This window comes from Lycium barbarum, chromosome 5 (assembly GCF_019175385.1).
Source record: "Lycium barbarum isolate Lr01 chromosome 5, ASM1917538v2, whole genome shotgun sequence".
NCBI classification, from domain to species: Eukaryota; Viridiplantae; Streptophyta; class Magnoliopsida; order Solanales; family Solanaceae; genus Lycium; species Lycium barbarum.
This window is the reverse complement of record NC_083341.1, coordinates 12543711-12664867: the sequence shown is the minus strand read 5'-3', so window position 1 is coordinate 12664867 and position 121157 is coordinate 12543711. Positions and strand designations below refer to the sequence as shown.

The 121157-nt window shown below is 35.2% G+C and overlaps 7 protein-coding genes and 2 non-coding genes across 11 annotated transcripts; 3 read left to right on the top strand and 6 right to left on the bottom strand.

Annotated features, from left to right (window-relative positions):
* Positions 1-21083: 21083 nt before the first annotated feature.
* On the bottom strand, positions 21084-23244 carry LOC132642296 (protein MIZU-KUSSEI 1-like). Its single transcript, XM_060359539.1, has 2 exons — positions 22725-23244; positions 21084-21826 (listed from the first exon to the last, which is right to left on the bottom strand). Exons 1-2 carry the CDS (start codon positions 23142-23144, stop codon positions 21482-21484), a joined length of 765 nt encoding a protein of 254 aa, XP_060215522.1. The 5' UTR covers positions 23145-23244; the 3' UTR covers positions 21084-21481.
* Positions 23245-24004: 760 nt separating this feature from the next.
* On the top strand, positions 24005-24076 carry TRNAW-CCA (transfer RNA tryptophan (anticodon CCA)). The gene has a single exon. It is a non-coding gene; the product is annotated as a tRNA-Trp (tRNA).
* A 1346-nt stretch (positions 24077-25422) lies between these two features.
* LOC132640490 (uncharacterized) lies at positions 25423-30938 on the bottom strand. Of its 3 annotated transcripts, none has more exons than XM_060357090.1 (5): positions 30558-30938; positions 26542-26592; positions 26152-26285; positions 25964-26055; positions 25423-25875 (listed from the first exon to the last, which is right to left on the bottom strand). In XM_060357090.1, exons 1-5 carry the CDS (start codon positions 30822-30824, stop codon positions 25694-25696), a joined length of 726 nt encoding a protein of 241 aa, XP_060213073.1. In that variant the 5' UTR covers positions 30825-30938; the 3' UTR covers positions 25423-25693. The 3 variants fall into 3 exon arrangements, with proteins under 3 accessions (XP_060213073.1, XP_060213074.1, XP_060213075.1); XM_060357091.1 differs by having other exon boundaries at positions 25423-25864; XM_060357092.1 differs by lacking the exon at positions 30558-30938 and adding an exon at positions 27621-29067.
* A 1879-nt stretch (positions 30939-32817) lies between these two features.
* TRNAI-UAU (transfer RNA isoleucine (anticodon UAU)) lies at positions 32818-32891 on the top strand. The gene has a single exon. It is a non-coding gene; the product is annotated as a tRNA-Ile (tRNA).
* Positions 32892-33217: 326 nt separating this feature from the next.
* Positions 33218-38991, bottom strand: LOC132640489 (glutathione hydrolase 1-like). Its single transcript, XM_060357089.1, has 7 exons — positions 38802-38991; positions 37339-37685; positions 35777-36295; positions 35366-35601; positions 34943-35207; positions 34416-34553; positions 33218-33808 (listed from the first exon to the last, which is right to left on the bottom strand). The coding sequence occupies exons 1-7, from the start codon at positions 38812-38814 to the stop codon at positions 33581-33583; spliced, it is 1746 nt and encodes a 581-aa protein (XP_060213072.1). The 5' UTR covers positions 38815-38991; the 3' UTR covers positions 33218-33580.
* Positions 38992-46830: 7839 nt separating this feature from the next.
* Positions 46831-47541, bottom strand: LOC132639207 (uncharacterized). Its single transcript, XM_060355676.1, has one exon. The coding sequence runs from the start codon at positions 47539-47541 to the stop codon at positions 46831-46833; it is 711 nt and encodes a 236-aa protein (XP_060211659.1).
* Positions 47542-74177: 26636 nt separating this feature from the next.
* On the top strand, positions 74178-79436 carry LOC132640487 (systemin-like). The gene is made up of 7 exons (XM_060357088.1): positions 74178-74284; positions 74430-74470; positions 77089-77152; positions 77287-77327; positions 77786-77831; positions 77985-78025; positions 78994-79436. Exons 1-7 carry the CDS (start codon positions 74251-74253, stop codon positions 79093-79095), a joined length of 369 nt encoding a protein of 122 aa, XP_060213071.1. The 5' UTR covers positions 74178-74250; the 3' UTR covers positions 79096-79436.
* A 25156-nt stretch (positions 79437-104592) lies between these two features.
* Positions 104593-105343, bottom strand: LOC132642295 (monothiol glutaredoxin-S6-like). Its single transcript, XM_060359538.1, has one exon. The coding sequence runs from the start codon at positions 105075-105077 to the stop codon at positions 104766-104768; it is 312 nt and encodes a 103-aa protein (XP_060215521.1). The 5' UTR covers positions 105078-105343; the 3' UTR covers positions 104593-104765.
* An 8586-nt stretch (positions 105344-113929) lies between these two features.
* LOC132642294 (monothiol glutaredoxin-S6-like) lies at positions 113930-114889 on the bottom strand. The gene has a single exon (XM_060359537.1). The coding sequence runs from the start codon at positions 114731-114733 to the stop codon at positions 114422-114424; it is 312 nt and encodes a 103-aa protein (XP_060215520.1). The 5' UTR covers positions 114734-114889; the 3' UTR covers positions 113930-114421.
* Positions 114890-121157: the final 6268 nt, after the last annotated feature.

The following is a 121157-nucleotide window of genomic DNA, read 5'->3' as shown; positions in this document are numbered from 1 at the left end:
TATTACACATATTCAGTGCATTTATTAGCATAAATACAGGGTTTGAGTCGAAGCTACTAAACTCTGCCGAACTTGTAATTAAGCACAACTATATATTTCTCCATCGTTCCGCCCCTAATGACCTCATTATATAAAAATATCTTCACACCAATAATGTATATAGCTTAACATCATAAACTCTACATTATCTTACCCACACTAATAATTGTTAGAGGGATCCAACTAATAACATAAAGACCCAAAGATCATTGTACTCATTATATCATTACAAAGACTCAATTTCAGGTCCATCTGTGTATAGGGTTTCGGCATCCTTTGATTTAACCACACGTTCAAAATGTGCCCTCATGTACGTCATCTCGCCGTTGATAAATAATTTATACGTATTAAATAATTTTTTTAACACAAATACAACATGCTAGGACAAAGGTAATGAATTCTGTTGAATCCATAATCAGAATTGTAGCTGCGTTCTTGACCCTGGTGACTTGATTGTGTAAACAAATTCTTACACTGACGATATATATAGCTTAAACTCTACCATAAATCCCTCACTAATCATTTTTAGAGGGGATCCAACTAATAATAAAATTAAAAGACCCAAAGATCATTGTATACACATTATATTCTTACAAAGAAAATACACAATTCAGGTCCATCATTTGCATCTGGGCTCAACATGTATAGGGTTTCAGCATCCTTTGATTTAACCACACGTTCCAAATGTGCCCTCATGTACGTCATCTCGCCATCCGGCCCTTCCGTGTCGGATTTTCCAGGAAAGACGCCGGCGCCCATCGACATCGGCTTGATAATCTCCATCAGATTGAGATCTTCTTCTGTAGCTTCTCTTTTCACACCATAGCCATTTTTTTTGCCATTACAATACATTGTCCATAATAGTTCTTCCAGAAAATTTATCTTCTCCTTTTTGTCCCTTTTCTCACATTCTAAAGCAATCCTCACCTAACCAATTAGGAAGCATATAAAAGGTATGAAAAATAGACATTGAAGACTCAATGGCAGAATCAGAATTTTGCTAGATTCAAAATATGATAAGTAAACAGACAGAAAGACTGAGGAGATTCAACATATGATACATACTAAAAAAAAAAAAAAAGAGATTTACATATCTATGCAATGTAATTTTCTAGATAAATTATGTCAATTGACACCCCTCAGACAAAGGCTGCTGCACCACAGAGCAGAGTTATATAATTAGCTCTATAAGGCCATCTGCAACCTTGCACCAGTTTTTACACCAATCCAATTTTGGTGTAAAAAATGGTGTTTTGGAGCTCCAACCTCGCACCATTTCTTACACCATTTTGGTGTGTGAAAAGTGTTACACCAAATTTGGTGCAACATTATTCATCAACACCATTACTATTCATCAATATTATATTATTATTTTTTATTCTATAACACTTTTAGTTAAACATATTATAAATTTTAATTTTTTCATTTAGGTCCTTAATATACCTAAATATTTTTTATGTAATATTTTTATAATATTAATTTTACATCTCAAAAGAAGAGGTTTCGGACGAACCCCCTTTGGCCCTTACTGGCTCCGCCTCTATTCACGAGCCACAATCTCAAAAGAAGAAATATTTCGTGACGAAACAAGAATCATGTCGAAAAGATGTTGAACTTGCATCCGGAGTTTTGCAATCTCATTTTGCAATTATTGCAGGGCCGCCACGTTTTTGGAGAAAAAAAGTGCTACATGATATATTAACTACATGTATTATATTGCACAACATGATAATCAAGGATGAGCGTGATCTTAGTGCACCAATTCAAGATGCTTGGGAAGGTCCAACTCCAACAGTAGAAATGGTAGTAGATGAAAATTACCGATTTGAACAATTTTTAGTTCGACACGAAAAAATTAAGAACAAAGATGCTCATTTTGCACTTTGTAATGCATTAATAGAGCATTTATGGGAGCAACATACAAATCATGGAAGTTGAATATTTATGTAGAAATTAAAATAAATTTTACCATAATGTAATATTTATTTAATTATATTTTATCAATGATTTCACTTTTATTTGAATTATCCATTAATATGTATAACGATAATATTTGCTTACAATTTATATTATTTAAAAATTTATGGTATAAAATAATTTTATATTAATGGTTATATAACAAAGGAATGTGAATTACATGGGATGAATATGTACAAAAGAAAAAAAAAGAAAAAAAAAGAAAGGATTTGTTTTATGAAATAAAAAAAGAAAATTTAAATAAAAAAAAATATAATATAAAAGAGAGAGAAGAATATAAAAGGAATATTCTTTTTTGGTGTAAAAAATAGTGTAATAGGTTGGAGTTAATTTCCACCATTTTAACTTGCATACATCACATGCTTTTACATTGAGGAAAATCAAGTCGTTGATAATTTAGCTAAAATACTTTTGAAGATGGTTTGTATTATGATTCCTCGTCCAATTTTATGCCAAATAATATATATATGGAAAAGACTTAAGATGGACAAAATCTACAAGAATAGTCCCTTCATGTAATATGATGCCAATATAAGTAGATATATATTACACCCCATTTATCCCAGTTTATACGACACTGTCACTATCTGAGAAGTCAAACAGTTCTTTTTTTTTTTTTTTTTTTTGCTATGATTTTCTAAAACTCCTATATTTGTTGATTTATAGTAGTGTTTTACACGTAATTTTCAAATGTGTAAATTTTACTCACAAAACTTTACGTATAATGTTAAGGAATTCAACAAATGTGTGATTTAGCCACGAAATTTTTAGCTACGGTTGAAAATTCGTCACTAATTATGCACTTTCCGTGACAAAAATTACATTTCGTTGTCAAATGCACAAGTCACATACTTTTGGTGACGAAGAAAAAATTTCATAGCTAATGTTTTGTCTACGAAGCTTTCCCGCCAAAAAAAATGAAATGGCGCCAATTATCGAGTAGTTTTAGCTACAAAATTGAGGACATTGGCGACGATTAGTTTTGTCGCGAAGCTTGTTGACAATTTGTGACAAATCATTATTTGTCTTTAAATTCGCTTAAGTTTGGATACGAAAAGGTTTCGTCACTAATAGTATGTAATCAAATTAGCGACATAATAATATTTGCAGTGAAATGGTGTAAACTTTGGCGCCAATTATCGGGTAGTTTTAGCTACAAAATTGAGGACATTGGCGACGATTAGTTTTGTCGCGAATCTTGTTGACAATTTGTGACAAATCATTATTTGTCTTTAAATCCGCTTAAGTTTGGATACGAAAAGGTTTCGTCACTAATAGTGTGTAATCAAATTAGCGACATAATAATATTTGCAGTGAAATGGTGTAAACTTTGGCGCCAATTATCGGGTAGTTTTAGCTACAAAATTGAGGACGTTGGCGACGATTAGTTTCGTCGTGAATCTTGTTGACAATTTGTGACAAATCATTATTTGTCTTTAAATTCGATTAAGTTTGGATACGAAAAGGTTTCGTCACTAATAGTATGTAATCAAATTAGCGAGATAATAATATTTGTAGTGAAATGGTGTAAACTTTGGCGCCAATTATCATATAATTTTAGCCACGAATTTGAGTATATTGGTTACGATCAACTTCATCGCTAATTTTGTTGGCAATTTGTGACAAATCATTATTTGTCTTTAAATTCTTTTAGGTTTGGATACAAAAAGGTTTTGTCACTAAAAGCATGTAATCAAATTAGTGACATAATAGTAATATATGTAGTGATATTGTGTAAACTTTAGCGTCAATTATCATGTAATTTTAGTCTCGAATTTTGAGGCTATTGGTGATGATAAGTTTCGTCGTTAATTTTGTTGACAATTCGTGACAAACTATTATTTGTCTTTAAATTCGTTTAAGTTTGGATACAAAAAGATTTCGTCACCAAAAAGCGTCATATAGGGTTTTTTTTTAGCCACAAATTTTGGGTTTTTTAAGCCACAAATTTTGAGATATGGTGACGATAAGCTTCATCGCTAATTTTATTGAGAATTCGTGACACACCATAATTCGTCTAAATTCATTCAAGTTTGGATATGGAAAGATTTCGTCACTAAAAAATATGTAATCAAATTAGAGACTTTATAAAATTTATAGTGAAATGGCGTAAACGTTAGCCTTTAACTATATATTATTTGTTACCTTAGCTTTTGCACTAATTTTACTAATGGTATAGACAATAGTAACAACATAGATGAGACCATTTATGGCTTTATCCTAAAGCATTAGATTATGTCAAACATTTACCGAATGATACCTCAGATTTCACATAAAAGATATAATGTAGAAGATTCGACAAATAACAAATCGGAGAAATAAAAAGTGCTTCATAAGACAGAACATCACAAATTCTCCAACCTCCTTCGCCTGACATGGCAGAGAGCTTTTCAAATCTTAAAACCTTGGTTAATAGAGGAAGCATTATACGATGAAACACACAATCCTAACTAAATTTGATGAAAAATCCAACATTTCTTTTCTTGGTCTACAACGAATGGAAAAGTCCCTAATTTCAACTCATGTTACCACTGAAGGAGGAATTTTTTAGGGTTAGGACAAAGAGATCAGTGAGAGGAAAAAGAAACATGCATATTTTAATCTAACCAAACAAAGGAAGAAAGAGGAGCAGCAGCAGAGCGAGTGCACACAAAGAATTTTCGAGAAACAACTCTGTTTCAGTCAACTGTGCTACTCCTAAGTCCTAACAAACAAAGCACACTATTGAGTATCACCAGCAAACATAAAAATCAAGGAACAACAAAACCAGAAAGTAGGAAAGGGAAAAATCAAAATACTGATTTTCGACAATAGAGAAAGAACGTGATGAACACAAACTTATAACGACAAGAATAGCCGTACTTTCAATTCGAAGCCCAGCAAACACACATGTGCAAAAGAGATCCTTTTTCATCCCAATTCCAAAATAGCCTTTTTCACATGAAACTATGAATAAAGGCGATCAATGTACCAAGTAATTCTCCTCACAATATCTAATAGGATTGGAATTACAAAACTTAATTACAAAACTGGTATATAAATGAACTAAAACCCACCAAGAAGCAAGAATATAACCATCAACTAATACTCTAAAGAAGGTCTTCACTGCTTTCGTTTACCTCTTGTTCTTTTGTTGCACCTACAAACCATAAAAAAAAATTGATCTATATCAAATTTTTTGGTAACATCCATCGAGTCAAGTAATTCGCTATCGAAAATTTCTCCGCCGCCTATCTCTAACAATTTCCATTAATCACCAGTAAAGCTTTACATTGCCATAGCATAGTCCATCCCTAACTAGCTATCTAAATCGACTAACTCATTTACAGACCCATCCTATACTTGTAATTACAGCTCAATAAGTCAATAAACGCATCCCTGAATTAGTGATTGAATTCCAGGTGTAGCTCTGACATTGCAAACGTAGGCAAGTTCTCGTGCAACTCTCTCCACCTCTTTGCTTCTTTTCTCAAACACCCTTTGGTTTCTCTCTATCCAAACAGTATGGATGACTTCGGCATAAACCATTCTGAACAGTCTAGCTCGTTGCGATCTCCCTTCTCCATTGGTGATTACCCATTGGATATATCTTTCCCACGTATCAGTGGATATATCTTTCTCACGTATCAGTATTGGGTACTGGTAGTTTAATCCAGTGAAGTATTTAAGCCCATAATCCAAGTGCGTACCTGTACGAAGCATAGAGATGGTCTCTGTTTTTAGCAGCAGCTTCACACAGAACGCATGTTGGTTCGACTTGCATCCCCCATTTTAATAATCTGTCGGCCGTAAGCATCCTCCCATGGAAGTGAATCCACATAGTAAATATTGCCTTTGGCCTTGCATCGTTTTAGAACATCATGCTTTTCCATATCACTGGTTCATGTCTCTCCAGGAGTTGAAAATAAATATTTCTGATCATACTCTTACCTGGTCTATTAGGATTGGAGACTTTCTCTAAGATTCCTCTCGTACCAATGATCTGTCTGACCATCCAGCTTGCCTGTTTAGGCACAGGGGCTGTTTGGATAGTTTGAGCCTTAATGTAGTAGGCGTGGATCCACCTCATCCATAATTTATCCTGTTTGTTAGCCAAATCCCAACACCTTTGTGCTATTGCAGCCTTGCTCCATAAGGTCAGATTCGTGAGGTTCCAGCCGCCACTTGCTTTAGGTGAGCAAACCCTATCCCAAGCCACTAGGGCCTTTTTTGTGATGGCATTAGTTCCCGACCACACATAGCTTTGACAATAATCCTCAATTACTATCGCAACATGAGCTGGTAGTATATATAACTGCGCCCAATATGCTCGAATACCAAATAAAATAGTTTGTACTAATTGCATTCTACCTGCATACGGAAGCTTTTTTGCAGTCCATGAGGATATCCTTTTGACAATCTTCTCAATTATCGGTTGCCATTGTACTAGAGTAATCTTCTTAGTAGCTAATGGAATTCCTAGATGTTTAAAAGGAAGTTCCCCATGTGAATATCCATGGAATTGTAGTATTTTGGTCCTCTCGGTCGTTGCCACTCCCCCAAAATATACTAAGCTTTTGCTCAGATTTGCTTATAGCCCAGATGCTAGGGAAAACTTAAGAAAGCAGTTATATAGTGCTGAAACTGAAGTTATGTCAACCCTTGAAAATAGAAGTAGGTCATCTGCAAAGCTAAGATGATTGATTCCCAATTTTGAGCATTTCGGGTGGAATTTAAAAGTCTTGTCTTCCTTCAAAGTGTTCAAGCTTCTACTTAGATACTCCATCACTATCGCAAAGAGGAAGGGTGAGAGGGGGTCTACTTGTCTTAGCCCCTTAGCTGCATGAAAAGGCTCTGTGGACTCCCCATTAACAAAAATAGTATAGTTAACTGTCGTTACACATTGCATCAACCAGCCACTGAATTTGTGAGGAAACCCAAGTCCTTCTAATATCTACTCTAAGTACACCCATTCAACCGAGTCATAAGCTTTCTGGAGATTAATCTTAATCATGTATCTATCAGATATATGCTTCCTATTGTATGCTTTCACCAATTCATGTGCAAGAATTATGTTATCCGATATTCTTCTCCCAGGGATAAATCCAGATTGTGCTTCACATATGATGGAGGCAATAATTTTCTGTAATCTAGCAGCCAGCACTTTGGATATCAATTTATATAGCATGGTGCAGTATGCAATGGGTCTATAGTATTTCACCGTCATCGGATTGGCCACCTTAGGTACCAATGTAAGGTGGTATAATTAATGGCCTTATACATCTTACCTGTATTGAAAAATTCTTTCACTGCTGCAATAACATCTGTGCGTATCACATGCCATGCCTTTTTGAAAAAACACGCATTGAACCCATCGATCCCCGGGGCCTTATCATCATCAATTGCTTGGAGGCCATCTATAATTTCCTGATCAGTTACACCTGCACATACTACCAGCTTCTGATATTGTGTAAGTCCCAGTCCTTGTTGCATAATTTTCCTGTCCACAGCGGGGAGATATGTTGCTGCACTTCCCATTAACCCTTTATAAAAATCAATGATTTCCTTTTGTATGTCATCTGGATTGGTAAGCTTGTGCTCATCAATTGACATAAGTTCACATACCTGCTTCATTTGTGTTCTTTCTTTCATAACTGCAGAGAAATATTTTGTATTAGCATCTCCAAGTTTGATCCATTTTGCTCTTGATTTTTGCTTCATTATACTCTCTTCCACCAGCAACCATTTTTCAAGTGTTTGGATTAGCTGTTTCTCTGTATCCAGCAACGCATCACTACATTGGTTATGTAGCTGCACTTAAGTCATCTGGCGTTCTGTCCTGGCCTGGTCTATCTTTTGTTTTACATTTTTAAACTCTTCCGTGTTGAGTGCCTTAAGCCGTGGCTTGAGTCCCTTCAATTTCAGCCAGACATTTTTCATACTCCATTGGGCCCTCTGTTGCTTCCAGGCTTCAGTGACAATTGGAATGAAATCAATATATTCAGCTAGTACGTTAAAAGACTTGAATGGGATTCTTCCCGGCTGAGGTGCTGCATATAATTGTAAGACCATAGGAGTGTGATTCGAGATCAAAGGCAAATCATACTCGATTTGCACATGACCCCAAGTCATCATCTAATCCCCATTGTCAAACGCTCTATCCAATCTGTTCCATATCCTATCTGCCCTCGACTGCTTATTAGTCCAACTATAGAATTCGCCTTTCCAGGCAAGTTCATTAAGCGCTAGGTTATGAATGCAATCAGAGAAGTCTTGTATTTCATTCTGTGTGACCAGATTACCCATTAACCTATCATTTGGAGACAGTACAGCATTAAAGTCACCCCATACTAACCAAGGCTTATTCACACTCAGGTCGATTCTTTGCAGTCCAAGCGAAAGTGCTTTCCTTTGTTCTAACCCATTAAATCCATAGACTACAGTAACTTCAGCTTTAAATCCATCAGTCTGCCCCTTCACCCTACAGTGCAGGAATTGGGCCTCCATTTCTGCCAATGTTACATCGTACCATTGGGGGTCCCATATGACCCGTGCCTTCCCATTTGCTGCATGCTGATAATTATTCAAGCACTGCCAACCAGGGACTATATTCTTCAACACTCCTTTATTTTTGTGAGCTTTCACTCTAGTTTCAAATAACCCTACTAATTTCATATGATTGCTACTGATGTACTGTCTCAATTCTTTCTGTTTATACCTTTCATTCACTCCCCTAATGTTCCAGCACAACCACTTCATATAGCTTCAATGGTGCCCCCTCCTCTATCAGAGGGAAGTATATGCGGATCAATCTTTCCACTTGATTGCTTCTTGGCTGCACTGTTTGTAGGAGCAGGAGTCTTACCCAACATAGGGAACTTAACCACGTCCAGTGAATGTGAGTCAGCTAGCAGTCCACCCCCTGTCACTTCACCATGTTTCTGAGCCTGCTGCTGCATTATCTGCGTAGTTCGCTGAGTAGCTACTGGGTCTTGCCGGCCATTTGATGAAGCTTGCCCCATTTCCCTCACTCGTACCACTACAGGTCCCTTGAATTGCCATTCCTGAGTTACCTTTCTTGGTCCCTGTTTCCTTCTCCCCTTTTGTACTTGTTGCTCTTCAGTTCTAAGAGGGTGAAGGGCTATTCGAGGAGGACATTTATGTCCAGCTAACAAGCATGTAGGGCAGAATTCCAGTTTCCAATCATATGCAACTTCTTGAACGAGCTTTGAACCATCAGGATCCAGAATATTGATCACCTCAGGCAATGGTTTGGTCACATTAACCTCAATAAGCATTCTCGCATATGAGATTCTAGTTTTCTTCGAAGTGCATTCATCCGCAAAGATTGGAGTCCTAATACGACTTGCAATTCTACTCAACAATTTTCCACGCCAATATTGCATAGGCAATTTTGGGAATGTTACCCACAGTGGTATCTCCAATGGAAACTCTGCACTAAAATTGAACTTTGGTGTCCAGCGCTTAAGAATAATTGGCCTGTTGTTAATCGAGTACGGCCCTGAGTAATATATCTCCTGCAAATCAGTAATACATTGGAATTTAACCACATAATAGCCTTCCTCATGGTAGAACAACTCTGGTTCAGCGACCTTATTTCAATTTGTTGCTACAAATCTGCTCATCGCCTTATACCCAAGTGTTTCCCCAAAAAAATACGCTATCAATGCACACTGCCATTTCTCAATTTCTGGCTCCACGTCTTCCTTCTGTAGCTGTACTACTGGCTCGCCATCAATGATTTGAGGAGGGATATAGTCTAGGCGTAGGCCATTAGCAGCAAATCGGATGTGTTTGAACAAATTAATCCATGGGGCATAAGGTTTCTCTGGTACCTCTCGTTGTTCCTCTATAAACTTCTGATTTCCCTTACCGTTTGTCATCAGATCTACTCCACCCGACATACTAGCCACCCCCACCCCACTTCCACTACTCATTGTTTTACGGGTTTCCACCGCCATGGTAGGTGGTTGTTGGGTTTGTTGTTTTGTCGTCCTAGAGCTCCTCTATATCAAATTTGGTTACATAGAAATTAAATAAAAAGGAACTCCCATGGAAAGGAAAGTAATATAAAGAATCTTAACTTAGTAATACCCAAATGTGTTTGTTTTAAGGAGTATAAGTTGCATGTGAATATATAACTATGGAGGAAAAGAAAAGGCCGTAACTTCATAATTTAGAGAACCAGCCCAGAAAATTAAAAAAAAAAAAAAAAAGGAAAGACAAAGAAATCAAACCAGCCAAAAAGAAAAGAAAAAAAGAACTATTACAGGGGTGTATAAAACTAAAAAAAGAACTATTACATACTTTTCAAATATTTTTCAAACATTTCAAATCCTGCAAATTGCCCCTCCAAAATTGATATAGGCCCTCCTAACAAATGTTAGGACTAGTTCTTCGCTAAGTCGCCCTCCTAACAAATGTTAGGACTAGTTCTTCGCTAGGTCGTACTAATAGATGAACAACAAATGTTAGAACTAGTTCCAAAATTGATATATAGGCCCTTTTAGAAGTTTTTTTTTGGGGGGTTTTTTAAAAGTTCTTGATCTTCGTAAATAAAAAATTTCCCCAAAATTGTGTTTTACATGTATTTATACCATGTAGAAACATCCGAAGACAGAAACTCCCTCAGGGTGTGTTCAGTATGGATGGAGGAGAATGTTTTCTTGGAAAATAAGTGATTTTATACTTATTTTCTTATGTTCGGTTGGTTAGTGGAAAATAAGTGATTTTCTTACTTATTTTCTCATGTCTGGTTGGTTAGTAGAAGACATTTTTGGTTGGGTGTTTGGGTCGGGGCGAAGGGGGTGTATAAAACTAAATAAAGAACTATTATGAGGGTGTATAAAACTTAAAAAATAACTATTACATACTTTTTTTGTTAGGTTGGTGGGGGTGAGGGTGGGGTGGGTTGAAAATCTTTTTCTAATTTTTTTACTAAACGAACATGAGAAAATTGGAACTAGTTAAAGACCACCAATTTAGAGGGCAAAAATTAAAGACCACCCCCAGCGAAGGGCAATCTTGCAAATTGGCCCTCCAAAATTGATATATAGGCCCTCCTGACAAAGGTATTTAGGACAAGTTCTTTGCTAAGTCGTACTAATAGATGAACAACAAATGTTAGAACTAGTTGGGTCGCATCAATAAATATGAGTTGAGTAATTTAATTCGCATTGAATTAATATCTGGACCAATCATACACTGCCACGTGGCTTTTTATAAAGCCCTATCTAATCAACTTTTAGTTTTAGGGGCATTTTAAGCCAAAAGATTACGATGAGAACATTTTTGGTCCAAATAGGTAGATGGAGGGGCATTTTTGGACCAATAAGTGGAAGAAAGGTATTTTTTTTAGCCGAATCCAATAGGTCAGGGGTATTTTTGAGGCTCCCCCCCCCCCCCCCCCCCCCCCAAAAAAAAGGTAATAACTTATGGGAATGAGCTCTCATGCCTCAATCGGTTTAACTTGCCTTCACCTCTTAAAACACTTCAAAGCAACTTATTTATTTATTTATTTATATTTAAATAAACTTTTTATATAAACATCTTAACTTGATCCAAGAGGAAAGTACGGTGATACAACTCCTACCACTTCTCTACAACTTCTCCACTTCCTAAATATTTGGGATAACCTGCACAACTCTTCAAATTGCTTTTTCTAATCCCCACCAAAAACAGAACCATCCGTAAAAATGCCAAAAAGAACCGTATTTTGGCGCTTACCCCTTGTTTGGATGGTGGTTTCCGTGGTTCATTAATGTATGATTTTTATGAAACCATATTTATTTTCATTGTTCTTAAAATTATGTGGTATGATGTTGTAATTTCATGGTTCATCCATGGTTATATAAGCATGAAAAGTCCCAATTTTTATAACCACGAATTTAATAGCTTTTCCGTGGTTACGTATTTTATTTATCCATTATACCCCACCCTCCACCATCCACCCCACCCCACCCTACCACTTACCCCCACCCTACCCCTCCCGACCCTCCACCATCCATCCCACCCCCACCCTACCCCTACCACTCACCCCCACCCCCACCCTACCACCCACCCCCACGCCCAACTACCCCACTCCTCTGCCACCCACCCCCACCACCCAACCCTATTCCCACAACCACTCACCTCCACCCTAGACCCACTACCTACTTATTTTTTAAATTTTCTATTTTATTCTTTACCATAGTTTTATTAATATATATAAACTAATTTCTAATTAAGAGTTAAGGATATTTTAGTAAACTTATAAGTTTTTATACAGTATCACACAGTCAAACCAAACAATACAAATGTTATTAAATCACAACAAACAATACAGTCTATCCAAACACTGAGTTCATTAATACAGTACAATACAATATAACATCGTACTGTACCATACATACTGTACATTAATAAACCACGGGAAACAACCATCCAAACAGAGGGTTAGTTTCTAGGTTTTTGGCTCCAAATTGGATTTTAGAAGAATATATGGGACAAATGAAAAGGCTAATTGTAGAGAAAAGAAGGATTCCTGAGCTTGAGAAAGACACTAGGTCACTAGGTATGAATGACTCCTCTTTCTTTTTATTTGAACAATGCTAAGCAGATTGTTTGTAATACTCATGTATTGAATAATTAATTCATGGATTTGATCTTGTTTTTCTCTTTTTTCTAGAATTATGTATCTACAAGAAATAAATCTATTGGAGGACTTGGAATAGAGTCTTGTGTATATTCAGTTTCAGTTGAAATTCTCATTAGGGCGACAGAGAAGATTGAGTTAATAGGAAAAGAATTTAAAGAATGAACTCAAAAAAGCCTTATGGCGCAAAGAGAACACTCCAACACTTAAAATTGTGTTGCTTAAGGGTTTGAAATATGATTTTATAGATTCCAACTGCAGCTATCCTTTTTATGCACATACTATGATATTTAACAGGGATAAAAGCAAAGTGCTCATGGCACCAGGAGGACGTGTCTTTAAGCAAAAAACACTTACTCGAGAAACTATTTCAGTTACTCAATCTGCCGATGAGTCAAATAAGCCTACGTACTCCTGCTACTACTACAGGTAATATTATTCCTTAGATTAATCGATACATATTTATTAGTTACTTTTCTGATTTGAAGTCAAAATTTAAACAATTAAGGCTTTCATTCATGTTAAACTTTAACCATAATGTTCTGAATTGTAATATAGAAAATATTATAATGTATACACCACTATTTTGCAATTTAGATATTGTTTTGAACTGAGCTTTTCTTAATCAGACGATACAACTAGAATTAAGAAAGGTCGAGGAAAAACTAGGGGTAAAGGTCTCGAGAAGTTGAAGTCGTCTTTGGGAAAAAAGATGGTGATTGAGATCCAAGTTGGGAAAGGGAGGCCAGTTGAGGCAGTTCAATCAACAAAACTCTCAAATGAGTCAGGCATCATTGCGCGGAATTTTCTTACGCTTCCGAACAAGTGGAAGGAACTCACAGTAGAGGAAAAAGATGCTGTGCTGATTAGATGCCACGTAAGATTTCTATATTTTTTTTTTATTTTGTTACGTTGTGTATGTTTGTGTCCAATATTTTAGTATATAATGGGATTTTGATTTTTATCTGTGTTCCTTTAAAACTTATTTTTAGGAGAAGTTTGAAATTAATTTGGACGAGCATTATGTCAAAGATTGTTGTGAGGATATCCTCAAAAATAGAAGTCGGCAGTGGCGCTATAAATTAAAAAGGAAGTTTGAAAGTGCAAACTCCGTGGAAGATGCTCGTAAAATTGAAGTTCCGGAATTGACCCCAGAAAACTGGAATACACTCTGTGACATGCGGTCAAGTCAAGATCATAAGGTGATCGATCCATGTTCAAATAAATATACACTTCATTTGTTTCATTGCTATTTAATTTACTTATATTTATATTGTCTTTGTAGAAACGATGTCAGGTAAACAAGGTCAATCGATCAAAACTTAAATATAATCATGTCATGGGGTCAAAAGCATTTGTAGCTGCTCGTGCTAAAATTGTAAGTTATACAATTTTTCATTTTTTTACTGATGGTATTTAACTGCTGAAATTATTGTTTGCGCCTTCCTTTTGTGAACAAGTACATGTATTTGTTGTGTTTGGATAGGCCTGATTTTGTTTCTCCAGCATTTTGTATGATTTTGCCCAATGTACAGAACACTATGCAGGCTCCTAGAAAATTGTTACAGTTTATCTACCAATCGCAACTACTCTGCATTGCTGCGTGCTTACTTAATTTCTGCCTATGCAACCAATATGAAGTATATGTCTGTTGACATAAGCTCAACAAATGAAAGCCATAACTTTCGATATCTACACATTAAGTAGGAAAAGCAAAAAAAAAAAAAAAACATGTACTTTTTCGGGACATCTGTTGTTATTCTTGGTAATATTTGGTGGATAGGCCTATCAGTTGTATCTTTCAGTTTTACCATCAACATGAGGTGATCTTCTTTAATTTGCTTATTCCAGTTAAAAATTTCTCCTTGTTTTCATCGACAAAGTACAACTTTTCACTGGAGCATATTAGACTGCATAATAACACAATTCTCTTTTCAACTTTGTTGTTTCTTCATTTGTCTGATCAAGCTTGTGAAATTTCTTGTTGCTCCATAAAAGAGTTGAAGAAGGTTCTTAGTATATATATATATATATATGTATGAAATAAAAAGTTGAAGAAAGCTCTCTTTGCCTCCCCTTCTATAGGGCAGAGTGCATGAAATGTGCTGTTACTTCTCGATTAAGTACACAATGATACGATAGTAGCTTTTTCTTTCTGCAACTTATTTGGTCAAGTTGGCTGGTATGAAGCACAGTGTCCAGAGAGTACCCATGAAGAGAACTAGAGAAAACCTTGCACACAACTGGTACTATTTTTTGTCAATACTAATATTCATATTTTTTATTATTCTGTAGGGTAAAACGAACGAAGGGGCAGAACCCGACAGAATTGAGTTCTACAAAGATACTCATTACTCAAGTGAAAAAGGCTGGTCATCTCAAGAAGCTAAAGATAACTGTGTGAGAAAGAAAATATTTTAGTCGCATATTCAATAGGATTTATTTGTTGTTATCATAACTTTTAAATAATACATTATTATTCTGCAGAATGACATGAATGATTTGAATGCTCTATATAGCGAGGGAGATTCTACTATGACTATTGATGAAATTGTGGATGTTGTACTTGGTAAAAAGTTGGGATATTTAAAAGGTCTCGGTTATGGTCCAAAACCTAATACTGCTCGAGCAACGCAAAGGAGAACGGCAGAGTTAGAGGACTCTCTTGGAAAGGCGAAAGAGGAAGTTGTTATTGCCCAAGATGATTTACAGAAACGATTAAATGCAGCTGAAGTTGTGGTAGAAAATCAGCAAACTCAGATACATGACCAGCAGTCGCAGATACAATCATTAAATTCACAACTGAATACTCTATTGGCACGCCAAGATGATATTTCAAAACAACTACAACGTTTTATGAGCTCATCCCGATCAAGGATAGAATTAGTATAACTTTAAATAATAAATCTCATTACAGTTTTTTTTTTTTTTTTTAAGAAATAGATCGTACAAATGACATTTAAAGAGAGAACAATGGGCAACAACAACAACAACAACAAGCCCAGTACAGTCCCACCATGTGGGGTCTAGGGAGAGTAGAATGTATGCAGACTTAACCCCCACCTTGAAAGGTAGGGCAGCTGTTTCTGAAAGACTCTCGGCTCAAGAGAGGAAAACAAGCCAAAAGGTCAGATAGGACCAAGCATATCGAAAACAATATGAAAACAAGGAATAACAAAAGCGAGAAAGTCATGGTAGAACAGTCCGGAAAGAAAGGAGCATTAACTATTATAGATAAATAAGATAACCAAAGTACAACGGCCCAACAAATATAAGCAGCAATCAAATGCAGAAATCAAATGGCAATAAACAAATGAGCAAAACTGCAACTACTATGGTGAAAGGATAAGCCACCTAGCCTTCTATCCTAATCTGAGTCCTCCACAACCTCCTATCTAAGGTCATGTCCTCGGTGAGCTGAAACTGTGCCATATCCTATCTAATCACCTCTCCCCAATACTTCTTCGACCTCCATTTGCCTCTCCTGAAACCGTCCATAGCCAACCTCTCACACCTCCGCACTGAAGCATCTGTGTCTCTCCTCTTCACATGCCCAAATCATCTCAGCCTCGCTTCCCGCATCTTGTCCTCCACCGATGCCACTCCCACCTTGTTTCGGATATCTTCATTCCTAATTATATCCCTCCTAGTGTGCCCACACATCCACCGCAGCATTCGCATTTCCGCGACTTTCATCTTCTGAACGTGAAATTTCTTGACTGGCCAACACTCCGCCCCGTACAATAAAATCGGTCTAACCACCACTTTGTAGAACTTGCCTTTAAGTTTTGGTGGCACTTTCTTATCACATAGCACTCCGGAGGCGAGCCTCCATTTCATCCACCCTACACCAATACGATGTCAAACATCGTTGTCGATATCCCCATCTCCTTGTATAATAGACCCAAGATACTTGACAGTTCCATCATACAGAAAAGAAGATTTTGACAGTTCGTAGCAAATTTACTTTAAGCAGACAATAGTACCCAGAACACGTGTAATGCAACGAAAAAAAAAACAACTATTGAGAGTTTGAGACCACATAACGCATAAAGTGTGATGTTTTTGGTTGTCTGGCATTGAATTTATTTTGAGTTATTCAAAATTTAATGAATTTTTCATAATAAGAAGTCATTTTTTTTTTTTTGAAAAGATGCATTCAAATTTTATAGGACATGAGTGCAGTTGAAAAGATGTATCCAATTCTTGTAAAAGAATGTACTTAACCCTTTACAAAAGAATCTAAACTTGAACTCTTTAAGCATCTTACATTATCTTTGATCTTCTATCTCCTCAAAAGTCTCTTTTCTTTTTATTCCGAATTTTCTATACAAATAGTTGAAAGATTTAACAATTTTTGAAAGTTTTATTTAAGTGCACATTAAGAAGTTCTTGAGTGGGTCGTTATATTTTGAGAGTAGAACATCGGTTGAGACAAAATTCTACTTTGAAGTAAGCACTTCTCATAATATGTCTATAAACAGTTTTTCATTTGCAAACTCTATCACTTCTTTTCTAGTTAACTATTGTGTCTTGCTTGTTGATCAAATGTATTCCATTTCTAATTTTTTTTCCAACAGGCAGATGCGTTTATTTACATATATAACTGGATCCTACTTAAAGTATAGGGAAAAGGGCCTGCTTTGCCCCTCTACTTTGAGAAATAGTTCGTATTTACCCTTCGTTATACTATCAGTCCACTTATACCCCTACCGTTAGAATAGTTGTAATATTTACCCTATATTTAACCCTTGCCCACTGTGGTCAATGTCGTGGGCCAGGCCTGTCCACCGTATTCCATTACATTGCCACGTAAGAGGTCATGTCAGCAATCCCAATTAAATGAGTCTTAAAATTAAAAGACCAAATAATGCCTTCTTCTTCACCATTAAAATGCCTGCTTGATTCCTGCAGAAACATATATGCGTTTCTTCAAAAAAATTAAAGACCAGTCATTTGAAGGACAATTCGTGCAATTTCTTCCAGCAGTGCAGCAGATTATAGCACCAGATAAAAGCAAATCATCATCACAGCCCATTTTTCAGATCAATCAAGATCAATAAAACACTTTTTCCTCATTTTTAAGCTAGAATTTGATAAAGAACTTCAACCAAAAACAAAAACCAAAAAAAATTGCTAATGAACTTCAACCAAAAACAAAAACCAAAAAAAAAAAAAAAACCTTTTTTCTCCGATTACCTCATTTTTAACCCGAAATTTGCTTCTATGTTTCTGCAGGAAACCATATATGCGTTTGGCCATAGATTGCAAGTATATTTCTGCTTCTGCTGCTACTACTAGAGCTGTTTTTCGCAAATACCCACTTTTTAAGGAAGTTTTTGTGAGAATTTGAGGGTCAAAAATTAAAGAGCAACCCTAAATAGGGACGTTTGTGCCAATGACCCATCTTTAAGAGTTGGGAACCTAAATGACGTGAATAAAAAAGGGCTATGATGATTATATTCTGGGCTAATAATCAATTCTTGAACATGTTGAAGACAACACTTTAATGGTGAAGAAGAAGGCATCATTTGGTCTTTTAATTTTAAGACTCATTTAATTGGGACTGCTGACATGGCCTCTTTCGTGGCAATGTAATGGGACACAGTGGACAGGCCTGGCCCACGACATTGGCCACAGTGGACAAGGGTTAAATATAGGGGTAAATATTACAACTATTCTAACGATAGGGGTATAAGTGGACTGATAGTATAATGTGGGGTAAATATGAACCATTTCCTAAAGTAGAGGGACAAATCAGGCCCTTTTCCCTAAAGTATATATAAAGGGGATCATTTGTTTGACGGATCCTCTATTAGTTCCTTCCGACTAAGAACTTCTTGCACTTACTACTAAATACAAATTCATTACTTAATTACATATAGTTTTATGCAAAACATATTACTCAAACATATGTATCATTGCCGACTGTTGGTGATAATATAATGAAATTACAATTACAATTGAAAAATAAAATGAAGAAATAAAAATATCTTCGGCTGAGGCGCGGATATTTCGCTCTCTTTAAGGAGATTCAAGCCCACTGCAGCAAATCTACCGGTCCAGCAGTAATCTTTCTGACTTGTCCCTCCCAGGATACAATAGCCCGATCACGTCGTATAACTCAACAAACTCTGGACAAGATGTTGACTCCAAAGCTCCACCAAAAAGAAGAACACCTTTCTTCAACTAATAAACTCTCTTTTATTTTCCTCACTTTTCGAGAATTCTCCAAAATATATATTTTTCTCTACACCCCACAAGTTAAGGATGACTAACTATTTATAGCTAGAAAAATCATCCTTGAATTAATTTGATATGAATAGGGTAGTAAAGTCGGTAGATAAATGGAAGAATTATTATTTAGAGGTTACATAAGTTACACACATAAAGAGGAAGAATGAGAGTGAGTAAAGGATTAGTGGTTACACAAATTTAACACAAAGTTTATGGCCTTACTGCCACCAACGTGAATGACATGGTCAAAGGAAGAAAATGAGACACTAACTGAAAGGAGTAAAAGTGATGAATGGATAAAGGAGTTTCAAAGGCATTAAACTCCACATTCTGCCATGAACTGAACGTGGTCATAACCATTTCAAGACATTTAAAAGCAACACTTTAATATAATAATTTGTAATATTAAAATGCTAAAAACACTTACACCAACCAACAACTAGACAATTTTCATTCGTTTCTTTTTTTTTCCTTTTTTTTTTTAATTTTTTTTCATTCAGTTCAAGCATGAAATAGCTCACACCATTGTCTAAGTCATACTTCTGCACTCTACGTAAGTCAAAATCGAACAAAATTTAATTACCGACTCACTGTATCGTACAAATCAAAACCAAACCTATAAGTATCTTATCATACCGAAATAATTCTCTATGGCCATGATAGGCTATTTTTAAAAATAAAAATTACCTTATCGATCGAAAATTTTAAAATCGTACTGTACCTGAACACGCCTCGACAAAGGTACGTTTATAGAGTTGTGACTTGTGAGCAGTAAACTGGAAAAGATTGCTTACAAGTAAATTGAAGAAACTTTAGAGGTTCAATGTGTGCTTATCTTGCTTATGAACAAGGTGAAAACCGATACTATTGTCTAGAAAAGCATTTCGTCCAAATATTATTTACTTATAAAATATAATTATTTTTTAAATATTTCTTAAAAAAAGAAGCTGAAATTTAAAGAGTGGGGTCAAATCCAATTCCTTCCACAACATTTCAAAAGTAATAGCACTTGGGCTGCGATTAAAGTTTTGGTCCCGTTTCAAAAAAGTTTAGCAAAAATAAGTCGCGTGCTAAGTATGAATAGATGGGCAAATACCTATCTTGCCACAATTTAGTATAACTTGTGTCGCAGTATTGGAACACATTGCTGACAATCCCTAGTGGATCACCATGACTTTCTGATATATGGGCAAGGAATTGTCTTGCCACATGTAAGTCCTGGCGATTAAAAAGACTTTAGTATAATTATCTGTTTAGTTTTGAAAGAATCAAATGAAAAAATACATTCAAATCCTATTTTTTATTTATAGTAAATGAGTGTTTGCACATACTATGTTTTAACTTATTTTCTGTATTAGGTATTTAGTGAAAGGGGTAATAATAATTTCAAAGGGTAAGTAATATGAAAAAAGAAGTTTATGGGTGTTCCTATGCCTTATCCCTTCAAAATTAGAATAATATACGTTGAACAATGCCGACTGTTGAGCATGATAATAAATCAAACTGTAATAAAGACCTACGATAATATGACTTATATCTACACATATAATAAAGAGTTTAAGTTATATACATCGTCAGTATAAAGAAAATTTATTCCATCAGATCCCTTTTACCTCCTATAGCAGGCAATTAACTTATTTTATTCTAGGATTACATATCTCACATTTTAAGGAGGCTTACCTGTAAATATTCTTTTAGCGACTTATAACGGTGGACAAAAACAAACATGATATATGTACGTTAAGTATTGTTAGGCCAATTATGAACGATCATTAAGGCTATTTTCCAATCTTGTTCAATATAACGGGATTGATCGATCTACATAAAAAAAAATTGACTTCCCTTCCTAGGATCGTATCTACAGAATAAAGAGAACACGCAACACACTAAGCTCCTTCAGAAAAGAAGAGATTAATTACTTCCAGATAGCCTTTTCCCTAAACCCTAACCAATGAATGATAGGTCGACGAGTTAGGATTTTGAGTTTCTAGATTAAATTTTTTAGAAAAAGACTACTTAATTATTAGTTTCTAGATAAATTATATGATACATATTCTGTGCATTTAACTCTGCCGAACTTGTAAGTAAGCACAAATTAAATATATATAACTCCGTCGGTCCGCCCCTAATGACCTGATTATATAAAAATATCTTCACATATATAACTTAAAATCATAAACTCTACATTATCTTACCCACACTAATAATTGTTAGAGGGATCCAACTAATAACATAAAGACCCAAAGATCATTGTACTCGATCATTATATCCTTACAAAGACTCAATTCAGGTCCATCTATGTATAGGGTTTCGGCATCCTTTGGTTTAACCACGCGCTCATAGATAGATAATTTATACATATTAAATAAATTTTTAACACAAATACAACGTGCTAGGACAAAGCTAATGAATTCTGTTGCATCCATAATCAGAATTGTAGCTTCGCTCCTGACCCTGATGACCTGATTGTGTAAAAAATTCTTACACTGACGATATATATAACACTTAAACTCTACCATATATCCCTCACTAATCATTTTTAGAGGGATCCAACTAATAATAAAATTAAAAGACCCAAAGATCATTGTATATTCATTATATTCTTACAAAGAAAATACTCAATTCAGGTCCATCATTTGCATCTGGGCTCAACATGTATAGGGTTTCAGCATCCTTTGATTTAACCACACGTTCAAAATGCGCCCTCATGTACGTCATCTCGCCGTCCGGCCCTTCCACATCGGATTTTCCGGGCAAGACGCCGGCGCCCATCGACACTGGCTTGATAATCTCCATCACATTGAGATCTTCTTCTGTAGCTTCTCTTTTCACACCATAGCCATTTTTTTTGCCATTACAATACATGGTCCATAATGGTTCTTCAAGAAGATTTATCTTCTCCTTTTTGTCCCTTTTCTCACATTCTAAAGCAATCCTCACCTAACCAATTAGGAAGCATATAAAAGGTATCAAAAATAGAAATTGAAGACTCAAAGTCGGAATCAGAATTTTGATAGATTCAAAATATGATAAGTAAACAGATAGAAAGACTGAGGAGATTTAGCATATGATATATACTAAAAAAAAGATTTACATATCTATGTAATGTAATTTTCTAGATAAATTATGCTGTGCCACAGAGCAGAGTTATATAATTAGCTCTATAACGATGACTAATTGACGACTCCACTAAATATATATTGGAATTAAATATTGACTCGACATAAGTATTAAATATGTTAAAGTTGGGAAACTAAAGATACTTTGACATCTTAACTTGCATACATCACATGCTTTTACATTGAGAAAAATCAAGTTGTTGATAGTTAGCTAAAATACTTTTGAAGATCGTTTGTATTATGATTCCTCGACTCCTCGTCCAATTTTGCCAAAGAATATATATATATATATGGAAAAGACTTAAGAGGGACAAAATCTACTAGAATAGTCCCTTCTTGTAATATGATGCCAATATAAGTTCATATAACACCCCATTTATCCCAATTTATACGATACTATTACTATCTGGGTAGTTATACAGTTCTTTCTTTTGCTATGATTTTCTAAAACTCCTATATTTGTTGACTTATAGTAGTGCTTTACACGTAATTTTCAAATGTTTAAATTTTACTCAGAAACTTTACGTATAATATTACGGAATTCAAAAATGTCTTCGAACAAGTGGCAAACCATGCCTCTTTTTAATTACTCAAAAACTTACCGATAAAGTGAAAAATTTATACCTGATTTCATACAGATAATTAGCTACTTTCATAACCTTCGTGCTTTGAATCTCTTCGCATAGAATAGAAAATTAAAATAAAAAGAGAAGCCTTACCATGCCAAGATTCATTTCCTTCTGCAAAACATTGGTTTGCAAAGCCAGTTCAAGAACTACCGTAGGAAAAGTCCTAGGGTTTTCTTGAATGGAAAGACTAACACGTCCTTTTCGATATCCAAACAACGTTCCGGTGATTCTTGAACCGGCGATTATACGGCTATTACTGTCCGGTAACCGACCACCGGGGAGAGAAGGGAGTCTGCATGCAGGTGTTATAATAGGGAATGATCGAAAAACGTTACGAAAAACTCGAAAAACCCTAGTCCGGCTTTTTTTCTTGGTAGAATTAGCCGGTTCAAGGAGGGATAATGGTGGAGTTGTTGGTGGTGGAGGTTTTTTCGACGTTATTGAAGAAGAAGATGACAATGATACGCTTGTTCTTGGTGTTGATGATGATTGTGGTGGTTCCTGATCCATTGCCGGTTTCCGTTTTTAGGGTAACCAGCAATGGAAGAGGGAAAATTACACACAGAGAGATGGAGAAAAGTGAAAAGAGAGATTAGTTAAGGATGTTGAATTTGCATGCATGCATGCAAATGGAGATGGGGATAGGGGTGGAAGGGGTAGGGCGTAGGGGTGGGGTGGGGTTTAGGTTTGAAGAATATATTCCTTTGATTTTCTTTGGCTTGAGTTTAGTTCCATAGTATTCGGAACCTGAAATTGTGGAACTAACGAAACTATAATTACCTATTATGTAATTTATATTAAAGAAAAATATAGACATTAAGTATGTGTTATTAACCAGTATTAGTTATGTTGGGAACTTGCCAAAAAGGTTGATGTTAGTATCATATATTATAGACGATTAGAAGATTACTTTGCACATTTTTTTAGATTACAGATCAACTGTATAGAGAAATATGTGCATGTAGTTGTCTTTTAAATATAGCTTGATGTGTATATCCTTTTACACCATTAGTGTATATAAATTATTAGTGTATATAAATTATGCCTTTCCAGTTATGTTGTTCGGACTCTCTAAAAATTTTGTCGCACCCGTGTTGGATACTCAAAAATACACCATTTTTGGAGAATTCTACCACACTCAACGAGATTATTAAAAAGTTTGAGTAACACATTTTTTTGAGTACTATAATACAAAAGACTCTGGAAAAATTAGAATTCTCACTCCTTGGATGTGACTAGAACGTTAAGATGTTATATCAGGGGACGTGAATTGTATAAAAAAATTCTTGATGAAAATTTGGTCAGAAGTTCAATAGAGTGGATTGCTTATAGTATTTAATAATATTGATTTCATAATCATCGACATCTTCGGATCCGTGGCGCAATGGTAGCGCGTCTGACTCCAGATCAGAAGGTTGCGTGTTCGATTCACGTCGGGTTCAATCTCCCGATCCAAATCGGATCCAGTCTTTTTTTCTTTTTTTCTTTTGTTTCTTTCATTTTTTTCAAATTCATTTTTATCCTTTTTCCCCCAAATTTTATCTGGATAAAATATGTAAATAAACAAAATCTGAGACATTATAATGGCAGCAACGTCACTGTCCAACATTAGACAGCTATAAAATTGCAATCATGGGATTTTTCTCTTGAAAACTAATTTCCACATTTATTTTAGCTTTACTTTCAATAAAATGCCTTCCATACCAACAAAACTCTCTCTCTCTCTCTCTCTCACACACACACACACACACACAAAACACACACACAAAGGGATTAACTGTTGAATAACTACAACTTGGCTTAAATATTTGGTGCGGGTAATTTTTACCGTTAATTATTAGTCATTAGGGTGCTGCATTTTCCAGTTGTATGGATTTATCCAAAACTGCTATTTTTAATCCACTTTGTATAGCTTGTATAACCCTTTTTTGCGTTGTCCATTCAGTATTCGGTATCTGCTCTAGGACTCGACTAATTCGATTTGCGATGAAAGATCTCACTTTGGGTATAAAACGCTCCCTACTAAAGATGATTTCGTTTCCAGAGCTCAAAACAGACCTCTAATTAAAGATTGAAGGCAGGTACATAAATGAAGTAGTATAGGAAAGATTGAAGGCAGGTACAAAAATGAAGTAGTATAGGCCAATCTATCACAACCTTTGGCAGTAGGCTGACAGCTCGTGCAACCCTGACGAGAAATTATCCAAACCAAATTTTTCTTTCATAAAGCTAATTTCACTAGCATATAGGGCAATAACCCAACTGTATATGCTGTGAATAGTCTTATCACATATGATTACGAGGGATCAGTCTACCAAAAACACGTCTAATAATGATGACTTATGGTCTACAATCTAGCAGCTATGCAAGAAGTTTTTTCACTAGAATGCAGTATGCGTGACCTGGAGAGGGGAAAAACTCACCCACGCCCGATGTTCTGCACCAAACTACATTAACTTATCATAGACATAATAAATTAAGATGAGAACTGATTAAACGAACAAAGGGTATGTAAGGAAACACATGTTATACATTTATTGGATCAAATATAAAACACCAAATACAGCTCTTTCGTCTATCGAGTGTTGAGATAGGATGGGAGTCATCAAGGTTATTCAAACAGCTTGAGAATTTTATTTTGTTGGTTTTTGATAAGGTAAGATTTTATCAGCTTTGAGAATTTCATGCACATTACACAATAATGTCAAGAAATATTCATTCTCCATATGACCTATTCACAGAAACACTTTCAAAGTTCTTTGACTATTCTGGAAAATAGGGGGCAAAAAGAAGGGGAAAAGGATACTCTTTGATAGACAAAAGAACGATCCAACTGAACTACATTGTGGATCAGCCCACCAAATCCATGAAATAAGGAAAGTTAACATAGATAAAAGTCTGATGTACATGAACATAGCAAGAAAGAAATATGTTAGTAACAGTCTAGTACTTGGTGAAAGTGAACATTCAACCACAGCCAATAGAAGGACCACAGACATTGGACAAGAGTTATGCTACTAAAGGCAGATTTGATTTCCTTGGATCTAATGCTACTGAATCTATGTCTTTGCCCTGGATTTCAAGAAATTGGAGACCGTTGTGGAATACCGGGTGAGGGCGAAAAGCATTTGCAAAACTTGACGACCTTTAACTATCCCTTCCCTTAGGTCCCTCGCCTTTTTGGCTAAAGCTGGTTCTGCTGTCCTGGTCGCCGTTGGGACTAGTAGACCCTGCATGGTTGCTAATGAAGTGAAAAATGAAGCGAAATTCATCACCTCAAACCATTTCAATGATCATAAAAGAGCAACAACAGTTAAATGTCTAATAACCTGATTGATTTGTGCTTGAAAATTGTCGCAATCTTTCCTCTGCTAAGCGGACAGCTCGAGTTGAGCTTCTAACGCCTTGTGTTAATCCTTGGCTGAAACGATCAAGACTAGAACATTAACATCATGTCCAAGAACAATTCCAGGAATTGATGACATATAATTGAATAAGCTTATATGTTTGTGCTAACCCAATGTCACTGAGCTCCATGGTTAGGTCACTGATCTCCATACCAGAGAGTCGAACTGCAGCCATAGTATCAGGAAGCTCCTCTCTAGTAACATCCATTAGCTTCGCTACTGAATCTGCAGCTCGCCTAAAAGCCTAGAGTCAAAATTGAACATTAAGTTATTGAGATAGAGAAAATGCACCACATCTGACTATAAGATTCTTCTTGCAAATAAATTGCATTTCTGTGCTTTCAGACTCGAGTAAACATTTTTTTGTTGTCCTAGAAAGGCACACACTTCGCAACAGCCTTAAAACTGTTCCAGAGTTCTTTGCATACATACTTTTATGCACGCTCAGAAATAAGTATTGGACAAACTAGGATGACTAGGAAGAATGCATTGACACATACCAGAAGAGTTGGAATTGCAGAGAAAAACAGCCAGGTTGCAGAAATTGCTGCCTGTCAAGGAATACAAAGCAGGCATATCAGAAACGCAATGGCAATGAACAATCTAAGCATAATTTTATTGTTCTTAAATCTTAGTCAAAGGTAGGGCCGGAGAAATCATTTCTTACTAGTTGCATTGAACATTAATAGACCAACTACCCGATTCAATCAGAAGTAGTTATTCTAAGTTAAATTCCTACAGAAAGAAAATTAAACTGAAGTATCGCTACCGCGAGTAAGCTTGAAAGGGAAACTCTCCGCAATTATGGCTTGATGAACACTAAGAACTCCATTTATGACAGTTGAAATAACAGATAAAGAAAGTGTTTAAATCAGCTGGGAAGCGAAAAAAAGGAAAAGAAAAGTAAAGCCAAATATCACTCTTTCTGCTGGGGAGGAAAAGAAAAGCCAAGCATTACTCTTTCTTGATCAAGAAGTGGGGCAACAGATGCAAACCAATATGGTCAACTATATTCCAAAAAGTTTAGCTTCCGGTTCAATTGTATCCCAATAAACCAACTCGTTTCAGTTGCACCCAGTGTTATCAAAAGCGAAAAGCGCAAAAAAGCTCTAAGGTCAACTGGGGCTTTAAGCGCAAAAATGCTCTAAGGTCAGCTGGAGCTTTAAGCGCAAAGCGCAAATAAAGCGTGGGCTTTAATGGAAAAAGGCGTAATGGTGCAAAAATACAAATATATATATATATGTTTAGTCCAAGATTAATAATAATAAGCATGAATAACAAATATATGGACAAAGAAATTGTAAAAATATTACGATAAAGTGAAATATTAATCATCTAGTGTCACCTCTCCAAGAGAGGCTCATTGGCAAGGAAAAGTATGTCTTAGAGCCTTGAGGATGACACTGAAGTGCACATAAAGCGAGGCGAAGCGCTCAACATGTTTTGAGCTTCGCTTCAGGGCTTCAACGCACTTAAAGCGCGCCTTTGATAACACTGGTTGCACCCTCACCAATGGTTCAACTTCCTCTCATCCATCCTATCCAATATTTCCAAGAAGCATGAAAAGGCAGAGACGTACCTCCATGAGATTGTCCCAATTGGCTGAGGAGTCGGCCATATGATTGCATTCACAGTAACAGTAACTTGGTCATTAGACTCATCCCTTATATGTTTCATCTCATCAACAATAGAACCAAATGCTTTTACAAAGACACTTGAGCACATTCTGTCTCAGATTGTACTCATATACTTATTCAAATCATTTGTTTTTATTGTTTTTATTTACATTATCCTTTTTCATAACAAATAAAAATAATAATACTTCATTTGTTTTCATTTACATTACTCTATTTTGATACAATGCTTTTGATGAAGTTAGCTCTACAACCCCCTAACCCTTGCATGCCCTCACTGAGCCTGGATATCTCCCGCACATACCCACAATCTCTACCCCAACCTAGCAACTGCCTACTTAACCCATCCTGTCACAAACACCGGCAAGCCTCCCCATCCCGAGCATTTTAGAAAAACTTAAAATCAACATATTGGGCAAATTTCACTATTTCATATAAGGTACAATGAAATAAAGGTATAAAACTACACTATCTTTCTCGGCTCAAATCATTAATCTACGTTCACAGTAAAGCCATTATCGGCGGCATCACTAGCAACTTTGGAACCAAATCTGCAATTTACAGGTTTACACGAGACCCAACTCATGTACCATCACTACTTATATAAAACCAGGTAAATTGTAGACCAATTAATCAGACACACACAAAAAAAACATTGCTTGAATCTTCCTGAGTATGTCACTCATTTATAGTAAGTTAAAATTGTGATGGGAATCAGATTCATTCTCTCTTGTTTTAGTCTTTTAGAACACAACCTTTGGTCTCATTAGGCTTCCATGGAACGATGAAAAACTAAAAAAGTTTGCACTTATGAAGAGCTATCATTATGCAGATTACGTGTAGGTAATAAATTTAAGATCATATGACGTATTTCAAACACTGTAAAAATGCTAATTTAACACCACACAGATGTTGCATAACATATTCATTATAACACAAAAGATTAGGAACTAACTTCCCAAGTTAGTCATTCATAATTAAGCCACCTACTAGCTGCTCAGCTAGTAGCTTTAAAAACCCAAATTTCAATCTATGTGGTCACACCATCATAGACAAGCTAGTCACACTTTCATCGCTACTGCAAGAACTATATAAATTAAATTTCTGAAAACTCGAGTAAGGGCATTTGCTTAATAGTACTAGAATTGCAACATAAAAATTAGTTTAAGAATTCATACTCCTTTCCTTATTGCCTTAGTACTCCATACAACAACAACAACAACAACAGCCCAGTGAAATCCCACATCTTGGGGTCTGGGGAGGGTATAATGTACGCAGACCTTACTCCTACCAAGGTAGGATGGCTGTTTCCGAGAGACCCTCGGCTCAATAGAAGCATAAAAAGGGGGTCAGATAAGGTTAAAAGATTTAAAACGATATTGCAATGAAATAATGCAAGCGACACAGTAAAACAGGATAATCAAGGAATTCAAAGCGATATGGAAATGCAAATCACGAAAGCGGCACAGATAAAATAGAGTAATCAAAGTACAGAAAGTAGCAAATAATAACATAAATCAAAGCACAAGAAATTATAATGCGCTAATGCGCCTACTAATAAGGAAAGATAACGAGACTTATATACTAGCCTTCTACCCTAATGTGGGTCCTCCACACCTTCCTATCTAAGGTCATGTCCTCGGTAAGCTGTAACTGCGTCATGTCCTGTCTAATCACCTCTCCCCAATATTTCTTTGGCCTACCCCTACCTCTTCTGAAACCATCCATGGCTAACCTCTCACACCTCCGCACTGGGGCATCTATGTCTCTCCTCTTCACATGCCCAAACCATCTCAGTCGCATTTCCCGCATCTTGTCTTCCACCGAGGCCACTCCCACCTTATCCCGAATAGCCTCATTTCTAATCCTGTCGCTCCTAGTGTGCCCACACATCCATCTCAATATTCTCATCTCGGCAACTGCCTTAGTACTCCATGAATGGAAGAAAGATGGAAAGGTGATAAAGCAATAGAACTTCTGAGCGAGCTAACCAAAAACACAAAAAACAACAACAACGCTTCAATCCCAAAATAGTTGGGATTGCCTGTATACAACAACAACAACAACAACAACATACCCAGTGGAATCCCACAATGTGGGGTATAGGGAGGGTAAAGTGTACGCAGACCTTACCCCCACCTTGGAAGGTAAGAAAGCTGTTTCCGAAAGACTCTCGGCTCAAGAGAAAACAAGACAAAAGAGTCATATAAGGACAAGCATATCAAAGCAATGCGGAAATGAGAAATAACAAGAGCGAAGGAGTCATGATAAAACAGCTTGGAAAGACAAGATCCAACAAATATAAGGGATTGCCTGTATGAACCTTCTATATCCATTCTACACTATTTTGACCTATTTACCTCCCAAAAATTGTGGCAACTTAGGAATTCTCTATGACTAAATGTCGACATAATTGGCTAGTTTAAACCGGCCATATATGAATCTTACATCTGATTCAAAACTCACATAGGCACGATTTATTATAAACACAAAAAGGAAAACAAAAGCCAAGTACAAAACCTATGAAATATACTGAATGCTTGGCCAATGATGAAATATTAACTCTCATAATCGTGCCATAGATTTTAAAATTATGAGTATTACGTTTTACTAACTTGCAGTCAATGTTCAGCTTATTTACATCATCATATCCCAAAAATCACAATTTCCACGAGTTGGGGGTATATTTCAAATCAAACACTGCTTTTATAAGATTATCACACCCTTTTTTTTTTTTTTTTTTTGAAGTTTGACTTCTCGAAATCCGAACTGTATCACAAAAATTGGGACGGAGCGAGTATTAAAATGATAGGTAAGCAAAATAATGCAAAATTCAAAATGCGCTTGTATGTAAGAGAGTAAAAGAATAAAAGAGTATTTACAGCACACGCAATGAAATTGAGGATATTTATATGGCGATGAGTAAGTGTCCACTGTTGAGGCGCAGAGGAAGATCCAACGGTGGAATTCAATTGAGAGGCAATCAACGGCTCAGATGATGACAAATCATTTTCGGATTGGATTGAAATAGACGCCAATTGGCGTTGCGGCAATCGAATACTAAACTTCCGTTTGTTTTCGGTGGTTAATTGGTCGGAATTTTTGTCGAGTAACGGTGAGGATAGCTGTAATTTGAGTGTACTCAACATTTGTGTATTTATACGAATATGTGTGTGAGTATACACGTTCAGTGTGTGTATTTCTGTGTGAAATGGCTTGTAGCCATTTTCGAAGTTTGAGGTAAGGGCTATTTTGGAGTGTACTAGAGAAGGGTATTTGTGGCATTTTTGTATGATTGTAGCGGATAAACACGTGGCGCACTTCTAGACTTCATCATTTGGTGAAATTTTGGCGGATTGCTAAAGTTGTTTAGTGAATAGCCGTTCATTTTATTTCTCTTTCCAAACCTTTTAGATCACGGTTTAAAAATTAGTATATTTGAGTAAACAAAAAAAATTATGAGAGAATATTATTTTCTCCGTCTCAAAAAGATTGTCTTATTTTGATTTGACATAAAGTTTAAAAAATAAAGGAAAACTTTTGAAATATATGGTTCAAAACAAGCTTTAGATATTGTGTGGTTGTAAATCATCTCATAAAGTTAAATTGTTTCTAAATATAGAAAAGAAATAATTTTTTTGAGACAGAATAAAAAAGAAAGGATGACCATCTTTTTAAGACGGAGGGAGGATAAAAGTTTTATGAGGTGTAGCAAATATTAGACGACAGTCTAATTATTTATTTATAAGATTGAGTAACTTGAACAAATATTAGACTGAATCCAACGTTATTTGAATGGGTGATTTTTTAAAGGCTATTTAAAAATAGAGGTAATAGCTAAGTGATGACTTAAAAAAGAGACGCGTGCATAAATCAACCGATCATTTATAAGAGTGGCAAAATTAACTTATACTCCCTCCAGATCAAAAACATTGTCCACTTAACATTTTTTTTTTTGTCAAAAAAAGTGTTCACTTACCAAATCAAGAAAGAATTAATCTTATTTTTCAAATTTACCCCTATTAAGTGTTATATGATCAAATCTCAATGCCAATTTAATTAAGGACAGTCTAATTAAATTACCTATTTTTGTCTAGAAGTTAGTATTTTCTTAAGGGGTGTGCAAACGGCTAAGTGAACTCTTTTTTTGATCCGGAGGGAGTAAAACATATGACCACCCAACTTAATGTTTGATCCACCCATTTATTACAAGAATTTTACACCATGATAATGTAGCAGCACTTATTACATTTTCCATAGACAATTTCAATCATAGTATTTTCTTAAGGGGTGTGCAAATGGTTAAGTGAACTCTTTTTTTGATCCGGAGGGAGTAAAGCATATGACCACCCAACTTAATGTTTGATCCGCCCATTTATTACAAGAATTTTACACCATGACAATGTAACAGCACTTATTACATTTTTCATAGACAATTTCAATCATAGTATTTTCTCAAGGAGTGTGCAAACGGCTAAGTGAACTCTTTTTTTTATCCGAATGGAGTAAAACATATGACCACCCAACTTAATGTTTGATCCGCCCATTTATTACAAGAATTTTACACCATGACAATGTAGCAGTACTTATTACATTTTCCATAGACAATTTCAATCATAGTATTTTCTTAAGGAGTGTACAAATGACTAAGTGAACTCTTTTTTTGATCCGGAGGGAGTAAAACATATGACCACCCAACTTAATGTTTGATCCGCCCATTTATTACAAGAATTTTACACCATGACAATGTAGCAGCACTTATTACATTTTCCATAGACAATTTCAATCATTTACTAAACTTAATAAAACTTTTTCATTTTGTAGCAATATAAGCCAGCCACTATGCTATTTAATTTTAAGCTCCCATTTTTGTAAAATTTATACCACCCACTCTTCTCCATTTTCCTTTTTATGTCATACTACAATGAAACTAGTGGTTATATTACTAACATTTGTAATTTTCATGCTCAAGATAATACAATCATACAAAGAACCTTTTTTTTTCCTTTTCAACATTGAATTGTGAGATTTTATTCATAATACTTATAATGAGTCAGAAGTCAATAGGTAGACTTTGAATTAAAATGGAATTAGGGACTTAATAACAATTTGTAAGCTAATCATACAGCTTTGGAATGTAATGGTCCCGTAGCTCAGTTGGTTAGAGCGTTGGTCTTATGAGCCGAAGGTCGCGGGTTCGAGCCCCGCCGGGACCATGACAAATTTGAGTTTAATAATTATAATAATAATGGTTTTGTTTTTTCTTTATATTTTTGTGTAGAAGGCCTCCTTTGGCAAATCAATCAGTGATTGGAATTGACTGCTCACTTGCAAGTTCGAGCCCCGCCAGGACCATGACAAATTTGAGATTAATAATTATAATAATGGTTTTGTTTTTTCTTTATATTTTTGTGTAGAAGGCCTCCTTTGGCAAATCAATCAGTGATTGGAATTGACTGCTCACTTGCAATTTTGGGACTTGTAATCTTGTTTTAGTGTTGGCTGTATTTTCAAATTTACATCTAACTAGTGACTCTCGAAATTAGTCCTTATTAGGCAATTTCAAATAAGTGGCGAAGCCAGGAAAATTTGGCTCCAGAGTTTTCAACGGTGTCCAACATTTAAAATGTGAATAAAAAGCAATATTTGGCCGATATACACAGTATACTGTTCTGGCGAATGAGTGTTTAACTAACCGCTATACGCGGTTGTAGCTCCGGCCCTGCTTCTAGCTATGATTTGATCTTTGGTTACCCAAATGGTAGTTGTAGTTGTATATGTCTCAATGAGCTCTCCAAAACATCAAGAAAAGAAAAATCACACATGATCAGATGTAGTTGATCATATATGGCTTTCCTATATAGGGGCCTTGTGCGTCGACGACTCCTTGTTAGACGTTGCACGTCTAAAAGCCAGCAGGAAATCCGCCCTTCCTCGGATCACTTACAGCTACAAGCTCCCCCAACTTTAATGACTTGAATTCTTGAACAACAAATTGGCAAATTGTCCCTCCAGCAATACTCTGCAGGACATGTCCCTTCTTTTGCAAGGCAGCCCTTGTTTTTGCTGGAAGTTCTATGTGATCACCTGTCACGACTGTCCAGTTCTCGTATTGTAGAACATTTGGAATCAGCTGCAAAGAACAATATCATGAAGGTTGAGTAAGCTTGAAAATCAGAAAATTGGAAGAAAAAGAAGAGTAATGATCCTGTAATCACGAGAAGTACGCGTCTACAGCTTTTTCGATTCACACTGCATTAATATGCATAAGATTCACCTCTAGGAAGTAAATCCATTTTATGGATGGTTATACCTATTGTATTGTATTGTATTGTTACCTTAAGTACAACGTTGTTTTGATTGTTACTTAAATTTTATTGTATAGTATAGTCAAATCCATAGTTGCTTAACGACGAAAAGAGCCATTTTATGCAACAAACGATTTGGTAGGATCGTGTCCTTACCTTCTTTTTTTCATCTTACCTTATTATTTAATAATAATCCTATTTTATCCTTTATCCTACCTATTTTATAATAACTCTACCCCGCACCATACTTTTTCTTTGTAATATTGTAAGCTTATTCTTCAGATTTCTACTCTGCGGCATTAAGAATGACGAAAAACATACAATCCATCAAATGTTGTATTCATCAAAACTAACAGTACAACACAGAATGATATGATACATTATGAAACGATACGTAACGAAATAATTCAGAAAAACTTCAGTTGTAAGTACCTGATGGTAATATCTTGGAGCCATTACAGAAGAAAATGGATCCATTCCCCTTGCAAAATGATTCAGAAAAATCTCAGTTGTACCAGCAATTATCATTGCTCCTCCACTTGCACCAACAACAGCTCTCAGTTGTCCACCCTATTATATTACAAATAAGGTTCAAGTGAATAGCCTCTGTAAGACGTCGAATATGTTACCTCGGTTCCGGAATATTTGTCGCTTTGGAAAACTAAATTTGTTTTGTAATATTTGACGTTTTAGAAAAACAAGATGTCATTTATTACTTTTTTTGCTCAAATCTACCCTCAGTGGTCCAAATTGGTAGTTTAGGCGAATACTCGTATGATTAAGGCTATCAAATGTGTTTTTTAAGGCGTGTGCCAAAACTTTAAAAGACAGATAATATGGACCGAAAGTGCTATCATTTTGTAAAGTCCGCTCTTCCATTTGGTCATGCTCATTACAATTAACTTTGTCAGTGAAGTGAACTCTAAGCAGATAAAACTTGGACAAATTGGAAATCCTACCTTGAGAATAATAGAAGGTGTCATTGATGACAATGGCCTTTTGCCTGGATGGATAAAATTAGCAGGTGCTGGTGGTGGAACATTTTCGGAACGTTTTGCAGGAACCGAGAAGTCATCCATTTCATTGTTAAGAACTATCCCTGTACTTGGTGAAAGATACTTAGCACCAAAGTAAGCATTCACGGTGCTTGTCATTGAAACAGCATTTCGTTCACTGTCCACAATGGACATGTGGCTGGTACCATGATCATTGATCTGATTCCACCTATTTGAGATCAAATCAAAAAAATTGGCAAAATTGTTTATATTTTATCAATGATCAAGTGACATACAAATTCTGATGTGTACTTTGAGTGCTAGAAATAGGTTAAACGGAAGAAACTATAATCATGATTACTTGAGGAACTAGTCTAAGTTGCTTACTTTCCACCATAGTGATTGGAATTGAAAGTCATGTTGTCATATATGGTCTTCTTCAACTGTTTTGCAAATTTAGTTGACAGCATATCATTTATGACTTTTTTAACGTCGACGAAATCTGGATCACCAAGGTTCATCTTCAATGCAAATGCATGTTTCAGGGCTTCAATTTGTCGATGAATAAGAAGGGAGCTCGGACCTTCCATTGGAACTCCATATTGTGCAAGAATATTCAGTATCTGAGGACGACAAATATAAGAGATTTCACCAATCGTGGTAGTCCTAGTATAATGACTAAAGGAAAAAAATCAAATAGATATACTGTTTTATTGTGTGACCATCTCATCTAAAAGCTTAATTTGTTTCAAAGAGCACATTTTTATTTATTTAATTATATTAAGAACGTAAACTTACTAGCACCATTGCAGCGCCTCCTGCTGAAGGAGGTGGCATACCAAGTATTTTAAATCCCATTACATCTGCAGCGATAGGTTCTCTTATTCTAACTTGATATTGCTGCAAATCTTCCATTGTCAATATGCCTCCGGATTTTCTTATATCTTTGATCAATTTGACACCAATCGATCCATTGTAAAATGGTTTAGTTCCATATGCAGAAATTGCTCTAAGTGTTTTTGCTAACTGTTTGTTATAACAGGCTTCTCCTATCTGCAAAAGGCTACCATTTGATGTGAACAAGTTGCGAAGTCCCTTATCGGCCATTATATCTGATTCACTTCTGAGCATTTGCATGTGAAGATACGGTGAAATCTTGAATCCGTAACGAGCTAGATGTGCAGCTGGCCTCACAAGCCTTCTCCATGGAAGCTTTCCGTATTGTTTCCATGCTTTGTAAAGGCCAGCAATTTCTCCTGGAACTGCTATTGAAAGAACTCCGCTAGATTTTAGAGCCGCATTTTGCGCGTACATATTCTGGACAAGAAAGGTATCACATGACTTGCTCTACTAGGTCGTTAAGTGCTTATATTTATTCGAAAATGTAAGAATTTGAAGCAATATCGATAACTAGTACTACAATATACATGACTAATTAGAAATGTGCAAAAAAAAAAAAAAACACTTGGTAATTAAGAAAGAAAACTTCCACGCTTATATTACGTGCAATCCTTATTGCACTCTTATTCTAGTCAAGGACATTTCAATATAAAAAAATCTACAAATTTTCCCACATAAGATAAGAAATTGTCACTTTATTAACTCGTTATCTAAGCTCTCTAACTTCCTTTGCAATTTCAACACTGGTGCACTCCCATTTGCTCTCCTAGCTTCATCTATGGAAGATCACAAATGCTATTTTCCACCAAATCTTCTTTAAAAATACATATCATGTGTGAATGTCTATGTGTCTATTCGAGTTTGTGTTGGCATGACACAGAGGGGGATCTAGGATTTATTGGTTACGGGTGCCACACTGTTTCTGCCTATAGACATTACCGGTTGCACCTCGTTAATGTTTACTAATCTGGGTGATATGGTATACTAGTATATATGCAATTTCTTCAATATACATAGAATATATGAGTTTCGACCAAGGTTTGCTGGTGGTGTGGCACCCCCTCCTCCCATAGTAGATCAACCGAGGCAGGTTATATGCATGCATTCTGTTTATGTGAGCAAGTTATATGGGACTAAAACATGTCTTTTCATAGTCCTATAGATATGCTTGAAGTCCTTTGTTGCTTAGACTCTCCAAAAATGCCGCCGCACCCGTGTTGGATCCTCCAAATATACACTACTTTGGGAGAATCCGACATGCATCTGTCAACATTATCGAACAGTCCAAGCAACATATTTGAAGTCTGAGACTTAAACAATTGGTTCGTTCCTATTCGATGTTGTCCAAAGGTTTAAAAGCTAAAAGAGAAACCAGTAACTTTTCATTAAAAAATCTCGAATGTCATGAATCATAGGCTTGCTTAATTGAACAATCAAAAGACTGCAAAGAGTTCAAATACCTTAGAGGCTTTCTTGGGAGCAGTTTCCCTCATATCAAAGGCTTGTGCAGTCCCATTTTCTGAGCTTATTAGCATGAATGCACCTCCGCCGGTGCCACTAGACGCTGGACTGACAACTCCCAAGCAAAATGCAGCAGCCACTGCTGCATCCACAGCATGGCCGCCTTCTCGCAGAACATCTCTTCCAATCCTGGAGCATCGGCCATCGTCTGTGGCAACAGCACCGTGATTTGCCTTTATTACCTCACGTCTATCATAGGCTAAACTCGTACTAGCTCTTGTGTTCAACAACAGAAATGCCAGCAGAACCAGAAATTTAGAGTAATGCCACTTTGACATTAACAGAGCTGTAAAAGTAATAAAGTCCTCAGCTTTCATAACCAACAATCAGAGGCGGGTACAAAACTTTGAGCTTATGGATCTGGATTCTAGAAAAGGTAGCTTACTATGTTCTGGATAAATTATTTATACATATTAATTATATTTCTTAACACAAATACAGAATTTTAACCAAAGCTACGAGTTATGCAAACCCGTAACCAGAACTGTAGCTCCGCTCCTGCCAACAATCTAGAAAGAGGAACATTCAACAAATTGAGTTCATTCTTTATCTGATTTCTACTCAAATATTGCTTTATTTTCTTGTTTCTCTTCAATACAGAAACCTCATTTCAAGAAAAAAACTATTAACAAACCTTTATGTTTATTTGATAAAGTAGGCTACCTACATTACATCTCCTGGGATGCGGCCCTTCCCTGGATCCTGCGTGAATGCAGTATGTTTCGTGCACTGGGCTGCCCTTTTATACAGTAATGATATATTGATATTGAACTACACATAGGCTAATCTAGTACTCAGGCTTGATATCACCAAATTGACAATATTGCAAAAAGAAACAGAAATATAGGCCACTTTGACATCAACAAAGCTCAAAAAGAATAAATAAAGTCCTCTTATTGTATAACCATCTCAAAAGAGGAAAATTCTAACAAATTGAGTTCATTCTTTGTGATTTCTACACAAATATTGCTTTATTTTCCTGTTTCTTTTTTCAGATACCTGCATTTCAAGCAAAAGCAAATCATAGGACTTGAATAACACACATAGTTATAGTACTCTATTGCAAGGCCTACATTTGCAATCAATTTACCAGAAGAAAGACAAAACCATCACTAAGGACAATTAAAAGAAAAAGGTTAATTGTGAAAGCCATAACAATGAAAAATATCAAATCTTTTTTTTATTTTCATTTCTTGGTAATTCTTTGATCAAAAGAAAAATGAGGAAAAAGATGAAGGTTTTAATCCCCAAGAGCAAATTCCTCAATGTTGAAGCTTTATTCTTGAACATGATATGGATAAGAAAAATAGAATTGAAACAAATAATTCTATACTATCATGCATTATCAAAGTGGAAAATTTATCTACATAAAATCTTGTCAAGCTGTAGTAGTATCACTTACAAGTTATGCTCATCCTTTAGAGCTGGAGAAATTCTTGCAGGCTTAGAAGGAATGCTGCTCTACTGGGAGAGGTTGAATTTAAACCAGTACAGTGTTAAGAAAAATTAGTAAATTATAAAGTCATAAAAATAGGCTGAATAGCTGAAAAGACACATTTACTTGTCCTGTTTTAATATGTCAACCCAATCCCCTATCTCACTAAACACTTCAACTAGTAAAAACAAGCGTTTTATATCTATTTGGGAAAACTTTCAAAATATGCTTATTTGAAGGTTCCAAAAATACGTATGGAAAGAATTATTCATTACTAAAAAGTCTTTATTTTCCTAGTGATTTTCTATTGAAAAATGTTCAGTGGTTATTTCTCACTAAATGTCGGTGGGAAAAACTTACAAAAAATTAAGAAATTTTCCAACGTTTCAATGAGAATCTGTTTCCCTTTATGCATTTTTCTAGTGAGCTTATTCGGTGGGAATGAGATGAGAAAATATGTTTTATAGCATAAATTTTTCACCAAATGTTAGTGGAAAAAAATTCTTTTCTAGCCGTGACTTTTTCAGCTTATGAAAAACAATTTTTACTACTACTAAAAAAAACTTATTTATTTCGTAAAAACTTGGTTAAACACTTCAACTCTCTAAATTACACTTTTGAAAAAATTACTCCCTCCGTTTCAAAAAAAAAAAATCTTATTTTTCTTATTAGTTTGTTCCAAAAAGATTAACACATTTCTATATTTAGAAACAATTTAACTTTATGATATAATTTATAGCCACACAAATATCTAAGATTTGTTTTGGACCACACATTTCAAAAGTCTTCATTTATTTCTTAAATTTCATATCAAGTCAAATTAAGATAATTTTTTTGAGACTAAGAGAGTAATTTGGACTTTTGCAGAAGCTTTACCCGGATAACAATATATAAATGGAACTAACTGCCTACACAAATAACTTGCTAAAATAAATTAAATTGTAGTGATATGATTAAAAAAATCTTTACACTCAATATATGTATATAATAAGTTGATTGAATTTTAAATTCAAATAGAGCAGCCAAAAGAGTGAGGAATAATGGTCCAATGGCAGAGAGAAGCAATCAATGAGCCGTACATTTGTGGCCTTTATAGTAATAGACTTTTTGTGACTCTTTCACGCGTGGGTTTTAAAATTTCCAATGTCATATAAAGTTATTACATTTAGGTGTGTTTTCATTTTATCTAAAAATAAACTGGACCACTCACTATCGTTCATCATAACTTGCACGAAATCCCGCTGTGGAAGACAACTTAAAATATCATCTTTGCATTAATTGAAGGAGAAAATACATAAATACCCTTTTGGAGATGACATTTTTTTTTAATAAGACATCTAAACTCTGCGGGTGTCCTATGACCTCTTTGAATAAGTTCAAACTTTAACAAATTTTGACCCATTTTCAAAAAAGGCGTGGAAGCACGCAAGAAGAACGCGTGAAGGCTCAATAAAACTTCCACAGACCAATCAAAAAATGCCACGTGGTTTCCCAATTAAAATCCCCGAATCAATTTATATAACCAACCCTTCTTCCACATTAAAACCCAATGGTAAAATCACCATTGAAGCCCCACCTTCTTCTCAATTTCTGTCCATCTCAGCAAAAATTAAATTCAAAAGGTATGAAATTTCCTTGTTTGATTAGCTTTACTAACTTGTAATCTTTGTTATTTTGCTCAAATTTACTTCTCTAAATTGGTTCGGGTTTGAGCAAAATCATGTCAAGGGCAAGCTTGAATCGCATTTGTAAAGATGAGAATGACCCAATGTTGTGTGAGACAGTGCGATGCAAATATGTAGACTTGCTAACAATGCAGACTTCGTGGTCGAATGATAATTCAGGAAGAAGATTTTTGTCTTGCCCACGCTATTGTTATGTTTGATACTTAGTCATTTAATTATTATTTTTCTATTTTTTTAGTTAAATTGACTCGTTTGAGACCCATTTTAGGAAAAGTCATGCAAGTTCTTCAGGTGGAGGGATCGTGATGAGATTGATGTGCGATCCAAGTTTGTTATTTCAAGATTGGCGAATAGAGTTAAGGATTTGGAAAAATCATTAGCATATTTCCAAAGTATGGAGAAAGAGATGAAATGGGTGGAGAATGAATGTCATGATGAGGTGATGACGGAGGGGAGTTCTTGTCAAGATCAAGTGATCTCGGAGGAGAAAGATAACCATGATCTGCTGATCAAAGAGGAGATAAATGATGTGGTGATCAAAGAGGAGAAAGATGAGGTGATCAACAAGCAGAAATTTGTTAATACTAAGGTGATCAAAGAGGACAAAGACAAGGTGATCATTGAGAAAAAGAAGAAGAAAAAGAAGGAGGAGGCCAATTGGTATAGTTTCAGTTGGAAGCTTATCATTGTATTTGTTGTTATGGTTTTTCTTTTATTAGGTTTTATCATTTAGTTGAAATTGGCATAGTTGTATCAAAGTTCAATCTGTAATTGGTTTTGTGTTTTTGTTGTTGTTTTCATAATAGATTTAGGTGGAACTTTGTTTGTTTTGTGTAAGGGGTTGAATTATGTGTATGGAAACTGCTTTGTTTTGTATAAGGGATTGAATTTTCTTTGAATCTTGTCCAGTGAATTTTGTTCTTGTTTGTGTTATATTGCTGACCATTTGCAGCCAAAACTATTCCATTCATGCAACATATCAAGTAAAAGGAACTGACCATTTCATTCAATAAACCGCTGCATAAACAACTTTAGAGTTTGATACTTAATATATGAACCTAATAGTACCAACAAAATGACAGTAGCAAATTTACATCAGCAACACCAAAATATCAGTAGCAACACCAAAAAATCAACTGAAGCAACACCAAACTAAGAGTAGCAAATTTACATCAACAGCACACAAAAAAACCGGTAGCAAAATGACATCTCCAAGTCAAAATAATAGAAGCAACAACAACACCAAAAATCCAACTGCAGACCAACTATTTCCATGGCACAGGGGGCTTTCTAGAGGTACTGCATTGACTCTGATTGTTAGCAGCAACTTTGGACTTCTGATTGTTAGCAGCAACTTTGGACTTATGATTGTTAGCAGCAACTTTAGACCTTGTTTGGATTATTTTCTCACCCCTTATTTGGTCAAATCGATTATTGGTAATGGTTTGTTTGCCCCTCCATCTGAATCCTTTGCGTGGTGTGTAACCAATATCTCCAGTAACCACATCAGATCTTATAGGAGCTCTTCTACCAGTGTCAATGGCCCTTCTATTCGGCATCCCAAGCTGTATAAATAAAGCACAAAGGTCAGCAAATAATTTGGCCAATTAACCAGGTGATCAAACATACAACAACAACAACAACCCAGTGAAATCCCACAACGTGGGGTCTGGGGAGGGTAGAGTGTACGCAGACCTTACTCCTACCAAGGTAGGATGGCTGTTTCCGAGAGACCCTCGACTCAATAAAAACATAAAAAGAGGTCAGATACGGCTAAGAGATTCAAAGCGATATGGAAATGAAGTAACGCAAGCGACACAGATAACATAGAATAATCAAAGCACAGGAAATAACAGATAATAGCATAATAGCATAAATTAGAGCACAAGAAATTATACTACGATAATGCGACTATTAATAAGGCAGGGTAATGAGACTATCTACTAGCCTTCTACCCTAATATGGGTCCTCCAAACCCTCCTATCTAAGGTCATGTCCTCGGTAAGCTGTAACTGCGCCATGTCGTGTCTAATTACCTCTCCCCAATACTTCTTTGGCCTACCCCTACCTCGTCTGAAACCATCCATGGCCAACCTCTCACACCTCCGCACTGGGGCATCCGTGTCTCTCCTCTTCACATGCCCAAACCATCTCAATCTCGCTTCTCGCATCTTGTCTTCCACCGAGGCCACTCCCACCTTGTCCCGAATATCCTCATTCCTAATCCTGTCACTCCTGGTGTGGCCACACATCCATCTCAACATTCTCATCTCAGCAACTTTCATCTTTTGAACGTGAGAAACCTTAACTGGCCAACACTCCGCCCCATACAACATAGTCGGTCTAACCACCGCTTTGTAGAACTTTCCCTTAAGTTGTGGTGGCACCTTCTTGTCACATAGCACTCCGGAAGCAAGCCTCCATTTCATCCACCCTGCCCCAATACGATGTGTGACATCATCGTCAATCTCCCCGCTGCCTTGCATAATAGACCCAAGATACTTGAAACTACTTTTCTTCTGGATGACTTGGGTACCAAGCCTCACTTCCAAGCCGGCCTCCTGAGGTGCTTCACTAAACTTACACTCTAAGTACTCTGTCTTGGTCCTACTCAGCTTAAACCCTTTAGACTCCAGAGTTTGTCTCCAATCCTCCAGCTTAGCGTTAACTCCGCTACGAGTCTCATCGATCAGGACTATGTCATCCGCGAAAAGCATACACCATGGCACCTCACCTTGAATTTGCCGCGTCAATCCATCCATCACCAAGGCAAATAAGAACGGACTAAGAGCTGATCCTTGATGCAACCCCATCACAACTGGAAAGTGCTCTGAGTCTCCTCCTACTGTCCTTACCCTGGTTTTGGCTCCCTCATACATGTCCTTGATCACCCTAATGTACGCCACAGGTACACCTTTAGCCTCCAAGCATCTCCATAGGATTTCTCTTGGGACTTTGTCGTAAGCCTTTTCTAGGTCAATGAATACCATGTGTAAGTCCCTTTTCCTCTCCCTATACTGCTCCACCAGTCTCCTCACAAGATGGATGGCTTCTGTAGTTGAGCGTCCCGGCATGAATCCGAACTGATTCTCTGAAATAGACACGCCTTTCCTCACCCTCATCTCCACCACCCTTTCCCACACTTTCATAGTATGGCTTAGTAGCTTGATACCTCTATAGTTGTTGCAACTCTGGATATCTCCCTTGTTCTTGTATAGAGGGACCATTACACTCGACCTCCATTCTTCAGGCATCATTGCCGTCTTAAAGATGACATTAAACAACCTAGTCAGCCACTCCAAACCTGTCGGGCCCGCACTCTTCCAAAATTCCCCAGGAATCTCGTCAGGTCCGGTCGCTCTTCCCCTGCGCATCCTACGAACAGCACCCTTAACCTCCTCAACCTTAATACTCCTGCAATACCCAAAATCTTGACGCCTTCCAGTATGTTCTAGATCTCCCAACACAATGTCTCTGTCCCCTTCTTCATTTAAGAGTTTGGAGAAGTATGACTGCCATCTCCGTCTAATGAGAGTCTCCTCTACCAATACTTTGCCATGCTCGTCCTTGATGCACTTCACTTGAACCACATCACGTGCCTTTCTCTCCCTCGCCTTGGCTAGCTTGAACAATTTTTGATCCCCTCCTTTCTCTTCTAGTTCAGCATAAAGGCGTTCAAAAGCTGCCGTTTTTGCCGTCGAAACCGCCAACTTCGCCTCCTTCCTCGCCATCTTATAAAGTTCCCTATTCGTCCACTGCTCCACCTCATCCTTGCTTTCTATCAACTTCGCATACGCCACCTTCTTTGCTTCCACCTTCCCTTGAACTTCTCCATTCCACCACCAGTCCCCTCGATGCTGGCCACGACTACCTGTCGAGACCCCCAACACTTCCCTTGCTACCGCCCTAATGCAACTAGCCGTCCTATCCCACATACTTGTCGCATCCCCACTGCTATCCCAGGCGCCCATAACCTTCAATTTCTCTCCCATCTCCACGGCACTAGTCGTGGTCAAACTTCCCCATCTGATCCTAGGTCGGTCATCCACGACCCTCTTCTTCCTCGGCATCTTGATCCCTAGATCCATCACCAAGAGCTTATGTCGGGTTGTAAGATAGTCGCTCGGAATGACCTTACAGTCTTTGCACAGACCTTTATCGTCCTTCCTAAGGAGTAAAAAGTCAATTTGGGTCTTAGCCACTGAACTACGGAAGGTTACCAAGTGCTCCTCCTTCTTTGGGAAACTCGAATTGGCTATCACCAACCCGAAAGCTCTTGCAAAATCCAAAAGTGAGACTCCTCCTCCATTCCTGTCCCCGAAGCCAAAGCCTCCATGCACATCATCATAACCTCCCGAAATAGGCCCGATGTGCCCATTGAAATCACCTCCCACGAATAACTTCTCAGTAGGCGGTATGCCTCCCACTAATTCGTCCAAATCCTCCCAAAAACGCCTCTTCTCCTCCTCGCCTAAGCCCGCTTGCGGCGCATAAGCACTAATAATGTTCAAAGTGAGTCCTTCAACGACCACTTTAATCGACATCATCCTATCAGTGGCTCTCCTAACCTCTACCACCTGGTCTCTTAAATCACTATCTACTAAAATGCCCACCCCATTTCTATACTTCGACCTACCAGAGAACCACAACTTATACCCGTCTACCTCTTTAGCTTTAGGACCTACCCATTTAGTCTCTTGGACACAAGCTATATTAATCTTCCTCTTCTTAAGAATCTTAACTAGCTCTATGGACTTTCCCGTTAACGTCCCAATGTTCCAAGACCCTACTCTCAACCTAGAGGCTCCTTTAACCCACTTACCCCTCCTAACCCTCGCCCCCGTCCCCGAACGAGAACATGACCCTAGTCTACCATCACTAACCAAAGCCACGAAAATAAGTATGAACTAATAAATTATTCAAAGGTCTAAAGTCAGCAAAATATAACTACAAGTGTATAGACAAATAGTGAATATGGCAACCGGAGGTACCAACTCCAGTTGAACTAAACCTGGTTGTCGCCGGAAAACACTGTTCACGGTCGAGTACTGTTCACTGCCGGAAAAATGTTCACAAATACCTGAAAGGGAGAAGAGAATAGGAGGGAAAAAGAAGAAAAGAAAAATAAAAGAAAAAGGGAAAAGGAGAGAGAAAGAGGGGGCTGGCCGGAAAAAGTCGCCGGAAAAACTCGCCGGCGATGGCGCAGCGGCGTACTGGCAGCGCCAGGAGCAGATTAAAAAAGGAAAAAAAAAAAAAAAAAAGGAGGAGGAGGAGAAGAGAAGAAGAAGAAAAGGAAAGAGAGAAGAAAAGTAAATCTAGCCGGAAAAGTGGCCGGCGTTACCTGGTCGCCGGCGTCACCTGAACAGTGGTGACGTATGGTCGCCGGACGGAGTGGTGGGTGGGCAGATCTGGGAGAGAGCAGAGGAGAGAGAAAGTGCAGAGGAGAGAGAAAGAGCTGTTGGGAGAGAAAGTGCAGAGGAGAGAGAAAGAGCTGTGATCAAACATACAATAAGAGTTTAATGCACTTACATTAAGAGTAATAAAACCATCATCAGTAACCAATACCCCAACCCCACCATCCTTGGCCTTTTATAAGGTCTTTTTGCATGTCCACTACTTGTGCCTTCAGTCTCTTGATTTTGCTGTTGCATCCCTCTTCTAATGCCTCTTCCACCACCCCTTTCACTACTTTTAGTTTCATTTTCCATCCTTTCCTTGTTTGTCCTCCCCCTATTTGATCTAGCCTGGTTATTGTAATACAAAATGTTAGATTATATTCAAACAAATGTAAGAACAATTTGATGCACTTACCTGTGATTGACTAGCTGTTTGTGCAGTTTGACTAGCTGTCTCAGTTTCATTTTCCATCCTTCTCATATTTTCTCTTCCACAACTTTCAGCTTCTTGTTCCATTCTTCTCTTGTTTGCCTTCCCCCTATTTGTTCTAGCTTGTTTATTGAAATACAGAATGTTAGATTATATTAAATATAGAGTGTTAGATTATATTCGAACTTATGTGAAAACAATTTGAGACACTTACCTTTGATTGACTAGCTGTTTGTTGGACATCCTCTTTTGTTGTGGCCTTTGTTATGACAAAGGCTACAAGTCATAACAACACCACTTCTACTAAGCTTTCCAGTTTTTTTTTTGCTTTCATGAGCCTCCTTACTTCTAGCTTTGCTTGGTCTTCTAGGCATCTGTCTAATTACTGGTGGTTCTACTCTTGGATTATTTGATATTGGCCACATATTCATGTTGTTCATTGGTTGAATAAAATGAGCATATATGCTCAGATTCTACTAAGCTTTCTATTTATTTTTTCTTTCATGAGCCTCCTTTCTTCTAGCTTTGCTTGGTCTTCCAGGCATCTGTCTGATTACTGGTGATTTTACTCTTGGATTATTTGATATTGGCCACATATTCATGTTGTTCATTGACTGAATAAAATGAGCATATGTGCTCAGATAGGTATACTTGTTATAACAGCTAGCTACATAATGGATTGGCTCTAATCTCTTGTAGTGTAGCGCAGCAACTGCATTGGGACAAGGTATACTCTTCAGTTTCCAAGATCTGCAACTACAGGTCTGCCTAACAATGTCAACACAATGTGTACAACCCCAAAGATCTCTAATTTCAAAACCCCTTTCACCATTCCGAGATAAACTGCACTTCATTGACTTGTTAATGTTTTCTTGTAGAGTCTTGAGAGACATGGGAGATATATCAGTGATCCATGTATTTGAAAACTCTCTCAACTGACCAATAATTTTCATCATCTTCACCCTAATCTTTTCTAGCATTGTGATAATTGTTTTGTATCTTGCAGCCAATATCCAGTTGTTAAAACTCTCAGCCATGTTGTTGTCCACTGAATCACACTTGTTGTGATTTTTGAAGTACCCTTTGCACCATTTATGTAAGTTGTAATACATGAGATCATCCAAACAGTCTCTGCCCATTTTCTTCATTTCATCAATATGACCCCTCAGTTCAACTTCAAAAGTGGACTTTGCCATCATCCAAAATGATTTTCTTCTTTTTATCCCTTATGTGCTTTGGACCAGTTAGCAAGAATATGTCTTGCACACCACATGTGTTCTGCATCTGGGAGTAAATCATCTACTACATTTTGCAGTCCCTAGCAAAAGCAAAAAGACATAATAATCAGCAGTCAAAAAATAAGAGAAAAATATTAATAACAATGTTCTTTATGTACCTCTTTTTTTTTGTGTACCTTTTGCATGTCACTAATCAGTGTTAATTCATGTCCATCTCCAAGTTCAAGGTCATTCTTCAATAGAGACACAAACCATCTCCAAGTAAATTGATTCTCATATTCAACAACTGCCTAAGCAATAGGCAGCATTTGGTTGTTTCCATCTTTGCAAACTGCAACCAATAGCTGACCTTTACACACACCTTTGAGAAAACATCCATCCAGACCAATGCACCTCCTTGTACCTCCAAAGAATGCTTTCTTTAAAGCATCAAAACACACATAAAACCCCTCAAAGATCTTATTTCCAGTTTCAAGATCATCTCCAACTTTAACAACACAAGTGCTGCCTGGATTAGATCTTAATATCTCATCTCTATAATCAAATATTGTACCATACTCAGCAACATGATCACCCCTAATCTCTTGTAATATTCTATCCCTAGCTCTTCTCACTGTTGTCTTTCCAACATAGATACTATCCTAATATTTGGCTGCTCAGTCACTCTGTTTTTGTATCTATCAACAAGATATCTAGAATTCACAAATGGTTATTGGTTGAAATCATGCATTTGTGGATAGAGATGTATGTTCTAACAAAAACTCTGTACTAGAACTGTCCAAACTTGCAAACAATAACCATGGACAACCTTCTTTGCAGCATTTGGCCCTAACTTTGTTGGGCTCATTCACATATTTTTCAATTTGGATTTTTTCTTGAACTGCATATTTAGTAACTGCCTTCCTAAATTCTTTTACATCTGTAAACACCAACCCTATTTCCCAAACAATCTTCACAGAAGTAGGATCAAATACAACTCTGTTTTTGGTCTTTTTTCTTCTAAGAGGTTTATGCACTACTTGTTCAACCTCTTCCTCATCTTCCCAGCCTGTTTCATCATCTAATTCAAAGCTAGGGGCCTCATCACTCACTTGTATAGTAAGGTTCATCACCCCCTAGCTTACCATCTAATTTATCCTTTTCAACAACAGTCTCATCATACCCTATATCTGGTATTTTTTTATTGACATGAACCTATCCAGCAGTAGTACCTCTAGCTCTCATATTTTCCCTGTTGAAATGTCTTCTATTTGCCCTAAAATCTCTACACTTTTCATGAACATCACTATCTTCTAAAACCTCTTCAACACCTATGCTATTTATGCTATCTTCACTATCTCTTTCACATCCATCCTCTACATCCTCTCCACCTATATCTTCATCTACTTCAGACTCACAAGTAGGCTCTCAGTGGGATTATGAGGTTCAGGATTAGTTGATGGTTCAACAAGTTCAGCAGTAAGGTTAGAAGTTTCAGCAGTAGGGTTAGAAGGTTCAGCAGTAGGGTTCGAAGGTTCAGCAAAAGGGTTTGAAGGCTCAACAGTTGGGTTTGGAGACTCACATGTAGTGTTTGGAGGCTCAACATTAGGGTTTAGGGGGTTTGGATACTCAGCAGCATCATTTAAGGGTGTTGAAGATTCCTCACCTACCCCACCAACACCGTTTTGGGGGACATATTCTAAAGCCAATGCAACACATGGTTCATTCACCTCGTTGCGCACAAAAATATCTAATGTATCACCATTACTTAACAAAGATGAAATGTCACAAATAACCTTATCATTCACAACTTCAACCAAATAAACATTGAAAGGACACTTAACAAAAAAAGAACAGTCAGTTGTATATCCGAAATGCTTTATGTAGTCTCTCAATTCAAAGTAGGACCTTCTATCAATGTCACAGTCCAGAAATTCAGTAACAGACCTACCAATATATTTTGGTCGGGCACTAAACACAATACGACCCCCATGGTGCCATCTCAATGTGATTAGAACAAAAGACATGATATCACACACCTTGAAATATAGCAGGTTCAAAAATATTTAAAACACAATAAATCGATCAACAAAAACACTAACTAAAATCAGTGAATATGGATGCAATCAAGCACATTAAGGGTAGAAGTGAGTGTAAAACAATATATTTTGCAGCAAATAACACAAAAACACTAAGTATCTAACAAAAATTCAGTGCATGCAACACCAAAAATCGAATTTTTAAACAACAATAACAAACCCTAACCTGTGACCCTGCACTTCTTCGATTATATGCTTATTTTGTATGCACAAACTCAGATTTCCCTTCAATTTTTCAATAGAAGTAGCTAGAACACTTTTATGGTTAAGATTGAGAGATGAAAAGGGAATGAAAAGTCGTCAGGTTTTTTTTTTTTTTTTTTGGAAGAGAAATAAGAAAAAGAAAGGGGGGGGGGGGGGGGGGGGGGATATTAGGGTAAAACGGGTCAAACCCGATGGGTCATTGATAATTTTGTTTATAATTATTTTAATCGGAGGTGTATTACACGCGCAAAATTTTATTCCACGCCTGGTTCGACAATGGGTCAAAAGATGGTATTTATTAAAGTTTGAACATGTCCAGGGGGGTCATAGGACACCTGCAAAGTTTAGGTGTCTTAATGAAAAAAGGTGTCATCTCCAAGGGGGTGTTTATGTATTTTCTCTTAATTGAAGAGTTCAACTTATACACTCCCTCAAAAGAGTGTCCCCTTACCTTCATTTTTTTTTTTGGAAAAAGAGTATTTACTTACCAAATCAAGAAAGAATTAATCTTATTTTGTTAGTTTTGTCCTTTTTAAGTGCTAAGTGACCAAATTTCAATATTTATTTAATTAGGGATAATTTAGTCAAGTTCCCTATTTTTGTCTAAAAATTAATATTTTTTTAAGGGGCGAGCAAATGACGGACACTCTTTTTTTAACCGGAGGGAGTATTTAGCAAAAAATGTTTATTGTCAGGTGATACAAGAAATATTTATGTGTAAACCCTTCATAAAAAAAAATCTATAATCTTGAAAATGAAGAAAGTTAGATATCAATAACTAAAAAAGGAACATAATAGTGTAAAAATTATATACACCAAAACAACAATATACCCAGTGTAATCTCACAAGTAGGGTCTGGAGAGAGGATATGATGTATGCAGACTTTACCTCTACCTTGATATCAAGAGAGACTGTTTTGATAAGCAAAATATTAATTAAGCTAGCTCGAAATTGAAGATGCTCTATCAGTATCCAAGGCACGAACAAACTTAAAAATGAAGTAATATGAGAAAAAAATTCACGTGGATTTTTATCTCTTGGCTATCATTAATTAATCATGAGTTTTACACGTGCATTCCTATTCTTCTTATAAAGAATCAAAATAGAGATCTGTCCAGTTTAGCTACTAACAAGTGGAACTGAGTGCTGGTTATGATGAATGATAGATTGTAAACGAAATGACTATTTTTACCCACGGGAGAAGTGAATTAAGTGTTTGTTCATCTTTTTAGAACTTTTCAAAATTTAAGTCGACTGTTGAAATAGTAAGTTAATAATTCAATTTTTGTAAAGAGGGATTCTTTCCTGAAAAACTGAAATTTTTGAATTTTAAATGTAGGTTAAGTTACTAGCAGAAAAATAAATGTATACTTTCGTAGCGATCAGGCTGCACTCTCCTTCTCAGGAAATGGTAAGTAGTGATTTTATAAAAGACAACAATCAAGCACCGACAGTATAGACGGATTCAAAATTTAAACTTTATGGATCGAATTTAATATTTGATATTTATACATATTTAGTAGACTTCTTAACATTACATATACAACACCTTAGGGTGTGTTAGGGAAATGTTTTTCGTGAAAAATGTTTTCCAGGAAAAAAAGTGGGATTTTTTACTTATTTTCTTGTATTTTAGTATATAAGCAAAAAATATTATCCTAAAAATAGTCGTGCATAATCTAGATGAATACTATGGAAAAGATGGGGGTGGAGATGTGGTTTTAAACTTGTTTACCGCGAACAATAATTGCCTAACGAATTAGCTACGAAACCCGTCACTATTCTATCGCTTAATAACTCGTAGCTAACATATTTTATTAAAAAAATAATGTGTGACTGGTCCATCATTAAATAAGATTAATTAACGATGAATTTTTTATGTCTAGCTATAAGTTGTCTATTGCTATATATATATATATATATATATATATATATATATATATATATATATATATATATATATATATATATATGTATATTTTTTTTGTGACATTTCACACTAGAAAGTTAGCTAAAGTTTAAATAAGGGGAGTCCGGCCTGTCATAAAGCATAGAACCTCTGCAAACCAAAATAAAAAAGAAAGAGAGACTTTGATATTAAAGATTAGGGGTGGGCATACCTGGTAGACATCTATTACCGTGTATCAAAATCGAAACTTTTTATACCATGATTTTGGTATTATGATATTTGGTACGACATTTGGTATATATTTTTAAAAAGTTAAGTATTTAGTATTTATAAAAAAAAATACCTAATATCATACCGAAGTATATTGTTATATTTACAATTCGTATATATTAGTATTACTAGTCTTCAGGAACATGCGTTGCACATATTTCCCCATCATTATTATATATTTTTTACATATTTAAAAAGTCAAAATATCGATTTTACCATTTAAATTTTATTCGTTAACAAAATTTATAATAGCGGGATGATGTAGTTTCCATCTAGCAAGAAATACCTGATGCTAATTAAGATATATAATATAGCCTCTATGGTATGAATATGTTAATGAATTCTTGCTCTAAATTTAATAGATGCATGTAAGTATCTTTCACAAAATTAGCCAAAAACGCAAAGAAATATAGATTTTCACAAAACGTGCAAACAGAGCACAATATATATTATCTTCGCCCATAAAATTATAGAAACTAAATAATAGGAAACTAAGATGCAACACAGAAGAGAAACGAAGCTAGCTACTTCTATCAACAAATAAACCTGAAAACAGTAGATGTGTTCTCATGTTACCGGTGACTGATATAGTAAGAGTCCTCCAGGGACTGATACGGTCAGGGAAAATTTTAGTGAAATATTGGTCCCCAATATTTTCTAAACCTGTAGATCAGTCATAGAATCTTTGAAAAACTGATAAGAGGTAACGGTCACTGAAAGCAGCTTAAAAAATGGAGGAAAGAAACTTTGCTTCTACAACTTTTGTTTCTTCAATATATAGAGGTTAAAATGACTCTCTATATGGATTACCATCAATAACACAATGAATAAACAGTTATACGTCTTTCAAGATTTCAAGAATTAATGTTTATCCACGTACTCTATAATTATTTGTGGCTTCCATGTCCATTTACATTGTATATGAAAAGATGTTCAGTACTGAAAAGATAAAAATAAAAACTGATGGAAGCTAAAGAAGCAGATTTTAAAAAAAAAAAAAAAAAAAAAAAACGGACAACGTATCTATTGTAGATTTAACACTTGCTGATGTGGTATCCTTGATGCAAGATGCCGAGTGTTAAATGTCCCATGAAGTTAATTAGAAATAAAATGAACTCAGCTCCTAAAGAATACTACTATAAATGCATTAAACGGTATACTATTTGTAATGTGTAAGAGTCATTATTGTGGCTGATTAAAGGTTAGACAGATGAAAAGGCAGACGTTGAACTTTGATTTATTATTTGGAATTAACTACATTCATGGGAGCTATTATTTTACATTTAATAGGATACTAGTTTTGCTTAATTAGATATTTAATTAGATTTTGATTTAGTGTAGGGGTAAAATGGTAAACTAACTTTGAAGATTGGAGCTTCCCACTTTTAGTATAATATGATGATAATACTAACAAATATATAAACTAGTATTAGCACAAAACTAATTGTTTAGACGTTGAAATATTGACTACTCTTTCTTGATTGAAATGTAATTGATTTACGAGAAGATTACTTGTACCTTTTTTTGTTTTTGAATATTTTTACAAGTGTGAAGTGTTAGCACGATATAATTGAGACGTTTCGTGAATCATGAATAGGCGAAGTCATAATTCTCTACGATATTAGTATATGTAAGTCAACTATGGTAACATAATTACTGTACCGCAAAATACCAAAATCGGACTTAAAAATACTGGACCATACCGAATTAATTTGGTATGGTAATGATATAGTATTTTTAGAAATCGAAAACCGAAATTACCGTACCGAAGTTTCAAATACCATACCGTATTGTACCATGTCCACCCCTATTAAAGATAATGTTCGCTCACTCTACACATTTTCCCGGTTAAGTTATGTTACTTTGGTAACCACATGTGCAAGTCGAGCAGTTCACAATGGTGTCGTTGTACAAAGAGGATAGTGAGACACAACAAGTGAGCGTCTTCTGAGCTAGGAACTGTCAATAGGGTGCAAGTAACATTTCATGTCAATGCAAGGAAAAAGATACAATTAACATGAATATACCTTTTACTAGTACAGACTTGGCAAATTTCATACTCAAAAGAGGTATGCATCATTTATGGATGTGTCATGTCACTAATGTCTTGAGAAAGTAAAGGAACAGAGTAGAAATAACAATATACTTAATTGAAAAAGAAAAAAACATGCAACCACCGGAATGAACTATTAGTGCATACTCATTAGCTTTATAACCCAATGTAACTTACTCAAAGTTTGAGTGAACCTCTTTCCATAGTGTTGGGAACTTGCTTGGTTTTCCCTTTGTTGCAGACCCACAGGTATATCCAGGTCCCGGTGCCTTGAGGGTGAAGTTTTTTTGGAAACCTCACTGTCTTCTTACTTGGTCCTGCTTGACCGACAGTGAGCTCGAACACGCTAACAGCTTTCTCCGTGTCTTGAACCCACGAGCTAATTACTCCACCTTTGGAGCAATATAGACTTTGATGGTTATGGGTCGGGGCAGGTCAACCAGTAAGGTATGAGTATTTTTTATTAAATGATTAATTTTGGCTGAATTGGGGATTTCCATCCACTTATGTACATTTTGGCTAACGGAGGGCAAAGTTGACTAATAAACTAAAGTAGAGGGGTATATTTGACTCTTTTCCCTTTATTAAATTATGTGTCTAGTCAAACTAAAACACTTAAGTTAGGACGGACGGAGCAGTTCATAGTAGTAGTCTCATATGCTCAGCAAACAATTCCGAGAAACAACCGCTCAAGTTTAAACAGTGTCCATTAATTCTGAGTTTAACTATCAAGTGCTGAAATAGAATCATCATTCATCATTTTGAGTTTGCACTAATTTCCTATTACTTTAGATGTATATTTGACACAGGTTTAAAAACAGTATATATATGTTATTTTAAAATATTTTTACTAATTTGGGATGCACATGGGGCGAACGGGATGCGCATGGGGAGCACGGGATACACGTGCGCCGCACGAGATGCACGGGCGCCGCACGTAGAAGCTAGTTTTCTTGATATACTTGAGTCCTCGTATTGAGATTTGGCTTTAGGCCATCAATTTCATTGAGCCACACCCCTGTATATCACCTCTTCAGATCCTTGCTAGGATTCCAGTTGTCCTTCAAATCCTAACAATTGAATATATAAAACCAGAAAACAAAAGATAATCAGCATCCATAGAATATAGAGAAGATTACATCACTTGTCAAGATTTTAAATTTAACCACATAATTAGCATATCTTGAGAAAGAACAGGCTTTATTACATTTATGACATACCCAAAAAAGGAAAATTACTATACAAAAAAAAAAAAAAAAAAGACATCCCATTTTTCCTAATTTCTCTCTCTTCTTTAACTAACACACCCCTAGTTTTCTCACTTCTCTCTCTTCTTCAACCAATAGACCCCCATTATTTTCTGGCTCCAAGAACGTATAGAAGGAGAAGAAGACAGATATTTCAGTTCTCATGCCCAAAGTTTCTAAAGAAAATGCATAATTGTGAGGTGATGATATCTAATTTGGATCTCAATTAGACCTTATTCTTTTCTTGTGTTGGTTTACTGCTAACACTTGAATGTATTTTAATTTATTAATTGTTTTAATTTAAATACAAATAATTACATTATACCATTTTTTTACAATGTATAAAGCATGTATTTTTAATTTATACTCTTTAAAAACATGCTTAAATACACATTATACTTAGTATAATTCATTTTCAGAGATATAATATGTGTACTAATGTGTTAATATACACAGTATAATTCAATTATGTTTTAATAGTATTGAGGTATAATATTATATACTTGATATAAAATTTTCTTGAACAATTCTCTGTATATTAAATTTATAATATAGGTGATTTTTTTATGTTGTCATGATGCCTAACTATTGACCCTTGAAATCAAAACAGAAAGGTCAAAGACTACATAATGAAAAATTGTGTACGGAGAAAATGTTTGGAATATATACAGAAAGAATAAAATGGAAAATGTCGTATAAAAAAGAACAATTATAGAGGATATAGAGTCCCATTAAAAAAATAGGGAGCAGTTTCCTTATTCAAAGCAATTTATTTTGCTATAAAACTCTTACCCTGTCATGGAATGTTGAATGCATTTACCTGCCAAGAATATAAAAATACTTTTATATTTTTGTCCACTTATGTTTTTTCCCCAGAATATATAGTTTCTACGATGATATTGATGAAGTAACTGGTGAAGCCAAAATATAAGTGCACAAGCATGAATATTAAGTATGTATAATACTGAAGTAACAAAATTTCATTAAATAGCATCGGGGGAATGCAAAAATAAAAGAGTGAGGTCCACCACAAATATAGTGTTAGACAGAATCTACAAAGCTGACGAATTGTTCAAATTTTCTTTCTGCGACTCTAAGTGTTCCACTGTCAATGCCCTTTCTTGCTCTGACTCCAATCCCATCCAATTAGCCCACAACACCATAAACTTTGATACGCTTCATGTCCAGCTGTATGTGTTTGGTCATTGGGTTTTGCGTTGACCACGACCAATTTGATTGGTCATTGATGAGCTGTGGTGTTAGAGTTATCTCCACTACTTATTCAGGAGTTCCCTGCTCATCTCTATCATATTTCATGATGAGTTGGTGTATTCAAAGGAAGAGATCATTTTTGTGTCCATATTCAATCCCTTACCTACAATCATTGTTGTCATACCCAACTGGCTCCTACCTGGAGAAAGATATGCACGGGAATGATTGTGGGATCAACCTTGATTTTTTTGGTACTATTTAGGGTGTTGTGGGGATCATTGGATGGAGTCAGAGCAAGAAAGGACATTGGCAGTGGAACATCTGGAGTCTAAGCAAGAAAATTAATTTAAACAATTTGTCAGCTCCGTAGATTACGTCTAGCACTATACTTGTGGTGGAGCTCATTCTTTCATACCTTTTGCATCCGCCAAATGCTATTTGATTAAATTTTGTTACTTCAACATTATGCATACTAGTATTCGTGCTTATGCACCTCTATTTTGGCTTCTGTCATGATTCACATATATTCTAAGTATAAAGTAGTAGAAATATAAATAATAACTATGAAGTTGGTTGGGGTCGATATCGGGTACACGAGGAAGGAGTATTGACTAGCTTTTGAAGGAACGGTAGAGATTAAATCTGCATTAATGTATAGCAAGGGACAGGATTCAGCCATGTCAGCCAAAGTTGTTCTAACTTCCACGAGAGGAGAGAGAAAGGGCATTGAGCAAAAATCAGGTTTCTTCCTCATTTCTCTTCTTCTCTCTCGATTTCTTCCTTCTTCCTATTCTAATCTTCTTCTTCTTCTTCTTCTTCTTCTTCTTCTTCTTCTTCAATTCTTCAGATTCTCGTGGCTATAGCGTATCACATCTATCCAGTAGCTTAGTTTTATTCATCAATTCTAGATCTATTGTTTGAGTTCCATTTTACAAGTTTTTCATATATAAAGAAAGTTATCCCAAAAAAAATACTTGTTGTTTCAATTCTGTTGATTATTGTTCAAAATTAGATCTAGATCATTACAATTGGTATCAGAGCAGTTGATTCTACGGCTTGTGGGTTGAGAAAAAAAATGGCAGAAGGAACTCGTTTGCAGACCATGGATGCGAAATTGACTCAACATGAAGAAATTCTCACTGGGTTGACTGCAGGTCAACAAACTCATAGAGGCATTCAAAGAACTCTAGAACTGATTCAGGTTCGACTGACTACACTGGAAAGGAGGCCTACTCCAGTTCCAGATGTCGAGTACGATGGAACTGGATGTTGTGCACGCAGCATTGATTGCGAGTGCAACATATGTATCAAAAATGAAAGTTTGAATTGCGATGAATGTTGTGTATGTAGCATTGATTGCGAGTGCGACATTTGTATCGAAAATGATGCTACATCTCCAGAAAATAAAGGTCTGAACTATGATGAAACTGAGATAAATCGACCTTCTGACTTTTACGTACTTGACGATCCACAGGTTGAACTCGATTCTCTTGTCCTCGGGTGTACTCGAGAGCTTGATTTGCCTAGTGTCTGCTTTAATAATTGGCTGGAATGTGGGGAATTTAAGATAACTAGTGTTGTTTCCTACTTGTTTGATAAAATGTTTGAAAGGGGTCATGTCCAAGTAGTACATGTATTCATAAGAATTAAGAGCAATTTCTCTCTTGCTCTAGTTAGAAATGGACTGATTGTTCCTATGTGGGATCCAGGGATAGGTTTGAAAACCGTGAAGTTAGTTGGTCACACAAATAATGTTCGAGAATTATCGATGGATATCACTGGCATGTTTTATTTGCATAATTTTTTTTATAACATCAGCAGAGTGTGGGATACTGGATGGCAGTGGTTTATGCATCCTTCTATTGTGCATATTGATTATGTCTGTTCATAGTTATCATGCCAACGTATAGCTCTATTTACAGTGGTAAAGGAGACCTCTCTGCTTTCCACATTCTTGAAGACCTCAAGGTAGAATTTGATTATTTTGTTCTTGTTGGTATTAGAGAGCATTACATGCCTGGGAGTAATAGAGTATATGGGAATAGTATGATATATGGAAATGTGATTCTTCCAGGTATTTTGCTTTATGTTTCGTACGAAACTGGCATAAATTTGCTCCGTACAACCTGTAGGGAGTCCATGTGTCCTTTAGGACAAAGTATTTTGCATCAATGTTCATTTGATCCTGGTCCAAGTGTGCTTACGAGCACCGCTAGTAATTCGCTGCTTGGTGTTTACTTTCAAAATAAAGAGAAGCACTATGCAGTCACATTGTTTGAAACAACACCTCACAAAATTGTTGTTTCCTGTAAAGTGATTATTTCCTGTTGTACTAGAGATTTATGGTGTCATGAAGTTGTGAATGTATTATCTGGTTATTTGGGGGGGGGATCCACACCAAAACAATTGAGATTCAAATGAATTGGCGGAATATGGATAATGAGTGGCATAATTATGGAGTAAAATCTGCAGAATCAGCTTTTAGGTACCATTACAATTCTTGTTTAGTTGGTTGCTCAAGAGTGAGGTGTCATAGTCAAACACATGAAGATTTTGATTTGTGTAGTGAGTGCTTCAATAGTAGAAAATTCAAAGTTGACATGTTTCGTCCAGATTTCATTTTTGTTGAACTTGTTAAGGAAGAACAAACAACAAATGATTCATGGAAAGTGCTTAGAGAATGCACCACTGCTACCACTGTTGATGGCAGCATATATTTTGAGATTGCACCAATATTGGAATCGTTCCTTGATGTTGTTTATGGATCTCCTATAAATGAATATAGTACCACTGAAGAAAATTCTACACTAGTGGGTGTTATTGAAATTAATATTGCATCAGATGTTCATGGAACCTCCAAATTTCATAAGCTAGAAGATGGTTTCCGGAGGAATGATGAATTCGTGACAAACTCGAAATGGAGCATGGCCTTGAAGGAATCAAGATTTATTTGGGAAATTAACCACTTCCTGGAGGAGATTGAGATTTCAGAAGTAGAGCATTACTCAAACCAGCAAAATTTAGATCCTACCATAAAGATAGCGACAAAAGAGTTAATTGTGTCATTAGGGTCGACATTTGAGTCATTTCTGCAGCATGATGCACAAGCACTCCATCATTGTCTTTGTGAAAGGGTTAGAAAACTTATGAGGGTGGAGTTTTCTCAGATTCCATATGATCCTGGTGGTAGCATTCTTAAATATTATACTCTTGTGGAAACGGTTGCTGGCTGACTTGTTTCCAAGCTATGTCAACTGTCGTCGTTATTTGATTTTATCTTCACCGTTGTAATGTGTTCTGCTGCTCTTAACTGCTATGGTAAACCTGAAGATGGCAAAGTTACGTGGATACAAGAAACTCAAAGAGAGTTGCTAGTGAATTGGTCAACCAAAAGTGAAGTTGAATTAGGGATATTCAGTATAGAGACATCATTCTTCCCTATTTGGAGTCGAGCATATGGAAACAAATTCAGCTCTACGGATGTTCACACAATTATTATTCCTCTATTGGTTGAAAAGCTATATTTGGCCGGTATTATAATGACTTTTGTACTTGCAGAATTGTTGACAATGGAAGGTTACAGCGGTCTTGTTAGAACCATTTCAGCAATTATTCAATTGGAGAAAAGCTTTATTTTGGCCTACACAACTGTGGAGTACTCGACATTAACCAATGGTTATAAGGAGGTCATGTCCTTAGTTGGGTTGATGAAAGCTCTTGAAAATGTTGAAGTGGCAAAATGTCAATTTGGCATGGTCCCTTCATTCCATCAGATTGATTAGTGTTTCAATAATTCATATATTCCATTCAGCTCCAAAAAAATGCAATCAGATATGAGGGAAAATGGAAGGCAACCATGTTTGATTGTTATGCTAACTGCTCCATATATTTTGTTTCCATTTGATCCAGGAGGTCTCCTTCGTAAAAGGGTACTACTACCTGACTTGTTCTAGAGCACCTTTGATGTTTCTAACACCAAATGCTTATAGAGTTGAGATGGAAGATATATTTTAACACCAAAATTTGATACGCTCAAATTACACCTATTAATGGCGTAAAGCGGACGTTGTCAAATATAGTAACTCAAATAAGGTTGGGGTCGAATCCCACAGGGAATATGGAGAGAAAAGGGTACTAATTGTATGCGATATTAGTCTTTAAAGGCTTTAATCCTATTCTGAATAGTTTGAAATATTTGTTGAGTAATGTAATTGAATACTTTGACTTGAATTGTACTTAATGCGAGAGAAAGACTAAGGTTGTGTTCCTCATTTTGATTAGATATTATGCTTCAGGTTTCAATGTGATATATTTCTAATGGTTGTTCTAAGAGTATGCACTTGATCTCTTAAGGACTTCCTAATGTTTTCCTACAGTTATGCCGTATTTGCTCTTTATGATTTTTCCAAATGTAAAAGAGTTGAAATCGAAGAACGACCAATAATGCCAATTAGACTTGTTCTTATCCCTAAGTTAGTCTATTAAACGAGGGTTAACGCCCCGAGTCATTGTTATTCAATCTTACCAATACTGACTCTCTTTCCCAAGAAAAGTTAGTATAATGGCTTAGGCTAATGCTTGCAATCATTACCCAACGCTAACGCACAAATATAGAATAAATACTAACAACTATTATGCATATATCAATAGTAGAAACTCATTCACATAATACCCATCATGGGATTCACAACCTTAGAATTAAAATTAGCTACTAATCATTTTGGTTAACAAAGAAAGCTTAAAAGTTAACATAATATACTTACAATGCTAATACAATATGGAATGAAAGTGAAGTTGGTGCTTTAAATGCTCCAACCACTTCAAATATTTAAGGCTTAAAGTTAATGCTCCAAAGAAAATCAGATTTTTTTATTAAAACCCTAACTTTAAGTATTTGTAGGGCCAAAAATCGCCCTATTGAAATATTTAAGTATTTCAATTTTCAATTCAGGCACCCACCTTAGAATGCGGGTATTTCAATTTTCAATCCAGGCACCCACCTTATAATGCGGGTATTTCAAATTTCAATTCAGGCACCCGCCTTATAATGCGGGTATTCCAAATTCCAATTCGGAAGTGGATGTTGATTTATATTAGGTACAGTGAAAGTGGATATAGATTTATATTTCCGTAAAATAAAGTGGATGTGGATTTAGCTCTCGTCAAGATGGATATCAATGTCTACTTAATTTCTTTTCAAGTGGAAGCCATAAATGTAATTCATCTCCAAAGTATATTGTGGATTCAACTTTCGAAACAGGGGTTACAAGTGTAAACTTCTCCAACCTTATCTTATTTATATATATTTCTTTATTGCTAACAATTGTTTTTAGCTGTTGGCTTTGAACAATATCAAAGTTGGCATCACACATCAAATCGTGGAACTATTTCTTCGGCAGCGAACTGGGGCAATTTGTCGGGAAGGATAATCAGACTTCCCGACACGGGCCAAAGAACTACCTCGAACACTCGTATCTAGTCACAAGTATTCTTTTGCATTCCAGCAATTCAATTTTCAGAATTCTCAAGTTTCTATCATAATACCCCGTGTCATCATAATTCAACACTGGGACAGTATTTTGCAAGATTCGCGCCAATCGGGGTTCAGGTGTCATACTTATCCCAGAACTACACTCGACCTGATTCTCGTACAGCCCGAGATATGTAGGCAACTCAGAGACCGGAGTTCGGTCATAATCCTCTCAAGTTTCCTTTAGCCGGGACAAAATAGGCTATTGAGTCAACGTCTTTGCCCGACAACTCTTTTCATCATTACCGGGCAAAGAGGGACAAGTTGTTGACACCCAATTTTGTCCCACCTCTCCTCCGAAATACCTATTTGCGCTTCTAACATTTTTGGGAAAATAAAAAATATATATTATGTTTACTATAATTATTAGCTTCTTATCAATACCGGCATTGCATTATTCTATTACAGTTACTAGCTATCCTCATCATCATTTATCATTAGTTTTGAAGAAAAATAATTCAAACATAAATGAAATGCACAATAGTGATGGTGAAGAAAACGAGTAGAAGGAGAGACAAAAGTTTAAAAAAAAAACAAAAATTCTCCTTATTGACACTTGTCCTTAAATTCAAAATAATTTTTATGTTTGAATTGAAACACGTATAATTATACATCAGCGAAATGTATTCAAGTGATCCAGTGAAAATCGTATTAGAGTGTCCATGGTGGAAAGAGGCTCAGCTTAGGTGTAAGATGTTCAAGTAAAATATTTGAACTAGTTTAGGAGGCCGTTTATGTATCCACCAAAAAAAAAAAAAACTATAGGTTACTTTATGCTATCAAAGAAATTAAGTTGGAGTCACGAAAAATATACCTACAACTAAACACGAGTATTTTGTCAACTTATTCGGCATTAAGTAATAACTCAAGGATCAAAATTGCTATTCCCTCTGTTACATTTCAATTGATGTGAATCTATTTGACTGGACACGGAGATTAAGAAAGAAAATATTACTTTTAAATTTGTGGTGTTACATGAGTCACATATATTTTGTGTGGCTATAAATCATTGCAGAAAGGTAAATTGTTTTTTAATATAAAAAGGGATCATTTTTCTTGACACGAACTAATAAGAAAATAAATTCATATTAATTGAAACGGAGGTCTTTTAGATAGGAAAGGACAATAAGAATTAAGTTTTCATGTGGTAAGAAGGATACTCTTCATAAAAAGGAGATTCAAGGAACATGGAGCATGCATAAGTTGAGATACACAGACAACATGGCATGGAAAATTTAAAACAATATTTTAAACCAACTACTAATTTTTCAATTTAGTCATTATTCCGAGGTTCAGTTTACACCAGTGTATCAAATCTAGGTTCATACAAGTTTACAGGTCAAGTGGGTGGCAGATAACGTGGGACTGCACATACGCACAGTCGAATCCATAATCTAAATTATAATGGGTTCAAATTTTAATTTAATATTGATCTCGTTGTAATCTTAAAATTATAAATTCGCTTCTAATACCTGTTGATATTTTAGTAAATTTACATATTTACTTATACTCTGTGTTGAAAGCGATGATCCGATAAATCCTTAGTCGGACAATATACCTATTGGCTGCTCAGCTTAAACTAATAATTTTGTGTCATATCAGATATCAGATATTAGTTCTTTAATCTTTTATATATATACAAAGACGAATCAAGATTTTTACTTGTACAATCCAGTATACAAAGTTACATTTGTTTAGTCATATTTTTAAATTACACCTGTATTGACACTTTTTGACGGTATACAATATTATACAATAATATATAACTTTATACACTTACTGTATACAATGTATAAATCTTGTATAAAAGTGTACAATAATGTATAAAACTAGTATACAATATTATACAAATTTATACAAGAAGTGTTTATACATGAGAGGGGTTTATACATAATATATAAGGGGTGTTTATACATAGTACAGTGGTGGCTCGTGGTGGAGGAGCTGGTAGCTCTCTGGAGATAGAGGAAGGAAAAAACAGAAGGGTGAAAAAGTGGCTATAGCGGGTAATAAAAAAAAAATGGGCTAGACCGAGTAAATATTTTACCATAATTGACATACAGTGTTATTTTCCCTTCAATATATATATATAAAGAAAAAATATACGAAGAAACAATGAAAATTAGAGTACTATACGCAAAAACAAAATTTGACCTTACATATATAAAATAATATAATATTTTTAACGAAGGGAGTTCAAAACCCCTCATGGTACCATGGCTCCACCTATTTCTATGCATTCGTAAAAGTATTTTTATATGTATTTGCTAGTTAGCTGGCTCGACCTCAGACATAGGATATATTCTCAAACTGGAATAGCGAGATTCACTCAATCGAAGTGAACGGTGCGTACATAGGGTCATAGGGAGAACCTAGCGTAGCAGAGCCAATCGTGCAAAGAGAAAGCAGTGGGCATTGAATTATAATGAATTTTTGAGGATCTCATTCTGTTTCATAGACAAACCTCTACGGCTTCTTCCCCTCCCCCCATGCTTCTCCACCGCCACCTCTTCTTTCGCCGCCGCTACTACTACTGGCTCTTCCTCTTAGTCAAAATCCCTGAATCTTTATTCAAGAGTTAAGAATTGTTTTGTTATGATATTGTTGTAAGGAATGAGACTTAGTCCTACATAGGTTAAATGGGAAGTTGATGTGGGGCTTATATATAGCCTTGAGCTCTCCCACCTCAATAGCTAGCTTTTAGGGGTGTTGTTCTCCTAAGATTGTATCAATGGTATCAGATAGGGGCGGATCTATTAAGGGACGTGGGAGTGCCACGCCACCGCAAGCTTCGTCCGAAACCCTATATCTATATATATAGATAGAACCTATGTACAAATAATTAAAGTGGCACCCTGAGAACAAAAGTACTCCTTGGTTCCAGTGGCGAAGGGCACTCTTTTCTTCCGTTCAGTCACGGGATCGAATCCATCGACTATATTTTACTATAATTTTTTTTTTCACTTGCTGCACTGCACAAATTCACAGCAAGTCTGCAACGTCACTGTGTCTGTTTTCCCATGAACTTTATATTGTCTTTTCTTATTTCTATAATTGTTGTTGATTTAGTTTCAATTAATAATTATTGTTTATTAGTTTAATTTATTAGTCTTTGAGTTTTTTATTTCTTAAAGTTGAAAACATAAGTTTCCCTCTCCTCTCATAAAACAAAACAAACCTTCTCTGTATATTGCTATAAACAAATATTTCATAGAAAAAAACGAATAACCCGAATGAAAGTCCGAAAAGACGAATAATCCGACCTGAACCCCAAATTGATTGAATGACGCATGTCACCCGAAAATTTTAAATTCTGGATCAGCCTCTGATATCAGAGCCACTCACCACTCTCTGTGCCCATCGTTCTTTGCATGGTGACACCGGTATGACAGTGTTCGGCCGCAGCTAACAATGTCTAGTGCCTGTCATCGAGGACGACGGATGCGGAGTGTGGTGGCTTGTTAGTTGTTATGATGTTATTGCAAGGAGTGGGACTTGAGTCCCACATCCATTAAATGAGAAGATGATGTGGGGCTTATATAATCTTGAGCCCTCCCACCTCAATACCTACCTTTTGAGTCTCATTCGCCTTGTATCATAGTTTTACCCATTTCCCTTTAATTAGCTTAAAGTAAACTTTTTATGTACGGTCAAAATCATATTAAAAATCCAACAGACAACTAGTAGTGGTAATCAACTGGTAAATAATCAAACATGCATTAAAAATAGCTATACGTAGGTTGATATGCGACAAAACGTCAAAAGCTGAATTATTGTATTTGCTTGAGTCATCAGATATCATTATTTTTATTTATTTTGTCTACTAGTATGAAAATCGAACTTTTGGATCTACAAAAATATCTTATTGATATTTACAATAATCATTTTTTTATTAGGGAAAAAGGAATTAAGGCTCAGTGATAGTATGTACATAAAAAGCTCATATTAACCATTGAAAAAGGGAGCAAGAAAATCCATGGCAACTTTTTTTCAAGATATCAAGGACAAATTTCTAGATCTGATTAAATTCCTTATTACTTGTGGTAAAGGTATAGAATTTTATTCTACTTCTTTTTCATCTTTAGTATAGAGAAAACCTTTTATCTTTAAGATATTAATGAGTTTTGATAACTTTGATCATGATATTGTTTTCTCAGGAAATGATGAGCGTAAAAAACCAGAGTTGGAAAATGAGGAGGTAATTTCTATTTTCGACTTTTGTTTATTCATTTCTATATGTATATTTCTGTCAGTTCATCTATATGTAGCTTATAACGATGTATTTTGCAATGCTAAAGATCACAAAATAATTCGGGATCAACTTCAAAATTTGAGAAGTCCTCTCTTCTTTCTTTATTTTATTTTCCCCCTTTCCTTGATTTCCTTTAGGACTCGTTTGGTTAGAAAACAAGTTATCCCGGGATAACTAATCCAAACAAGTTATCCCGCGATAACTAATCCCAAGATTAGTTATCCCGGGATTGTTATTCCACCCTCAATGTGGAATAAAAATACACTATAATCCCGGGATAATATCGGGATTAGTTATCCCAAGTTTTTATTCTGACCAAACGTGGGATACGTCGGCACTAAATTTTATCCCGGGACTATTATTGCTTATCCATCATACCCAACGAGCCCTTACACTTCAATATTTTGCTTGTTAGTGGACATAATTTTCGAGAAAAACATTTATTCAAAGTTAAAAACAGTATTAGAAAATAAAAAGGTATTTTGATGAAAATTCTAGTATTGTTAATTAATAATGTTTTAAGTATTAGTTAAAGCAAGTAATCCGAAGTTAAAAGTGAAGATAGTTTTACGAAGTGTGCTAAGCCATTTTCTCCCTTTTTAATATGGAAAATGTTCTCTCGTGACAAACACTACATATATTTGATTTGCATTTTGGATCATTCAAGGGAGTACTTATCTTCTTTCTTTTTTTAGTATTTATCAGTAAATGATATTAATTGCTTCACAAAATAACAGGAAAGAAATGAAGAAGATAAAGGAATTGTAAGGCCAGAAAGAAGATCAAGAGGTCCCACAGCTCCAGGAAAACATAAACCTCCCCGTTTTCAGACAGGCAACTATAATTCCTAGCTCTTATTAAAATAAATCAAATTAGTTAATTTAATGATAATTGATTTTTTGAAGAATTCTTAGATGTAACATAATTGGTGTGTGATGTTTTGCTCTAGTGGTAAAGTACCGTTATATATCGTTCAGTAGATTGGACGTTTAAGTCATTGAGTGAATTAGAGAGAATAATATTATTATCTTCTTGGACGGAGTATTTCTTTTTTAGTATAATTATCTATTATTTAGTTTCGCGATTAATTTGAAGTATGTAAGGCACACCAAAAGAAGAAATACTCTCTACCAAACGATTATCTCATAATTTTAAAAAAAAAATATTTCTTGCTATGTTGACCCACAGGCCAGTCAGTGGTCCGCTTAGGGTTGGGTTGAGCTAGCCTTTTGGAGGCCCTTTTAAATGAAGGGCTGGGTTGGATTGAAGAGGAACCAATCTATTTTGACAGCTCTACCTATGACGATCCATCAGAATTTTATAATTAATTTTGGCGATTTGTTATCATAATTGTCGCGATCCAATTTGTGCAATTAATTCGAAACAGAATAGGCAGAATCTGGTCCATTTAGCCTGAACTAAACCCATATCCAAGAATTTGTGAACAAAGAACCTATTCTAAAGGCCCATGTTTGAAGTACCCCAATTACTTTAAAAGTCTGCCACTGTTGTAGAAGGAACTTAGGGTCCGTTTGAAAAGTCACCCGGTTAATTGAAAGGAAAAATAACCTAATAATACTATCTAAGACTTTATATTACAAATCATAAGGATACTTTTTCTTATTTATAAAACATACCAATAAAATTACAAAATATATCAGATCTGAAAAAGTTAAAAGCCCACCTTCCCTTCCCCTTTTTCCCATTCTCCAGTTCATCCCGGAACAACACCGCCTTGCTGTATCTTGGCACGATAGGGTCCACTAGGAACAATACACACCTTCAACCCTTATTCCTGTACATTGTTTCTTTCGTAAATATAGACACTTAATTTGTCAAGTTTTCATCTACGTTGCGCGATCGTTGCTTATCTTAGTTTGTTTGGCCACCCTTCTCCCCATTCTACTCAATTTTTACTTCAGATCTGTTGTGTTGACGGCGGTCATGGCTGTTTTCGGATATTTCACGGTGGTTACAGGAATAGAGATGTAGTGCGGAAATAGAGGAAAATGGGTGGTGCTATTGTGGAAAACGGTGGCATCAACGGCGGCGTTCACTGGCGGGTCAAACTCCTTTGTCGTAGAACTTTCGCCCGCGACCACCCATGATTCTAACTATTTCAAGATTTATCCATGAAACTCTATTGAGTAAATTTGGATGCCTCTGAATCTACAATAATTCATTTACTTTTATTTGGTGAAAGCATACATCACTGTGAGCATCGTAAATCGTCACTACTAGCCGCAAATTTCACCTCCGAAGTCTCTATTAAAAACTTTGCAAGAAAAAAGTTTGTAGTAAATTTCATCTGAATTTCGAAGCGAGATTCAAAATTGTATAAATTGTGTGAATATTATATGAAAGTTGTATAAAATGTTGTTCTAGTCGTATTAAATTATCAAAAATCTAACATGAGCTTTATACAAATTCTATACAATTATATACATATTTCATATCGTTTTTATACACAAAAATAATATGAGAATTTAAGCCTTGAGCGAGATATACATATTTCATACACAAACTTTTAAGCGTAATATATAAGCAATGAGCGAGATATACACATTTCATGCAGTTTTCATACACAATTTTGAGCGAAAAATTTCGTATAACTTTTGTAATAAATCTAAGGATATGTTTTGTAAATTGAAAAGTATCGTCATATTTTGTAAATATACCGTATTCTTCCCTCTAATTAAAATTGATGTAATTACACAGTTTGACCTAATTATACTAAAGTTATTTTAATCGCCGGGACTTACATGTGGCAAGACAATTCCTTGCCCATATATAAAGGTGTCAACCGGTTAAACTGTAACCGGTTTAACCGGTAACCGGAACCGGTTAAACCGGAACCGAACCGGAACCGGTTATACCGGTTAACCGGTTCCGGTTAACCGGATATTAATTTACCGGTCCGGTTCCAAATTTTTTTTAACCGGAACCGGTTAAACCGGTTAAACCGGAACCGGAACCGGTTAAACCGGTTAAACCGGTTAAAATTAAAAAAAAAATAGTATATATATTAAGTATATATTGTATATATAGTAGATATGTATACATAGTATATATATTAAGTTATACTTATATATATATATATATATATATATATATATATATATATATATATATATATATATATATATATATTAAGTTATGCATATATTTAGTATATATATTAAGTTATATATATATATATAGTATATATATTAAGTATATATTGTATATATAGTATATATATTAAGTATATATTGTATATATAGTAGATATGTATATATAGTATATATATTAAGTTATACCTATATATATATATATATATTAAGCTATACCTATATAGTACATATATATACATATATATAGTATATATATTAAGTTATATCTATATATATATATATATTAAGCTATACCTATATATAGTATATAGTACATATATATAGTATATATATTAAGTTATACATATATTTAGTATATATATTAAGTTATACATATATATAAGTATATAGAGTATATAGTACATATATATTAAGTAGTATATATATTAAGTTATACATATATATAGTATATATATTAAGTTATACATATATTTAGTATATATATTAAGTTATACATATATATAGTATATATAATAAGTTATACATATATATATAAGTATATATAGTATATAGTACATATATATAAGTATGTATAGTATATATATTAAGTTATACATATATATAAGTATATATAGTATATAGTACATATTTATATATAAGTATATGTAAGTTATACATATATATGTATACGAAAAGCACTATTCTGTATTGGTGACTTGCTGTTAGGCTGTTAGTCAGTAAATATTTAAACTTTAATTATAAAGTTGTATAACATATGAAAATATAGCTACAATATACAAATAAATACTATAATATATATATATATAATACAAAAAACAAAAAACAAAAAAAAAATAGATTTTAATCACTCCAAACCGGACCGGTTCCGGTTTGAGGTTTAAAACCGGTAAACCGGAACCGGTTAAACCGGAACCGGTTAGGCGGTTCCGGTTTTGGAACCGGAACCGGCCGGTTTTCTAACCGGTTCCATAACCGGTTCCGGTTCCAACCGGTTGACAGTACTACCCATATATCAGAAAGTCATGGTGATCCACTAGGGATTGTCAACAATGTGTTCCAATACAGCGACACAATTTATACTAAATTCTAGTGATTGGCAGAACTTGTGGCAAGACTTATTTTTGCTAAACTTTTTTGAAACGGGACCAAAACTTTAATCGCAGCCCAAGTGCTATTACTTTTGAAATGTTGCGGAAGGAATTGGATTTGACCCCTCTCTTTAAATTTCAGCTTCTTTTTTAAGAAATATTTAAAAAATAATTATATTTTATAAGTAAATAATATTTGGACAAAATGCTTTTCTAGACAATAGTATTGATTTTTAGCTTGTTCATAAGCAAGATAAACACACATTGAACCTCCAAAGTTTTTTCAATTTACTTGTAAGCAATCTTTTCCAGTTTACTGCTCACAAGTCACAACTCTATAAACGTACCTTTGTCTAGGGGTGTTCAGGTACAGTACGATTTTAAAATTTTCGATCGATATGGTAATTTTTATTTTTAAAAATAGCCTATCATGACCATACAGAATTATTTCGGTATGATAAGATACTTATAGGTTTGGTTTTGATTTGTACGATACAGTGAGTCGGTAATTAAATTTTGTTCGATTGCGACTTACGTGTAGAGTGGAGAAGTATGACTTAGACAATGGTGTGAACTGTTTCATACTTGAAATGAATAAAAAAAAAAAAAAGTAGAAACGAATGAAAATAGTCTAGTTGTTGGTTGGCAATGATACATATGTTTGAGTAAATATGTTTTGCATAAAGCTATATGTAATTAAGTAATGAATTTATATTTAGTAGTATGGGCACGAAGTTCTTAGTCGGAAGGAACTAATAGAGGATCCGTCAAACAAATGATCGCCTTTATATACACTTTAAGAGTTTAAGTAGGATCCAGTTATATATTATATGTAAATAAACGCATCTACCTCTTGGAAAAATATTAGAAATGGAATACATTTGATAAACAAACAAGACACAATAGTTAACTGGAAAAGAGGATATAAGAGTTTTACAAATGAAAAACTGTTTCTAGACATATTATGAGAAGTGCTTACTTCAGAGTAGAATTTTGTCTTTACTGATGTTCTACTCTCAAAATATAACGACCCACTCAAGAACTTTTTAATGTGCACTTAAATAAAACTTTCAAAAATTGTTAAATCTTTCAACTATTTGTATAGAAAATTTGGAATAAAAAGAAACTTTTGAGGAGATAGAAGATCAAAGATCAAATGTAAGAAGTTTCAAGTTTAGATTCTTTTGTAAAGGGTTAAATACATTCTTTTACAAGAATTGGATACATCTTTTCAACTGTACTCATGTCCTATAAAATTTGAATGCATCTTTTCACAAAAAAAATAAAAAAATAAAAAGTGACGTCTTATTTATAAAAAATTCATTAAACTTTGAATAACTCAAAATAAATTCAATGTCAGACAACCAAAAACATCACACTTTGAGCCCGTTTGGATGGGCTTATGCTTATAAGCTAAAATAAATAAATTAGGGCAGTCTATTTTTTTTTTTTTTTTTGACTTATAAGCTGTTTTCAGCTTATAAGTTGCTTTAGATAAACTAAGTTAAATGGGCCCAATTATTTTTTTGAGTTTATTTTAAGCACAAAATGACTTTAAGCTGGCCAGCCAAACACTCAAAAAAGCTGAAAACAACTTATAAGCAACTTATAAGCAATCCAAACGGGCTCAAATATGCGTTATGTGGTCTCAAACTCTCAATAATTGTTTTTTTTAGTTGCATTACAAGTGTTCTTTGTACTATTGTCTGCTTAAAGTAAATTTGCTACGAACTGTCAAAATCCTCTTTTCTGTATGATGGAAACTGCATCCTCTTTATCTCTTCGACACACAATCAAAAGGTGAAATTATTGCATATACTTCTTGTGGTTCATGACTGAATATACTCCATTATTGTAAGTTTCTAACATGTATAACGTATTTTAGTTCAATGTACTCATGGTATAAAAGGAATTTAACAATCAAGGCACTTTAATTTTGGTCCTCGAGTTATTGATGAATTTTACTTTTGGCCTTTGTAATATTTTGTTGTGCACATTTAGAAGGTGTTTGACTAAGCTTATAGACTGATCAAACTCGCTTCGAAGCATCTTTTAGCTTATCTACGCGTTTGACAGACACCCAAAGTGCTTAGAAGCCAAAAGCCAAAATTTGATCACCCTGAACTCATCTTATAGACACTTTTAGTTTGATCAAATTTTTAGCTATTTATTTTCTAATTCACAAAATACCTTTTACAAAGCAAAACTTCTAACTTCTTCTTTATTACATATTTGTTGTTCATCATTTTCCTTACAAGTGTTTGTTATCAATTTCAACATATGCTTTAATTCCATCCAAATATGTAGCTGCTTATTATTAATCTAAGCACTTAAAAGTGCTTATCAGCATGTAATAATTATTAAATATTTACAACCAACATCAACGGGATCTTAACCTTTGACTCATGCAAATGTATGTTTTAGTCTATTATATAGGAAATATCATAAATTTAGATTATTTGTAGAATTAATTATCCTCAAAATATGGAGTGACAATACAAATTAACATAACACATGTATAATTAAATAGTTCAACAACAACAACAACAACAACATACCCAGTGAATCCCACAACGTGGGGTCTGGGGAGGGTAGAGTATACACAGACCTTACCCCTATCTTAGGTAGGGAGGCTGTTTCCAGAAGATCCTCGGCTCAAGAAAAAGCATAAGAAAGGTCAGATACGGGCAAACAAATCAAAACAATTATGAAAATGAAAACAATGAAAGTAAATAAGCCATTATAAACCAACAGATACTCGTAGAAATCAAGAGACAAGAAACTATAGAGCAACATAACTACTCGTAAGAAAGGATAAACGCGACTACCTACTAGCCTTCTACCCTAATATGAGTCCTCCATACCCTTCTATCTAAGGTCATGTCCTCGGTAAGCAGGAAATGTGTCATGTCCTGTCTAATCACTTCCCCCCAATACTTCTTCGGCCTACCTCTACCTCTTCTGAAACCGGCGCTGGCCAACCTCTCGCACCTCCGCACTGGGGCATTTGCATCTCTCCGCATCACATGCCCAAACCATCTCAGCCTCGCTTCCCGCATCTTGTCTTCCACTGAGGCTATTCCAACCTTGTCTCGGATGACTTCATTCCAACCTTGTCTCGGATGACTTTATAATTAAATAGTTCACAATAAATAATTCATTAAGTTTGAGAAAGTTCAGAAGCATAGAGACCAAAGGTGCACACTATTATTAATTGAAGGTTATGCATGTTTTACCATCTCGAGAGGATCAAAAACAGAATTTACCAATAATTGAAGGACTAAAAGTGTTATCCCAAATCATTATAATAAAAATGAGTTGGTAATATGGTACATATGATAACGAACCAACTATTACAAATTAAAATTCACTAATAATGTATAATTATATTTACACTTATCTATTTATATCATATAAACAATTAATCACCAAAGGATGCGGTGCCATGAATGTGGCTGCTTCTCCCTTAATCAAAGGTATCAGGTTCGAGTCCTGGGTATAAATAAATCCTTGGTAGGGAGTACTTTCCCCGAATGAGCCCTACGCAGTGCGAATTCCGAATACGGACACGGGACACCGGGTGAGAAACCCAAAGCCATAAGTATATTATAATTTAAGTAATTATAAGTTTATAAGGAAAAAGACATTAATGCTCAATGATGAGTATATAAAGCTCATCTCTGAACCATTGAAATAAACCAAGAAAATCCATGGAGACTCCTTCCAAAGATATCAAGAACAAAGGTATCATCTCTTCATATGTCGAAGTAATTTTCTGCTTATTTCATCTTCTTTTAGTATGGAAGATTTTTTTTTAAATTTTTTTGTAATCATATTAAAGAAGTTAAAATGAATTTTTGGTAACTTTAATCATGATATTATCCTCCAGGGGATGATGCCCAAGAAAAACCAAAGGTGGAAAATGAGGAGGTAACTTAATTAATTTCTTCGTCGACTTATTTTTTATTATTTTTGTACATTTTTCTGTCAGTTTATTTCATTTTTACAATATAAATCTAATAACTTTTGTTTTTTATTTTTTCTTCTATTATTCAATTGTTCATTACACTATCCCAACCTTCAAAATAGAAAATGCAGATGGAAGGAAAAGAGGAAGGACATTACATGAGGAAATATTTTTCCCCAACTCCCTCTGTCTCACGCTTTTTCCTTTTTAGAATGACACTTTTCTTTTGAAAAACTATTTAATCTTGACATTTTCATTTAACTCTTAAGGACATGACTTGCTGAGACTCAATCCCCAAGTATGGACGACAAAATTGATCCAAACCCATGTAGCCCACCTCACACGATCAAGTTTTAATAAATTTGAGCTAGAGTGGTTTTAAGGGATAGAGCACTTTGCCCCCTTAAGTTATTGGTAAATCCTGATTTTGGTTCTTGTGATATATGACTTAACATACTTGACCTTCAATTAATCAAGATGTGTGTTTTTGGTCCTTTCATGTAGAAAATATGTTATATTTGAGTATTTATAAAATTATATCAGCGTCAAATATGAAGTAACCAGACAAATCTAACTTAATTACGTGAGTAATTAAGTGGTGAAATGATAAATAATTATGATAAATTTTGTGAATAATTACAAGTAAAGGAATTAAAAGTGCACAATTCAATTAATTGAAAGTTTAATATGCCTATTCAAATAACATAGCGACTAAAAGAACAATTAACCAATAATTCAGGGACCAAAAGTGCTAATATTGACCCGTGATTTTAAAGATGGAATTATTTGAGTTAAGCCCAAATTAACCCGTCAAAAATCAACACTCCTATTAGTAGACACATGGTAATGCTCAATCTTGATCCATGAAAATACTTAATTTTAACCTATGAAAATGTACCTTTGATCCCATTTGGTATTGATGTCTAACAAATAGAGCATCTGAATCACCATTTTGTTTACATTATAAGTCTGTCTTATATTAATGGAGTCGTGAAATGTATAATTTGGAATTATAAAAATGATGAGTCAAGTTGGGCGGGTCGAGTTATAACTCATTGTTTAGCCCGTCACCCTGTCATCTTCGGGCAACGTTGAATAATGACTCGTTTGTTTTCAACCTATTTTGACTTGCTCAATTTTGACCTAACTCGCCTATTTATCACACTATTTGTCACTCATTTAAAATGATAGTTTTGATACATTGTAATACAATGTGCTTAAATATCACATGTCTTCTTTATTTTTTTTTTAATTTCATATTCAGTCAAGCATGATATTCAAAATTGGAGACTCTTTGATCAAAATAAGCTATTATTTCAGCCAATCACCAAAATAATATATTTTTTTGAAAATTTACAGAACTAGAATAAACATATTTCACAATAACGTATTAGACATTATTTTATTCAAAACATTCAATGGGCAAAAAAGTTAAAGGTTAACGGTGTTAAAGGATAATTCGTTACTATGAGTAACGTTTTATGGTTAATACGTTACTGTGAGTAACGACTCTAAATAATACAAAATCTGACATTGATTGATCTTAAAGTCGTAACTCAGCGTTACAACTTCAGGCTAAAACGTAACTGACAGTAACGTTTTTATATAATCCAGGCACGAGCAGTTAAATCTTGCAAAGAATTCTTCAAATTACGAACCCTTCTGATTGATGTAATTATAAAACTTTACCGACAATATTGATTACCCTTAAAAAAAAGTATCGATTAGCCTTACAAAAAGATACTGATTAGCCTTAAAAAATTGATTAGGATTAAAAAAAAAATTGATTAGCCTTATAAAAAAAAAGTATTGATTAGCTAAATAAAGTAGCAGTTTTTAAATTTCAAAACAACACCAGCAGTGGGAAATTATATGAGCAGAAGTTGGTTAATTCTCCCTTTCAACATTTTCTTATACATTTTAAAGTGCAAGATGATTAAGACCCAAAAGAAATTAAAGATATAATGTCTTAAGTTTACAACAATAACTACTAGTAATTAATGCTTATATATCACAGTCTTTTCATAGATGAAAATTAAGAAGCAACCATCTTTCATATCTACTGCTTAACGAAAAATACTCCATCTTCTAGAAGCAAAACAACAGCTAAATTTCGTCTCTCAATTCACTTCGCTGGAACTAAATTTGTATAAAGCAAAACGGCAGCTAAGAATGGTTTCCATCAAGTTGTAGACTAAGAGACCTTAGTGAATGATATATACTCCATAAAATAAAGCATAAAATAAAGAACTCAAATCAGTGGAACATTAAAACCATTAATTAACCATAAAACGTTACTCACAGTAACATATTAATCATAAAACATTACTCACAGTAACGAATTACCTTTTAACACCGTTAACCTTTAACTTTTTTGCCCGTTGAATTTTTTGAATAAAATAATGCATAATACGTTACTGCGAAATACGTTTATTCTACTTCTGTAAATTTTCAAAAGAATATATTATTTTGGTGAATTGGCTGAAATAATGGCTTACTTTGGTAAAAAATTTCAAAATTGGACAAAGGAGATATTATTTGATTATTGAAGGATATTGATTTTATTTCTTCAAAATTACAGGGACGAGGTGAAAAAGTGAAAGTAGTTGAAAATGCGACTCCATCCCAAGATATCAAGACCATAGGTATTATCTCTTCGTATGTCTAAGTAATTTTCTTCTTAATTTTTCATCTTCTTTTCATGGAATTTTTTTTTTGAATCATCTTAAAGAAATTAATATTATGTTTTGGTAACTTTAATCATGATATTATCCTCCAGGAGACGATGCACAAGAAAAACCAAAAGTGGAACATGAAGAGGTAACTTAATTTCTCCTTCGAATTTTTTATTTATTATTTTTGTATATTTTTCTGTCTGTTTATTACATGTTCATAAGTAATATATCTGTAATCGTCCATGCTAGATGTGACAAAATAAGTCGTGATCCTCATCTGAAATCTAATAATGTCTCAAAATTTTGAAATTTGTTCAGTACTTACTGTGGAACTAGTGTGATTAGAGGCCTAACTCTCTTGGCAGTTGGCACCCTTCATAGAAGGTGATTAAGGTGGGATTAGGTGCTCTCTTAGGTGTATTTTTGCTTTTATTGTTATCAATGGTAATATTTACAATTGTTACAAAAAAAAAAAAATGAAATCGCTCGCTGCAAATTTTTCTTTATTTTGATTTTTAATTTCCTTTCATTTCTTTTCTTTATCATTATATTGATATCATTTATTATTGACGGATATTGATTCTTTTTTCGTCAAAATTACAGGGAGGAGATGAAAAAGATACTCCATCCGAAGATATCAAGAACAAAGGTATCATCTCTTCATATGTCTAAAAGTATTTATTTTTCTTCTTATTTTTCCATCTGCTTCAATACAATATTTTTTTGAATCACCTTAAAGAAATTAATAAGAGTATAGTTTTTGGGAAACTTTAAATCTTTAATCATTAATATTATCCGCCAGGAGACGATGCACAAGAAAAACCAAAAGTGGAACATGAGGAGGTAACTTAATTTCTCCTTCGACATTTTATTATATTAATTTTGTATATCTTTCTATTAGTTAATTTCATCTTCACAATTTGTATATACGTAATTGATTATGCTAGATTTCACAAAATAATTGGGATCCACATGATCTGAAATATAATAATGTCACAAATACAAAAATTTGAAATCCTCTCCGTAAATTTTTCTTTGTTTTGACTTTTAATTCAAAGAGACACATATTTATCAAGTCGAAGTCTCTATATGGTTGTGTTTAACTTACAAATCCTGCCAAGTTTAAGATTCTAACTAATTATTTGGTCGAAATACTTTTTTCTACTCTCTATCGCGCATACACCTTTTCCTTTTTAATATGTCCTACAAAGAATGATATCTTTCTCTTTTTGGAAATTATTTGATCTTAACATTCTCATTGTACTTGGTTTGGTTAGCGTATTATTGTCCTGGATTATAATTCTTGGACTAATTTATCCCTCCTAATTTGATGGGATAAGATGGAATATTCGTAATTAAGTCTGGGATTAAATTTATACTGTATTTAGTTGATGGTATAAATTTATCCTGGGATATCCTATCTTATCCCCGTACCAAACGACCTCTTAGAGCCTGTTTGGATGGACTTAAAAAAAAGCAGCATATAAGTTTCTTTAGATAAGCTAAGCCAAACGGGCCCAATTTTTTTTTTGGGCTTATTTTAAGCACAAAATGACTTTAAACTGGCCAACCAAACACTCAAAAAAACTGAAAACAGCGCAACTTATAAGCCGATCCAAACGGGCTCTTAGTGAGATGACTTTTTCAAACACCCACTTAGTTGGTACTTTATATACAATTTGCTAACATGTTAGAAATCTTTAATTTTTAATATGTTACATTTAGTTTAACATCGTCGTATAAAATTGATAGTAGGAAACATATGATTTATAATTAAAGGATGTTATATTTTTTTTCCTTCAAAATTACAGGAAAAACATGGAAAAGAGAGAATAACTATAACGCCACCAGGCAGAGCAAGGGGATCAGCACCTCCAGGAAAACGTGATCCTCCTGGTATGCAGACAGGATAACATACCATAGCCTAATAGATAAATAAAAAGGTCAAATATGTTGACCTGAAAATATATTTATGGTATATTTGACTAAATAATGTAATTTGGTTATAGTACTTTGAAAAGTTTGTTAGATTGTTAAGTTAAGTGGTGCTTGTACTCCACTTCCTTTCTTTTTGAATAATTTTCAACTACTATTTTAAAAGGGTGGAGTTGTCACCTAAGAAAATAAGATGAATCAATCCGATTGTGTTAGGTCACTTAAATTCAATTATATTTCAAACCTTTATGGATCGTCTGATGATAATGTATCATCGTTTCGTATTGTATCGTATCGTATCGTATTGTATTGTATTGTATTGTATTGTATCGTATTGTATACAATATTTAGATAATTATGTCACTTTCCGTCGTTTTGTAATGCCATGCTCTAGTAATCTGAAAAATAACTTTATTAGTTTCACCTAGCTTGCCTAAGGTAAATCCGCCCTTGTCTAGGTGAAAATTCTGCTTCCACCGCTAGCAGCCATGTGGGTGACAATGTTATTGTTGTGAGACAAGCTAAAATCAGCACTGACAGTAGCAAGAAGAAAATTTCTTGTGAGATTCTTTAAATGTTGGTAGAGGGATTAAACATTCATCCGACAAATACTTTCAATAAGCTTTTGTGTATGCAGAAAGTTTTGAAGAATTAAATAATTCAAACATAAATGAAATGCACCATAGTGATGGTGAAGAAAACGAGTAGAATTAGAGACAAAAGTTTTTTTTTATATATATATATATATATATATTTTCTCCTTATTGACACTTGTCCTTAGATTCAAAACAATTTTTATGTTTGAATTGAAACACTTATAATTACACATCAGCGAAATGTATTTAAGTGATCCAGTGAAAATCATATAGAGTGTCCATGGTGGAAAGAGGCTCAGCTTAGGTGTAAGATGTTCAAGTGAAATATTTGAACTAGTTTAGGAGGCCGTCTATGTATCCACCAAAAAAAAAAGCCTATAGGTTACTTTATGGTATCAAAGAAATTAAGTTGGAGTCACGAAAAAAAAATACCTACAACTAAACACGAGTATTTTGTCAACTTATTCGGTATTAAGTAATAACTAAAGGATCAAAATTGTTATTTCCTTCGTTACGTTTCAATTTATGTGAACATATTTGACCACGGAGATTAAGAAAGAAAAGATTACTTTTAAACTTGTGGTGTTATATGAGTCACATATATTTTGTGTGGTTATAAATCATTGCAGAAAGATAAATTGTTTCTTAATATATAAAGGAATCATTTTTCTTGACACGAACTAATAAGGAAATAAGTTTACATAAATTGAAATGGAGTACTTTTAGAATAAGAAAGGACAAGAAGAATTAAGTTTTCATGTGGTAAGAAGGACACTCTCAATAAAAAGGAGATTCAAGGAACATGGAGCATGCATAAGTTGAGATACACAGACAACATGGCATAGAAAATTTAAAACTATATTTTAAACCAACTACCAATTTTTCAATTTAGGCATTATTCCGAGGTTCAGTTTACACCAGTGTATCAAACCTAGGTTCATACAAGTTTACAGGTCAAGTGGGTGGCAGATAACGTGGGACTGCAAATACGCACAGACGAATCCACAATCTAAATTATAATGGGTTCAATTTTTAATTTAATATTGATCTCGTTGTAATATTAAAATTATAAATTCGTTTCTAATACCTGTTGATATTTTAGTAGATTTACATATTTACTTATACTCTGTGTTGAAAGCTATGATCCGATAAATCCTTAGTCGGACATATGACAAACCTGTGGATTGGTATAAATGTTTTATACCTATTGGCTGCTCAGCTTAAACTAATAATTTTCTGTCATATCAGATATTAGTTCTTTAATCTTTTATATATATACAAAGACGAAATCAAGATTTTTACTATTCAATATAAGAGAAATTTCAGTAATGTACAATTCAGTATATAAAATTATATTTGTGTAGTCATAATTTTAAATAAGACCTGTATTGACACTTTTTGACGGTATATAACATTATACAATAATATATTATACAACTTTATACACCTACCGTATACAATATAAACCTTGTATAAAAGTGTATAATAATGTATAAAACTAGTATACAATATTATACAAACTTATATAAGAGGTGTTTATACATGAGAGGGGTTTATACATAATATATAAGGAGAGTTTATAGGTTGTACAGTGGTAGTTCGTGGTGGAGGAGCTGGTAGCTCGCTGAAGATGGAGGAGGAAGGAAAAAATAGAAGGGTGAAAAAGTTGTTATAGCGGGTAATAAAAAAAAGATGGGCTAAATCGGGTAAATATTTTGCCATAATTGATATACAATGTTATTTTCCCTTCACTATATATATATATATATATATATAAACATACGAAGAAACAATGAAATTAGAGTACTATACGCAAAAATAAATTTGACCTTACATATATAAAATAATATAATATTGTTAACGAAGGGACTTCAAAACCCCTCATAGTACCATGGCTCCACCTATTTATATGCATTCGTAAAAGTATTTTTATATGTATTTGCTAGTTAGCTGGCTCGACCTCAGACATAGGATATATTCTCAAATTGGAACAGCGAGATTCACTCAATCGAAGTAAACGATGCGTACATAGTGTACAGGGGTGTACAAAACAAACCGACAAATCGCACCAAATCGATAAATCGAGTCAAATCGAGAAAAAAACCTGACTAGTGGTTTGGTTTAACTTGGTTTGGTGTTGAAAAAGAAAAAAACGACCATAATTGGTTTGATTTGGTTTGATTTTAGCTAAAAAAAGTCAAATCGAACCAAATCGACCCGACATTACGTGTATTCGATTTTAAAAATATTTTATACATAAAATATTTATTTGTAATATAATTTGTAAATATTTCTTAAATTGTTTCATAGTTTTTTGTCTTTTATAATATTATTTTAAGGTTGAACTTAGAATTTTGAATGTCAATAAATTTTATATTCCATAGATGTTAGTAACTCAAATAAAGTCCAAATCAACACTAATGCTAACAAAAGAAATTCAATTCTAACACTAGGACTGACAGTAATGTTGAATATCTATTCTTTAATCTTGCATAATTGGTTTAGAGCGTAAAAATACATAACTTAATTTTTTTCTTTGTCATGTAATTAATAGTTATTAGCTGTACTCATTTTAGCATAACTTAGTATTTAGATTAAAGTCATTTTCTTTATGTCTTATTAATTAGCAATACTTATTTAACCGATTTTATTATCTTTTTTGTTGAATATTTTAATACGATGTTATCACCCATCTCACATTTTGTGTTATTTTCTTAAGAAACACCTTAGTTATATAGTTGTATCTTACTAGGACTAAAAAAATATTTGAAGTAAAAGTCATATGTTTTGTATGAAGACTTTTTCGGAAAAAACCAGGAAAAAACCGAAAAAACCGAATAACCCGAGAAAACCCGAAGTTGAAAAATCCGAATTTTATTGGTTTGGTTTGTTTATAAATTTAAAAACTCGAGACAATTGATTTGATTTGATATTTAAAAAATTCGAACCAATCCGGTGCATGTACACCCTAACAGTGTCATAGCCTCATAGGGAGAACCTAGCACAGCAGAGCCAATCGTGCAATGAGAAAGTGATGGGCATTGAATTATAATGAATTTTTGAGGCTCTTATTCAGTTTCACAGACAAACCTCCACGGCTCCTTCCCCTCTCTCACCTCCCCTCCTTCCATGCTTCTCCACCGCCACCTCTTCTTTCACCGCCGCTACTACTACTGGCTCTTCCTCTTAGTCAAAATCCCTGAATCTTTATTCAAGAATTATGAATTGTTTTGTTATGATATTGTTGTAAAGAATGAGACTTGAGTCCTACATTCGTTAAATGGAAAGCTGATGTGGGGCTTATATAGCCTTGAGCTCTCCCACCTCAATTGCTAGCTTTTAGGGGTGTTGTTCTCCTAAAGTTGTATCAATGGTATCAGACAGGGGCGGATCTATTAAGGGACGTGGGAGTGCCACGCCACCCGCAAGCTTCGTGTATAGTGTATACAAATAGAACCTATGTACAAATAATTAAAGTGGCACCCTGAGAACAAAATGACTCCTTGGTTCTAGTGGCGAAGAGCACTCTTTTCTTCTGTTCAGTCACGGGATCGAATCCAGCAACTGTATTTACTATTCCCTATGTTCCAAAAATATTGTCCTATTTTCCTTATTAGTTTGTCCCAAAAAGATTGACACGTTTCTATATTTAGAAACAATTTAACTTTATAAAATAATTTACAGCCACACAAATATCTAAGATTTGTTTTGGACCACACATTTCAAAAGTCTTCCTTTATTTTTTTTTTAACTTTGTGCCAAATCAAATTAGGAAAAAAAAATTTGGGATGGAGAGTATAATTTTTTTTTTTTTTAAAACTTGCTGCATTGCACAAATTCACAGCAAGTCTGCAACGTCACTCTGTTTGTTTTCCCATTAACTTTATATTGTCTTTTCTTATTTCTATAATTGTTGTTGATTTAGTTTCAATTAATAATTATTGTTGATTTAGTTTCAATTAATAATTATTTTTGATTAGTTTAATTTATTAGTCTTTGAGTTTTTTTATTTCTTAAAGTTGGAAACATAAGTTTCCCTCTCCTCTCATTAAAAAAACAAACCCTTTCTCTGTATATTGGTATAAACAAATATTTCATAAAAATAAAACGAATAACCCGAATGAAAGTTCGAAAAGACGAATAATTCGATCCGAAGCCTAAATTAATTGAATGACGCATGTCACCAAAAATTTTAAATTCTGAATCCGCCTCTGATATCAGAGTCACTCACCTCTCTGTGCCTATCGTTCTTTGCATGGTGACACCGGTATGACAGTGTTCGGCCGAAGCTAACAATGTCTAGTGCCTATCATCGAGGACGACGGATGCGGAGTGTGATATAATCTTGAGCCCTCCCACCTCAATAACTAGCTTTTGAGTCTGATTCACCTTGTATCATAGTTTTACCCATTACCCTTTAATTAGCTTAAAGTAAACCTTTTATGTACGGTCAAAATCATATTAAAAATCCAACAGACAACTAGTAGTGGTAATCAACTGGTAAATAATCAAACATGCATTAAAAATAGCTATATGTAGGTTGATATGCGACAAAACGTCAAAAGCTGAATTATTGTATTTGCTTGAGTCATCAGATATCATTATTTTTATTCATTTTGTCTACTAGTATGAAAATCGAACTTTTGGATCTACAAAAATATCTTATTGATATTTACAATAATCATTTTTTTATTAGGGAAAAAGGAATTAAGGCTCAGTGATAGTATGTACATAAAAAGCTCATATTAACCATTGAAAAAGGGAGCAAGAAAATCCATGGCAACTTTTTTTCAAGATATCAAGGACAAATTTCTAGATCTGATTAAATTCCTTATTACTTGTGGTAAAGGTATAGAATTTTATTCTTCTTCTTTTTCATCTTTAGTACAGAGAAAACCTTTTATCTTTAAGATATTAATGAGTTTTGATAACTTTGATCATGATATTGTTTTCTCAGGAAATGATGAGCGTGAAAAACCAAAGTTGGAAAATGAGGAGGTAATTTCTATTTTCGACTTTTGTTTATTTATTTCTATATATATATTTCTGTCAGTTCATCTATATATAGCTTATAACGATGTATTTTGCAATGCTAAAGATCACAAAATAATTAGGGATCAACTTCAAAATTTGAGAAGTCCTCTCTTCTTTCTTTTGTTTTATTTTTCCCCTTTCCTTGATTTCCTTTAGGACTCGTTTGGTTAGAAAACAAGTTATCCGGGAATCCCGGGATTGTTATTCCACCTTCAATGTGGGATAAAAAACACTATAATTCCGGGATAATATCGGGATTAGTCATCCCGAGTTTTTATTCGGACCAAACGTGGGATACGGCGGCACTAAATTTTATCCCGGGACTATTTTTGCTTATCCATCCTACCAAACGAGCCCTTACACTTCAATATTTTGCTTGTGAGTGGACATAATTTTCGAGAAAAACATTTATTCAAAGTTAAAAACAGTATTAGAAAATAAAAAGGTATTTTGATGAAAATTCTAGTATTGTTAATTAATAATGTTTTAAGTATTAGTTAAAGCAAGTAATCCGAAGTTAAAAGTGAAGATAGTTTTACGAAGTGTGCTAAGCCATTTTCTCCCTTTTTAATATGGAAAATGTTCTCTCGTGACAAACACTACATATATTTGATTTGCATTTTGGATCATTCAAGGGAGTACTTATCTTCTTTCTTTTTTTAGTATTTATCAGTAAATGATATTAATTGCTTCACAAAATAACAGGAAAGAAATGAAGAAGAGAAAGGAATTGTAAGGCCAGAAAGAAGATCAAGAGGTCCAACAGCTCCAGGAAAACATAAACCTCCCCGTTTTCAGACAGGCAACTATAGTTCCTAGCTCTTATTAAAATAAATCAAATTAGTTAATTTAATGATATTTGATTTTTTTGAAGAATTCTTAGATGTAACATAATTGGTGTGTGATGTTTTGCTCTAGTGGTAAAGTACCGTTATATATCGTTCAGTAGATTGGACGTTTAAGTCATTGAGTGAATTAGAGAGAATAATAATATCATCTTCTTGGACGGAGTATCTCTTTTTTAGTATAATTATCTATTATTTAGTTTCGCGATTAATTTGAAGTATGTAAGGCACACCAAAAGAAGAAATACTCTCTACCAAACGATTATCTCATAATTTAAAAAAAAAAAAAATCTTATTAGGTTGACCCATAGGCCAGCCAGTGGTCCGCTTAGGATTGAGTTGAGCTAGCCTTTTGGAGGCCCTTTTAAATGAAGGGCTGGGTTGGATTGGGAGGAACCAGTCCATTTTAACAGCTCTACCTATGACGATCCATCAGAATTTTATAATTAATTTTGGCGATTTGTTATCATAATTGTCGCGATCCAATTTGTGCAATTAATTCGAAACAGAATAGGCAGAATCTGGTCCATTTAGCCTGAACTAAACCCATATCCAAGAATTTGTGAACAAAGAACCTATTCTAAAGGCCCATGTTTGAAGTACCCCAATTACTTTAAAAGTCTGCCACTGTTGTAGAAGGAACTTAGGGCCTGTTTGGAAAGCCACTCAGTTAATTGAAAGGAAAAAATAACCTAATGATACTATTTAAGATTTTATATTACAAAATATAAGAATACTTTTTCTTATTTACAAAATATACCAATAAAATTATAAAATATACTAGATCTGAAAAAAAAGTTAAAAGCCCACCTTCTTCCCCTTTTTCCCATTCTCCAATTCATCCCGGAACAACACCGCCTTGCTGTATCTTGGCACAATAGGGTCCACTAGGAACAATACACACCTTCAACCCTTAAAATGTCCTGTACATTGTTTCTTTCGTAAATATAGACACTTAATTTGTCAAGTTTTCATCTACGTTGCGGAATCGTTGCTTATCTTATTTTGTTTGGCCACCCTTCTACTCAATTTTTACTTCAGATCTGTTGTGTTGACGGCGGTCATGGCTGTTTTCGGGTGTTTCTCGGTGGTTACAGGAATAGAGATGTAGTGCGGAAATAGAGGAAAATGGGTGGTGCTATTGTGGAAAACGGTGGCACCAACGGCGGTGTTCACTGGCGGGTCAAACTCCTTTGTCATAGAACTTTCGCCGGCGACCACCCATGATTCTAACTATTTCAAGATTTATCCATGAAACTCTATTGAGTAAATTTGGATGCCTAATCTACAATAATTCGTTTACTTTTATTTGGTGAAAGCATACATCATATGAGCATTGTAAATCGTCACTACTAGCCGCAAATTTCACCTCCGAAGTCTCCATTAACGACTTTGCAAGAAAAAAGTTTGTAGTAAATTTCATCTGAATTTCGAAGCGAGATTCAAAATTGTATAAATTGTGTGAATATTGTATGAAAGTTGTGTAAAATGTTGTTCTAGTCGTATTAAATTATCAAAAATCTAACATGAGCTTTATACAAATTCTATATAATTATATACATATTTCATATCGTTTTTATACATAAAAATAATATGAGAATTTAAGCTTTGAGCGAGATATATATATATATATATATATATTTCATACACAAAATTTTAAACGGAATATTTAAGCAATGAACGAGATATACACATTTCATGCAGTTTTCATACATAATTTTGAGCGAAAAATTTCGTATAACTTTTGTAATAAATCTAAGGTTATGTTTTGTAAATTGAAAAGTGTCGTTATATTTTGTAAATATACCATATTCTTATGTATATATACGTCATTCTCCCTAATTGAAATTGATGTAATTACACGATTTGGCCTATTTGTTAACTAAATGTCACGTTACATTTCATGTTCTAAAAGCAAGTTTAGAGCACAAAAAGAGCCTTGCACCTTATCACCACACAAATATAACATAATATATATTCATAATTATTGTCTATCATTTGACCTGATTTGAGCAGGTGCCAGAAGGAGGTACAATTTGCAGATGAGAAGGTCACCAATAAAACTAAGAAATTGATAAACTTTTGGCATATATAGTTACATACTTACATGTATTTACTTTTTGAGTAATCTGATAGTCGAAGAAAATTTTAGGCCAAAGTTATAGATGGACCCCTGAATTTATCCTGATTTTTCATTTAGACCCTTTAACTAAAACGTTAATCACCTGCTTTAGAAAAAGGCACAAGCTAGCCTTCATTTGACATAGCAGATTGATTGTGCCTTCATTTAACACAGCAGATAAATCAATCAATCCTGGATGTACACATGATGGGATCTTATCCAAATCATATATTTACTGTTGAATATTTGATTAATTAAATAAAGTATGCTTTTTCTTTAATGATTTAAATTTTTAGATGAGATGGTGATGATATTAGAGTCAAATCGTGGGTTTGAGTCTCACAACTACTATCAATTATCAAGGAAAAATTCCATGTGTCTAGCCCATGAAAAAATTCTAAGCAGCACATGAGAGAATATGATGAAAATATAATAAAATAAAATATAAATATATGTTCTCTAATAGCTTACATTTTAAAATGAGATGGTCAAACACTTTAACATTTTCTCTGCTTCAAAGTACTCTTCTATCTCATTTTATATGATACTCTTTATTTTTTAGCCAGTAAAAAAAAAAGACACTTTTTTATATTTAGAAATAATTTAACTTCAAAATTTTTTATGAAAAATTTACCGCCCATAACTACCTCTAAGACTTATTTATTAGTAATAGCTATATTTTTCTTTAATTATTTTTGATAGCTTAATTATTTATCAAATCACCATCTATAACTTGTTTTTGTAAGTGCAGTGTATTTCCCTAAAAATAAGATACATCTTTCTCACTTACCCACAATCTTTTCTTTTTCAAATATTTTTCTCTCACCTATCAAATCTATTTTCTCCCTCACTCCTCTTTCTCTATCCGTTCCATCTCCTAGTCTTCTAAATTGATTTTCTCTCACCTACCAAATTTATTTTCTCTCTCACCCCTCTTTCTCTCTCTATTCCATCACCTACCCTAGATCTCATTTTCTCTTACAAATCAGAAGAATCCTACAGTAGTAGCAGCAGCCATGGTCGACAAAAAAAAGAGCTGTAACAACAGTGAAGGATGATGGTGTGAAGCTTTATTAACTAGTCCAATTGAAAGTCTTTGTTATCTTTGAAAATCAACAACACTTTCTACTACTTGATTGTTCATGCGCAGCGCTCTATTGGCATCTCGTTCTTTGTAGCCCATACCCAAAAGTAAGGACAAAGCTTCATCTGGAATTTGAAGCTGCAAAAACTTGGCTTGAGCAGATGTCAAGGACTTTCTAGATTTTTCAATTTGACTGCTATGATATGCCACCACTCCATCTAGTAGCTCCAGCCTCAAACGTAAGGCAATCTCCAGATAACGTCATTTTTGTAGCAATCTGAGACGACTCGCTTCTTTCCCATGAGAACACTATTGATGAGAGTTGTGGAGCTTCATGCCCACCATGTGTTTGATAAAATGTTTCAGTATATTTTAGAGTATTTCTGTGTATTAACAAACAATATATCTAATTTTTAGTTATTTTCAGTATACTATTTCGCTGTATTTCAATGTATTTATCTCTTTTCGGTGTAAATATAGTGAATGTTCCAAACATAGAGCCTATTTTTACTACACTTTGTTTTCACGACTTTTGTATTTCGTTGTATTTCAATGTATTTGTTATATCCCGTATTTTCACATATTCGGGAAATTCGAAATAATTTTGACTTGTAAGAAATAAGGCCATAAATTGATTTCTATTTAAAATGTGTGTGTTGACCATGAAATGTTGATGTGGAAATATCGAGGAAGGCTAAGGGCAAAAATTAGAATTTTGAAAATTAGTTTCGTGAACTATAAATTATTTAATCAAGCAATTGGGCTAGAAAAAAAAAGTCATAAATGGAGGCCCATTTAAGGGGCTTGGCCGGCCAAGGCAAGAGAAATGGGCCAAGCCCATGTATTAAATTAAATTCAAGATTTGTGAATAAAAGGGAAGGGTCATGAAACTTCTACACATTTGATCATTCAAGAAAACAATTGAGAGACAAAAAAAAAAAAAAAAAAGGGCCATTCATCAGTGAGAAAGAGAAAAAAAAAAAAATTGGAGCTCAAATTTTTAGTCCAAAAATTCATCCCTTGTTGAATTAATACTAAGCTCAAGGTCCTCTTCCATGTGATACCAATTTGGAAGCAAAAGAGTGCTTTTGTTTTCAAAGAAGAGAATTTGGAAAAAGGTAATAATTCTACTCTTTTTAGCTTTGAAGAATTATATATATATATGTTGTAGTATATGGAAGTGAATGTAAAGTATGAGAATTTTGTGCTATGGATATATGGGTGTCTGGCCAAAAATGGTGGTGAATGGAGAGGAATGATCAAAATTTTATTTGTTGTGTTAATTGTGTTGTAATGGCTTCTTAATGCAAATGGAAGGACTCTAGTTCTAGTTGGCATGAAAACTTTGTGGTTAAGTTGTTGTCGGAAATATGAGATATTATTATAGATTATGTAATTATGGGAATGAAATTGTTAAAGTGCAAATTTTGGTTGTCGTCGATGAAATGGGAAGATGAATAATGTGTTGTGAATGTTGTGTCGAAAATTGGAGATTTTGGATGAATTCTAGTCTTGGTGGGATTTTTGTATATTTTGTAGAATGGTATGAAATGCCTTGAAATGCTGTTGAATAATCTTGAATTGGTAATGAATGTGTATGTGTCGATAGTGGCTTGAAAAATTCGTAGTTGAATTGAATGTCGATGAATTATGTTGAAAGGAAGGTTACTAGTGTTGGAATGCATTTTAAATGGTTTTTGATGTTATTGGTTTGGTTGTTGGTATTGTTGGTATGGTTGTTGAAGAATTTGGCCGAGTTTAATTCTCGGGGATGTTGAATTTACAGGGGAGGTGCTGCCGAAATTTCGGTAGACAAATACTAATTAGAATTAAAAATTCTAAGTACTAGTAGCTAATTTTTGGAAATTGATAATATTATTGTAGATATTGGAGAGCCCGAGACTTGAGTCGGGATTTGTTTGGCAAGTGATCGGGATTTGGTAGTGAGCGATCGAGGTATGTAAAGCTTATCGTTCTCCCTTTTTGGCATGACCCTTATGAAATAACTGAATGACATATATGTATGCTCCAAAGAAATATTCTACTCTTAGAGCCACTAGGATGGCCTATGTCTTTGATTTCCATGAAACTATTCCATATGACTTGCCGCATACTTATGATGTTTGAAATATTAGTCGGTACGTTTCGGACATGGTTTGGAAAATATTTGATACGGCCTAAGTTTGAATATGTATATTCTGAATATGTGCATATGATTTGAGGCTCCGTTTTGAAGTACTCGATAATGTTATTTGAAAGCTCCTTAATGTAAATGATACTAAATTTTCAGAAAATGACCTATGATGTGTTTTTTCGAAAGTTTTGTAATCTGAAAGTCCGTAACTTTTGTATACTAATTCCGATGGACTCGATGTTTATCTTGAGCCTCCTAATATCAGTATGAATATGTAATTAATTGTCGAGTATTGGAATTCATTTAAATATGTATATGCATACGATTTCCGCACTACTCCGCTCGTGCCCATTACTATGATGTCGCCGGATCCCGGGCGCGTTTTGTGATCGTGCGCACTATGTAATATTCGGCAGTATGATGTGTTACGGTTCCCAAGACCTCGCCATAGGGCCGGGTACCGCTGATATACTGCGTTATGATGTGATATGGCATACGGTGTGTTCGGATGATATGATATGTTCTGATGATATGATATGTTCGGAGATTTGTACGGGGATTTGAAACTTTCTGGAGTATGATGTGTTGTGGCGCCAGCGTCGGAGTGGCGGCCACGTTCCTGAACCTTATGCATGATTTTTATTTGCATGATATATATACACATACTTTCTGTACAGATTTTGATATACCTATTCTGTATCCGTACTCTGTACTCCCCACTTTGGTTATGATTCAGATTTCTGTATTTCATGCTTTGCATACTCAGTACATATTTCGTACTGACCCCCTTTTTTCCTCGGGGGGGCTGCGTTTCATGCCCGCAGGTACGGACGATCGTTTTGGTGATCCTCCAGTATAGGACACATATTCTGCCACTCGGATTACTTCTTTTGATCTGGAGCTCATACTTTTGGTACATACCTTCTGTTATATACATTCTGTATATATGACTATTTGGGTACGGCGGGGCCCTGTCCCGTCATATGTTCTGTTATGTTTTGTAGAGGCCTGTAGTCATATTTGTGGGTCATGGGTCACGTTTGTTTGTTTGTGATTATGATCTGCGTCTTAATGCGGCCCCGTTTACTATTATGGCCAAAACGGCCCAATCTGTTTGTATGTGTGTATATCTGGGCGATGTCTATTCCGCCAACTTACTGGATTTGATATGATGTTTTCGTACGGGCAACCGCTTACGACGATATTTGTTTTCAGTATTTGCTTAAAATGACGTATGCTAAGTTTGACTAAGTCTTTGATATGTTGATCTGGCACTTAAGTCTGTTTGGGTGTCCAAATAGGGCGCCAGTTGCGGCCCACGGGGCTGGGTCGTGACAGAAGTGGTATCAGAGCGGTTTGTCCTCGGAATGTCTACAGACCGTGTCTAGTAGAGTCTTGTTTATCGATGTGTTGTGCATCACATCTATAAACATGAGGCTACAGGACATTTAGGGTGTTACCTTTCTTTGAATCTTAGATCGTGCGATAGAGCTGTGCTATTAGGATGACACTTTTCTGATCGGCTGTTATATTTTTTTTCAGTGATGCCTCCAAAGAAGGCGTCGGCTGCCCAGAAGGGCAAAGCAGTGGCAGGAGAGACCAGTCAGGCACAGAGAGCTACTCGGACTCGTACTCAGACTACGTCTGATATTGCGTCGCAGTCAGCGGGCTCCGCTATGCCGTCATCATCAGAGGAGCCTGGAGCAACTCCACCATTAGCCCCAGATACTCTAGCGCCCGAGCCTCCATCTCCTTATCCAAGGGCGGAGGACAGGGCGATGAGAGAGGCCGTGCAGTTATTAACGACACTAGTAGCAGGTCAGGCTCGCAGACGCGGGCTAGGAGGTGATGATATGGACAAACGTGACAGTCTGAGGGTTCGAGATTTCTTAACTTGTGGTCCCCCAGAGTTTTATGGGTCAAAGCCCGATAAGGACCCCCAGGATTTCATCCGACAGATGCAGCGCTCGTTGAGACTGGTCAGGGCTTCTGAGACCGAGTCTGTCGAGTTAGCTTCACACAGATTACGAGATGTTGCGATCAATTGGTACGAGTCATGAGAGCTGTCCAGAGGTGAGGATGCTCCACCGGCCGTATGGGATGAGTTTGTAGCCGCCTTTCTCAGCCACTTTTTTCCCTCAGAGTTGCGGCGAGCGAGAGTTGATAGATTTCTGCAGCTGCGGCAGAGAGGCAGGAGTGTCCGAGAGTACAGCTTGGAGTTTGATTCTTTGGCTAGATATGCACCTGCCATAGTAGCTGAGATGCCTGATCGGATGCACCGGTATGTGATAGGATTGGATCGTTATTTGATTGACAGCTGTATGGCGATGGCATCGCAGACTGGTATGGACATTGCCCGGTTACAGGCTTATGCACAAGGGATGGAGGACCGGCACAGAGAGGATCAGTCGGGCAGAGATCGTTATAGGAGACCGCCCAATTTGGCTAGGTCAGCCGGGTATTCTGGAGAGTCTCGAGGCGAGCAGCCTCAGCAGCAGCAGTCTAGTAGATATCCTCCTTCGTCAGGCCGAGGTACACTGTCTACGGGTAGACGATTTGGCAGTGCAGGGTATTCTGGAGCGGGCCAGAGTTCCAGAGCCTCAGGTTCTCAGACGAGCAGAGGTCCCAGTCAGTCCAGGCCACCTATGCCCTGGTGTTCTTATTGTGGGAGGTCGCACCCAGGAGAGTGTTACAGGGCCACAGGTTCCTGTTTTTCTTGCGGCCGCCAAGGCTATGTTATGAGAGACTGTCCGTTGGCGGGTGATTCTGGTGGTGCAGCTCAGCCGACGAGATCAGCTGCTGGGTCGTCTTCTACTCCTTCAGCTATGCGCCCTGCGGGGCGAGGTATGCCAGCTCCAGTAAGCCGCGGTAGAGGCCGTGGCGGGGTTTCTGATTCCAGCGGTCCTTCGAACCACATTTATGCATTGGCTAGCCGACAGGATCAGGAGGCGTCGCCAAATGTGCTCACAGGTACATTATTGGTTTTCTCTCGAGCTGTATATGCATTGATTGATCCAGGGTCTACTTTATCATATATTTCTCCCCTTGTTGCTAATAAAATTGGGATAACACCTAAACCTATAGAGCCATTCGAGGTAGCTACACCGGTTGGGGATTTTATCATAGCGAGGCAGGTATATAAAGATTGTTCTGTGATTATATGTGGCCGTTGCACTAAGGCCGATTTGGTAGAATTAGATATGATGGAATTCGATGTTATCATGGGTATGGACTGGTTAGCCTCCTGTTATGCTAATGTTGACTGTCAGGAAAAGGTAGTTCGCTTCCAGTTTCCAGGGGAACCAGTTATAGAATGGGCAGGAAATACAGTATCGCCGAGGGGTAAGTTTATTTCATACCTCAAGGCCAAGAAGATGATCCAGAAATGGTATATCTATCATTTGGTTCGAGTCCATGATACTAAAGCAGAAACACCTACTCTCCAGTCAGTTCCGGTTGTTAATGAATTTCCAGATGTGTTTCCGGACGAGCTTCCAGGCCTTCCCCCTGAACGGGAGATAGATTTTACCATTGATGTATTGCCAGATACCCAACCTATATCTATTCCTCCCTATAGAATGGCACCTGCAAAATTGAAAGAATTGAAGGAGCAGTTGAAAGATCTATTAGAAAAGGGCTTTATCAGGCCCAGTACGTCTCCCTGGGGAGCGCCGGTATTATTTGTGAGAAAGAAAGACGGGTCACTGCGGATGTACATTGATTACAGACAGCTGAATAAGGTGACTATCAAGAATAAATATCCCCTCCCCCGGATTGACGATTTATTTGATCAGTTGCAGGGTACTAAATATTTTTCGAAGATAGATTTGCGTTCGGGCTATCATCAGGTGCGGGTACGAGAGGCAGACATTCCAAAGACTGCTTTCAGGACCCGGTACGGGCATTATGAGTTCAGAGTGATGTCTTTTGGGCTAACTAATGCTCCAGCAGTGTTTATGGATTTAATGAATCGGGTATTCAGGCCGTTTCTGGATATGTTCGTAATTGTGTTTATTTATGATATTCTGGTTTATTCCCGATCAGCAGAGGAGAATTCAGATCATCTGCGGACCGTACTTGGTACACTTCGACAACAGAAATTATATGCTAAATTCTCTAAATGTGAATTCTGGTTAACCTCAGTGGCATTCTTGGGGCATATTGTCGGAGTAGATGGTATTCGGGTTGATACACAGAAGATCGAGGATGTACAGAATTGGCCTAGGCCCACGACACCGACTGAGGTACGCAGTTTTCTAGGATTGGCCGGATATTACAGGAGGTTTGTGGAGAATTTTGCTTCTATTGCGGAACCATTAACAAAATTAACTCAGAAGGCAGCAAAAGTTCAGTGGACCGATGCTTGTGAACGCAGTTTCCAGTTGCTGAAGGAAAAATTGATTACAGCTCCAGTTCTAACTCTTCCTGAGGGGCCAGACGGGTATGTTATTTATTCTGATGCTTCTGGTATTGGGATAGGTTGTGTACTAATGCAGCACTGTCGAGTTATAACCTATGCTTCCCGGCAACTTAAACCGCACGAGAGAAATTATCCCACTCATGATTTGGAATTAGCCGCGGTTATTCATGCTTTGAAGATATGGCAGCATTATTTATATGGGGTCCATGTTGATATCTATACGGACCACAAAAGCCTCCAGTATATTTTTAAGCAAAAAGAGTTGAATTTGCGGCAAAGAAGATGGCTCGAATTACTGAAAGATTATGACGACGATATTCTGTATCATCCTGGAAAAGCTAATGTTGTGGCAGACGCACTTAGTCGCAAATCTATGGGCAGTTTGACCGACGTGCAGTCAGAGAAGAAGGAATTAGTTCGTGAAATTCATCAGTTAGTCAGTCTTGGGGTCCATTTGGCCGATTTTGGAAATGTTGTTGTTTCTGTCCGAGAAGTTGCTGAATCATCGATTATGGAAGAGGTAAAATAGCATCAGTTCGAGGATCCTATTCTGGTACATTATAGAGATACAACCATTGATAAAGAAAAGACCTAATTCGAGATGTCACCTGATGGGGTATTGCTATATAGTGGCAGGTTATGTGTGCCTGACGTTGCAGGTCTGCGGCGACAGATTATGGGAGAGGCACATTATGCTCGGTATTCTGTTCATCCTGGATCCACAAAAATGTACCATGATCTCAGATGTTTATATTGGTGGGACGGTATGAAGAGAGATATTGCAGAGTTCGTTGCTCAGTGCCCGAATTGCCAGCAAGTTAAGATCGAGCATCAAAAGCCCGGCGGATTGTTACAGGAAATGGAAATCCCAGCTTGGAAATGGGAAATAATCAATATGGATTTCATTACAGGGTTACCGCGCACTCCACGCAGGTATGATTCTATATGGGTTATTGTTGATAGACTGACGAAATCAGCCCATTTTCTTCCGGTCAGGACTACTTATTCGGCTAAGGATTATGCCAGATTGTATATCAAAGAGATAGTAAGGCTTCACGGAGTTCCTATATCTATTATAACCGACAGAGGTGCTCAGTTTACAGCAAATTTCTGGAGGTCATTTCAGGAGGGATTGGGGACTTAGGTGAGTCTTAGCATAACATTCCATCCTCATTCCGACGGACAGGCCGAGCGTACCATTCAGACGCTGGAGGATATGCTACGGGCCTGTGTTATTGATTTCAGAGGCAGCTGGGATGATCATTTACCGCTTATTGAATTTGCAGTTATCATTCCAGCATCCAGATGGCACCGTATGAAGCCCTATATGGTAGAAAGTGCAGATCTCCGATTGGTTGGTTCGATGTGGGTGAAACAAAGTTGATTGGTCCAGATATGATCCAGCAAGCAGTCGATAAGGTGAAACTTATTCGGGAGCGGTTGTTAGCAGCTTAGAGTCGACAGAAATCGTGTGCAGATAAGCGACGTCGACCGTTGGAGTTCCAGATTGGTGACTGGGTATTTCTAAAAGTGTCGCCTATGAAAGGTGTAATGAGATTCGGCAGAAAAGGAAAGCTCAGTCCGCGCTATATTGGGCCTTATCAGGTTATTCGGAAGATAGGCGAGGTCGCCTACGAGCTAGACTTACCATCCGATCTGGAGGCAGTACATCCGGTATTTCATGTATCAATGCCTCGTAAATGTATTGGTGATCCTTCCAGAGTGTTCCCCATAGAAGATATACAGGTAACGGAGGAATTGTCTTATGAAGAACAACCTGTAGCTATTCTGGATCGTCAGGTGAGGAGATTACGCACCAAAGATGTACCCTCTGTTAAGGTCTTGTGGCGAAATAATAATAGAGAAGAAATGACCTGGGAAGCGGAGGACGAGATGAAGAAGAAATACCCTTACCTGTTTCCTATACCTTCAGGTAATTTAAATTCCGTATTTGGTTATGTTGATTAGTGAATGATTTATATGTGCTGCCTATATAAAGAACCTTCCCCAAAATGTTTATAAGACCTATAAGGCTAATTTAACATTCGAGGACGAATGTTCTAAAGGGGGGGGGGGGGGGGGGGGGGGGGGGGAAGATGTTATATCCCGTATTTTCACATATTCGGGAAATTCAAAATAATTTTGACTTGTAAGAAATAAGGCCATAAATTGATTTCTATTTAAAATGTGTGTGTTGACCATGAAATGTTGATGTGGAAATATCGAGGAAGGCTAAGGGCAAAAATTAGAATTTTGAAAATTAGTTTCGTGAACTACAAATTATTTAATCAAGAAATTGGGCTAGAAAAAAAAGTCATAAATGGAGGCCCATTTAAGGGGCTTGGCCGGCCAAGGCAAGAGAAATGGGCCAAGCCCATGTATTAAATTAAATTCAAGATTTGTGAATAAAAGGGAAGGGTCATGAAACTTCTACACATTTGATCATTCAAGAAAACAATTGAGAGACAAAAAAAAAAAAAAAAAAAGGGCCATTCAGCCGTGAGAAAGAGAAAAATAAAATAAAATGTGGAGCTCAAATCTTTAGTCCAAAAATTCATCCCTTGTTGAATTAATACTAAGCTCAAGGTCCTCTTCCATGTGATACCAATTTGGAAGAAAAAAGAGTGCTTTTGTTTTCAAAGAAGAGAATTTGGAAAAAGGTAATAATTCTACTCTTTTTAGCTTTGAAGAATTATATATATATGTTGTAGTATATGGAAGTGAATGTAAAGTATGAGAATTTTGTGCTATGGATATATGGGTGTGTGGCCAAAAATGGTGGTGAATGGAGAGGAATGATCAAAATTTTATTTGTTGTGTTAATTGTGTTGTAATGGCTTCTTAATGCAAATGGAAGGACTCTAGTTCTAGTTGGCATGAACAATTTGTGGTTAAGTTGTTGTCGGAAATATGAGACATTATTATAGATTATGTAATTATGGGAATGAAATTGTTAAAGCGCAAATTTTGGTTGTCGTCGATGAAATGGGAAGATGAATAATGTGTTGTGAATGTTGTGTCGAAAGTTGGAGATTTTGGATGAATTCTAGTCTTGGTGGGATTTTTGTATATTTTGTAGAATGGTATGAAATGCCTTGAAATGCTGTTGAATAATCTTGAATTGGTAATGAATGTGTATGTGTCGATAGTGGCTTGAAAAATTCGTAGTTGAATTGAATGTCGATGAATTATGTTGAAAGGAAGGTTACTAGTGTTGGAATGCATTTTAAATGGTTTTTGATGTTATTGGTGTTACACCTCGGAAAATTTTCCGTTGGTACGCAAGAGAATGAACTAGTAATGAATATGAGTGCACGATGTCTATGAGCAAGAAACGACGTTTGATGACCTTAGGCGAGATTTCGAAAGTATCCGATGTGAGACGAGGAAGTTGGCTAAGTTAAGATGAGATACAAGGTGAGCAATGCATGTGCATGGACGGGGGTGATTAAAATGAGAAGTCTAAGAAATATGGGAAGTTGCAGAATTGCAACTGCCAGTGGTCGTATTGCAAAATACGGACCATAAAGTGCAAAACGGTCCGTAAACTGGCAGTCGTAAACTGCCATGCAAAATCTTCAGCTTTCTGCCCAGTGGTCGTAAAGTGCAAATACGGACCGTAAGCTGATATACGGTCCGTAAACTGCCAGGTCGTAAACTGGCATGCCAAACTTCAACTTTCTGCCAGCTGAGGAAAAGGTATAATACGACCTGGAATACAGACCGTAAAGTGATTTACGGCCCGTAAACCATGGTCGTAAACCACCATGAAGGCAGCCCAGCTTCTGGTTCTGGAAATGGTTAATTACGCCCATGGAGGATGAGCCGTATAGTGGAATACGGGCCGTAAACCTCCATGGACGACCACTGTTCATCTCAGCACAGATTTCACAAGTCATTAAATAAAGGGACCAACACTTGTTTTATTTCATTACAACATTACACCACTTCTCTCTAAAAACTTCTCTCTACATTTATTATATGAGTTTTCAAGGATTATAAACCATCAATAACATTAAGACAAGTGAATCAAGGATAAGGGAATCATCAAGGATCATCCAAGTCAAGAATTCCAAATGGAGAAAAACTAGGGTTTTGCTCAAAGAGGAGTATTATCAACCAAAGCTTGTTCCTACAACTTCTAAGGTAAGATTCATGATTTTTACAAGATGTTTAAGGTATTGGAGAATTAAAATACATGGATTGTAGAAAATGTGGTCAACTAGGTCATGAATGATGAATAGTGACATTTGGAGAAATAGTTTGAATTGAGTTATGAATGTTGTTGTGTTACGATATGAATGTATTATAAATGGTACTAAGATCATGAACTAGAAACTTTAGACGAATGGACGAAGTTGGGTGTTATGACCATGAATGTGGGTGAATTAGAGGCAAATTGAGGAATCTAGATAATGTGAATGACTAATGGCCATTGTTATGATATTAATGAAGGTATAAACGCTAGCATTGGAAGGGAACGTGCAAGTGTAGAATAGTTCGACGAAAAGGTATGTAAGGCTAACCCTTCTTTCATAAGGCATGGTTCTTTGGCCAAACTCTTAAATCCTCTATATGAGTATGTTATCCTCAAATGATTGATATCCCGAGCTCATAAGCTCACGATCCTTAACATGTACTACGATTGTACTACGCCCCTCATATGACGAATAAGCCTAAGATATGGATGTAGCAACAATGACGATGATAGTGATGACGATGATAATAATAATAATGCTACAAGTGCCTACGGGCTATTACATTCACATGTGCCTATGAAGGGATATAATGGCACCCCGAGATAATAATGCCGGGTAGAATATATGTATATGGATGTATTTATGTATATGATTATGTATAAAGTATGTATACGATTACGTAACGCGCACACACCTCTGCAGATGGTACGGATAACCCTGATGCCTTGGTAGGGCCAGGTATGTATGATCTTGAGCCTTGGTTGGCCAAGTATATATGAAACACCGATCCTATAAGGTCGGGTATGCTATGTAAATGCTATGTATATGAAATGACTGTGTATATAATATGAATATGAATGTGATAAGACTATGTGTAAGAATGCGAATAAGGACATGTATACGAATATGAGCACAAATATGGTACGAGTACTATTATGGAATACGGATGATGACGTAGGTGTACAAATACATATGAAAAATGGAAAGTCCTACGAAAGGCAGGTAAGTACTATAACGATGATATTATTGTCTCCCCTCCTATGCTATTTCATATGTTGTTCATTATGCTTATATATCGATGTTGATCATGCTTTACATACTCAGTACATTCTTCGTACTGACGTCCTTTTGTTTGTGGACGCTGCGTCATGCCCGCAGGTGCACAGGGAGACAGACTTGATCCATAGCTGCTTATTCAGAGATTTCATAGCAGAGCTCCATTTCCTTCGGAGCCATAACTTTTGGGTACTCATTCTTTTGTGTACATAATTATGGGCATAGCGGGGCCCTGTCCCGCTCATACGATATGTCATACTCTTAGAGGCTCGTAGTCATGTGTATGTGGGTAGAGATGTTCGGCCATGTCGGCCCATGTTTTGTATATCTTTTGTTGGCCTCGTCGGCCTTGTACTTATGATGTGGCATAGATGCCTATGATATGTTAAATGATGATGGTCGTCTAATGGGATCAATATGATTAACGATAAGAGAAGCACGAATTGACTTATGGTTCACCTAGATGTTATGTTATGTACGATAAGGGGGTGCCCGGGTGGGGTAGCACCGGGTGCTCGTCGCGGCCCCCTAGCCGGGTCGTGACAATTGGTTTGGTTGTTGGTATTGTTGGTATGGTTGTTGGTGAATTTGGCCGAGTTTAATTCTCGGGGATGTTGAATTTACAGGGGAGGTGCTGCCGAAATTTCGGTAGACAAATACTAATTAGAATTAAAAATTCTAAGTACTAGTAGCTAATTTTTGGAAATTGATAATATTATTGTAGATATTGGAGAGCCCGAGACTTGAGTCGGGATTTGTTTGGCAAGTGATCGGGATTTGGTAGTGAGCGATCGAGGTATGTAAAGCTTATCGTTCTCCCTTTTTGGCATGACCCTTATGAAATAACTGAATGACATATATGTATGCTCCAAAGAAATATTCTACTCTTAGAGCCACTAGGATGGCCTATGTCTTTGATTTCCATGAAACTATTCCATATGACTTGTCGCATACTTATGATGTTTGAAATATTAGTCGGTACGTTTCGGACATGGTTTGGAAAATATTTGATACGGCCTAAGTTTGAATATGTATATTCTGAATATGTGCATATGATTTGAGGCTCCGTTTTGAAGTACTCGATAATGTTATTTGAAAGCTCCTTAATGTAAATGATACTAAATTTTCAGAAAATGACCCATGATGTGTTTTTTCGAAAGTTTTGTAATCTGAAAGTCTGTAAATTTTGTATACTAATTCCGATGGACTCGATGTTTATCTTGAGCCTCCTAATATCAGTATGAATATGTAATTAATTGTCGAGTCTTGGAATTCATTTAAATATGTATATGCATACGATTTCCGCACTACTCCGCTCGTGCCCATTACTATGATGTCGCCGGATCCCGGGCGCGTTTCATGCCCGCAGGTACGGACGATCGTTTTGGTGATCCTCCAGTATAGGACACATATTCTGCCACTCGGATTACTTCTTTTGATCTGGAGCTCATACTTTTGGTACATACCTTCTGTTATATACATTCTGTATATATGACTATTTGGGTACGGCGGGGCCCTGTCCCGTCATATGTTCTGTTATGTTTTGTAGAGGCCTGTAGTCATATTTGTGGGTCATGGGTCACGTTTGTTTGTTTGTGATTATGATCTGCGTCTTAATGCGGCCCCGTTTACTATTATGACCAAAACGGCCCAATCTGTTTGTATGTGTGTATATCTGGGCGATGTCTATTCCGCCAGCTTATTGGATTTGATATGATGTTTTCGTACGGGCGACCGCTTACGACGATATTTGTTTTCAGTATTTGCTTAAATTGACGTATGTTAAGTTTGACTAAGTCTTTGATATGTTGATCTGGCACGTAAGTCTGTTTGGGTGTCCAAATAGGGCGCCAGTTGCGGCCCACGGGTCTGGGTCGTGACAGTATTTCTGCATTTTGTATTTCTAATTTATGAAACAGTTTCTGATATATATTTCATTGTATTCCATTGTATATACGCATACTACAACTTTATATTTCTTAAACAATCAACCATATTTCATTATATTTCAGTGTATATTATCCTGTATTTGGATGTTTTTAGATCTTTAGTGGTTTTTGAATTCAAAAAGTTTTGATTGTGATAAAAGTTGAGAGAGATTCGTAAGCTTTTATGGAAGAACAACCGTTATGCGTGATTTATGGGAAGTTTTAAATTGAATCCCATAATTTAAAAAAAAAAATTGTTCTGTAAATAGGGCCTGATTTTACTCTTCAGTGATTTGTTGATTTAATTTAACTTACTATTTAAAAAGGAAAAGAATATTATGTTAAAAAAATATAACCTATTTTTTCTCTCAGAATTTTTTTTCAAAAATATGTTAAAAAAATAGAGCCTAAATTTACTCTAACGTGTTTTGTATTTCTCTGTATTTCGCTGTATTTCACTATATTTCAAAAATGCGAGATTCAACTGAAATACAATCAAAAGCAGCTATAAATTGTAAATTTTCAACTTATAGCTATAACTAGTTAGAAGCTATTAAAAGGTAGCTATTTGTATAAGTTCTCCATTTTTTATTAGCCCTTCATGAAATGATTTATAATTAGACAAACATCCAATTATTGTTTTAGACCACAAGTCCTAAAAATCTTCTCATATTTATTAAACTTCGTGCCCTTTCAAACACCTTCATATAAAATGAGACAGAGCGAGTAGCATACTTATTGTGATGCTTGTTAAATGAAATTAAGTGATTTATCCAAAAGAAATATGATGTAGCAATTATAGCAAGGTCGAATCCTAGCGTCTCCAGGATGCCTTTTATAAAGTATTTTTTGTTTTCTCTGTAAATTGCACACTCTCTTCGCCTTTCTCGTGCCCTTTTGTGTTTACAAAATAAAGGGGAAAAGTACAAATAATTCTGCTGATGCTACAGAATAAATATATTCAACTATGACCTCAGAAATTTTAAAGATAAATATTAATATGTTTCATGTGGTGAGCATTGGTACAAGTTATTTGGTTATATCCTGAAGTTGTTCGATCAAATATTCTAACATGTATTGCTCTTTTCAAATCTCTCTCTTACGCCCCTTCATAAAAAATAAAAATAAAAGATGTTTTATATGTATGTGTAATTAAGATTTTTTTTTTAAAATAATATGCATATATTGAATGCCGTGAAATCGTTTAACAAAAACAAAATTAAAATATCAATTTGAGATAAAAATTAAAATCTTATCCATATTTTAAATTGGAAATCATTTTACAAGCGACTAGTGACAATAAGTCGATAATGTTTGTGTAAAATCTGGAATATGTTACTGAAAAAGTTTGAATGCATTTAGTCACTAAATTTTTAGAAATTAATCCCATTTTTAGAAACTCAATTCAACCTCTATAAGCTCCCCCCGCCCCCACCCAACCCAAAGTAAGAACAACGTTGTTTATACAAGGACTCGTTTAGTTAACTAATCAATAGTTAGCATCAAGGGCGGAACTAAGGGAGTATATATATAAGGTCAAAATTATAAAATATGTAACGATTGAATTTCCTTAGCTTATTTACATGTCTATTTCTTTATATGTCAAATAGCTTTAGCGAAAATCGTGGCGCCATGATCATGAACTATATATACCAATAAGGGTTGTGGTGTAGTGGCTGGTACTGCTTCATCCTTAACCAAGAGATCTCGAATTCGAGCCCCTTGGATACAGAGTCACCCTTATTAGGGAGTATTTTGCACCCCAATGTGGGACTACCTGACACGAATCCAGATTAGTCGGGCCCCAATGTGGGTACCGGACACCGGATGGGAAACCCAAAAAAAAACTATATGTGAACAGCTTACATGAAGATATGCATGTTTGATGTATTCATTGAATTGGTGATAGAACACCTGTTGCTGGCAAATTTTTACCATGACCGTGGAATAACTTTTGCAAGATCTACATTAGAAAATGTAATAGTACTGGTGCAACAATAATAGGAGTTACTGAGATAAAAACATATATTTATGAATTATTTTTATAGATGCATGTATAAAAATTAAACTCTATCTTTATTAGTACATCAAAATAGGATATGGGAGATATATAAAACCAACCATCGACTATAAAAGACTTGTAACTACTACAATTACAATGAAGCAAGAGTCTAAATTTGCTAGCTAGCCAGTAGCTAGTTTCTCTCTCTCTATATATAAATATATATTTCTATATCCAAATAGCATTAGCCTTTAAAAGCAATTGTCTGAGCTTGCTTCTAACATTAAGACTCATAATCTCATTTGAACCACCAATAAACTCTTCTCCAATGAACACTGCTGGCACACTTGATTTACACCCTAGTAACTCTATCAATGCCTTCTCCATTTCCTTTCCGTTTGAAATTTTATCGAGCTCGTAAACTTTAGGGTCTGCTCCAAAACCTCGAATTAGGGTTTCAATGCTGTGAGAGATGCAACAAGTGCTTTTGCTGAAAATCACCACTGGACTTTCTGCTCCCAACTTCATCACCATATCCATGTTACTTTAGACCTTGATCAAGAGAAATTATATGATTTTTACTATATACGATTGCAGGTTGAGGTTTTTTATTTTATTTTTTTATGTGTGAGATGTGTAATTGAAAGAAAAGAAGTTTGTAAAGGCTATTTGTGAGAAAATCTGTATGTTTGAGGCTTGACTTACTATCAGAAACATGAAATTGTAGAAGGCTATATATAAGGCTTAAAGTGGTGGAATTGATGGAAAAAGGGACAAAATTGTAAAGGGTTACAAAAAGGACAAAGTCGGTGGATATGAAAATTAATATTCCTTCAGCATATATTTGTCAAAAAATCCATTCTCCTCTAGGAGATCTTGCTAGTTATATCAAGTTTTAGTCCTGAAAATAACACAAGGAGTGTTGAAGACATAATTAATTACCAATCAAAGGATGATGCAGCGGATGGGCTGCTCCTCCCTTAATCAGAAGTTTTGGATTCGAGCCTGAGTATGAAATATCCTTGGTAGGGAGCGCTTCCCCCCGAATGGGGCCCTACGCGGCACGAATCCGGATATAGTCGGGCTCCAATGCGGGTACCGGACACCTGGTGAAAAACAAAAAAAAAGGACATAATTAATTACAAAAGTGTGCTTACTCTAATAAATTAAATGTTTAGTTAATGATTGCACATTTGATCATGGCATGAAAGTAGGTTGAGGTCCTGAATTCAAGTCTCATAGCCACACAGTCATTTTTTGAAAATAATTTCCACATGCTTTGCTTGTGACAAATAACCAGGTCCGCACACATGAGGAAGCGTGTTAAAGACGTAATTAATAAAATAAAATTATATTTTGCTAACAATTTAAACTTTTAAATGAAATGGTCACAGACGTTATTAAGAAAATGATTACCTTTGAAATATTCTCTGATCATACAACATCATATTTAATGAGGCGAAAAAGATAGATTTTATTCCAAAAACTTGTAAACTATTCCTTATTTGCAATTATGGTCATTTATCTTTTGAGTTTTATGTCACTTATGCATTGTCAAAATAAGTGTATTAGTTTAAGATCCGATCCATAGAGTAGATTACAATACAGAGGCGTATGTAGCCTATAAGGTTGGGGTTCAACTGAACCCCAAACTTTGGACGCGGAGCCTAAATTTATGTGTAAAAAATTATTAAAATTGCAATAAATAGTAGATATGAACCCCTAATTTTAAAAGTATAATGGGTTCAATGCTAAAATTCTATAGATTGAACCCATAAAATTTAAATCCTGGATCCGCCTCTGTTACAATATCATGAATAGAGAAGGATGATCACGTATAAGCTACAGTGATTGTTAAAAAAAAAAAAAAGATATCTTTTTTTTGTCTTTACAAGTGAAATTGAGGTAGATATCTTCTCGAATTAAAATCCATTATTCTCTTTCAATCCCATAAAACATGTTGGCAATATCTTCAAAAACATGCATTTGCATGAAGTCCATAATATTATCCGTACCAAGAGGAAAGAGATGGTGAAGAGGTATCTAGATAACTCTCCAACTTTATAACTGGCTTTGCTTTAGTTAGCTGGATTTTAGAATAAATTCTATTCAAATATTCCAAACAGTAAATGATGAGAAAAAAAGAGTCTGCCCTTAAGCATGCAAGAAGAAAAAGGGTCGGTTGCAACTTCGAAAGGCCATATATTGGGTGTGTACTTTAAGAAAATATTGTGTAATTTAGTTTATATATGTTCTGATATTTGGTTATCAATAAGCAGAAAATATTATTTCAAGAATATTTTATACTCCAATCTTATCAAACACTAGAGGTTGGGGATGAGAGTTGTGGCAGAGCTAGCCTTGTTTAAAGGGTGTGTCAATTGGTACCCTTTCGTTGAAAAATTACACTGTGTAGATAATAAGTATTCTTTTATGTATATATCATATGTATGTTGAAACTTGAATTCCCTTAACGTGTTAACTTCTTTATATATTTTGACTCTCCGTAGTAAATTCTTGCTCTACCACTGAGTGAGAGCAGGGTGGCGTTGGGGGCCAGATGAGAGTGATTATTGCTGGTGGGGAGGAGATAACTAGAGTAGAATAAACTTATCGTACTTATTTTCCCTACTCCACAGGAAGGTCAGTCCCCCGATTTTAAGAAAGTAATTTTCCTAAAGCGCCAAAATGAAAATTTTGGAATAGCAATACCAAACACACCCATTATCTCATCTTGTTCTTTTATAGAAAATATATATGTTAATTTAATGATCCGCTACTTAAATTGATTTTCTCAAACGATTAGTTATATCGTCATTTTATTTATTTCCCTTCCTTTTCCTACGTGGGATTGAGCCCATGAATAGTGAAAGAAGAATAAATAGACAGATCGTTGGTGTGATCGACAGGATATACCTGCTAGATTAGTGGTACAGTACTGTGACGCTACTTTTACTAAATTACAAATTTACAACTCAAATCTTATTTACATGATAATTTATACTATCTTTTTTATTTAATCACTAGATTTTAATAGTTAATACCTAAACAATAACTATTTTCAAAAGATTTTGGGACAACTGACAATGTTTTTCGTAAGTTGGACATGAACAATGAGGATTTTTAAAAGCCATATATTGAAGATAGATAAGAATGAGAAAGAAGGTTTACTTCTAAAATTTGATGGATTTGATATTTAAACTAAGTTTATATACTCTAGTAATTTTGTAGTTGAAATTCAGCTAGAACTTCTTCTTATAGACAGGGACAGATCATTATCAGATCTATGTACTTAACATCTTTTTGATAAAATCTGATGCTACTTTGATAAGAAGTATTTTGTCCATTACATTAAAGTTAAACGAGATCGATTCGTAGCATCCTGGGCAGGCCTTTATGCTCCTAAAATTTTGTATTCCCTCTCTTGCCATTGAATGAACAGCTAAGTTCCAAAAAGGCACAGCCACAAACAACTTTAAAAAGGCAACGCCCAAACTCGTCCCTCGTTATTTCCTTTGTGTGACAATAGCATAGTGACGCTAGCAACCTTAAGGGGTCGTTTGGTTTGAACACAAATTATGATGGGATTAATTATGTTGGGATAAGTTATACTGAGATTATTTATGTTGGAATTAGTTATCCTGATATTGTTTCTTATTGATTGTTTGGTTTGTTATATTAAAGGTAACATGCATTGCATAACTTTTAAGAAAAAGTTGTTTGTTTACAAAAAGACCCTCCACCTTATGTAGTAGAAAAAGGGTTTTGAGAACCTTGGGGATATTTTAGTCAATTTCACTGTTTTATCCTGGGATAAGTTATCTCAGGATTACTATTCCACCCTCTGATGAGTATATAAGTTATCCAAGCACTATTCTTAATCCTGGGATAACTTATCCCACGATTAGTAACCAAATAAAGGATAATGTGGTACTAAATTTTTATCCCATCACTATTTTTGCTTATTCATCATACCAAACCATCCCTAAGTAGTCATAATGGGATACTTCCCTGTACAAAACTTCATTGGGGGTTTTCCATTCAAAACCGAAGAATTATTGATCAAGTACCCCACAGTCAAAACACATTCTCCCCAAAATCTGATTGGAAGATGACCTTGAAATCTCAATGCTGGCGCCACATAAGAATGTAACGGTGTTTTCTTTCGACTTTTCCATTCTGCTGAGGTGTCCCTGTGCAAGATGTTTGGAAAAGGATTCCATGTTCGAAGAAGTAAGTCTTCATACATGTGAACTCATTTCCGCTATCATTTCTAACAAGCTTCACCCTCTTACCAAACTGCTTATCTACTAAGGTGAAGAAACTTTTCAAGGTTTGGGACACTTCTTTCTTATCTATTAAAAGAAAAATCCATACGACTCGCGAACGATCATTCACGATAGTCAAAAAATACGAAGCACCACAAGAGGACGGGGTTCTATATGGTCCCCATAAATCACAATGAATCATATCAAAAATATCCGAAGCTATATTATCACTTAAAGGAAAAACACTTCGTGTTTGCTTTGCCCTTTGGTATACATCACCTTCTTTATCTAATCTAGTACTACTCTCTTTTAGGCCTAATGCCTTAATAGACTTCGTTACTTGTGCTGAAGGATGACCTAACCGTTTGTGCCAAAGATCGAACCAATCTACTGCCTCTGCTTTCATAGCTCGTATCCACGACACATTCCAGAAATAGTAAAGTCCACCTCGAAGTTCACCCGTTCCTAGCAGCTTCCTCGTGGTGGGGTCCTATATAGCACACATAATTTTGTTAAATTTTACATCACAATCTAAATGGTTAACAAGTTGTGATACAAAAATTAAATTGCATGTTAGATCCGGAACGTAAAGGACCTTTAACCAAATCCTATTTCTTAGTTGTTCCTTCTCTCGTGACCACCGAGCTACTTCCATCAGGAAGCCCAACTGAACACTCAGGAATGTCCCACTAATCACTCAGTTCCTTCGGATTACCTGTCACATGGTTGGTAGCTCCGAAGTCAATGATCCGGGATAATTTTTCGGTCTTACTGTCCATCTTGCCATTTGGCTTTATTACTTGAGAATTTAACACGTGAATCACAGTCTTCCGGATCTCTTCGCTCAAATTGTGAGGTCCTATCCCGCCTGTGTTCACCTGTCCTATCTCTACCTGAGCTCCTTCTTTGGTAACCACTGTGTTAGCCCGGTAGTTGCCTCTTCCACGTCCGGATCCCGGTCCACCCCTCTGCTATTGTTATTGTCCTTTTCCTCTTCCTCGGAATTTTTCATCTCCTTTTTTATTTCCTGGCCACCAATCCGGATATCCAATGAGCCGAAAACACCCGTCCACAACGTGTCTGGATCTCTTGAAATATGTGCAGAATGGACCATCGTTTTTCCTTTCACTTTGGTCACGGTGAGTGTTTCTTCCTTGCATGGCAAAAGCCATGGTTTCACTCCGATCCTCCGTTTTCTGTATGATTCCTCTCACACGCACTGCTTGCACCGGCTTCGAATAAACCTTGTTTAATGATGGAAACGGTTCCTGGGCCAATATGTTCGACCTCACCGTTCCATACATTGCTTTATCCAACTCCATGAGAAAAATATGCACTTTTTCTTCTTTTTTTTTGGTTTCTAGGGTTGTCCCTAGATTGCACGTGCACTTTCCACACTTGCAAGTTGGAATTTGTTCGTAATTTGCCAATTCCTCCCACAATTTAATGAGTTTTACATAGTAATTCACTATGGTTCTTCCCTTCTACTTGCACTCCGCGAGTTCCGCCTTTAGTTGTTGCATTCGAGGTCTGTTGATAGCGGCGAACCGTTCTTGGGTGATTGTCCACAATTCCTCCGCTTCCTCTTTATGTGAAATCTTTGAGCGAATTGTTGGATCTATGGTGTTGCGAATCCACGACACCAACAGTGATTTTATAGTTGACCAGTCTTCCAAGTCTGGCGACTCTTCGTCCGGCTTCTTGATCGTACTGTCAACGAAGCCAAATTTTCTTCCTCTCTCTTAGGGCTGTCCTCATGGATCTAGCCCATTCATCATAGTTTTCACCCTTCAAATTGGACTTTTTTAATTCCAGGGTTTTCATTCGACGTAATGTCATAAGGAGAGATTTTTTTCCTTTGGGTTTTGTTTTCTTCACCGACGATTCTTTTGCTTTTATCGCCGGTTTCTCCATTACCAGCCATTGTTTTGGGGTTTTTATGTTCTTTCTAACGTAGCTCTGATACCATGTTAAAATAGAGACAGAGATGTGAATTTAGAGAGACAAGAAATTGGGAGAATTCTTTCTGCCTTTCATTCATTATAATGACCTCTTTATATCCAAGTAAGGTCCTTCTTACCCTAGTCTAATAAGGTAATCTTATTCCAATAGAACTAGAAATCCTATATTACCGTAATTACAAATTCACCATAAATAAAACTAAATCTATCACAACTAGACTAGAAAGGGGTTTCCACCGACTAAGGGATTTGCCGACTTCACCGATGTGACCGGACAGACTGGTCCGGTCACATCCGGTCTAAATAAATGATAAAAAAGAAATAGAAATTGCAAGGTCAGTAGGAAATAAACCTTTGAGTAATCCAAAGAATAAATAAATTGTCATATTTCCTCTTTTTATTCTGTGTGTTCCTTTTCTTTTATTCATTCTTGTCTTACGTGAAAGACAAAATGTCATCCCTTGTTGGTTGTGGAAAGAATTTTCTTCCTACTTAAGTTGAAATTTACATTATTAGGCTTCTAATGAGCTAGTAAAAGGGATTGGCCTCGGACACATATATAGGAAGTGGGCCTTTGAAATGTCTCTCTACTACTTCTTCGACATTCTTCTTGTGATGTTTTTTGGGCAATAATTTTGTGCGAAGCCCAATCTTCCAACCACGAGTGCACGTGTTTGGGAGTGCTGGGAAATCTTGGAGAGCGACTGGTTTAAACGATTTGCATCACAGTGACAAAGGCTTATTCAATGACACAACATTAATTCGATAAGCTATTTCTTATTATTTCATGTTTCACTTGTTTTTGATCAATTCTGAATAATTTTCCTGACAAGGTCGAGTTCTAACGTATAAAGGGTGCGCCTTTATTCTCTTTTTCATCTGCCTTGCCTTTGAAAAAGAGGGGGAAAATAAAAACAGACAAATCATATATGTTTCATATGCTTCGGATAAAAAAATTCGCACATATAAAATGTACTAGTCTTTATAAACGTGCAGTTGCACGTTATTATCAGACAATCTCAATCATAGTAAAAGATATTGGATAATATTATTAGTAACTATATATATATATATATATATATATATATATATATATATATATATATATATATTAGGACAAAGGTGCAAATATATCCTTCAACTTTGCGATTTGTAGCAGATATGCCTCTCGTTAAAAAAGTGGTGCATATGTACCCTTGTCGTTACACAAATAGAGCAAATATAACCTTTTTGTCGACGGTTTTTTTTTTTTTTTAAATCATTTAACTTATGTTTTTAATAAAAAAAATGTCATGTGGCTTTAAAAAAATAAGTCTACCCATTTTTTTTTTTTTGTAGACTTATTTTCTTTATACCACGTGACAAATTATTTCTAGTGGGTTGTTTGCATCGTTTAAAAAGATATCTCTGTGACTTTAAAAAAATAAGTACCCATTTTTTTAAACGAACCAGACCCGACCCCCCAGAAAAAGTTACCACATGGTATTAGAAAAATAAGTCTACCAAAAATGAGTAGAATTATTATTTTAAATCCTGTGGCATTTTTTTAATTTCTTAATTAGTGTCCCCGTCTTGGTTTACCCTGTGCGCACCCGAAGGGTAGCGGCTGCGGGTTCCCAAGTCATAAAAAAAAAAATAGTGTCCACGTCTAAGTATATTTTAACTAAATCATATACATTGCATAAACGTTGGTGAGGACACCATTAAAATGCAATTTATTTTGCCAGGTGCTTTATGTGATCTTAGGATTTACTCAACAATAATATAAATAATCTCTACACCATTAGGTCATTTTTACAATAGGTAACATTTTTATTTTCACAATTTAAAATCTCACATTTCAAGAATATTTACCTGTAAATATCTTTTAAATGACCTGATAATGTTAAGAATTATTTAAACTGGCGATGTATAAAATTTACACTATTTTATCAAATATGATCGTAACCTAATTTAATTTGTACAAGTATTTATAGGTTCTATTCACAAGAAAGACCTAAATTTAGATTTGGAAGTCATTCCAATTATATTCCTTCGTCCAAGTGAGATTTCTTTTTTTTTTTTTTTTTTTTGCGCGGATTGCCCTTCATTTGGGGTGGTCTTTAAGTTTTGCCCCTCGCCTAACACCCTAAGGTTGTGGGTTCGAACCCCAGCTCAATAAAAAAAATAAAAATCGCAAGGCAGAATTTTCGCGAGACAGAAATTGCAAAATCTGCCATGCAAATTCTGCCTATTTGGGCCTTAAGGCAGAATTTGCATGGGCAGAAATTCTGCCTGTGCCATGTAAATTCTGCCTGAATGCAGAATTTCTGCCTGAAGGGCAAAAATTTAAAGACCACCATTTTGAGGGGTAAAAATTAAAGACCACTCCCAGCGAAGGGTAATCCTGCAAATTGCCCCTATTCTGTTTAAATAAGGCCAATAAGGACACTAGTGATATTTCCTTATCAAAACGTGATAGCTTAATTAGACTGTTAATCAAATTTAAGAAGTAGCATTTGTTTAAGATTCTATTTTCAAACGTGTACTTTTTTATTTTACTAAAATACAAAATAGAAATATGATAAAGTTAGACTAAAGGGGCATAAAAGTCGTTTAATATTTGAAGGATATTTTGGCCAACCAATAGTTATATTCATGCTTTTAAAATAATATAGATAGACAGATGTGGTGTATACGTAGAGCTTTGAAATAAGATTATGTATTTTGATCCAGAGAAATAAAGTAATCGCTCGGTATATTTGATACGTAGAGCTTAATTGTTTCGGTAGTAGTAGCGATTATGACACCAAAGAAGGCTAGTAATTGAAATTTGTCTCACCGATCTTCCTAATTTCACAAATAGCCATTCAATATTTACTTTGTTGCACCAAAGTAACTGAATTTTATATTGTGATGAAAAATACACTTAGTTTTGCTAACTCACAAAGTCACTAAGCAACTTTTTGTAACAAAAAAGAATCACTCAATTTTTCCGAACTAAGTATTATAGAAATAATATTATGTACGCACAGTCGTCATGCATGTCTCTCCTTTAACTTTTTGCGATATTTAGAGTAACCCTGAGTGACTTTTTCATTGAAAAAAAAAAGCTAATGACTCGGATACAATAAATTAAGTGAAAATTTGAGTGGTTCCATAAATTAACGCTCATATTGTATCTTAGGAACAATAAAAGTTCAACGTGTTGAACACTTGAACCCCCAACATAGAAGAAAACCAGAACACTCATATGATCAGGATCTAGAAAATGTGTTACATTACATTAACTGGAAACTGATAAATTATTGTACAAGAGCTATATTAGTATTTAAGTTGTGGTAAAACCATGTCTTTATTAATAATTAGTACATCCAAAAATATCTGGGTGATCATACAAACAATAATCACCAAAGATATAAGACTAACTAGCTGCTGCATGCGACTATATATTATGAAACTCCTTACTAGTAGTAGCCACCTTTGTTCAAGGAGTCCAATAATTGACACTCCTTCGTTGAAAAATTATGCTGCTTAGATAGGCGAATTTTTATTTTTTAATTGTATATGTAATATATGTTGAATTGCACGTCTATGTATAAATATAGTATAAGTTTGAATTTCCCTCAGTGAAAATTATGGTTCTGCCACTGCTTGATAGCTAATAAATTGATGTCTATATCCAAATAGCATTAGCCTTTAGAAGTAATTGTTTGAGCCTGCCTCTAACATTAAGACTCATAATCTCATTAGAACCACCAACAAACTCTTCCCCAATGAACACTGCTGGAACACTTGATGTACACCCTAGTAATTCAACTAATGCCTTCTCCATTTGCTTCCCATTTGAAACTTTATCAAGCTCATAAACTGTAGGGTTTGCTCCAAAACCTCGAATTAGGGTTTCGATGCTGTGAGAAATGCAGCAAGTGCTTTTGCTGAAAATTACTACTGGACTTTCTGCTCCCAACTTCATCACCATATCCATTTTTGAACGTCAAAAAACAAATGATGAGATGGCTACAAAATGACCTTAATTTTGTGATTAAAAGAATAGAAATTTGTGAAGGTGTTAGGACAGAGAAAAAAGAAGTGCCTGTATTGAGTTTGAGACTTGTCTTGCTATGAAACTTGAAACCAACCATGGGAAGATATATATAAGGCTCAAAGTGTTGGGATCAATGAACAGAAAAAGAGATTACACAAATTCCAAAAGTACAAGTCGGTGGATATATGCGAATTATTCCTTGATCGTTTGATTGACAAAGGGTTCGTAATATTTTTCGTACGTACCAAAAAAACGAAAAAAACACTAATTGGGTGTTTGGTATGGAGCAAAAGAAAATATCAATTTTTTCCATGTTTGGTTTGTCAATTTTTTTCAAAAAATATTCTTTTCGACAAAAATAGCTTTTTAAAAATCAAGAAAATGACTTTGTTAGTGGGAATAGAGAAAACAAGTTACATGGTTGTAATATGTTGTCTTATGCCAAAAATAAGACGGGTATTTATAGTCATTTAGGAGGAAAAGTTAGTTAGAAGGTTGTTAAAAGAGTTAGTTGCAATTAGTTCACAGTTAGTTAGAGTTAGTACACGGTTAGTAGCAGTTAACCGTGATATACAGCTTATATACATAGCAATTCTCACTGTAATCATTTCATTGATGAATAATATGTCTTCTTTTTCTTCATTCTAAATTCACTCTCAATTTCCCTAATTTCTTACATTGTTCAGGAGCTATTCTCCCATTACCTTCTTAGATAACAGAATTGTGCTTGAATTCTTTGAACACATAACATATGTTATAATTGTCTTCCCCATTGGCCCATCCCAATCCCCACCCCCTTGTCTCCCTCGATCTCTACTCATTGTGTTTGTCTTAATTATATAAAATGTTCTTGGAACAATATATATTTTTAGTTTGAGCTTATTTTCCTAGAAAAATATTTTCCTTAGTACCAATGCAAACACTTCCTAAGGAGATTAATCTAGATAACTCTCCAACTTTTCTTTTGATGACAAAGTGACTTTACTTTAGCTGGATATTGGAATAAATGCTTTTCAAATATTCCAAACAGCATGCAAATCACATGATGAGGATAAAAGGAGTATCAATTACTCCGTGTACTTAATTATCGTCAAGTGATTCTCAGTAAGAAAAGAGTAGGGCTTCAAGAAAGAGAAGAGAGAATGGTCGGTTTGCTACTTCGAAAGGTCATATATATGATGAGCTCAACCTTGTTCTTTCTATAGATCTAGTCTAGAAGATATAAGATTATAGAATCATTAGTTACGTATTTCAATTTAACTCTGCAAGAACTCATGCATTCACGTGATGAATTTGTTTTTCAGATTTTGAGATAGAATTAATATAGTATGTTTCACCACTTGAAAAAAAAAAATGTATAGGGAAATTGACTTTTTGGTCGGAGTTGGGTGCAAGATGGTGCGATGTGATCGTGGAAGTTTAAGGTGGTTTTACTTAATTTACTAGTAAATCTATCCACGCTTTGCGCGGTTAAAAAAATAACTACTTAGTAAAGTTTTGTGATTTGCAGAGACACTTTTTAAAATTTTATACGGACATAGTTTAATTCTGTGAATTAATTAAACAAAAGAAATTAATATTTTAACTCTATTGACATGAGTAATTCACCGGAGGTTATGTTTTAAAGGGGAAAGATTGAGCATTGCCTTGGCAATAATACTGAAGGTATTGACCTCTTTAATCTACTTTCTAAGCAATTTGATTAATTAATCTACTTAGTCACGAAAAAGATATGTGTTGTTCCTATTTGAATGTTGTTCGTAAATAGTATTAATATTGTATCTATTGATTTATTTGCAAGTATTATATATAGTGACTTCTTTAATGAGGGAAAATAATCATTTTAATATTGTAAATAATAATATTGATTAGTAATTGCATTTAGAGGGCTTAAGTCTTATGTGTGTCCTTCCACTATCCCTTCCTGTTAAAAAATAAAAAGAAAACGTAAATTGACTTTTATAATCTAGAAAACAGTATCAACAATCATATATATATATATATCATTAACTCAAAAAGTGTTTTAGCTTGACAAAAATAATTTGTGGAACATCAAAGATGTAATGCTCTCTTGACTATGTTACAATTAACGTTATAATTCATCTATCAAATACCACAATGTTTGCCTGACCAAAAATGCACGCCAACAAAACGAAAAATGAGATTATTTACCATTATAGGATGACATAAGTTATTAGTTCATAAATTAAATTTGTCAGTTCGGTTGGAGTTTTTTCTCTAGGATTTCATCCCTCATCCTTATGGTTGGTTTTGTTCAAAAACAAATCTGTTATCACAGATGTCAAAACCCATAAAAGATTAAACAAATTAAACAGAAGATTACCATTATTTCTAATGGAGCGGTTCCTATATAAAAATCAATCAACGGACTGCGGTAAGGTATCCAATCACTGAAAAACAATCATTTGTTCAGTGTTTTTTCTTGCGGACAACAATTTCCTACATTGCACAATTGCACAGGAAGCCTCAGAATTTGAAGTGCTGCAATTGTCCGCTACTGGAAAAAAAGACGCCGGCACCTACGAAGAAAAACAGAAAATTACGTACAATTAATACTTCAAAAGAAGCAAAACACATACTACTCACTAAGAAGAATATAATGGAGTTGAAAACAGAGAATCGTTGAATCAACTTACATATGATGAACCAAGCTGAAGGATAAATCTGAGTATGCATAGCGGTGTGCTGTCCTTCCTTATCTAATGGAAAATAACCCATTCTAAATCCTCAATTAAGTGGTAGAGGCGTTTTCCGTTTCCAAATTAATTGATAGGATTTGTTTAGTCATTCTTTCTAACAATGGGGAATTAATAAATATTTAATAAAATAATGAGAAAAGCCAAACAAAACGACATAATAATATGGAAAAAAGGCAAAAATTTGAGAAAAAAAGATAAATATGAATGTTGATCATAGAGGGGTGTCACATCACCTTGTCTATATCTAACTTTATATTATATGTAGATTTGGTACATGATATATAATATATGTTGCCGTGCCACCTATGTTACTTTAATATCTACATAAGAGATTTTGCATATATTAAATAGGACATAATATATATTTGGTCCGTAAAAATACATAGGAAATATGTTTCTGTACCACCTCCCTATACCTCTTTTTGTTGTGGCTTTTAAGTTTTTTGTATGTTCTTCGCTTTTGATTTTTCATTCTAATAACGCCCCATTTCAAAATCTACACCTCCAAATTTATACTACAAAAGTTTAAAAAACCTACTTCTTTCTCCTAATATTTACTATTACCATTTCAAAACACCAACACTTTTGACAATTAAGAGAAAGATTACACAAGCAGATTAGATTAAAAAGGAAGAAGGAAAAGAATTAGTCAGTTACAAAAAGTGAAAGTGTGAAACTATGAGAAATAAAAACAAAACTCACCAATTTTTTTATGTGAAATCCCTATTCAACTAACATTTCTTTTTCTTTTACATTGTTGATGACGGGGGCAAGGACTCACAATTAACACAATACCAAATCAACCACAAATATAATTTGCCAAGGTTTTAAGTTTGTGAGATGTGGATATGGAGAAAAGATAACCATGTAGGAAGAAAATGTTTGAAGGTGATAATTTATAGATATGATGATTATATTGATTTGTAACTGATGTTAAATTGAAGAGGTAAAATAATAATAGTAATAAAGATTTTAATGTACCAATAAGCATTATCTTTTCTGTTACTAACTTTTAACTTAATAAGCCTTATTTCTTTCCTCCAAATTCTTAAGCTTTGTTGGTGTATATTGATGATATTGAGTATTTAATACCATAACTGAGTGGGCAATTAAGTACAGACAGTAGAAGGAAGAAGGCAGCACACTTCTTTCGCATATTTGGAACAAAAAGCAAGGAAAATACAAAAAAAAAATGTCAAAAAAAGGAGAAAAAAAATAAATGTCAATGGAGGTCATAGAGAGGTGCCACATAGGATTGTTTATGCCTAGCTTTATATTATATATATATTACCGCTATATAATACTGTACGTCAATATATCCTACTCCCTCCATCTAATTGATTATAGTTTGACTATACAGGGAATTTAAGAAAGAAAGGAAGATTTTTAAAACTTGTGATCTAAAACAAGTTATAGATACTTATGTGACAGTAAATCATTTCATTTAAAGTAAAAGGTGAAGTTTTAAGTTAAATTGTTTCTAAATTCAGAAATGTATCATTTTTTATTTTTTTTTGGATGAACTAAAAAAGAAAGTGTATCAAATGCAGATACTTGATGAGGTGGTTGAGCGATCTTGAGATCACGCATGGCTTTTAGGGACAAAACAAGATAGCGGACTACTAGTTAAAGAAGGAATGAGGAAGCAACTTTGTGATAAATTAATATGTCTAACAGTTCCCTTTGTATGTAGGGAGTATGAATCCTACATTACAGACGTATTAGGAACTATTTTCGTAAAATCGTATCCTAGTTAATTCTATAACTAAAGAGTTCGTCAACTCGTCTAGAAGATGCAAGCCTTGGGCACAAAGAAATCCAATTTTGGCGAATTCAATGTTTTCATATACCTGACCTTCCCTCCGGCCAGAAAATCATATATTGAATAGAGGGTACTCCACCTAGTCTCTGTCCGGCCGATCATTCCGCTGACATCTCGCATTCACGCCCCCGTTTGATTGCCACTCGGGGATGTAAATGTAGAAGGTTAGTCTTAGTGGGTTGTTAGCTCCAGCTGTTATCTCCTTCTACGCCATGCTGACAAATGTGCTGGCAAACCTATCTACTTTTGGTTCACACACGGGAGTTCTTGTGCGCACACAAAAAACACACACAATGGTCACTTCTATTAATTGAGTCCTTTTCTGTGTATTCTTTTGCTTTTTTGTTTTGTTCTTTTCTCCTTTTGCAAGAGAGAGTGGAAGAGAATTTTAGGAGCATAATTGAATGTCCTTGACACTAGAAATTAAATCAAGGGTAAAGAGTCAAATTTACTCCTAAATATGTGAAATGAAATATATTTATCCCCAGTTAATAGTTGAGATTAAATATGCTCTTGCTGTTAGTTAGGGGTTAAATTTGCCCCTAAACTATGCGAAATGAAATAAATTTCCTCTTATTTATAACCTGTGAAATTTTTGCACCCAGTGATGCCACGTGTCACACAATTAAGGATAATTTCTTTTAAATGGAGGCCAAACTTTTTTTTCGAACAAGCTTAATTTAAAAGAAAATACGCTTGTGGAGCCGAGTACAGACCCTTTATCAAATGAACTGAGCTACATGCAAACGAGCCAAGCCGAGCCCGATCAGGCTCTTTGGCCAGACCCCTTATATATAAGAAAAGATCCAAATAACATCTCACCTCTGCCTAATTAGGAAAACTTTTTTTTTTTTTTTTGTCAAATAATTAGAACAACTTCAATGACGAAAAATTATTAAGTTACCGCTATATAATACTGTCAATATATTCTTTTTTCTCAACTCAAGCAAATGGCACCAAAGAGAAAATAAAGAGTCCTTATATTTTTGTAATTAATAGAGAATATTGTTGAGCCTGGGGTCTATCGGAAATAACTTTTCTACCTTTACAATGTAGGAGTAAGGCTGCGTACACACCATCCTTCTCATACCCCACTTGTGAAATTACACTGGCATACGTATTATTATTGTAGTAAAGAATATTCATCAGACCAGATTTGTCATAAAATTAAGATTATTGTGCTTCCTTCCTTGTCAGAAAGGGATTGTATTCACGGAGTTAATCTGATTCTAAGTAAAGTGCATAAATAGCCACTTTTAGGAATGCTATTTACAAGATAGCAAAAAATTTCAAAGTATTTAAAGTCTAGCCGCCTCAAAATTAAATTTCGAAACCTCGGGTCTGAAGAAGCGTTCTGAAGTTTGGCCCATCTAGCTAAACTTAATAAATTATAAAAACAAGCTATATCTTAAATAGCGCATCGAAAAGCGGCTACTTAATACTATTTATATTTCGGATTCCCATCACGTAAACGTTATTAAAAGGAAAGACAATTTTTTTACAAACTTTTTCAATTCCCAAAACTCTAACTCGATATTTGATTAAAAGTGAAAGAGTCTTGTATTAACAGCCACAGTTACTGTTTTTAGATTCGCATAGGAACAATATCAGACACTCGATATAATTTAAGAGTAAATAACATAAATAACTGTAGTTTCTAGGCTTCCAAATACACAGTTTCCAAATACATATGTATACAGATCAATCAAACAATACACACAGTCAAATGTTCTATTTTGCCAAAATATAGTCAGCTGAATACATATATATATATAGATCAGTCAAACAATATATACAGTCAAATACATCTAGCCCAAAAACA

Excerpts from the sequence above, each read along its gene's own strand:
- LOC132642296 (XM_060359539.1), bottom strand. The coding sequence starts at position 23,144 with ATGGATCAGGAACCACCACAATCATCATCAACACCAAGAACAAGCGTA. Across the intron at positions 21,827-22,724 it reads AGGAAATGAATCTTGGCATG|GTGAGGATTGCTTTAGAATG; the intron begins GTAAGGCTTCTC and ends CTAATTGGTTAG.
- LOC132640490 (XM_060357090.1), bottom strand. The coding sequence starts at position 30,824 with ATGTTGAGTACACTCAAATTACAGCTATCCTCACCGTTACTCGACAAA. Across the intron at positions 26,056-26,151 it reads ATGGAGCTCAGTGACATTGG|CCAAGGATTAACACAAGGCG; the intron begins GTTAGCACAAAC and ends TGATCGTTTCAG. Across the intron at positions 25,876-25,963 it reads TTCAAGCACAAATCAATCAG|CAACCATGCAGGGTCTACTA; the intron begins GTTATTAGACAT and ends TCACTTCATTAG.
- LOC132640487 (XM_060357088.1), top strand. The coding sequence starts at position 74,251 with ATGGAGACTCCTTCCAAAGATATCAAGAACAAAG. Across the intron at positions 77,153-77,286 it reads CCAAGATATCAAGACCATAG|GAGACGATGCACAAGAAAAA; the intron begins GTATTATCTCTT and ends ATTATCCTCCAG. Across the intron at positions 78,026-78,993 it reads CAAAAGTGGAACATGAGGAG|GAAAAACATGGAAAAGAGAG; the intron begins GTAACTTAATTT and ends TCAAAATTACAG.
- LOC132640489 (XM_060357089.1), bottom strand. Across the intron at positions 35,208-35,365 it reads TCCAATCACTATGGTGGAAA|GTGGAATCAGATCAATGATC; the intron begins GTAAGCAACTTA and ends GATCTCAAATAG. Across the intron at positions 33,809-34,415 it reads CTCCAAGATATTACCATCAG|CTGATTCCAAATGTTCTACA; the intron begins GTACTTACAACT and ends TGTTCTTTGCAG.
- LOC132639207 (XM_060355676.1), bottom strand. The coding sequence starts at position 47,541 with ATGGCAAAGTCCACTTTTGAAGTTGAACTGAGGGGTCATATTGATGAA.
- LOC132642294 (XM_060359537.1), bottom strand. The coding sequence starts at position 114,733 with ATGGATATGGTGATGAAGTTGGGAGCAGAAAGTCCAGTAGTAATTTTC.
- LOC132642295 (XM_060359538.1), bottom strand. The coding sequence starts at position 105,077 with ATGGATATGGTGATGAAGTTGGGAGCAGAAAGTCCAGTGGTGATTTTC.